Source organism: Pangasianodon hypophthalmus, chromosome 1 (genome assembly GCF_027358585.1).
Source record: "Pangasianodon hypophthalmus isolate fPanHyp1 chromosome 1, fPanHyp1.pri, whole genome shotgun sequence".
Classification (NCBI taxonomy): domain Eukaryota; kingdom Metazoa; phylum Chordata; class Actinopteri; order Siluriformes; family Pangasiidae; genus Pangasianodon; species Pangasianodon hypophthalmus.
Window position 1 is genome coordinate 31,522,394 of NC_069710.1, and position 144,179 is coordinate 31,666,572.

General features: G+C 39.0%; 1 protein-coding gene across 2 annotated transcripts; it reads left to right on the plus strand.

Moving 5' to 3' along the window:
* Window positions 1-19,911: 19,911 nt before the first annotated feature.
* On the plus strand, window positions 19,912-106,529 carry LOC113545490 (dipeptidyl aminopeptidase-like protein 6). Of its 2 annotated transcripts, XM_034303742.2 has the most exons (27): window positions 19,912-20,175; window positions 20,298-20,376; window positions 85,593-85,707; window positions 90,070-90,168; window positions 92,023-92,117; window positions 92,529-92,603; window positions 92,892-92,944; window positions 93,061-93,142; window positions 93,997-94,117; window positions 94,458-94,612; window positions 94,861-94,958; window positions 96,771-96,894; window positions 97,110-97,148; window positions 97,431-97,538; window positions 97,851-97,942; window positions 98,050-98,097; window positions 99,010-99,128; window positions 99,355-99,402; window positions 100,233-100,331; window positions 100,427-100,496; window positions 101,880-102,053; window positions 102,314-102,368; window positions 103,184-103,283; window positions 103,422-103,480; window positions 103,581-103,653; window positions 104,564-104,637; window positions 105,804-106,529. In XM_034303742.2, exons 2-27 carry the CDS (start codon window positions 20,317-20,319, stop codon window positions 105,951-105,953), a joined length of 2,385 nt encoding a protein of 794 aa, XP_034159633.2. In that variant the 5' UTR covers window positions 19,912-20,175; window positions 20,298-20,316; the 3' UTR covers window positions 105,954-106,529. The 2 variants fall into 2 exon arrangements, with proteins under 2 accessions (XP_034159633.2, XP_034159676.2); XM_034303785.2 differs by lacking the exons at window positions 19,912-20,175; window positions 20,298-20,376 and adding an exon at window positions 62,285-62,666.
* The last annotated feature ends 37,650 nt before the right edge of the window (window positions 106,530-144,179 follow it).

Here is a 144,179-nt window from a genome sequence, read left to right on the forward strand (position 1 = left end):
GCAACAAAACATGCACTGAGAAGGGGAATTTGTGACGATATCAGTAAGCCATATTGTGTGTATTGTGTAATTTGAATGCTGTTATTTGTGTCTGTGTTAGATTCGAGGCCGCATTCTGCTGCATGGTTGCAGTCCTCACTAAGTATGAGGCTAAAATCTAATGTCTATCAAAGGATCGATGCTGAAACTATTAATGTTGAGCAATGAATTATATCTTCGATGATATAATAAGAATGATATGGGACAAACTATTACACACACACACACCTGAAGGCAGATCAGTAGCTGTATTCATGATTTCTAGGTTTTAACTCTTTCAAAGCTGTAACGCATTCATGTCAGGTTTCCTCCGAATAGCAAACACTATAAACAGAAAAGCTGTAACCCTTTCATTCATTCAAACAAACAAACAAACTTATGGCTTAACAAAAGTAAAAAATAATCCACTTTAAGACATTTGTTAAGAGAAAATAAGATGCTTGATTGCGAAAATGAAACACTTTTCTTATTTAATGTTATATTCCGTTTAGCCATGCTAACACGTTTACTGTATCAGCTGGTCCTGGTCTTTCCTAATCAGTTTGGCTCAAATCCACTTCGAAATAGTACATGATGATTGACATCAGACTGTGAGATGAGTTTAAGAACTTCAACTTTTATGGCTTATGAGAAAGTTTGATCTACACTACACTTATCTACACTAATATCACAAGACATGGAGCTGTCTGTAATATTTGAACCACTAAAGATATTTTATTTGTTTGATCTTGTCCGGAAAGTCAATTCCTGTCTCTCATTCTCTCAGTGCTTGAACTAAAATGTAAATGAATTATTCAAGATTAGTTTTGTAATGCAAATTCAATCTGATCCCATTAGATGCAGACCTGTCAATCATGATTGTTTTTAACACAGCCAGGGTTTTTTGTTATCAGGGTCAGTCAGTATATCAGTCAGTATACCAGTCAGTGGATATCAAACTGCTGATCTGACGCAGGGCTTCAGCTTTCACGTTCTCTCAGTATTGATTTGAGAGACACACAGGACTGAAATGTCAGAATCACACTGTGTCCTTTAGTTCAAAAGCAGTGATCTGTGCTCCTCTGGCATGTTTCTGATCGTTATAGTTCACCATTCATCAGATGTCACTCACCTCTCCCACTCGACTGCGTAGCTCCAAGGGTTTTCTTGCTCTGACGCACGTGATTGGAATCAGACGTTAACGGAAAGAAGAAGATAAAAGACAGGCTGTGTTGTCATATAAACAGTGCAGTACAGTAAAATTGTTAGGAAGCTGGGGGTCAGAGTGCAGAGGTCAGCGATGATACTGATCCCTGAGAGCAGACAGAGATACAAGCCTCAGTCAAGGCAGAAAAAAAATTATACTTAAGTGAAAGTGTTGACAGTGTGTCAAAATCAGTTAAAAGTGGACATGTCCAGCCAAAATGTACTCAGGTTGCTACTTTTAAATGTACTCAATATTTAAAAGTAAAAAGTAAAACTGATAACATTAATTTAATGGCATGTTTTCATGCAAAAAGTAGCTTTATTGCACTCTCTCCCCCATTCAGCTACACAGTTATTATTGCACCTAGTGGTCAAAGATGGGAACTGCAACGAGCGCTAATCAGTGCCCACTGGGGCAGAAGTCACGCTGCCCCATGCTCGGGGGAGGAGAAGAGGAAAAGATGGTCAATGACAGGGTTTCCAGGGTCACAGTTTTTATGCCAAATTGGGGTGCTTTAAAAATACCCCATAGCCACAAAGATCTTGTTTTATGGCAAATAATCTGAATGAAATCTAAGACATTTCTGTGGAAAAAGGCACAGAGTAAGTGCAGACAGTGTGTCTATGATGTACAGAACCATTTCTATTGTAAGATACAGTGGGATCCATTAGTCTGAGACCATGAGTGAAAATATTTCTATTCTGCATTCTTTTCTAACTTAATACAACATTATCATTACAGATTACACCAATCAGCCATAACATATCTCACCGCTGACATCACCTGTCAGTGGTTTTAATGTTATGCCTGATCGGTGTATATAATTAGCAATAAATTGAGTGAAAATTAGAATGTTGGATTTTTTTATTATTACAATTGATATTAATTTTTATTATTACAACTGACGAATTTTAGAGTTTTTAGTATTTGGTACGTCCCTCATTTGCCGTAATGACAGCGTGCACTGGAGCTGCTTTGGACTCCAAAAGTTTGTGCAGAAACTGACGATCCTGATGGAGTGTTATTTTGAACATGAGCTTCGAGAGAAGGGATAAGACGCAAGGAAAATCTGACTTTTTATACAAAAGAGTTAACATATCACAAATAGTAACCTAGAAATAGGGCAGAATATTGAATATTCAAGATATTGAACAATTTCCCTGTCTAAAATTGTAAAACTTTCTGTTTATTTCAAGTTTTAAATGAAACAAAATTCCCAGATTTTCAGTGTGGTCTCAGACTTTTTGGACCCCACTGTATATTCTAATTTATGGATTACAGAGTGGATAATGTTCTTACATCAGAAATGCGTGCACACCACACTGACCTTGCTTCCTATAATGTTGAAGAAAAGAAGAAAATTATGTCTCCCTTATCCAATTCCTGATTTTTAGGGCTAATTTCAAGACTTTTGTAAGGTTTGTGAGTCGTAATTGCGCTGAAAGTTTTGAAATCTGTCAACCCTGGTTAATGCTATTAAATAATTTTGCTTGAGGCTATGACATTATTAATGTCATCCTACAGTCAAAAGCCGCTAACTGTGAGAGGTTAAATCGGTTCTTTTCTGAGGCTGTATGATGTGAATATTTACGCTCTCTGTATTCATTAACATAATAAACGCAGCACTTCTTCATGGTTTACGCATTTGGAAAAACAATGAGAAGATTAAAAAAAACGTTTTCTGCTTATCAAGACATTGTTGTATAATGTTCGCGCTGGTGCACGGCGGGGAAACTGATTAAACACAGAAAACACACAAAATCTGCTTCCTCTGCTGTGAAAATGAAAATAGATTCCTTTGAATAAATGTCAGTGTGAATTCTTCTGACTTTGTAATCATGAGACCATGCTGAATGAGGAGATAAAACTAAACCTGAAGATGAACTACACTGTGTTCGAGATCAGAATGGAGATGATGTTAAGAGGTTGTTGCTTTGCATTACGTTCATTTGTTTTTCATTTTGAAATGAAAATGGGGAAACAAGGAAATAGCTTTTCATTTTATTTGTTTTTCATGGCACGCATTTAAATAGGAAATTAATTCATTTCATCACACAATTATTATTATTTTTTTTTATTAATTTTAGTTGTTTCTACTTGTTTCACCACACAAAGTCTATCCATTTCTCTACACTTCAAAATGAACAAGGTTGGTTATTCTACTCACACTTGTCTCTGGTTAAGATGTGTACTCTGGAACCGTATTCTGTCTTCATAAACGATTTCACAAAAAAAAATGACATCAACTTATACAAAAAAAATGTGGGGAGATTCGTAAATCCCAGCAGCTGAGAAATCCTGAAGATATTTTCAGCCGTCATGTCAATCTCTAAATCAGTAAATTTGTCTAGTGCTCAAAATATACATAACTGTTTTTGTATTCTGATTTATATTTAGGTCGGGTTAAAACCAATCAGTCCCATTAACATAATAATAATTAACTTGGTATTGGTTCCATTGGTTCCATGTGCAGGGTTGCCATATTCAGCCTGTAATATCCACGTATTGCAGATAAACATGTCTACGATTTCTTATGCTTGTACAAAATTTGGCTAGCTTTATACATTTTTGTGCAGTTTTTTGAGTTGTAGTTGAGATGGGGATATTGCTGAAACCTGGCAACCCCCCCATGAGTCAAGTCAGGTAGTTTTTATTGTCATTCCTCTATATAGCTAGTATACATCAGAACGAAATGCCGTTTCTCCAGGGCCATGGTGTGACACATAACAGTAGGCTGGACTACCTACAGTGGAAATACACAACAGTGAGAGACGAGTGCAGGACAGCAAATACACAGAACAGTAAATACACAGGACATAGGCTGTAAACTTTAAACTATTTTGTAATGTAGCAGCAATATTGGTGGCAAAAAACAAGTTCCATAATAAAAGTGACTGATGCAGCTGTGTAAAGTGCAGGTGTGCAATGTTGTTGAGTCGTACTGGGTTAGGGGTTTGACTAGCCCAGGTGAGCGCTGGGAGGCAGCAGGGTGTTGAGTAATCTGACTGTCTCAGGGAAGAAACTGTTGTGGAGTCTGCTGCTGGTGGTGGTAGCATGGATGCTCCTGAAGCTTCTGCCAGCTGGCAGGAGGGTGAAGAGTGCATGAGAGGGGTGAGAAGGGTCGACTGCAATACTGGCGGCTTTGCGGATGCAGCAATTGTTGTATGAGGTGTCGATGGTGGGTAAAGACACTCTGATGATCTTTTCATCTGCTCCCACAATTCGCTGTAGGGTTATGCAGTTGGTTCCTGTACCACATTGTGAGATAGCTAAAACAATGAAGTTGATACCACATTGCCATGACCTGGATTCGAACCAGGGTTGCTGCAGCCACAACGCAGAGTACTAACCACTATACGATCACGGCATGCTACCTGAATACATGGCTGGCTCTGACTCTTCGGATCTGTATTCATGTTTCTTTAGGATACATTATCTATCCAATCTGAATAATGTATTCCTATTTGGTTACACTCTGATATATTTTTATTTTTATTTTAAAAAAATACAGGGAATGCAACAGGCACAGAACGTAAGATGTCTGTTAAAACCCGCCTCTTTTGTTTTGAGCTCAAGTCTCAGATAAACGAGAGGTCGATATCAGAAACATGTTAACAAATACTGTGAGTCTCCCCGAGGTCAGAAAACTGAGCTAATGCAGCTGAAGAAGAAAGATATTGATTAGCTACAGATGTGTTCATTGAGCTGGAAACAGACAGACAGACAGACAGCATTTCTAACACACTTCAAAGAGTTTAGATAAATAAAATAATAGTTACACCCTCAAATTCTTGTTTCCCACAATACAGCCAATAAAGCAGTTGTCTTGGGCTTAAGTCATGTTTAATTCCTTTGTGTTCATGATGCAACTTTGAACACAATCGTGTCATAACCAATTATAATCTTATATCACAGTCTTGGTACAATAGCCATTGCAAAAAAAAAAAAAACACTTCCTTTAAAATTAAATCAGTTTATAATTGCAATGTTATTGTTACCTGGGCAATAGAATCAAGGTTATGCTTCAATCACTTCATAAAACCAATATTACATTTATTTATTTATATATTTTTGCTGGGGCTCATATGGAGGTGGAGAGAAACTAAAAGATGAAAGAGAAATTGTGTTAGAGAAGGAAAACCAATGCGAGCAGTAATAAAATTCCCCTGCTGTTCTTCTCTCTCTGTCTGAATCTGGACTTTGTGAGAATATCACAGGACCTTTGGACATCCTGAAATGCATTATTCTATAAAGCTTGATCTCAAATTTTTGTATGTATCAGGGGAAAGCAAAAGCACCTCAGAAGATGTGATCTTTTTTAAGAGGAACGAGTCAAAACAGCAAGAAACATGAACTAGGAAACTTGGAAAATAAGGCTTAGTAACACACATACAATCGACGAGACTTTGAGATAATGCACTGACACAGTGGTATAAACAGATTAAACACAGAACAGGTGAACACATTCAGGCAACAAACCAATGACAGGACGGGAGCAAAGACCAGACTGGAACAGAAACTAATACCAACACAAGCAAATGGTGTTTGTTGCCATGGGAACCGTGACATGATTGACTTTTTTTAAAATTATGGCAGCCAATTTCATCTTTATACAGTAAAAGATTGAATATAGATTTTTTTTTTTCTGAAATTGTTTATGCAAAAATTAGTCATTTAGACAAGACATCATGTGGGCAGTTTGTAGGGTATAATCAGCTCCTCCTTTACAGCACTCACGTGAATTTTACATGTGAAATTTATGCGTGTTTCACACATTTTTCACACTGTAAACTTTTCACATGTAGTGCATGTTTTTTACTTTCACATGTGATTTCTTATAGATTTATTTTTTTTTCCATGCAATTTGTTTATTTACATTTATTTTCATGTGATTTATTTATTTTCACGTGATTTCTTTATTTACATTTATTGTCATGTGATTTATGTATTTTCACGTGATTTCTTAATTTACATTTATTTTCACGTGATTTGTTTATTTACACCTGATTCATTTACATTTTAATGTTGATTTTCACATGTAGAGTGTGCACTTTCATTTATCTGATGTGATTTGCAATGCTACTCTCTTTTTTCTCTTCAGTCTTCCAGCCGATCCTACGCATCTCAGCACAGGTAAATATTCATCCCGGCATAAATTTCAGCCTCCCTGCTGTGTATATTTCATAAAAAGTGCAGAAAAAGACAGCAGAAATTACTCTGAATGTGAAGACTGTGTGAAGGTGAAACATTTCACTGCTTCTGGTCATGTGGTGTGTGTTTGTGTGTGTGTGTGTGTGTGTGTGTGTGTGTGTGTGTGTGAATCAGTGCAGTGTCACCCAGCACCTTCAGGACTACAGATACACTCCATTTTATATTCTTTGCCTTATATTCTCCTTGTACATATGTACTGGAGCTCATATTTGATAAAAATAGCAAAAGACAAGAAGCAGAGAAAGAGAAATATAATAAAAAAAAATGTAGCAGGATTGTGCAGCTTCATTACCATGTCTTGGTGATAAATCATTTACACACCTGTTTGATCTGTCTGGCACAAAACACAGGCAGACAGTAATAACTAAATCAACAATCAGGGAGACAGGAAGTACAGGGAAATTGGGGAAACAGGTGGGGGTCAAATCCAGGAAGTACAGGGAATTTAAGGGAAACAGAGGAGGGTCTAAGCGAAGAAGTAAGGAGAAATCTAAATTTAAATTTTATATCCAGATTTCTGTAAAGCTGCTTTGTGACATTGTGTGTGTACGTGTGTGTGTGTTCAGTATTTAATAAAGCACAATAAATAACATTGAATTGATATGAAATCGGGGAAACAAGCAAGGGTCAAAACTTCAGTATTTAATAAAAAAAAAAAACACTTCTCAGAAGGTGTACAAGTGTAACATAAAGACATACAATGTAGACGTAGGTGTCTCTATATTAGGTTTCCCTTAAATAACATGATTTACTGCATTATTTATCATCAACAAACCCGAAACTGAAACAGCATTAATAGACCATAAGTAATGTTAACAAAGTAACACAGTAAGATAGCACGTGTATTAATTGTCAGTTGTTTAAATGTAAATTAGAGATACACTGCACTGACTCTTTATTAAATCCATCACTAAAATAGGTCTTCATAAATTAAAACAAATTAAATGATCCTAAATGTTGATAATTTCCTGAACTCTGGTTTCCATGAGTAAATTTTAAAAGTTATTAATAGTTCATGTACGTACTTCCATTTGGTTTTTAATATAAAAATCTCCCTTCTTCTGCTGATCTGTCAGCTTTTACGGTGGCAGTGATTTGATTTCTTATCAGTCACACATGGGTGGAAATTGCTGAGGCTTTTCAGCGTGTCATATCAGATTCTTGGGATGAGGAAAGGAGAGTGAGCACAGCTAAATGACGAGTCCATATTTTTCCTCTTTTACCCTCTGGTAAAAGAGGAAAAATATGGACTCGTCATTTAGCTGTGCTCATCTTCCTCTTGTTCTGTTTCTCCTGTGTTCACACACTAGGGGTGTAAATGAATATGAATTCAGAATGAACAGGTAATGTGTAGTAAACAGATACAGATGATGACGTTTCACACCCATGTCACTCGCTCTCCTTCTCTCTCTCTCTCACACACACACACACACACACACACACACGCACACACACACGCACACACACACACACACGCGCACACACACATACACACAATTTCAAAGCTGGTGGGTCAGTGGTGGCTCACTGGTTAAATGCTCTTTGTTCTTGTTCAGGAGGTCAGTGGTTCAAATCCCAGTAATTTACTGTAGGAAGTGGGGCTCTTGAGTGAGGCCCTTGACCTTATGCTCTGATCCCAACTTCTTAACAAGCTGAGATATGCAAAGAAAATAATTTCACAACAAATGTACCTTATTTTTCTCACATGAAAGACACAATCCTTCATAGACAGCACAACTCAAGCATGTGAACTCTGAATACGAATAACTTTCCCTGTATAAATATTGACACACTGTATGTGAAAAATAAAGGCTTACTTCATTCTTCTAAATAATTAACTTTTCCAGCAGGGCTTTAGTGAAGGGTGGAATAATGATCACTGGTGCTGAGATTCTGCTTCGTTCTCTAGTTCAACCTGAATTCTGCAGCTTCATCAGAGAGAATTAAATTTTCACTTCATCTCTGAGGGCAGGATTACATGATGGTATTAACTTTTACTATCGTGTCTCGTGTTTTTCTGATGGCTACTGACCCTGAAAGTTAAGATGCTTTTTGGTCAAACTCATATCTTGTTTACTGTGAAAAAAACATACTACTACATGGCACTGCTTTAACCTATCTGAAATAAGCACCAGAGATGATGATCTCATTGAGCATGACTGTAGGATTGGAGTTAGACCTCACCTGGAAAAAAAAACATAGTGTCACTGAGAAACATGAGGATAAATCATCATTTATAATCACTCACTGATAAATTAAACTGCCTCTGGCCTGCTGTTCATCTGAATGTTTTACTTTGGGCCTTATTCAGAGTCTGTAACTTAAGTCTAAAAGCTGTGTCAATATTTATGCAGGGAAAGTTACTCGTATTCAGAGCTGGGTTACTCACATGCTTAAGTTGCACTGTCTATGAAGGATTGTCTTTCATGTGAGAAAAATAACATACACTTAGTGAATTTGTCTTCATAAATATACAGTGTTTTAGAGTTTTAACCTTACAGTACAAAATACAGGGTGGAGTCCATGTGAATAAATGATTTTTTTTTTTTTTATACACAAAATGATTCAGTGCAGCCTGAATCTCACTTTCAAACTGCTGATGTGCAAATTAATCATTTGGAAAGGCAGATGAGCCTTAAGGCAGTGAGACGGGATAAAAAGCTTTTCAAAATCTAATATGAGTAAATGAATAAAAGAGTGTAGAAAGAAGCATGTATTAAATTAACGAGGTAAATGTGAAGGAAAACATTTTCATTGGTTTTGTTTAAATGTTATTAGAGGTGTAAGAGTGCTGTGAATATATAATATAAAACTAACAGTATTGTGCTAATAATAACTGTTTATTTTAAGAAAGTTTCTGATTATTTTACTTTGGTAATGTTTTGATAAACATCTATTTTATTATAAGACATATTTACTGGTATACTTTTGTCTTTAACTCACAGAAACAGGCTTCCACAAATTTAATATCTGCCCTTTGGATGTATTAACTTGCACATGTACTTGCTGGTATTCAAAATGTGTGAGCAAAATTAATGAATTTGTATAAACACCCCTTTATTTTGCAGCATTGTGTAGAAAAATGTGTTGTTTTCTTCACGTGAAAGGCGTAATCCTTTGTAAATCCTGTTAGTAAATCAGCTCGGTGTAACAAAAGGTAAACAGGTGATGATCAAAGCCAGGAAACACAAAACTATGAAACAATGCAGTAAAGAAACAAGGCTTAGAAATGTATGATCATGTTTAACGAGACTTGACAACGAAATAAAGAAACAGCTAAGTATACATTGCCAAACTAATCACTAAGCTAACACAGAACAGGTGCACACAGTAGAGGAAGAAACCAATGACACGACAGAGGTGGAGAAACAGAAACCAAAACAATTTCGCCATAACCATGATGTGAAGGTGGAATCGATGACACTCGGGTAAATTGTTTCCGGGTATTTCCATGTTTGCACATGTTTTTAAACATAAACTTTAAAGAAATTTTCGTACGCTGTGAAGTGTTGAGGAAACACAGCTCACACTTTCACACTGTTTGTGTTTCTTCCTCTGTCAGGATGAAACACAGAAAGCTTCATTTCTGAAGAGGGAAAAATGTCAGTGCAGTGTATTACTGATGCTGCGAAGTCCAGAGGAGGAACTCGGAGGCAGAACTGAGTGTGTGTGTTGTTCTCATGGGGGTTATAAAGCTAAATGAGATTATTGTTTAATTCCAGCTAAGGGACTGTGTAATCACACTGGCTGTGAGTCTTGATGCCAAAGGGACAAGGAAGAACGTAATGAGAAAAGCTTAATGGAGGGAACTTGATGAGAAATGATGTAAACAAGGACACGAATATATGAGACAGATGCGGTTGCTCATTAGTCCAAGATATAACTAATATCTTTGAACTTGTATAACATCTTTGAACTGACTCATCAAGCTGATCATTTATCAAACTAGATACAAATCAATTTAGTTGCAGATTGTTCACAGGAGCATTTACAGTTACTGAGAATTTACATTTAAAGAGACTCACTAACGTGAACCTTCACTGATAGGCTTCATATCGTATAATTGTTGATGAGTTACTGCGATTTTATATACAGATTAGACTGTTAAGTTTAAATCACTTCTTTATTTCAGTTACACACCAATCTATTTCATATCAATGACTACATATTACAGAAAGATAAGATAAGTCCATAAAAAATCCATAAATTAAGACAAATAGAATTAGCTGTTCAGTTAGGATAAAAGTAATGGCACCCTATAAAGTGAGGAAGAGTTAGTGTGTGTCTGTGGTAGCTGATACGCTGCAGTGGCTGAGCTGCATTACTGGAAGGATTAGCACACACTATGTTTAGGAGGTGCTCTTTCACTGCTCTTTTTAGTTGCCATGTTGTTGTTTTCAGGTCTGAGAACTTTGCCTTTAATGGGGTTTTGTGGGCGTGGCTAAATGTAAATCAGCTGTGCCATGAAGGTGCCTGGCCAGCGCTCTCTTCTACCCTCAATACCACGACTGAGGTGAGACCCTTGAGCAAGGCACTGAACCACCAACTGCTCCCCGGGCGCCGCAGCAAAAAAGGCTGCCCACTGCTCCAGGTGTGTGTTCATAGTGTGTGTGTTCACTACTGTGTGTGTGCACTTGGATGGGTTAAATGCAGAGCACAAATTCCTAGTATGGGTCACCACACTTGGCCACACGTCACTTCACTTCACTAATTTACAGCTGATTCGAATTTATCAACATACACACTGGTATGAAGCAAAACAGCAAAACTTTTGTAAATCTAGCATGAATTTTTAGTTTGGTTTGACCTATAAAAACATTTACATGCAATTTTACTAAAAAGATTGACAGATGGAGTTTTAAAATGTAAAACAGCAATTTGTCTAACAAATAACTATAGAACAGAACACTATAAGATAAAAAAAGAGAAGATGAAGAGTGACTATTTCATTAAACAGAAAGCAATAAAACGCAGCTCTGAGACATAACAAGAAACTGAATAATTTAATTTAATTTAATGATGGCACATCAAAAGAATACAACTGTTATTTATAATATTTATGAGCATTCAGTATTGCATTATATATTATTACTTGATTATATATTAGCAAATGCAATCAGATTACAGGTTTTGTGTAGAATTGCTGACCAAACAAGACTTTCAGTAAAGAAAAAAAAATACATACAGTAAGAAACAATGAGCTGTAGTCACACTTATTGGTCTCACCTTCAGTTTGAAACTAATAGTAACATTTTAATTTAAGGTTTCAGAATAAACCATTCATAAGCAAGCGATACATAGCTTTTAGTATTTAAAGATTGACTGGTAATTAATGATTAATTCTTATAATATAAAGTTTCAAATACAGTTTATATAATATATTATACCATAGTGCTGTTGATTAATTTTCTATAACTGCAGCTCTGACAGTAGTGCAGCTACAAATCACAGGTTTATATTACATTCTAATATGTTATTGTTTCTCTAGTAACAAGGTAGTCAGGGTCTTGTGTCGTGGATGAACTGATGTTTATTTAATATTTACGGAAGGAGTCACCAGTGTCAGTGCTTTGTAACAGTCAGAGGTGAAGCTGTAACTTTAAGTTTTCTAGCATCTTCAGGACAGAGGAGATTATGCTTCTTTGTGGTTTCGCAGTAACATGCGATTTTTGAATTATCAACTTTAAGAGAGGGGAGAAAAGAAAGACTGATAAGGGAATGACTGTTTTTAACCCGTTTATGTGTCTCTTTCTTTGAAAGGCAGGAGGTCTGGCAGTGGGAGTGGAAGTTAAGATTCGCTGCTGACCTTTAATATAGATTTACCAATGTTTAGTAATATATTAATAAACCATATATTAAAATACTAATCTTTAATTAGTAAACAACTTATTCCTCGCTTATAAATAGTTCATTACCAATCAAAAATAAGTTAAACACTCTTAATGGCTGTCTAATGTAGTAATGTACAGTACTGTGCAAAAGTCTTAGACACCCTATTTTTTTAGTACAAACTTTTACAAACAAGATTTTTATTTTCTGACGTCTACATTATTGATTCAGTACAAAAACTTTTTAGATTCCAAACATTAGTTTTCCAGCACAAAATGAAATGTTACAGAAAAATGTTTGTATGTCAGTAAAGAAAGCAGCAGATTCCATAAGAGACACTTTTCAGATAAAAACATAATGAAGGCTGCTGGGTTTCGCTGCAAAAATAAGAAGCGAGTCGACAGTCAAAGTCTCCAGAAGAACTGTGGCTGCTTCTGCAAGATGCTCAGTAACACTTACAGCTCATTTCCTTATAAAACTGCACACACTGCACCTGAGAATACTATTTTTTTTGTTTTAAAAGCGAAGGATCATCACACCAAATATTGAATTTGTTTCATTTATTACTGTTTACGGCTCTTTATAGTATTTTTTTTAAATGTAGAAACATTTAATTTCATTATTTTTGAAGGCATCTTTGCTCTACAGCATTTCTCTGCATGTGCATAAGACTTCTGCACAGTACTGTATATATGCTTTATTATGTTCCTGCCCAGTGGCCTTATTAATCCTTTTACTAATTTTTTACATATACTTTATGTCAGTGTTATTGTCTTCCTATTCTTGTGTACAGTATGAATTTGCAGTAGGGATAGAAAAGATTCATCAAGCACTTCTGAGATAAAGTGATTAATGAGCTATATATCAATGCTTAAGTGCATTTCTGTATGTCTTTATCATTGTAAAGTCGGCAATATTAAGCACTAGATTTTCATATTCTCTCTATGAAAAGCTATCAATGTTAGTGGGAGTGCAATAAAAGTGATCTACTGAAGGTCACTCTACTGTTCACATGAAGCCTGGAGCATTTCCAGCTCTCTGCTGCATAAATCAGCATGGTGAACACACACACACACACACACACACACACATGTTAGACTGTGAAGGGAAATTCTCCAACATCTGCTCTGTAATGCAGGGGTAAGAGCTTTCTTGATGAGATCTCCTTTTTTCTGTCGGGAGGAGCTTCACACTGATGGGAAAGAAAAAATATAAGATCACGTGTTTTAATCTGTTTAGTATACAACAACTCTCTCTCTCTCTCTCTCTCTCTCTCTCAGTTTTCAGTTTCAGTTTTCATGTGCTTTATTGGCATGACAAATAATTGTACATTTGTATTGTAAAAACAGGAGAAATAAAATAAAAGACAAAATGAAATAAAATGAAATTATCTTCAGTAACAAGCAATAATTTTACATCTCTCTCTCTCTCTCTCTCTCAATTCAATTTCAATTCATCATGCTTTACTGGCATGACCGTATACATGTACATTATTGCCAAAGCATTACAGGAAAGAGTAATGCTCTCTCTCTCTATCCCCCAATATATATATATAAATATGTGTGTGTGTGTGTGTGTGTGTGTGTGTGTGCAGTCCACTGCATATACAGTACACTCAGAGAAGCAGAGGCAGATGCAATAAAAGTGATGTTTTCACTAATGAATTATTCATTTTGTGTTGTGTGACAATGTGAGCTCAGTATTAAAAATCAATACTCAGAAATCAAATAAAAAATGAGTTAACCAAGTACACTTCATCATCGTATCCTCCTGTGGTGTTAATTTTTTATTTTGCATAGTTTTAGTGCAATGCTTAAAAAAAAGGTTCAATCTCCAAACTCACAGATAAACTATTCATACAGCAGCCTCCAGCATTGCAGATGACCCCTCTCACCCCTCTCACTCCTCTCACCCTGCCATCTGGCAGAAGGTACCGGAGCATCCGTGCCACCACCAGCAGACTCCAGTTTCTACCCTGAGGCAGTCAGATTACTCAACACCCTGCTGCCTCCCAACGCTCACCTGGGCTACTCAAACCCCTAACCCAGTACGACTCAACAACATTGCACACCTGCACTTTACACAGCTGCATCAGTCACTTTTTCATTTGAGACTTTTTTGCTGCCAATATTGCTGCTACACTACACAATAATTTACAGTCCATTGTGCAATAGCTTTCACGCACAACACTGTGCTGTTGCCTTGTGTGTTAATTGTTCTGTGTATTTATTGGTCTATGTATTTATTGTTCTGCAGATTTTTTGTTGTGTGTATTTATTGTTTTGTGTATTTCGTTTTATGTATTTATTGTTCTGTGTCTTTATTGTTACATGTATTTTTGTTCTGTGTATTTATTGTCCTGCACTTGTATCACACTGTTGTGTATTTGCTCTTTATGTAGTCTTGTGTACGGTACTACTGTATGTGTTTTGTACCATGGTCCTGGAGAAACGACATTTCGTTCCAATCTACACAGGCTACATAGAGGAATGACAAAATATATATATATATATATATACCGATCAGCCATAACATTATGACCACTGACAGGTGAAGTGAATAATATTGATTATCTCGTTACAATAGCACCTGTCAAGGGTTGAGATATATTAGGCAGCAAGTGACCAGTCGGTTCTCCAAGTTGATGTGTTGGAAACAGGAAAAATGGGCAAGCGTAAGGATTAGAGAGACTTTGACAACGGCCAAATTGTGATGGCTAGATAACTGGGTCAGAGCATCTTTAAAATGGCAGGCCTTGTGGGGTGTTCCCGGTATGCAGTGGTTAGTACCTACTAAAAGTGGGCAGTGGTAGCTCAGTGGTTAAGACGTTGGACTACTGATCAGAAGGTCATGAGTTCAATGCCAAGCTACCACTGCTGGGCCCTTGAGCAAGGCCCTTAACCCTCAACTGCTCAGATGTATAAAAAATGAGATTAAATGTAAGTCGCTCTGGATAAGGGCGTCTGCTAAATGCCATAAATGTAAATGTAAAAGTGATCCAAGGAAGGACAACTGGTGAACTAGTGACAGGCTCATGGGTGCCCAAGGCTCACTGATGCACGTGGGGAGTGAAGGCTAGTCCATCTGGTCTGATCCCACAGAAGAGCTACTGTAGCACAAACTGCTGAAAACTTAAAGCTGGCTCTGATAGAAAAGTGTCAGACCACACAATGCATTGCAGCTTGCTGTGTACGGGGCTGTGTAGCCACAGACCTGTCAGAGTGCCCATGCTGACCCCTGTCCACTGCCAAAAGTGCCTACAATGGACAGGTGAGCATCAGAACTGGACCACGGAGCAATGGAAGAAGGTGGCCTGGTCCGATACATCACATTTTCTTTTACATCATGTGGAAGGCCGAGTGCGTGTTCATCGTTTACCTGGGGAAGAGATGGCACCAGCATGCACTATGGGAAGAGCGCAAGCTGGCGGAGGCAGTGTGATGCTCTGGGCAATGTTCTGCTGGGAAACTTTGGGTCCTGGTATTAATGTGGATGCTATTTTGACACATACCACCTACCTAAACATTGTTGCAGACCAGGTACACCCCTTCATGGCAACGGGATTCCCTAATGGAAGTGACCTCTTTTGGCAGGATAATGCGCCCTGTCACACTGTAAAAATTGTTCAGGAATGATTTGAGGAACATGACAAAGAGTTCAAGGTGTTGACTTGGCCTCCAAATTCCCCAGATCTCAATCCAATTGAACATCCTTGCAACTTACAGGACTTAAAGGATCAGCTGTTAACGTCTTTGTGCCAGATACCACAGCATACCTTCAGGGATCTAGATAAGTCCATGCTTCGAAGGGTCAGGGCTGTTTTGGCAGCAAAAGAGGGACCAACACAATATTAGGCAGGTGGTCATAATGTTACAGCTGATTGGTGTATATCTATATATATATATAGTTTAATCCATTTGATTTACAGTATGTTAATATATTTTCTGAGTCTGTGTTCCCTCTACAGGTCATGAGGGAATATTATATAAACGTGTGTGTGATCCAGTCCACAGGTGGTTCTGGTGCCAGTGCACACAGTCTTTGACCGTGGTGTAAAATGGCATAATGTAACAAAGCGTAGCTTGAAGCTGATCTTGAGTTGTTGTTGCATGAGGGGAAAACAAAAAAATTAACATAAAAATATTTTGTTTCTTTTTCTTTATTTCTTTCTTGTTTGTTCACAAATAAAACTTCATAATTATTCAAATATATGCTCTCTAGAACTATATATGTCCCGGCCCCGGAGATGGGTCTTGCTCTACAGTAGTAGCACATTCGAACGTTAGCAGTAAACAAGGTTTGTCAGTGTCTTATTGTCTGTGCGTCGTCTCACACACTTCCCTTTTCCAGTTGTCGCTTGGTTGAGAAAAAAAATGGTTGGAGTTTATTCATTTTGAAGAGGGAGAAGTTTGTATAAGTTCGCAGTTATAGGACAATATGTGAGTTCCTCAGACTGAGCGAGAACATGATTTCGTCTTTACACACCGGTGAGACATCTCCTTCAGTAGGAGTCAGTAAAAGGCTCTCATTAATCCCTCCCTGTTCTGCAGCTTTAGCTAGCTCACTAAGCTACTGCCAGGTTTGTTTAGATTCAGCAGGGGCACGGCATATCTCGAGCACTGTTGTAGCACAGCTAAGAAGCTAATCCACGGGGAATTTAAGTAGACAAAAAAAGTCTTTTGTTAGTGCTTTATTTGTTCGTATTTCTGCTTAAAGGTATCTTTGCTTTGGATCCTTCTGTATGTCTACGAAATGTTCAAATCTATTACAGAAACATTAAAGCCTCTAACAGAGATTTGATTTATTCCTGTTAGCTTACATGAAATGAGACGTGAATTATCTGTAATGGACAAGAGAACATATAAATCCATTATAATGTAAAATCTCTGTAAGCCATGTCTCTTATTAATATTCTCAGTATGAGGAAATGAAACACAGAGAGAACAATCTCAGAGGAGCTGCTTGGTTAAAGGTCTGCAAATGTTAATAATGTCAAGACTGCTGACACAAACACTTGGGGGAAAAACACGCCAGCTTTCGATTCACCTCCTGACCTGGAAAACTTCAGTGTTATGTTCTTATGTGTGCTTTTCCACATGGAAAAAAATGTCAGCTTTTTTATAAACCCAGAACTGCTGGCATTGATTTCCTGTTTAAATCAGCCTTCGCCTTCAAGGATAATAATAATAATAAAATTATAAATAAAACTATAAATAAATAATGAAGCTATAAATAAAAATGTCTAAGTAGTTTTAATGCCAATTAAATGGACCAAAACTAGCTCACGTGTGGCATGATAGTGAAGCAATACCTCACAACACCAGTGACCTGGGTTTGATCCTGAGCTTGGGTTTGTCAGGGGTTTGAAAATAAATTATCAAATCATGTTGGATATACAAGTTGTGTTAATGTAACTCATTTCATTCATGTGGAACTGATGTACACATTTGAATTAAGTCAAATCACTGAGCATTTTTTCACTGCAGGTGGATTAGTGATGGTAAATTACCCCCTAGGTATGAATGAGTGTGTGAATGATGTTTAGATGGACTGGCGTCCCATTCAGGATGTGTCCTCATCTCACGGCCATCATGTTCCACTCTGGATCCACCATGACCAGGATAAAGCACTTACTAAAGATGAATGAAGATGGATTTTCATGTACAGGCTTGTTTTCTATTGTAAACAGAGACTCGTTGTAAAGCTAGGTGAGGGGAGAGAGGACATTCATCATGTGCAGCATAAAAGACCTTGGTGTGATTATTGACTCCAGTCTTTCATTTGAAGCTCACGTAGATAATATCACTAGGATAGCCTTGTTTCATCTCAAAAATATTGCTAAGATAAGAAATATAATGTCACTATATTGTGCAGAAAGACTAGTTCATGCTTTTGTTACCTCTAGGTTGGATTACTGTAATGCCTAGCTGTCTGGATGTTCCAGTAGATGCATGAACAAGCTCCAGTTAGTCCAGAATGCAGCAGCGAGAGTCCTTACTAGAACCAGAAGATATGACCACATCACCTCTATCTTATCCACACTGCATTGGCTCCCAGTCAAATTTCTCATTGATTATAAAATACTACTATTGACCTATAAAGCAGTGAATGGTCTCGTGTCTCAGCCCCTGAGTGAACTTTTGGTCTTTTCTGATCCGCCATGCCTACTCAGATCAGAAGGTGCAGGCTATTTGTTGGTACATTGAATAGTGAAGGCTACAGCAGGGGGTAGAGCTTTCTCTTAGAAAGTCACAGTTATGGAACAATCTACCATTTAGTGTTTGGGGCTCAGACACAGTCTCAGTGTTTCAGTCTAAGCTGAAAACATATTTGTTTAGTCAAGCCTTTTGTGAATAGTTTTTTCTTAGGTAAAGGAGCAGATCTGGAGGGTTCACAGGCATAGAGTGTTGTGGTGAACTGGGATGTTTGGATGCTGTCGCCCCCCCCACTCTCACATGTTCACTCAGGTTTGTTGATGGTGTAGTAGCTGGCCACTTTATATCCCATGGCACCCCCATGTCTGTGTTACCTTCTGGCTCTCCCTTTTAGCTAGTCTTGCCAAAGTTCCTGTATGCATTCTGCACACAAAGTACATATTCTTTAACCATTACTTAACAATTAGCATACCTAACAATCTCTCCCTCTCTTTCTCTCTCCGCCCTTCCTCTTGCTGTCTCTTTCTATTTCCCTCCCTCCTCCCCTCTCTCTCTTTCTCTCTCTTTCTATCTCTCTGTTGAGTTAAACATGCCACTCCTGAGATGTCAGTGATCCTGACCCCTTCTGCTCTCTGGACCTGCCTGATCCATCCTAATGCATTACTTCTGGTTGGATTTCTCATCACTTGGAAATCACTCACCGCTGCCTAGGAAGGATCCACACAGATAGCCTAAAGTTACGAGAGATTACAGTGGATGGTACCATTTAGAAACCATGAAGATGGCTCTGGACCACAATTCACGTCAACAGTTTTGCTATGATGGCTTAGGACTACAGTTGCTATGATAGCTTTAGGACTGCAATTTGCCATGAACAGTTTTGCACTCAAGTCTCCATCAGTGAACAGTTGATAACTTCAACAAAATAGACTTCATGTGAAAACTATAATGAATTTACTGGTTACACAACTGCACTTTCTCACCAAATAGTACACATTTATAGAAGGGAATGATTTATAACCGCACTATCCGGTGTCACCCAGATGAGGATGGGTTCCCTTTTGAGTCTGGTTCCTCTCAAGGTTTCTTCTTCATATCATCTCAGGGAGTTTTTTCTCACCTCTGGCTTACTTATTAGGGATAATTTCATAAATTTTAAGTTTATATTTGGAATGGAATAAATGAAGCTTTATATATAAAGCTGCTTTGTGACAGTGTCCATTGTTAAAAGTGCTATACAAATAAAATTGATTTGAATTGAATTGAATAAACACATGCAGCGTCACATGTAAAATAGAAAAACATTGTGAGACATGTCCTTTTTGGCAAGTGAAAGTGAGTGTAGGAAATGTGGACCTTCTTACTGCGTTATTGCTGTGTTTTTGAACCACACACCACTTTTTGAGGAGGTTGTGGCCTCTTTGGCTTTCCACAATACAGGGAGACTTCTCCCAGTGTTTAATCTCCACTTACTCACTGATTCACAGCTGCTTCAGGATCACACACAACACACACACTCCTTCCTTCACACTCCTCTCCGTGTGTATGCGTGTGAAAGTGGGAATACAGGAAAATAAAGAGAAGTGCAATGTTTAGTGCAGAATTTCTTAGGGATTTAAAGCTTTATTTGGGAAACAACATGAACACACACAAACAGGAGGATAAAGAGCTGCTTTTTCTGCATTTGTGCTTTTAAACCTCAACATGAAGAAAGGTGTGTTAGAGTTTTAGACAGAAGAGCGGATGAAGGAACAGGTGAGGAATTTATTCTGTTTCTGTAAAGAAAGTCTCGGGTTAAGATGCTCTTTTACTTCTTATGGGTTTGATGTAGATGCAGTGTTCTGATGTTTAGTGTGTTTGTGTGTGTGTGGTTCCAGGACTGAACCAGATGTGAATATGAACCAAACAGCTGGAGTAACAAACCCATACAGGAGGAGGAGCTCCACAGGAGGGAAGGTGAGTGTGTTATAAAGTGTTTATGCGCTGTGCACTCGGACTTGGTCCTCGCTGTGTAGTGGACACACTGATGGACACACTCATTGACACACTGATAGACACACTCATTGACACATTGATTCACACCGTGTCCTTGTAGGAGCTGAATGTCTCTGTTAGTTGTGTAACACAGTGCCAGTGTCTGCATCTGGATCTAGTGCTCCAGATGTCTGCATCTGTATTTGAGTTTCAACCTGAAGTGGGTGTTGCATTTCTTTCTTTCTTTCTTTCTTTCTTTCTTTCTCTTAATTTCTTCTTTCCTTCCTTCCTTTCTGAATTCCTCCCTTTCTTTCTTTCTTTCTTTCTTAATCTCTTTCTGAATTCTTTCCTTCCTTCCTTCCACCACTACGCACTGTTTTTACGCTGTGATGTAGAAACAGCAGCAGTGTCAGCATGGTGTGTGAATTCAGACAGTTGTTATTTTTGCTTGTGCCTGCTTAACACATTTAGTTCTATCTCCTTAAATGTAAACAAACTAGTAGCCTTATTTACACCACCATGACCCTGACCAGGCAGGTACTAAGGATAACTGAATGAAAGCTGTAAATGCATCATACAGCACCTCAGGTTAAAGAATGTGGGCTGTGGTCTGTGGTCGTTGTCGCTTGATCTTCATACCTGACCGCTCACTCACACCCACAGGGGGCGGGGAGAGCTTGGCCCCTGCAGTGGCGGTGGTGCTAATATCTAACACGGTGCCTAATTATGTTGCTTAAATTATTAACAACTAAATTATATTTCCTGTACAACACTTTCAAGGCCCTGACTAAAGTTAATGTGTTAATAAACAATAAAAAGTCGGTTATTTGGTCTGGATTTGGCATCTGTCTCTAATGTCTCACTGCGTCTCCCTCGCATGCACACGCGTCTCCAGGGACGGTTGCTCACGGATAAGATGATGAACGTTGAACAGTGAAATCCCACAAATACATCTACAGTGTAGGCTAACTGCTGTGAACATTCCTAAAATTAGATATCAAGATATGGATCAGTCATTTAAAAAAATGATTACTTTTCGTATATGTGGTTACTTTGTCTATTATTTAGTCTACTGGAATCTTAAGAATCTTCATTTTTTAATTTTGGTCTTAACTATCCGTTGTGACATGACTTTTTTCTGTCTTGATCTTCAGTAAGAAGCAATAATTTTACATCTCTCTCTCTCTCTCTCTCTCTCTCTGTCTCTGTGTGTGTGTCTGTGGTGTGTGAGCTGTGTGTTTGTGGTGTGTGAATAGTTTTGTATTCTCCCTATCTGTATTTGAATTTAAACCAGAAGTGGGCGTGGCCTAAACCAGAAGTGCTTTCTGTATTTATTTGATCTCCTTAATGCTTAAAGCATCTAATTACAAAAACACTACAAAGTCAGATTTCAGCTGATTTTATTTTATAAGCTGTAGCACTCACAGACCACTAGAGGTCTCTGTTGATATGTTCATCCTGAGGTTCTACTCCTGCTCCTACCGAGCCTCCTGGAAACACACTTAGCACTGTTTGTCTTTCCTCTTCTACACCTGTATACTGTAATGATCCGGATTTCTGTGACGCTGCTCATATTGTTGAATTGAATATGCGATCAAAGGTTGCTTCTTCCATGCTCGTCTCTCTGTGTCCTTGCACGGAGTTGCACGATTATTAATTTTTACTATTCACCAATAATTCACAAAATTTATATAGTTTATAGTTTATTTACTGCAGCGAAATACTGATAAACAGCAGCAAAGAACACCTTAAACTGGACTTCCCAAAATTGTAGGCTACAAATTTTAGGCTGCACTGGTAACAACCGAAAGAAATGAATAGCTGTAATGAATGTGCAAAATAATAAATCTGTGTGTAATATTACACTATTATTTATTATATTATATTATAAAGATGTACCACTTCTTAAAAGCACTCCTGGAAGAGGTGGAGGCTCCTGGATCCTGGAGCTGAGAGTGCGCAGCATGGAAGCTCGTGTCCATCACCAGAGCCATCCTTATGGTGTAATGAGTGGTCATATTCAGATGCAGGAAATGATGTCTACAGCAAGATTTGGGAGATTTAGTAGCCATGTTTGACTCCAGATTGGTGTCTTTGAGCGAGCATGCGCCGCTGATCTGACTCTAAACTAGCCGAGTGGGATTGGAAAGTGATGTGCAACCCGCGGCTCAGAATGTGTTTTCACCTAGCGCTGGTCGTGATGGAATGCCACAGGGCATGGATTTTATTTCAATTTTATTTAGATTTATAGGAGAACAAAAATAACTGCAGAAGGCATTCCTTCAGGAGGGTTTAAAAAACAGCTTCATGAGTACATTTACTCTTAATACAAAAGTGACATTGTTAAAGTGTTAAAGGTCCATTAAAGCTAAAGAAAAAAAAAAGACTTTTCCCAGGGTAGTCTTACTAGACATAATGTACAGTTGATTATAGGAACTGATGTCATCTTCTTTCCTTACCGTCTGGCTTACTGTTTTTTCTGCCATGGCAATGATTACTAAATATATTTGTCGACTAGTCAGCTCCTAGTGTGTGCTGCTCTCCGTATGTGTGTATTACGCTCTGGACATTATATCTGTTGTAGATGCAGAAAACAGTGTTTGATCATTTCAGGTAAAATGTTCTTCCTTCTGACAGTCTGACAGTCGTTATGCTTCCAGTCCACATGAGATAACAGGCTGATAGAGTCAGGGATTCTGGCGGAGGGTTTGATGGATGTGATGAATTAGGTGTCTCAGGTGTATTTTGTGCTTAGATCTAAAACTAAGCATAACACGAACATGGTACTAAAACCCAACTGAGCGGAGACACGCAGAACTTTCCTGACAAAGTTGTGAACATTACTGAAAGTCTGTGCACATCTTCCCTCACATGGAGACTCCCAGGAGCTTCAGTGTTTTAAAATGCGGAGGGTATTTGTGCTCTAATGATGTTGTAGTGCGTCTTTTCACTTTCCTTAGGCAAATATACAAAGTTTCTGACAGCGGATTGCATCATGATTACTGCGGAGAAAGTAAGAATCTCATTGAGTGTGTAAAAGCAGGGAGAGGAACGTTAATGCCTGGAGATTTTGTGTCTCTTCTGTGACATCAATGTGCTGCAGAGATGCAGAGTGTGAGAGTGGGGTGTGTGTGTGTTTGTGTGGGTATGTTTTCATGGGACATATGTCCCCACAAGGATAGGAATATCTGACAGTTTTAACCGAAACTTGGCTGATCCTCATTAGAAAAAGCTGCTTTTTTAGTATAAATTCTGCTAATACTAAAATAACAAAGCACGAACAGATCTTCTTTCAGCTACTGAACTTTAGGTGTAGCACAGCATTAATTAGCTGCGTTAATATTTACATCAATGGAAGGATAAGACAAGAGAAACTTTGGTGTGTGTATAACGTAGGATAATCATAACTTTATATAAAAGGCCTTGAGTTTCAATCTCCACTCAATACATAGTTATTAGTACATAGTTCCCTCTTACATTAATCAATGGAGATATCTTTGTGGAAAGTACTGTATATGAATCCATTAACTACAGAAACCACGTTAGCCAACAGGAAAGAAGTGTGAAAGGACTCTGAAGTGTGCCAGCTATTGATCACATCCTCCATTATTATTCCACTGTAATCGACAGTTATCACTTGATTCTCCACACTGGAGTGTATGGAGATGAGAATTGATCTTAGAACTCTGTGTGTGTGTGTGTGTGTGTGTGTGTGTGTGTACGTGTACCCTACCGTCTACCTAATTAATACAGCTTAAATGTCTCCTATTCATTAGCTAGATCTTTAACCACATGCGATCAGGAAGCAGAGAAGCTCATTTGGAATGTAAGATGGATGTACAGAGTCATTTGTAATCAGTCCATCACAGGGCACAATGCACACACACATTCACACACTGATTAACACCTAGGGGCAATTTAGAAAGGCTAATCCACCTATTTGCATGTTTATAGAAGGTTGGAGGAAACTGGAGAACCCAGAGGAAACCCACATGGACACGGGGAGAATAAGAAATGAAGTGGTATGATGAAGCTATGAGTTACTATTACCTCCACAAAGTTGATTATTTTCCAATAACTGCACAGCCTGAAATGTTTTATTCTGTTTATACTACAGATCCTGTCACTAAAGAATGACACATAATACTTTTATCTGTTTATAGTTACAGATAATGTTGTCGAACATCTGCAAAACAAGTTAGTTCCTGTTATCACTTATGTTATAGCAGCTGTAAACAGTCATTCCCTCACCAGCCTCTCTTCAAGTTAATAAGACAAAAAAAATAAAAAATACATCTTGACATGTTATAGAGAAATCTCAGGGTGTGAACTCCTCCGTCCTGAAGACTTTCCTGCATCGGACAATTTACTGGTACTGTTACAAAGCGTTGATACTGGAGACTCCTTCCACAAATGTTACATAAATGAAAACATCTCCATCTCAACAGTTACACGTTTTTTGTTTTCTGTTTATGCAGAGCTTCTGCTAGACACGTCCCCGTGAAAGAGGCGTTACTATAGAAACCATAAATATAAACCTGTGATTTGCAGCTGCACTACTGTCAGACCTGCTGTTATAGAAAATTAGTCAACACCTTCTGACCAATCAGAATCCAGAATTTATGACTTGATAATAAACTCTTACCACTGCAATATAAATAGGAGTGTTATGTAGTGTGGAGATGGAAATTTCTTTTGTTATTACTCAGTGCTTTTACTGTGCGATAACTACACAAAAAATATTAAATGTGTGTCAGTAGAGAGAAAATCTATAGAAACTGCTTCCTGTTTTCTCCCTATTTAACATGTTAGGATTTTCACTGATTTCCAAGCCCTTGAGTGCAGTGAATGTGGCTCTTGCACAGATGTGTGTAAATGCGATGCTCGTTACCTTTCACTAGGCAGCGTCCGATATGTTAAACAGAACTTACTGATCACTTCATATCTGTCCTAGAAACAGCAACGTAAATATGCTATGAGCTCTGTTTCACCAGTAAAAAACACACTGTAATATCTGAAGCCATATTCAGAGCTAGTGATCAGGGCCACTAATGAGACAGTGCTGGGTTTTCAGGATGGTAGATAAAATCATATTAATATAGTCTTCCCCTCCTGCTGGTTTATGACTGGTCAGGTGGCACCAGCACATGTTTTTGCTGGTGTGATGGTGTGATGAGAGCTCTGATGAGCTCTTGTTAGAACCATGCTAACGCTAAGACATTAAATGCTAATGTAATCCATATGTACAGAGCTTCACTGAACGTCCTGAGTTACTTTAAAAGGAGGTCTGTCCTTAGAGTAGCATCATATGTTCACACATGGAGATCACACTTTTTTTTTTTGTTTGTTTTCTACTGGGATCATCTTGTACAAGTAATAATCTTTAAATATCACTGAAATCAAGCAGTTTTTTTTGTATTTTTTTAGATGACATCAAGTACCGGAAATTTAAAAAAAAAATCATTAGCTTTATATAAAACCTGGCACATGAAAAAACTGTTTAAAAATAATTGTTTTTACAAAATAAAACATTTACCTGGTCCCAGTGTGAAAAAGAAATAAAAAAAATAAAAATCATTTTTGCAAACATGATATTTTTTGTATCATTGTTGACATGTTTGGGCTTTTGGGTTTGGTATTTTCTCTCGAGATTATTCTGATGAGGTGTTTTTACTCTTTTTATTCTTATTTTGTCACAGCATTTTAACCACTTAATTTCTCTTTTTTACACAAAATATTAAAAAATACAATAAATAGTTTTATTAAACTCTGCAGTATCAAATTATTTTAGTAGCTTTATTCTACAAATGAAACCTTATTGTTGGCCTTATTAAATAAAATGTTCATAACACTGATTTCAATCCTACTGCGAATTTTTAGCAATCTTTCTTAAATTTAATTCATTTAAAATTAAAATTGAATACGCATCTATCACATGCAGGTGGTATTTTTAAAAGACCAGGTTAAAACGCATGTCAAATTTGATTCGCAGAGCATTACAGTGTTGATAATGTGTGTGGTGTTTGGTGGGTTTACATCACACTCTCTCCACCTCTCAGCCTCTTATCAGCTAAATCAAAACTGATTTGTTATGGAGTCTCAGTCTGTTGAGTGGAGTGTGTGCTGAGTCAGACACACAGCTAAACGAACCTTCTCACCACCTCAGTGCTCGTATCCATGCTGCGTCTGCTGTGTATGTGCAAATCAGTTTCCATTTCTCTCTCTCTCTCTCTCTCTCTCTCTCTCCAGCTTGACTTCCTGCATCAGCTCAGAAAAGAACAGATGCTGGACTTCATACACTCATCTTTCACTTGCACAGCAAAGCAGGAGAAAATAATGAATTGGAGTGGAAATAATGAGGCCTGCTGTTGGAGCCGAGCCAACAGATTAATATTTGGAGTATATTTAGTGCGCAACACGTTAGACCATCTTTTAAAAAAAAAAATAAAATCAAAATTTCATAACTTTTTGCTAAATACATAAATCAGGACAAATCCTGGACAATCCTGTAACCTGTGTAGAATAAAGTAGGTAATGATTTTCTTTCATTTTTTTTTTCATTTTGTGTTTAATCATACACCTCGGCGTAGTGCACACCCACTGCTGGGTTCTTTACCTAGTGTAATGATATTTCATATTTCTGAAGAGATCAAGGTCAAGAGGTCAGCTATGCCACTGATTTTTCAAAAACTCCACTCTGAATCACATTTAATAGGATTATATTATATCGGTATTCAGCAACAATCAACGTCTCATCTTAAAATAAAACACAGCTTGTCATGTTACTGAGAAACCGCAAAGAAGCGTAAACTCCTCTGTCCTGAAGATGTCGGAAAACTTACAGCAAAAAGTTACAGCTTTACCTCTGACTGTTACAAAGCTCTGACACTGGAGACTCCTTCCATAAATGTTAAATAAACATCTCCTTACAGAAAACTTCACCGTATCAAAGATTACACACGTTTTTAATCTACTTACTGTGTAAGTCCCTGTGTAAGCTGTTACTATAGAAATGATAACATATGAAATATTTCTGATGTGTTTAGAGATTCTGGTGCTAATTTGTTCATTGGTGTCGTATTTCCATGAGAAATTAGTTAGTTGTGTGTTACTCTGACATGACAGGAGCACATTGTTGTTGCTTGTGCAGTTATAATGGTGTTTAAAAGAAGAAAAAAATTCAACAAATTCAACAGTTTTGGCTGTTAGCTCCTAAAAACGTCTTTCCTCACTCACCATTTTCCAACAATGATCAACGTCTCATCTGTATGAGAAATCCAGGGTAGGTACAAACACTGGACTCAAAGTCCCAGAATGCTTTGCAGCTATACGACACAGAGACTCGGCTCAGCTAGTTAGTGATCTGTGAGCTGATGTGTGCGATGGCGTTGACAGCATGAAATCTTTGAAAGCTGATCTGTTTGAGCAGAGTGTGCATACAGTATGAGGAGGTGAGTGAACTGGATAGACTAAAGTACTAAAGCGCCGCTGCATCGATCTCTTTAGGTAGAGATAAAGCATGGGCCAAATCACCGTGACACTCCTGTCAGCAGGTAGAAGAATAGGATTGTGGGTAATGAAGGTTACCAATGTGAAGATGCAGAAGGTCCAGGGTGGAGTTTTCCTTTAAGTTCTTCTTTTTATTTATATTACAGAAGAGAAGGTTTCTGCAATCTGGTTTGATAATCAGTCCAACGTTGGTGCTGATTCTCAGAGGGCGTACTTACATACGGCAATTTTCAGCAGGAGGGAGATTGTAAAAGCCAGTACTGAGATAAAAAAAATGACAAATGATATGGTGCAGAAAGAAAGAGAGAGAAAAATAAACGTGGTAAAAGGACAAAAAAATAAAACCTGAATCTGAACTACAGATTTTTTCCCTCTGTTTGCTGTTATAATGGGAAGAAAGTTGAGAAAAAAAACAGCAGTGTTTTCTCTGCTCGTGTATCCTGTCTCAGTTTGCTGAGTATTTACTCTTGCGAGCCGTCAGCCGTCAGCAGGGCTGTAGGTCTGTGCGCAGGTGGAATAATGAGTTTACAGTAAATGAATATTGTCTTGTGCCTCAGTCTCAGTCTGTGAGTGCTCACAGTAGTTTAGTGGAACGGATATCAGGAACACCGTGTCACTAAAGCAAACATAGCAGTGAAGCGAAGTAAACACTAGCACAACTGCCTGTAATTGCTTCTGTGTTTTGTGTTGGGAGTTCTTCATGTTTGAAAGAAACATTGCATTGCAGACTTGGTCAAATTTAGTAAGCCTTATGAGAATTATGTGCATTGTGAGCATCATTAGGGACGTATACTTTAGGTGCACAATAGCAAGTGACAAAGCGACAGCATGACATTTAAATTCCTCGATTCTGTGCAAATTAGATACGATCCTGTAAAGCAATAAATCCAGAACTATGGGAGTGTGGTCTGACGTTTCTTCAGTTCCATGCTCACTTTAGCTCCTAATTCCCATTTTCTGTTTGGAAGAAAAACTGTGCTTTTATCTGATCCTGTCATATATGACCTATCGTTAAATGTATATAGAGATATAATGAATAAAAATAAAGCATGGAAGGAAGTACTGCAGCTTGTAGTGAGCACATAGTTAGTAGCTAAGCTTTGCTAGTATGGAAGCTAGTATAAACATGTACAGAACTGTGCAAAAGTCTTAGGCACCCTATTTTTTTTTAGTACAAACTATGTTATAGAGCTTTATTTTATGACTTCTACATTATTGAGTCAGTACACAAACATTTATATTTCCAAACACTAGTTGACCAAAAAATAAAAGAAATAAGAAGCGAGTCGACAGTCAAAGTCTCCAGAAGAACTGTGGCTGCTTCTGCAAGATGCTCAGTAACACTTACAGCTCATTTCCTTATAAAACTGCACACACTGCACCTGAGACTACTCTTTAAGAAAAAACAGCAAAGGGTCATCACAACAAATAGTGACTTTGTTAGTTTATTACTGTTTACTGCACATTGTAGTATTTTTCTTTTAAGTAGAAAGATATAATTTCATTATTTTTATGTCATCTTTACTTTACAGCATTTCTTTGCATGAGCCTAAGACTTCTGCATAGTACTGTAACTCAACATAATTTATTATTTTTATTTGTGTTCATATTTGTGTATGTTTGTTTAACTAATTAGCTTTAGTCTATACATTTACTTTACTTTACTTTTTTTTACTTTAGTCTATTAGCTTTACGTCTACACTACCGTTTTTCATTGGAACTAAAAAAAAAAAAAGATTAAAAGCAATACAAGCAACTTATCTCCTGCTAAAGTACAACATCAGGTCGCTACTGGGTTAAAATCTTTTCTAGGTTGCATAACAAGGTAAGCTTTATAATTGGAGTCTAATCTGCTGTTGTTTAAGATTCAGACTGTGTGAAGCACCGAAGTGTGAAAGTGTGTAGTGAGGGAATTAATAAGCATTACATCCACCCCTATCTGTCTGATAGAAATTCACATGATTATGAGACTTTAGCAAAGGGCAAGACCTCCCGAATCTTCTTAACTCTGAACTTAAAACCTCCACCACATACCAATTAGCAGAGAATTGAAAGAGAAAGAGAGAGAGAGAGGGAGAGAGAGAGGGAGAGAGAGAGAGCCTCGCTCTTTCAGCATTTCTGTAGAAGATTAATGATGATTTTTCTCAGTAATGCTCATTTAATCTGTGCTATCATAAACCTCCTTCATTTACTCATAGCACCGAGTGTAATTGTATTTTGTTTAACAATTAGCAGAGAACTTAGAGGGAGAGAGAGAGAGAGAGAGAGAGAGAGACAGACAGACATTATGGAAATGTGCTGTTTGTGAATAAGGGACTGTTATTGAGTGAAATCTGCATGACTGTCACTCAGAGATGGAACAGCTGGAGGTGGAGAGGAAATAATTTAAATATAGGATGTGCCTCCAAGCTAAAAGTTTATGACCCCACAGTGAGGAAAGTGTGTAGAGTCTTAAACAGAGTCATATTTTCTCCCAGCGTCTGTGTACAACTGAATAAAACTGAGTAACTCAACACACTCTGTTATAAAAGCCTATGGATATAGTGTTGCCGATGCAAAAATGTCACTATACTATACTATACTATACTATACTAGTTTTAAAGAAAATGAACTTAGATTCACAGGATTTAAAAAAATTTAGGCCTATTTCCAAATTGCCTTTTATGAATAAGATTTTAGAGAAAGTTGTCCATAATCAACTTGTTGACTTTTTGATTGGAAACAACATAATGGATATTTTTCAGTCTGGATTTAGGACCAAACACAGCACAGAATCAGCATTATTAAAGGTTACAAACGATATTTTGTTAAGTATTGACTCCGGGAAAAGTGTTGCCTTAATGATGTTAGATTTAAGTGCAGCCTTCGATACTTTAGATCATGTGATTTTAATGGAACGCCTTAGAGATTATGTTGGGATTAAGGGTGTAGCCCTTAAGTGGTTTTCTTCCTATCTGCAGGACAGGACATGCTCAGTTAAAATTGGAAATTATGTTTCGTCATCTGCGACCATCACTTGGGGGGTTCCTCAGGGATCAATTCTTGGTCCGACTTTATTTTCATTATATATGTTACCTTTGGGGTCAATTTTTAGGCAATATAATATTAATTATCACTTGTATCCTGATGATCTACAGCTGTATTTTCCCTTGGAGTGTGATGGCTGTACATCTTTTGCTAATTTTTATTCAGTGTTTGACTGAGGTAAAGGGATGGCTAGCAAATAATTTTTTACAACTAAATGAGGAAAAGACTGAGTTTATTATGTTTGGGAACAAACTACCTGGAAATGACCTGACTGAAAGTTATGGACTGTTGTCCAATAATAGTTATGTGAAGAATCTTGGAGTAATTTTCGATTCTGAAATCCGCTTTGATCGTCAAGTTAACAGCGTTGTGAAAACATTTTTTTTTTCAGTTAAGAAAATTGACTAAACTGAAACCTATCCTTTCAAACAAGGACTTGGAGACTGTTTTGCATGCCTTTATTTCCACACGGTTGGATTATTGTAATGCTCTTTATATAGGCATAAGTGAATCCCTGGTTGCTCATCTTCAGTACGTCCAAAATGCTGCTGCAAGAATTCTGACAAACACCAGAAAACAAGCTCATATAAAGCCTGTATTGATATCTCTTCATTGGTTACCTGTAAAATACAGGATACAATACAAGGTGTTAATGTTTGTCTATAAAGCATTGCACAATCAGGCTCCTGAGTATATAAAGGACATGTTAATCTCTTACCAGTCCCAACATCATTTACGTTCCTCTCAAACTATGCTCCTAACTGTCCCACGGTCTCGGCTGAGGCGTAGTGGAGACCGCGCTTTTTCTGTTGCGGCTCCTGCACTCTGGAATGTGATACCGTTATCTATAAAATCCTCGTCAAGCATGGACATTTTTAAAAAGAACTTGAAGACCTATTTATTTTATCAAGCTTTCGGCGTGTGATTAGGTCGGAGAATTGTGAAGGATTGGCTGTATGTTTTTTCATGATTTTATGTCTTTCTTGTTATTCTATGTTTTCATGAATTTTAGTATTTTATTATCTATGGACAGCACTTTGGTCCATTTTAATGGTTTTGAAAGTGCTTTATAAATAAAAGTTGAGTTGAGTTGACTTGAGTATACTATACTATACTATACTATACTATACTATACTACAGAATAAAACATGATGTTGATTGTTTTCCTGTACTAGCATGCCACAGAGTTTTATTCCTCTTATACCACAACCCACCAATACTAACATTAATTTTTTTTATAAACATCGTAATTCTTACCCATTTATAGTTAATGTTGTAGAATGCAGAAAAACTTTTGGGTTTGCAATCAAAAGATGGATATGAGACGAATGTTAGCTTTCATTTCCTGATATTTACATCTAGATGTAACTTAGAATATGGCACCTTTTGTTTGAACCCACCCATTTTTCAAGTGATCAAAAATATTGGAACATGTGCCTGACAGGTGTTTGTTGTTGCCCAGGCGTGCCCTGTTAGATTGATTGCTTAAACAATGAATAGCTATGAATGTCTACTCTTGGTTTGAGCCCTGGGTTTCACCTGTAGAGACTGCAACTTTAAGTTTTCTGACATGTTCAGGACAGAGGAGTCTAAGAACATAGAGAGGCTGGTGAGTTAATGATATAACATAAGTGAGAACAGACAAGTTTTCAGTGTATGGCAAAAAAAAAATAAGGAATTGGTCTTGCTGTTCCAAAACTCTTTTATAAACCTTAACAGCTCTATATAACACTTTATAAACTGAGCTTTGCTTTCTAATTAGTAAATGCATTACTTCATAAAGGTGCCAGTACAGGATATGAAATATGATTGTCTGGGACTTCATGTCCTCTAAAAAGCTTTTCCAAAAAAGTGAAAGGATTAATCTAACCCACCTGATGGAGCCAATCAAAATGTTCAGCTAATCAAAAATGTATCTGAATATCTGAGCCAGATATCAAGACTAGACCTGCAGTCGGGGAAAGTAAGGCTCCAAGAGGTGCATTTATCAAATTTACAAAAGGTGAAAAAGTCAGTCTTCTTGTTGCTGTGCTTGTCCTCTGGGTTACAGTCATACAAACAGGAAGCTGATCCTCGATCTGAGACATGATAAATGTGCACCGGTGTGCAGAGCTGCTCACCTGACATGCACAATTAATTGCACACTTTCAGAGAAGAGGATGCTTTTTTTATTTTACATGACCCTACTAGGACCTTAAACTTGATGTATGTTCTGTAATTTACTGTACTGCTGGGAATATTTCCTCATTTTATGTACTACATATTTATACACAAACCAGATAATTAAAAAAAAATAATTAAAAATTCAATTCCACAGTGTGTGTATATATATATACATATATAAACACTTATTCATTCCTGACACAGCAGGAAGAACTCAGTGACATTTAATTCAGCACCTGAGTGACAGTCGAACACTTTTGATTGATCGATACCATTTCGTTTATAAAAGGTTTGACAGTGTGCTTGCAGGGAAAGACATATTTCAGCTCCTCCCCTGATATTTTCCACCAAAAGGTCAACATGCCACTTTAACAAACATTAGAGCTCTGCTGCTAACCTGCTCCAAACTGAAGATTTCTTAACTTCCTTACTTCCTTGTTGCTAGCAACTTAACTTGAGGTTAAAGTAACATGCTAACTGTCTTAGGAGATTACTTTGGTCATGAGTGGAAGGATCTTCTGGTGCATTTTTGACCTCGGCAAGAAGACAGTCACAATGAGATGTGGTCATTATGGCTAATAGGGTGTGAAATGACTCATTAGCTTTTTTTATTGGCTATTGCATGGTGCTGCTAGTTTTCTATGGCAAATTGGTTTGCGTTGATGACATCTCACTAATGGCCATCTCTAAAGCAAAGTTAATGTAGTGTACAGAGCTTGTCTCATGAATCCAAATGAAACAGAGAATGAGTCAGGAGAGAAAAATGGCCTACAAGTTCAAACAGAGGGGTTGCTGGGTAATGAATTGTAGTATAAACCTTTTATGGCTTCTGTACTGACAAACCTAATGATGAAGCATTTTTACAGAATAGTTGAGTCGACCCTCCTTGCTTGTTACCTTCTGCACAAGTTACAGGCTCCACATAGAAGGTGTGATTCTTTATGTAATTTAATCAGACCCCTGAAGAAATAATACATCATCCCTTTCAAAAATGGCCCAGAGTCGGATTTGAGCTTGTATAGGCAAGGATCAACTCATTTCAAATGCAGTGTGAGACTGCTGAACAGGAGTGCCAGGCTCAATCATGTTCAGCTGTATGCATGCTGTCATCGGCAGCTGAAACCATTTTTCTCACGTGTTCCTTTTCCTTTTCAGGTAAATGGAGAGATAGAATGGATGCAGATTAAAAATTCTGGCTCGGTTGGGCTCATTTATTGATTTTTTTCAGTACATGTGCGGTCAGCTGCTAGGTTAAATGGAGCACATAGCAGGAACATATCAGTCGATAGCAGTCGTAATATAGCGATGACAGTATTTGCTTTTATGGAAAAGCTGAAGAATATTATATTTCTAAACTTTCATGGCTTGAGACTTTGCCATGGTACAGGGGCTTGTGTACTATGGTGAATCTGTCACCAGGAGCTTAATGCTCCTAGTTGGGCTACTTTTGATATACAGGTATTAGTAGAGCAATCAGACAAATAGCCACATAAAATGCACAAAAAAACAAAGTTTCCTGCCTGGATAAGAGTTTCTAGCACCCATGCCTGGAGCCAGGCCTGGGGGTGGTGTCCTCAAGTGAGTGCTTGGTGAAAGGGACACCCACATAACCCAGTCAGCCTCAGCCTGAAATGGCAATTTTTGATCCATCTTGTGCTATCACAACCTACAAAATGAAGGCTGGGGGTCAGATGCAATGGCAGTAGTGTGACAGGCATGCAATGGAAAGTCTTTAAAAGACTAGACTTTTTTTAGACTAGAAACTTGTTTTGGGGACATAGAATGTCACCTCACTGATGGGGAAAATTCCTGAGTTAATGAGATGGAAAGGTATGGAAGGATCACTTTGAGGAACACCTTAAGCCTGAGTTGATGTGTGAGATGGAAAGGTATGGAAGGATCACTTTGAGGAACACATTAATCCCACCTTACCCCACCTTAACCCTCCTTCCTTCAGGAGGCAGTCAGACCAGTGGGTGTATTCCATTTATAGGGGAATCACAGTCCTCAGACTCTTAGGAAAAGTCTATGCCAGGTTTCTGGAGAGGAGACTCAATTTGATAGTTAAACTGAAGGTTCAAGGGGAACTTTTGCCCAGGCTGTGGAACATATGAACAGCTCTTTACTCTTGCACAGCTTTGTGAGGGTTCATGGGAGTATGTTATACATAATATAGAAGGCCTATAATTGTGTGCCTAGACATTCATTGTGGGAGATAGTGTAGGAGTATGGTGTATCTGAGTTGTTATTTTGTGTGATCTGATCTCTGTATGAGTGCAGTAAGAGTTGTGTCTTCATTCTTGGCAATAATTCAAAACTGAATTGTTATCATGGTCAGGATATCAAGATGCAGCCAAGGTTGGAGAGATGTCCAGTATGGGGGCTAGAAGTAGCATCCTTTTTAATTGCAGATGATATTGTTCTCTTAGCACCATCCAATTAGACCTTTGGAAATGTTTTGCTGTTGAGTTTGAAGCTGCTGGGATAAAACTGGGATCAACACCTCCAAGATTGAGTCCCTGGTTCTCTCGTGGAAAAGAGGGGGTGCTCCCTTCAGGTGAGACCTTGGCCATGGCAGAGGAGTTTATGTATCTTGATATCCTTTTTACGAGTGATGGAATAAGTTAGTGGTACTGGTCTGTGGTGGTGAAACAGGAACTCAGTTTTCAGACAGATCTCTCAGTTTACCGGTTTATTTGTGGGTAGTGACAAAAGGAATAAGGTTGTAAGTACAGATGGTGAAAATGAAGTTACTCTGCAGGGTGATAGGGATCCGGGTGAGTCTTGGAGTAGAGCTGCTGCTCCTCTGAATTGAGAGAAACCAGTGGAGGTGGTTTGGGTGCCTTAAAAGGATGCCCGCTGGTTGGCTTTAAGTAAAGCTGTATCAGGCATGTCCCACTGGATGGAGACCCTGGAGCAGACCTGAGACCTGCTGGACAGCTTACAATCTCACAATTGACTTGAGAATGCTTGGGGATTCTCCAGGAGGAGGATCTGCATTGTTCTGTGGCTGGGGATAGAGAAGTCTGGACTGACCTACTCGGTCTGTTGCCTCCATCTGGCCAAATAAACCATTTTTTCCACTCGTTCCATTTGTTCTTAGTGGGTAAAGTACATGAAATTTGATTATAATGCAGCATAACTTATAATGTGCATTTAAGATGGCATCACCTCTTGTATCGTTGAAACCTGACTCACACAGGAGATTGGGAATCCCATGCTAATGGGAGGTAAAGCAGTCTGTAACACACACTACTATCTGATTCTGGTGGTGTTGTTTGGTGTGCTGTTTGTGTGTTTTTTATCCTTTTTTTTTCAGTCAGAGCTGATTTGTCTCTGAGCTGTGTGTTAAATAACTGCATCAGCTGCTATGCTAATCAGCCTCATGGACCTTTTGTCTTCTGACACACTATCACAGTGTGTTCAGGATGCTTGTGTCAGCACTTTGTGTTCTGTTGTTGTCAAGAATGAAATGCACAATTTTATTGGCTTTTACCTTGGAATTATATAAAACATTTGAAGGTTTTGTCAAAGTTGTAACAAAACATTGTAGCAAAAAACACATATAGTTATCACTTTGGGTGCCTTTATTCAGGATTATACCACAGCGCCAGTGAATTCACAATTCTGAATGGTCAGAAGGTGATGATTCATTTTCTATAAGCTGTAGCAGCTCTGACAGTAGTGCTGGCATCAATTCAAATCACACTTATATTAATGCACTCATTCTAATGCTCATTTAATAAGAATGTTGATATGAAGGAGACATTTATTTAACATTTATGGAAGGAGTCTCCAGTGTTAGTGCTGTAATGGACAAAGAGGGAGAGAGAGAGAGAAAAAGAGAGGCTGATGAGGGAATGACTGTTTATAGCTTCTATAACATGAGTAAACAGGAAGTGACTTGTTCTGCAGATGTCCCAAACATTAAATATAACTATAATTGGATAAAAATTATGACATATTTTAATAAATTTAAAAAAATCTAATCGTTCGGCAAATTGCTGTGGTATAAGAGAAATAAAACACTTTGGGACATGCTGTTACTGTAAAACAATCAACTCCATCATACCACCTCTTTCTTGATTATTTTCCTATAAGAACATACAGAGTGTTTTATTCCTTACTTACCACCAGACTACTGAAAACTTCTCTGAAATTCTGAGTGAACGAGTCTCAGCTGCAAACCTTTTGTATTCTTTGTCATGGTTTTTTTTTTAAATTAAATAGTATTATTATTGTTTGGTTTTTTTTTGAGGTGCCATGTTTATCAGGAAGCATCACACTCTCCTTGAAACCTCTCAGCTGCAACTAATATCAGTGCTTATGCTTAAATTGCTTTATTTTGCTGCTGTTTGTGTTCCTAAAATGATTTGTAATGTAGTTATGTAGCTTTGCACCATAATTGAGTGTATTCCTCGCTCAGTGGTGAAGGCTTTGACCTACAAATTGGGAGGTTGTAAGTTCAGTTCCCAAGAAAGATCTTTAACTTTCAGCTTCTCATTTGTATGTATAAAATGGGCAGCCGAAGAATCAAGCAAAGGACTGTTTGAATATGGTGAAAAAAAAAAGAAAATAAATGGAGGTTCCCTAAAAAAGGGAAGCAGTCTCATGGTCCTCCATTATATAAGGGTTAAGTGAGCAAAAGAAAGCAATTCTCTGACTCTCTGATTCTCTGATTTTTTTTCAATGCACACAAAAGATGAAAATGATAAAAAAAAAAAGAAAAAGATTTGAACTTGTTACAGAATTGATTTGTTTGTATTTAATTCTTTGGAAATGAAATGAGAAATGGGATTCTCTGGATGTTTGTTCATCATCAGCAGTTATTCCCCTTGTCCTGTGAGTCAGTAATATACAGATGTTAGACCAATATAACCTCGAGTCTGTGGATTTCACTCACACTTCTCTCACACTTCTGCAATGTTTCCCAGTTACACACACTGTTTCAGCTTTGTAGATATAAGACATTTATTTGGAAGTGTTTCATCCACCAAATCATCAGTGCGTTATCAAGCTCTGACTCAGTGACCAGCAGTGACAGTCTTCTTTTTTCCATTTTGGTTTGGACTTCCATATTAATCTTTATGCATGTGGGAAAAAATAAACGTTCTTTGGCCTCTCGTACCCTTTTAAGTTTTCTTTTCATGGACACCAGTAAGGAGCTCACTGACCTCAGTGGTTACAAGGACCCACACACCAATACCATTATAAGTTGATTTCAGATTATGTGACTTTACATTCTTTGGCTCATGTTTTATGTATCATATTGTTTGTGGCAGCGTAATGGCCTAATTCATCTCAAATCTCTGCTGACCGCGGGACCTCCTAGTGCAATGAACTATTCCTTATACGCTCCCAACAAATCCATAGAAAGTTGAGTTTTATTTGTAAAGAATATCATTTTAATCTAACAAAAAGCAGAATGATTTATAACATCCATTTAAGCTGTCATCACTTCCTGCATCGTTGAAATGGTTTCTTTTTTTCCTTCTATGTCTGACTTGCTACTTGAATCAACACAAAAACTTTTTTTTGCTATGATCTTCTGCACAACAAGCATGAAATAAACTTTTTATCACATCCCTGATGTGTTTTCTCATGTGGTCCGAGCATACTGTGTGTAACATTATTTTATTTTGTCGTTCTAAACAAAGTGTGGTGATACAGGTTGGGTACAGGTTGCTGTCATTTATGGTCAAGTGTTTTTCTCTAATTGGCTTAGCGGAGGAGGACGGGATGAGCAAAGAATGACTGGGTTGATTAATTTTGACATTTACACAAACCCTGTCGAGCTCTAGCAGCTTCAATCTGCCGCAGTCATTCAGCTTCCATCGGTGTCAGAAAATACACACACACACACACACACACACACACACACACATACACACTGCAAGGCTTACACACATACTTATGTCTTTCTACACTCTCAGAAAAAAAACATAGCAAATTGTAGTTTTCCTTGTCACTGGAGTGCTAGCATAAATGAGACTTGTTTTCTACCTTTAGTGTGTCAGATACACACACACAGATAACTGTACCTTAAGGATCACTACTCTACTCTAAAAGCTATTGCAAGGTACACCACATGCACCTTCTTAGATAAAATATACATGCTTAAGGTACAAAGCATGCCCTCTTGATGGCACCTCTCCATCCACAAGGAAAAGTACAGCTTGGTACCTTAAGTTGTTCACTCATCTGTTTACTCATCTGAGTATCTTATGTGCATCTGGAAGATTGAAAGCGACAATCACTAGATCACAAGTCTAGTCAGATTTTTAAGTCACCCTGTAAAACGTTTAGTTAATCTCACACACAGCAACTTTAAACACACTGACAAACTCTGTCTTAAAACTTTCCACTGTCGTTGTGATTGTTGTCATGATCTGTGTCTCAAATTGAAAAAAAAAAACCTTACATTCAAAAGCATTTACTAATTTAGACAATCCTGAAGACTGCTACACAGATCATCTGGTAGGTATGAAGGCTACATGAAAGGTTTTTAAAATTAAAACACTAACCATGATAGGAAAACTGGTTACTATTAGTACACAATAATTGTCTAGAATAGTACATAAGTGTGTGATTTGATACACAATGCTAGTTTTTTTGAAGTCAGTGTTGGACACTGTGTCACATGGTGTCACTTGGTACTACACGTGGTACTGTACCCAGTTTGTATTGCATTACACGGGTATACCTAGCATTAATGTCTGAGGATATGTGTAAGTGATGTTCCAAATGACTGAAGGATATGTGTGGCAGTCATCTTACATACTTAAAAGCAAGTATAATGCAGGATAAACAAGGTGAAACATAAAGATGGAGGTGTGTGATCACTGAGTAAGGGAAGCTTCAGCTGGTGGAATGAGACATGGAAATGTAAATTTTTTATTTAAGAGCATTGACTCTCTTTCTGTCCTGATTGCTCATTCTCAGTAAAGCATAAAGTCAGAAAAATACATGTATATCTGGATTAGTTATGGAAATGTGTGATGTTTGGGCTCCAGTGGATTTCATGACTGGGTTTGCTGATATTATACCACTAAGCCCCTGCTGTGGTGGTGAGAAACAACAGTTACCACCTGGTTTATGGAAGTGCTCTGCTTCTGGCTTCTTTCCTTCTCCTCAATTTATGTAGTTCTTCTTTCATTCCTCAGTCAGAGAGGTTTTTGCAGCTGTTGCCTCAGAGAAACTTGTTGATTTCCTATCAATGGTGTTACGATTTATCCAAAGAGACTTACAATGGTCAGTGCTCAAGTGGCCAGCAGTGACGGCTTGGTGCTGCTGGGATTTGAACTCACAACCTTCCGATTAGAAGCCAAACACAGCAACCACTGAGCCCCTTCAGGACGTGATGTGACGTGTTTTGGTGTTTGTGTGCTGTTAGATGGTGTTGCCGCTCCTCTGGGTTCTGCTGTTGCAGTGTGTGTGTAACTGACAGAACAGATAAAAACCACAGATACTGAAAGGATACAGAGAATGGATGAACATAATGTCTTGTATGAGTCAAATGTTTTACAGTGTTTAAATGTGTTTAATAGCCATGAATCCAGTCTCAGGGTCACGTTTGGCTTTGTGCTTTATAAACAGATAAAATGCAGCCCCCGAGACAATATAGTGAACGATGCTGGAGCTTTTACAGCCTGAAGTCCTCTTCAGTTCTGAGTGAATATCTGAAGTACACACTTAGAACAGTGTAGTGCTGGTCTACACAATCACATATCCAAATAAAGCATGTAAACAAGCGTAACGCAAAGATGAAACTTCACTTTATAATTCCATTCCATTGTTTACAGAAATAAAATATAGAGTTTGAGAGCTCGTCATCGTGAATGCTTTCTTTACACACTGCAGTCAAAGCAACATTGTGCTCACGTGAATAAAATTCAGATTAATAAAAATGCAGAGTACAAGTAAATATGCTAAATAGTAAACGGGTTCAGATTCATGAATATGTGCATGAATGCAGATCAGGCAGACGCCATAATGATGATGTATACAGATCTACAGAGAGGTCATCTATCAGTTTAAATTCCCCAACTCAATCATGTGCCGTGTGTTAAGAGGTCATTGAAGCTCTGATCACATGACTGTTGAAATGTCACCTGATGAAGGATGGCTAGGCTTTGAGATGCTACACAGACATTTCTCTCAGCTTTCTTTCATTCCTCTGCGTCTGTACTTATGTAATTTACAGATGTAATTTAAGATGTAATTTAGATGTAATATGTAATTTATGTAATTTAAGATGAGAAACAAAGCTATCAATTTGAGATAAATGTCTCTTAGCATTGGATCAGACATTATTCTTCTGTGTGTACAAGTGTCTTTATTGTTATTCTCTATACCACAGAATTCTCAAATCTGATTGGTCTGAAAGTTTGTGGGATAAAGGTGCGACTGGAGACACCGAGGGAGAGAGAGAGGGAGAGATGCACGCGTGTTTGTGTTTTACGTTATGTTTATGTTATGTTTATGATTAAACCTTATATTTGAGTTCACGTGGTTCCCGCCTCCTCCTTGCCCATCTGTGAAGTTTGTTACATTGGTGCTGAAACCCAGGAAAAAAGAGGAGTGGCTGCTGTCCACCTGAAAGGGGAGGAGTGGCTGCCGCCCCAGGACCACACTTCCTCGGCACCGTGATCCTCCCGCAGTGACGAGTTCTCTTTGACAGTGCATTCCTCCTCCTTCCCGGGTTTCGGCACCAATGTAACAATCTTCAACAAGAGGCAACGAGGAGGCGGGAAATGAATAAACTCAAATGTAAAGTTTAATCTCAAACAGAACATAAACACCAAATGTAAAACCCAAACACAAGCGAAAGGAGAGACGAGAGGAGGAAGAGGGGAGAGAGAAGGAGTGAACAGTAGAGACAGTAAGAGGGTGAGAGAGAAGAGAGAAAAAAGAAAAAACTGGTTCCTCGATCCCCAGACACGCTGTCATCTGGTCCTCGGCCAGCTGGGAAGCCAGGTCCTGCTGTCTCCTCCGTCCTCCTCTCTTCTCTCCTGTCGTTTGCAGTATGTGGGGCCAGCCAGCCGAAAGACATAGCCTGGAGGGTAGCACCGCTCCTCTCGAGAGGGGAGGAGGGGGTTTACATCAGGCTGGAGACCTGAATCTGCCCACGGAGGAGTGTGATGAGCAGGAGGGACGGGCCAGGCTGTGAGGACGCACACCTGGCACTGAGTTGGCTAATCAAAGGGAGAGAGGGATATAGGAGCAGCTCGAGATGCCGAAGGAGAGAGAGAGATGCACGAATTTTTTGTTTGTGTTTTACGTTATGTTTATTTTATATTTATGATTAAACCTTACGTTTGAGTTCACTTGGTTCCCTCAGTTTGTTACAAGCTCATTCACAGTGACTCGTATGACGGTCATAATCTAAGATTAATCTTAAACAGATTAATAAAACCATGTTGCTATTAACAACAACAACAAAAAGTCATATAATCATTAATGTAGTGAGGTTTTTTGTTAGATGTTTATGTAACATTTCTGGAAGGAGCCGCGGGTGTCAGCACTTTGTAACAGTCATGGTGCTTTCATGGAAAGTCATGGAAACTTTATTTTCTATGTATGAATGCAACACGGAGCTGTGACAACAAACAAAGCAGCAAGCCACATTCGAATTGAGATTTTCTTAATTCTATACAAATGATGTCTTATGTCTGATGCTGTAAAGAAGCAAAATATCCAAATGATTGGCTTAAATGATACCTCGGACCAATCCTATGGCACATATAGGTCAGACGTTTCTTCAGTTCCCCACTCGCTGCTATAGTTCCTATCCTGTAATTAGTTCCTATTTACGGTTTAACTGTGGTTTCATCTAATCCTGTCATATACGACCTCTCAATAGATGTGTATAAGCAGCGAGTGTTAAATTAATCACAGGATTAGTCGCAGTTCAGGTCCCCCGAGTACCACAGCTTTTATTCTCAGGATTAACCAGCTTCTTTAGACACCATCCTGATTTTTCTCTGTTCTCTCTTTCTCTCTCTCTCTCTCTCTCTCTCTCTCACACACACACACACACATATCAGCCCATAATGCAGGAGATAAATGGTGCAATATAAATATTAGGGTTCTGGCAGGGCTTGTGTTGTTGTGTGTGTGTGTGTGTGTGTGTGTGTGTGGTCTGTAACAGCAGCTGCAGCAGAGCAGATCTGTTGTATATCAGACCTGATACAATGTTTCCCCGAACACGAGGGACAGAACGGAGACAAATGAGCAGCAGCTGCACCACGTTCTGCTGTGTTTAACCATAAAACTGGGATTAGACGGCCGTCACTAACACACTGATACATGAAAAAGAAAATAATCAAAGTAAATGAAATTTCTGTTACAGATCTCTAATGATATTACAGCTGACATGAGAGCATCAACCTCCAATCACGACATCAAATTGCACCACATGGCGATGCATTAACACAGCTCCAGATCTCATTGTATTGAATCAGTAGGGCTATATTTGAGTCCAGGACCAGGGCTAGCTGGACTGAGTCAAAATCGAGTCTTAAGGAGGGTCGAGGTCAAGTGAAAAATGAGTCCAAATAAAAGCAAGACAAAATCATAATGAAAACTGTTACATTTTTCTTGAGGTCAAGTGTTTACTTCAGTTACTCAGCTTCATTTGTGCATTGCACCAGTGATTAGGCTTTTTCTAGAAGAAGATTACCTCTTGTCAAACATTGTGCATGTGGAAAGAAAAGACAACACAAACACTATTTTTACAAACTCTCAGTAAAGACCAAGACAGAGACAAGACCGAGTATAAGTACAAAGTCAGTACAGAAAACGTCTTGAGACCTGACTCGAGTCTTACATCTCTATAGATCAAGTATTAATGTTGTTGACAAAATACTCTCACTCTTGTATTAAAAATCTATGACAAAATGTAATGCAAAACAAGTTAGTTCCTTTTCTCACTTATGTTAAAGCAGCTGTAAACAGTTGTTCCCTCACCAGCCTTTTTTTCTCTCTCTTGAAGTTAATAACATAAAAAATGCAGTGTTACAGAGGAAGTGAGAAACCTGAAGATGTCAGAAAACCTAATGTTACAGCTTTACTCTGACTGTTACAAAGCGCTGACACTGGAGACTCCTTCCATAAATGTCCTTACAGAAAACCTCACTATATCAACGATTTGACACGTTTTTAATCTGCTTATGTGGAGAGTCCACGTACACATCCCTGTGAATGAGCTGTTACTATAGAAACCATAACGTATGAGAGCGAACGCATTAATATAAGGCTGCACTACTGTCAGAGCTGCTGCTATAGAAAACTAATCAACACCTTCTGACCAGAATCCAGAATTCAGCATAGATTAGATTAATCTAATCTATATGTATATTTTTCTGTTGTTGGTACAAAAAAAAAAAAACACCAGTAGATAAAACTCTCTCCTTCACATTCATGTAATGACTGTAGAGGAGCTTTACACTGTCATGGGCTTTCAGTCTCTTTATTTTCTTTCTCCACTTTCCTCTTTTTCTATCCAACCAAAACATTGCCTTTCTACTCAGCTGACGTTATCTGGTTATTTATTTTTATGCTTTTTTTTATTCACAAATAAACCTGCATGCTTTAACTCTTGGCCTTGAGTTTTAACAATCTTTGATTTTAAAAGTAATGGATTTTTTTTTTCTTCTTGTATCACTGAGGAATGTTTCTGGCATTTCTGGCAGATTTGTTTTAACTGTGTAATTACTTTATCCACGTTCTCTTCTCCCCACATTTCAATCTTTCTCACATTCTTGCTTTATAAGAAGTGAGCGGTGTGTTAGACGTGTCCTCTGTGACCTGAGCAGCTGCATCAGTGATCTACACTTTCACCAGGTAAAGAGATTTAGCAGAGAATAAGGACAGCGAGGTCACAGGAAGTCAGGGAAAGCTGGAAGGAAAGTGGAAAGTTTGATACGCTCTTATTCAGGCTGTTTTGAAAGGTTTCATTTGAATAAGTACAGATTGTAGGAATGTGTATGAGATTTAATTTTCAGCGCTTGCGTGATTTTATACTTGTGTATATTGTGTATCAGTAGAGAGAAATCCTCGTATCTCTGTTTCTGTCCTGTTTCCTCTTTGACACGTGTGTCCTAAAAACCTTTGTCTTTGTCTTGCGTTTCTGTATTTATTCTTCTCTTTCTGTCTGCACTCTCCTATTTTTCTTTCTCAGTATTGTTTCATAGAGCCGTGATTTTATTTCTGTCTGGTTAATTATGAGTTCACAACTTTTTTATTAAGTCTTCATGGAGCTACAGCTGTTCTGTCTCTTACATGCAAAATGGAAAATGATCTCCTAAATATAAATAACACTCGTGTGCTTCTCTCAGCTCTTTAGATTTCTACCTCTGTTGAATCAGCTATGTGTGTGTGTGTGTGTGTGTGTGTGTGTGTGTGTGTGTGCATTAGCCCAAAGAGTGCTAATAGATATATAGACATAGTGCTGAAAGAATGACTTCTTCATTTCTGTCTCTTCATCTCCATATCTTTTTTTATCTCTGTCTCTCTCTCTCTCTCCCCCTCTCTGCATGATGAATAGATAGTTGGCCTCTATAGATCTGGTCTGATCTAGTCTAATTTGGTCTAATGGTCTTGTTTTCTCCTGTAACTGATCCATTAGTGCAGAAAAGTGGCTTTAAGCTTCATCTCTCACTGCTGTGGTTTATTTCCCATCATCTTCTCCTGAAACATCTCTTCATATTTTCTATTATAAGAAACACTTTTAGCTTCTCTGGAGATTCATTTTTATATCATTGTCCAAAATAGATCTATTAGTAGAGGCTCCGTCCTCACACACGTGGATTTTTATTTTTGAAAACGTACTTTTTTCCTTTGCATTTTCGCTTCCCATTTTCTAAAAAGTTGGAGAGTTTTTTTATTTTTTTTTATTTTCAGTGTTTCATTTGTTTTAAAATGTTTGGTGATGTTGGTGTTTTTCTGCATTTCAACCTCTCTACCTCTCTACACACAGCACTTAATGTTATTCGTGAGGTGTTTGATATAACAGTTGATGACACACTGTCACCACATACTGAGCTGGCATGCTCATGTGAGCTCTTTCAAATTATTTTTTTAAGTTTGTGTGTGGATGGAGACTACAAACTACCAAACAGAGGGGCAAAAACGACCAAAGTATCAAAGAGAGAGACAAAAACTGCCAAACAGAGGGGCAAAAACTACCAAACCATCAAACAGAGGGGTAAAAAATCCGAAAATACCAAAGAGACGGGTAGAACTACAAAACAAAGGGGTAAAAACTACCAAACTACCAAAGAGAAGGGCAAAAACTACCAGACCATGAAACAGAGGGGTAAAAAAAATAAATAAATCCCAAACTACCAAAGTGACTGGCAAAAACTACCAAACCATGAAACAGAGGGGTAAAAAAATCCACAAACTACCAAAGAGAGGGGTAGGACTACCAAACTACCAAACAGATTTAAAAGTACTAATATTGGAAAGAGTTCTAAAACAAAAAATGAAAAGTGTTCCCCCGAGTTTTATCCAAATCTCCACTCACAGTGGATTCAGGAGCAGCACAGCACTGATCAGATTCTTTCTCCTCTGCATGAAGGTATGATAATTAAACAAAGTGAAATTAAATTACAAACAGAAAGAAGAAGAAACGGAGTCCTAGCATATACATAACACACATTCAATGGACATGCGCAGGTTCATGCTGTGACATTTTTCCGGTCCACACAATAACAGTGAAAACAACAGAGTTTTAAGCTTCATTGTTGATGACAGACTGAAATGCCATTCTGTGTGGACATGAGACCAAACTGCAGAGAAAAAAAAAATATTTTCAAAGATATCTGTATACGTCTATAATACGTCATCATTCATGATGAAATTTAACGCCATTTTCAACACCATTTTGTCCTCTTTCGTAAATCCTTCCAGTACTTTCTTGTGAATCTGAGCAGACTGAATCACACACTGTAGAGCAGGCAAAGCTGAGCTCTCACACATGGACAGACAAAGACTAGTGTCTCAATTTGGCTCCAATTTCATGTGTTCTGTCATTCTGGTTAGATTTTTAGGTTTTATTTGGACACAGATTTCTCAGTTCATCATTACCAGCTGTCTGAAACTGGGATTGAAGTTAGCATTAATCAGTGTGTTAGTTGCTACGGGTTACTTCAATACTCATAAGCATCAAGTTTGAACTCCCACTCGTGTTTAAATGCTTGTTCTTGGTTTCTTCTGAGTGGCTCTTCTTATTGCCATGATTAATTAATAAGCACTGTTAGCTTGGGTGGTTAACGCTAATTACTACCCCAGAAGCACACAAGGGCCACTGAGGGCAGAACATGGCACCTCTCTGAGAGACGCTTTAACACTGAGACACTGACGTGATGATTGAGGAGTACAAATAGATTATAAGAACATCATCATGGTGCATTAGTTTAACCTGAAGCTTTATTACAGAGTCTGAATTCTGAAGTCTGAGTTTCTGCATTGCTCTCTGTTTCCTGTTCCATCAGTGTGTAACAGGAAACTCTTCAAAACAGAGTCATGTGTTTTACTAAGTGCTTGGTAAGAGCTTTGTTTGTGTGTGTGTTTGCGTGTGTGTGTGTGTATGAGAGCTCAGTGAGTTCAGTCTGTCTCTGCACTCGTTCTCTGGCTTCAACATGATTTTTGAGCACTCCTCCACAGCCTCGGTGCCTCTTCCACAGCGGGCGCGGCGACGCCGGAGCCCCACAGCACAAACGCTCAAGAGGATCTTTATGGTGAGTGCAGCAGAGCTTTGAAATCAGCGTGTGTTCATGTTGAAGCAGGTCACACTGTGAATCAGCGAGATGTCTGTTCCTGGCTTGTTGAACAGATTTTCATTAAGTTCCGCATAATCAGTGTAATAATTTACGACAGTGAATGCAGCTGTTTAGTCCCAGCAGCTGTCGTGTCTTACAGATGTTTACGCTCCATCTTGATTGATTGGTATTGATTTTGCTATACTGAGTGTATAGTGCTCATGAGCTCTGAGTGCAGTTGGCTTGTGTTTTAGTGGAGATGTTCAGTCTTGAATGTCAGTAACAGAAATGAAAAGATAAACCATGAAATGTTGTATTATTAAAGACGTTTGTTTCACCACAATCATGCTACACAATCTCCAGTATTTTTGAGGAGGACAATCCTTTTCTCGCCATGTCTATAATCATTTCGGAATACGTTTCCATAGCCGTACCTGAAGCTAGCTGAAAGAGCCATACAAATGCTGACCTAATAATTTACCCCCCTATCAGAAGACAACCACAGGTTTCAGAAAAACTGAGTTTTAGTTTACAAATAAACAAAAGAAGTTGGTTTTACATGTTGTATCTTCTACTTCTTTTTTGTTTTCCCTATTTTTCCCCAATTTGTTTACCGGACAATTTACATAAAGACGTGTGAAGCCAGCTAACTGCATCTTTTCAAACTGCTGCTCATGCTGCATCACAGGGCTGCGTAACACACTCGGAGGAAAGAGCTATCTGCTGTCTTCCACATACATGAGCTCACAGATGCCCACCATTGGCTAGTGTCACTGTGATTGACAGGGGAGACAGAGTATGCCCCTCCCACCCAGAGAGCACAGTCAGTTTTGCTGTCTAGACTCCTGGCCATGTGATAAAGTTAGGATTCACACTCATGATGATATGGCAAACAATTTTCTTTAGAGGTGGCATTGATTCGATACCAGGGATTGGTATTAGGCTGATACTAGCAAGTATGGTCTATGGGTTATTGGAGCAAAATGGAAAGCTGGTCCCGTAAAAAATGGAAAATTTTTTTTGGAAAAATGGAAAATATTGTTTACATATAAAATGACATGATTATTATTTGTTGGGATTTTATTATATTTATTATATTTGCCATGTACGTGTAGGAGTTTCACTGTATTATTTTTAAAGTGAAGTAATTCCAAAAAATATATAAAAAAATCTATATAATTTTAAAGTTTATTAGACTTTAAAGTAAAAAAATGAATGGTTATCTGTATTGGCTGGTGCTCAAGGTTTCAGTATTGATATCATTATCAGAAAAGAATTTGAAACAGTAATCAAATAACCATTCATGTTTTATTTTTTAAAATTCTGTTACTAAGGCGAATATAGAATGACCAAAACGTACAAAGACTGGGGCAGCTGTGACATTTCCAATCAGGCTGAATGTCTGAGGAAGAATAGGTTCTCTGGCTTCTTAAATCTCACATCCCTGAAAACTGAAAAGAAGACTGTGGACCATGCTGCAGCCTGAACACGGCACTGAGACTCCTCCTGAATATACAGCAACTCCAGTGATTAGGTGATGAACTTCTTTTATTTTTTGTTTAGAAATGTCTCAGTTTGTGAAGCTCCTGTGATGTGTGAGGATGTTGTGTCTCTCTGCTTTGACTTCTGTACTGTTTCCATTCACTTTGCACTTGTTGTGATCCTGCTGTATCAATCAGACCCTCAGTGTGAGGTTTCAGTTCTCCAGCGCAGGTTGAATCGACTGCTCGCTCCTCTCACAGCCTCCCATTGAGACGTCAGGTGAAATCTGTCTCTCTCTGTCAGTGTGCTGTTTGTGTCACTGCTTCAGTCTTAAATTCGACCTGCTCACAGAACAGGAGGCTTGACGTGACGCTCTACAGCTTTAGATTTAATAAAGTAACTGCAGGTCAGATTTTCATCAGTTATGACAAACTCATTTTGTCAATGATGCTTCTCTAAAAATATTCCCTGATTCTTCACTGAAAAAATTATTCCCTGATTCTTTTTTTAAATAACTGATGAAACAAAATGGTTCTTGAGCTTTTGGACTTGACTGCAACTTTAAGAAAGCACTTAGAGCCATAAAATAAATTCCCGACCTTCATTACTAACTATATTTCCTGTAATTGTTTAAAGTAGATGATCAGTGATGCACTCAGTCTGTTTATGAGACTGGTCATCATTCTTCAATGAATCAGGAAGTGATGTAGAATATAAATGTAATTAGTAGAGAATAAAACACAACAGGCTGTGCTGTTATAGGAAAATAATCCATTACATGTGGTGTGTAACCACAGCATATAGTCAACGATTATAATGTTTACCATTTATAGTATACAAGGCCAATCATTTATAGTTACACTTCAAGTTAGTTCCTGTTCTCACTTACGTTATAGCAGCTATAAACAGTTATTCCCTCACAAGCATCTCTTTTTTTCATCTTGAAGTTAAAAAGACAAAAAATGCAGCTTGTCATGTTACAGAGAAATCACAACGTGTAAACTCCTCTGAAAATATAAACTTACAAAGCACTAACACTGGAGATGTCTTTCTCAGTTTACAAAATAGAGCTTAGTTCTCAGAGCCATTTAAATTGGCTGTGTTGGTAGCCAACTTTGCTTTTAAATTGGCTGTGCTGCTTTCAACTTTGCTTTGAAAGGGCTTTTATCATTGTCATTATCATTTACAATTTAAAAGAACAGGTTTAGTCAGAGAGTAAAAAAATCTCCATTAATGCAGTTATGTAGTCCAGCACAGAGCTCCGTCTGTACCTTCTGATAGACTTTATGTTCCACAAAGTGATGTTTTGGCCAGTCTGAAAGTCTGTTTGTCTCCATATCATTGATAATGCCTTCTTTTCAGTGTTTATTGTTGAATGATTTACGAGCACATTGTGGTCCTGGTGCTTGTGGACATTAGGTAGCCTGGTGTCCTGTGCTGTAAGAGTTTGTGTGAATATCAGGACTTGAGTGTCTCAGTAGATTAGCTTTGACCTCAGTCTGCTCTCCTGTCTGCTGGTTATAGGGGAATGCAGGACTGTCCTGTCCTCTTCCTCTATAATTTACACTGGTCTCTTCGTGACATCTCTCTCTAAGACTTTTCTCTGTGAACTCCAGTCCTGACCTCACTATAGACTTCCCCTATCCCTCTGAAGTTCATTTCCTCTGGTCCTTAGTCTCCTTCACTCACCTCTTTAAAGGTGTGGCTAGTGTGAGTGCTCTTTATTTTCTGTATCACTTCATGTATGACCTTTAGTTTTGCCTGTGCAGTTGTTTTTCACCCATTGCTGAAGGTGAAACCAGATTTAAAGATATATGTCTGTGTTCGTGTGGTCAGTATATCACCATATTACCAAATATTCAGGAAGAAAGACACGCTTAAAAAGTGTGAACCCCTTGATCAGTGTAGCCAGATTGGGCTTGATCCCCAAAAACTGAGCTAGTATAAATCACCGGTGGGTGTACAGATTGGCAATCAGTGTACGGAGGGGCAGTGAGCATATGGAGTGGCAGTGAGCATATGGAGTGGCAGTAGGCATATGAAGTGGCGGTGGGTGTATAGAGTGGTGGTGTGTGTACAGAGAGGAGGTGGGCATATGGAGTGGCGAAGGGTGTATGGAGTGGTGTTGTGGTTGGTGTATTGAGTGGCCATCATCATACGGAGTCGAGGTGTGTGTACGCGGTGGCAATCAGCAACAGAGATGTGGCAGACATCTGGAGTGGCAGTGGGTATCCAGAGTGGTGAGTGTCAGTGGGCATACAGTGTTGAGTCGTGGATGGTGTATGGAGTGGCAGTGGGTGTATGGAATCAAGGTAGGTGTGCAGAGTGGCGATGGGCACACAGAGTTGAGTCAAGGTGGGCATACAGAGTGACAGTGAGTGTACAGAGTAGCAGAGGTGTGTATGGAATTACGATCAGTTTCATAGTCACTGTGGCCATAAGGAATTGAAGGTGACCATCGAAGTAGTGGTGGCATACAGAGTTATTGTGGATTTACAGAGTGGCGGTGGGTTTACGGAGTCGAGTCACGGTGGCCATACAGAATTGAGGTGGACGTACAGAGTGGTTAGTGTATGGAGTCACGGTGGCCATATGGGATGGTGGTTGCCTTACATAGTAATGGTTGATGGATGTTGAGGAGTCGAGGAGTGGTTGGTGTATGGGGTTGAGTCATGGTCAGAGTATAGAGTCGAGTCATGGTTGGTTACGGAGTGGAGTAATGGTTGGGTGCAGAGTCCAGTCATGGTTGGTGCATTGAGGAGATTCACGGTTGGCATGTGGAGTCATTTCAAGTTTGGCATACAAAGTCCCGTCTTGGTCAGGGTACAGAGTTGAGTCCTGATCAGGGTACAGAATTGAGTCATGGTCAGGGTACAGAATTGAGCCATGGTCAGGGTACAGAGTTTAGTCATGGTCAGGGAAAGAGTTGAGTCATGGTCAGGGTACAGAGTTGAGTCATGGTCAGGGTACAGAGTTGAGTCATGGTCAGGGAACAGAGTTGAATCATGGTCAGGGTACAGAATTGAGTCATGGTCAGGGTACAGAGTTGAGTCCTGATCAGGGAAAGAGTTGAGTCCTGATCAGGGTACAGAGTTGAGTCCTGATCAGGGTACAGAGTTGAGTCCTGATCAGGGTACAGAGTTGAGTCGTGGTCAGCGTACAGAATTGAGTCATGGTCAGTGTATGAAGACATCTTTCATCATCTCTTATTGAAAAAATTGCTCATTCTTGATTTTTCTTACACTCACACAAAATTGTTTTTTTTTAACAGCTGAAAGCTTTATCGTGTAAATTTTCACTTTTGCTGTGGCTAGTTGTACACATTCAGCCTCTGACAGAGTCTTTCTGCTGAACATGGCCAATTTATTCCTGCCATTTTCTCTTTTTCTCTGCTATTATGCTTCATGCATCACCATCACCATGTGGTTAGCTTCACACTGCCTGCTCTTTTTTACCTACAGTCCCAGAGTTCCAGTTACCTAATGACAACTTGTGGCATTATTTCTCTCTCTCTCTCTCTCTCTCTCTGTCTGTCTATATCCCAGAGCATGTTTACACCAAATTACCCCATGTTCCTCTCACATGTAATTGCCTCTGATTGGTGTACCAGCTCCGAGTGTGAGAGAAGATTATACTCAACTACTCTAGCAGGTTTTCATCAGTAGTATTAGGTTTGTAAATTTAGAGAAATTCACTCAAATCCTGTCCATCCTGTTCACATTAATAGGAGAATACGTGTATCACCTGATAAATAGAGCATATGGGGAGATGTGGGTGTTACTGGCACAAGCAAGACTGATGTTAGAGTTATTATATTTCTTTGTGTTGTGTTGATATCAGAGTATAAATCAGCTTGGCCCGGAATGATTTCTCTCATTTCTTTCTTTCTTTTTTTTAAATTTCCATTTATTACCATCCATTTTTATAAGAGTTCAGTTCAGAATAAAATCAACTCAGTGCTCTATTTATCAGAAGATCTTTAGCTGGCACTTTTGATTTTCCACATTTCCTGCAGCTTGGCCTTTTATGCCGCTAAAATGTATATGAAGCAAAGAGGTTTGAAGAAACTGCAAGAAAAATGGCCCTGACATCTGACATCATGGCTGCAATAACTATCTATCGATAATGTAGAGCTTAATATCAGGACACGAAACTTCCAGTTCATAAAGTCGCTAAAGAGAGAATAAAAGTCAAATTAGTAAATAAAAGAATATTAACATATTAATTAATATTATACCACGGCACTGTTGAATTCTGGATTCTGATTGGTCAGAAGGTGTTGAATAATTTTCTATAACAGCAGCTTTCTCAGTAGTGCAGGTTTATATTAATGCACTCGTTCTAATACTTTATCATTTCTATAATAACAGCTCATTCACAGGGACGTGTCGCTGTACAATAAAAACGTGTGTAATCATTGAGATGGTGATGGTTTCTGTAAGGAGACATTTATTTAATGGAAAGAGTCTCCAGTGTCAGCGCTATGTAACAGTCAGAGGTAAAGCTGCAACTTTTCTGGCATCTTCAGGACATGCACTTTGCTTTGCAGTTTGTCATTAACATTAGAAGCTGCATTTTTTAAAAATTCACTTAACATAATGTAACTCAATGTACATGACAACAGAAACTAACTTGTTTTACAGACATTCCACAAAACGTAACTATAAACGGATAAACCTATGTTCGGTTCTTAAGAAATAAAAATTGTAGTCGTTGGTAAATTGCTGTGAAAAGAGGAATAAAATACTTCGAGACATACTGTTATAATAAAATAAAATAAAATTTGTGGTGGTAACATGAACTCTGCTTCATCACAACACCCTGTCATTGATTATTTTCCTATAACAGCACAAAACAGCGTGTTATATTCCTTACTTAATATATGGGCACATAAACACAGCTTTATAAAACCTTACCCTAATCTAATTCATTCACGCTATCAGAACTGAAATAAAAGTGATTATCTGATTTAATGACCTTTAAAAGACTCGCAATCAGTAGATGAGATTAATTCCTAATGACTATGAGCGTGTTTAATTTGGGGAGAAATTGCTGTTGTTCTCTTTTTCACCTTGGATAGTAACTTATTATTTTACATGATTATATCTCCTAATAGAGTTCTATTGTACTGTATTATGACATTCACAGATCAGACATAATTACAGCTCTGCTCTCACTGTTTCCTTTCAGTTTAATCCTCTTTACTGTGTGTAATGAACATGCTGACATCCGCTGAATAAAAGAAAAATAAACTCAGTCATTACTAAATAAAATGCAGCTCACTGAAGCACAAACACACGTCTGTACATCAGTCTGTAATTTAATGTGCAATAGCAAACAGAACAGTAGCGAACTGTCATGAATTAACATTACACCTCAGAGGGAAATGAACAAGCATGCTGAAAACTATATTTTGGTTTAAGCCAGATGAACACAAGCCCTAATGTTCATACTGAGATGGAAAACATTCACCTGAGCAGATCAGTAATTAGAGCAGAAAAGCAGCTTCATTTTGTCCTCTATAAAAAATGTGCTAATCTTTTTTTATGTGCTGTTAGAGCTACTTTACTTAACTGCACATTTGGATGATACAGTCTCCTGGCCAGTACCTGGAGAGATAGAAAGAGGAAGAAAGAATCTGATCACTGCTGTCTGAGGAAAAGTAACCATTATGGGTTAAAAATAACAGTGACTGTGTGTTGTTGTGGTGAATGATCTGATTCAGACATTAGTGACTGCAGGAGGTGTATAATCCTCATCACTTCACTACAGAGCTCTGTGTGTGTGTGTGTGTGTGTGTGTGTGTGAGCATGTGTGTGAGAGAGAGAGAGAGAGATTCATACAGTCACTGTGTCAATACACACCTCATTTGTTCAGCATGTGAGCAGATTTTGAGCATTAAGTGTTAGTGAGAGTGCCTTTGTGTCCTGTGTGTAAGGAAGCTTTTTTTTTTTTTTTTTTTTTTTTAATTTTTGTCGTAATTAAAACATCATTTATATCATTACTTGTGGCTGTGATCTGGAATTACAGACTGCAGTCAGGAATGAAGAAGAGCAGAACTAATCGTGTTCGACGGCTCGGATGGAGACGGAGGCAGAAAAACCGAGTTTATGCCAAACAGATACTTCTTCTCTCTCTCTTCTATCTGAACTGAGACTCAAACAGTGTGAAAACATTACAGATACAGACACACCCAGGTGTTTCCCACAGATTGTGTGTGTGTGTGTGTGTGTGTGTGTTCAGTGTCCATGTGGAGTTACGCCTCCAGTGAGATGAGAGTAAAAAGAGAGAGTGCTTCAGGTACATGACATTAGATATTATAGCTACTTTTACTAAAGAAAGAGAAAGAGAGAAAGAGAGAGAGACTGAAAGAGAATGGAGAAACAGGAGCTATAGAGAGAGGGAGATAGAAGAGAGAAATAGAGAGTAAGATGGAGAGAGACAAAAGACTGAGACGGAGACAGAGACAGGGAGAAGGAAAGAGAGAAAGGGAATGAAGAGACAGGGAGATATAGAGAGAGGGAGAGAGAGATGCAGAAAGACAGTAAGCCAGAAAGGGAGAGAGAGAGAGATAGAGACAGTGAGAGAGAGACCAGGAAAGAGATAATGGTGGAGAGGGTGGGAAAGAAAGACAGTCAGGGAGACTGAGACAGAGAAAGAGATAAAGAGGGGGAGAGACAGCAATGGAGAGAGAAAGACAGAGAAAAATAAAGAGGGAGAAAGAGAGAGAGAGACAGGAAGGGAGAGAGAGAGGGAGAGAGACAGAAAAAGAGAGAGGGAGAGAGAAAGAGAGAATAAGATGAAGAGAGAAAAAAGACTGAGATGGAGACAGAGATAGACAGGAAGACAGAGGGTGAGACAGAGAGGGAGAGAGATACAGAAGAGAGGAAGTGAGAGTGAGATGGAGAGAGATAAAGAGTGAGATGGAGAGAGATACAGAAGAGAGGAAGTGAGAGTGAGATGGAGAGAGATAAAGAGTGAAATGGAGAGGGAGAGAGATACAGAAGAGAGGAAGTGAGAGTGAGATGGAGAGAGATAAAGAGTGAAATGGAGAGGGAGAGAGATACAGAAGAGAGGAAGTAAGAGTGAGATGGAGAGAGACCCACCCTAACCTCACCTACCACCATAACCCCGCCTACCACCATAAACACTACCCACCCTAACCCCGCCTCCCACCACCCGCTCACCCACCCTAACCCCGCCTACCACCATAACCCCCTTCCACCCTAACCCCGCCTACCACCATAAACACCCACCCTAACCCCGCCTACCACCATAACCCCCATCCACCACCCACTCACCCACCCTAACCCCGCCTACCACCATAACCCCGCCTACCATCATAAACACTACCCACCATAACCCCGCCTCCCACCATAACCCCCTTCCACCCTAACCCCGCCTACCACCATAAACGCCCACCCTAACCCTGCCTACCACCATAACCCCCTTCCACCCTAACCTCGCCTACCACCATAAACACCCACCCTAACCCCGCCTACCACCATAACCCCCATCCACCACCCACTCACCCACCCTAACCCCGCCTACCACCATAACCCCCATCCACCCTAACCCCACCTACCACCATAACCCCCTTCCACCCTAACCCCGCCTACCACCATAAACACCCACCCTAACCCCACCTACCACCATAACCCCCATCCACCCTAACCCCGCCTACCACCATAACCCCCATCCACCCTAACCCCACTTCAATTCCTTACTTCAATACTTCCTGTGTTCCTGTGTTATCATTAATGTATATGATGTTGCATTACTGTTTTTTCACTTTATGTCTTGTTCAGTTCCTTCTTCTCTTGCTCTGTTGTATATTGCTTTGGCAATACAAAATACTTTGTCATGCCAATAAAGCACACATTGAATTGAATTGAAATTGAAATTGATAAAGAGTGAGATGGAGAGGGAGAGAGATATAGGAGAGGAAGTGAGAGTGAGATGGAGAGAGATAAAGAGTGAGATGGAGAGGGAGAGAGATATAGGAGAGGAAGTGAGAGTGAGATGGAGAGAGATAAAGAGTGAGATGGAGACAGAGATAGACAGAGAGATAAAGAGTAAGATGGAGAGGGAGAGAGAAAGAGACAGTGAGAGAGAGACGGAGGAGGAGATGGAGAGAGTGGAGATGTAGGGTCCCTCGGATTTTGCGTAAACTTTATATTAAACAGAACTAATTTTACTGAAGTGCTGCTTTTCCATCAGGCAGTAAAAAAGTGTAACAGGAAGTTACAGAAACTTTGTGTTGACCAATCAGAGCTCCTGATTGCAGAGCTCCACCTACTAACTGGGGGGAAATTGAGTGGTTTAACAGCCGGTTTGAGTCTTCAGCAGAGACCTTGCTGTTCCTCAGGAGCAGAGCTGAAACATTCTGAAGGTCAGCGTGAGGTCACTGACTGTGTGAAAGAGTCTGCTCTCTCTTCTAAAACACACAGATGACACAGTATGAGCATCAAATCAGGACACTGAAGAGCAAAACATCACTCCTTTCTAAACTCCACTCTGCTGTTCTGTTTCCTTTCAAGCTTTCTTTGCGCTTTCTTAATAATCATCTTGAGTGAATTGAAACTCAGCTTTGTTCCCTCCTCACGTCTCTCCTGTAAAGCTGCTTGTTCAGAGAGAAAAGCTTTTCCTGCAGCAGAAAGAACAACACACACCTTCATGCTGCGTTTCTTTGTGTTTGACTCTCACAGCGTTCGTGAGAAACACATTTTCTGTGCTCTCGTGTCGCTGCACTGATCTGTGCTCGGATTTACATGATGAAGTTTGTAGTAAATGGACTGGAATGGTGAAAAAGCAACACAAACCAAATGACACACAAAACACAACAGTGGTTCATATGCACTTAGTTGCCATGACAACAGTGTTTTTAATGAAGAGATGGCTATTTCATGGAAAATAAAAAAATCTGATTAAGTCTGTGTTTGTGGGTGGGTATTCTTTTATAGCTTCATCAGCTTTTCTGCTTCCAAGGAGAGAGAGAGCGAGAGAGAGAGAGAGAGAGAGAGAGAGAGAGTAATAAATTTACTCACAGTTAATGAACTTGAACAGTTTTATTAGGGATGGTGTGTGTGGTGTAGATGCTACACTTCGTGCAGCAGTTTTTTTATTATTGGTTTTACATCAATGTCTCAGGTCATTTGAATCTGTTCAGTTAAGTGATTCATTCACTGAGCTTTTTTCACTTATTTGTTAATTTATTCATTCCCTGATTCTTTCACTGATTCGCTTACTAACTGATTAGTTCACTAATTTATTCACTGATTCTTTAAATGATTCATTCACTACTTTCTTCACTGATTTGTTCAGTGTTTCAATCACTGATTCATTCACTGATTCATTCACTGATTCGCTTATTAACTGATTAGTTCACTAATTTATTCACTGATTCTTTAAAAGATTCATTCATTACTTTCTTCACTGATTTGTTCAGTGTTTCAATCACTGATTCATTCACTGATTCATTCACTGATTCGCTTACTAACTGATTAGTTCACTAATTTATTCACTGATTCTTTAAAAGATTCATTCACTGTGGACACTGAGTTGTTCATAGATTTATTTACTGCTATGTTTACTGCTTTGTTCACTGATTTGTTCACCGTTTAGTTCACGTCTTTGTTTCTCTGATTTGTTTATGGGTTCGTTCTCTGATTCTTTCACTGATTCACTCATAAATTCATTAACTGATTTTATATTTTTCATATTTTTCCCAAATGTGCAGTTTGTTCATGGCACTGTCTAAGCAAAATTTACAACTACATCTCAGAAACACGCAAAAACATCCGAAACTAGCTCAAAAACTTTTTCTCAGTCTCAGCATATGGCCAAGCTGAAGACTGTAACAATGAACGAGTTCTTTCATATACTGGCTAAAAGTGAGACAGGATCAAACACACACACACACACACACACAAACACACACTTTCATCCATTAGCAGTGGGTTGTACAGAGTTGTTGCTCTTAAAGCTGAGAACAGTTACAGATGAAGGGTTTCTGTGTGTAATTGACTCTCTGGCTGTTTGTTGCGTTCGTTCTCACTGATGGTTAAAGTGGAAGATGGTGAAGGCTGGCAGCTCACACACCATCAGCCTGTCTGAAATATCAGCTCACAGGAGAGCAGAAACCTATCTAAAAGCCTTCACACTCGGTTTGAATTTATTTCACCAAAATTTCCTTATGCACAGTACTGGTATCATCAACATTTTAAATTTAGATCACTGATTTGTTAGTTTCACTTAGGAGTCTAAAATATAGCCTCTCCAATTTGGATAAGCTAGCTGTTAAAATCTAATAAGAAAATGACCTTATTCAGGACTATAATGTCTGAATCCACATATTTTGTATATATAACTGTAACACACAGTTTGTGAAGACATGGCTCAAGTGTCTAAACTCAACCTAGTAATTATATAAGTGTGGTATTCATTTATTATAGCATGGCACAAAGATCAGGCAAAGGAATCTTTAATCAAGGAATATCTTTAATCAAAAACTTAAGACGGGGAATTCATGATGATAACTTATGACACCTTCATCACTCCTAAATGTTGTGACTTATTGTAGGTCATCTTTGCTGTGCTAACAGCAAGTCAGTATTTACAGCTTTATTGTAATCAACATGGCTGTTGGTATAATGTTTAACACGCTGCTCTTAATGAATGCACTTTGTTAGCCTGGGTGCAGGGAAGCAGGATCACTAGATCAGGAAACTCCTGCCTCTATTTATCCTCCCTGACGCTGTCTCTCAGTTCATTTGTAACCTTCTACAGGATGTGTGTTTACATGCCTGTGTGAGCCACGATCATTCATCATCCTCTGACACACCCACTGATTTACTGCCACCAGTGTGTGTGTGTGTGTGTGTGTGTGTGTGTGTGTGGGTGGGTGTTTAATACAATGTTTGTGTACTTGAAGACCTTTCTATGAAACATGATATGTATAATGACATGTAGGTTTACTAAAAAACCTATACATTTTCCTATACACCCTATTCATTTTCCTACTGATTATTTATTCATTATTTATTTTTCATGTCACTCTGATACTCCCCCCTACCTCCCCCAACTCACAGTGAAAATATTGAGCCTCATTTCGTAATCTTTTAATAAAGCTGTGTGTAAATGTTTGCGAAAGCCAAACCGCACTAAAAAACTCAGATGACGGATTTACAAACGTTTCAGAAACGCTGATTTTCTTCATGCTTGTGCTCAAAACTCCATAAAAGGCAAAGCTCGCACAGCTGAAAGGGCAAGTAAACGGCACAAAAAGAGGTAGAATTGATATTTGTTTTAACTCATGTCTATGCTGATAAAATATTTTTACTATATTAAATGTAGTATGAAGAAAATATATCTACAGTATCTAAGTGATTGTTGACACCAAGCCCATCACACAGAGGAACTGCTATGTCTGATTTTTTTTTTTTAATTCAAAGTTAAGTGTCTTGGCGACTCAGAAATGAACAGAAATCCCTCATGTCCTCTCTAATGCCATGTTAGAAAAGCAGAAGGACATGTGTCTACAGGAAGCAGATGGCATGCAGTACACTAGGGAGTATACAGCTGATTGCAGCTTGAGACACTCCAGATCGGTCACTTATCGGTTCCTTAGTGCTGGCTCTAATAAAGTGTTAAATAAAGGAGATGGTGCCACAAACGGAATCAGGTTATACACTGAGTCATTGCAGCCCATCCTCCTTTTATACAGCGGCATTTCTTCTTAATCAAATGCCTGATCTTGTTTGTCTTAATATATGGTTTCATTAAATTTGTGTGTAATTGAAATAGCTATAGAAGCGATATAAAGTTGACTGTGTGATCTGTATATAAAAGTACAGTAACTCATTTGAAATGATATGATTTGAGTCTGATCAGTTGAGGCATTTGGCAGACGCTTTTATCCAGAGCCACTCACAGAAGTGCTTTGAAGTCTCTATCAATAAATACATCCTGGTGCTGGTTCACTAGGTCACAGACTAAGAGTACTATCAGTCTAAAAGAAACTCTGTTAGAGGTTTACATTAGTTAGTCGAGAATTACGTTAGTTAGTCTTATTATGCGTAAATTTACACACACTTAGGAGCATGAGTAGGATATGAAAGTTTTTGAGAAATTACAGGATTTTCATGAATACCACATTTCTTGTGTAAACGCTTGTACAAATGATCTATGAATAAATTCATATCCAACTTGATAAATGAGGCTGAATATGTGTAACCTCGGATTTACACTGGATACGTAAGTTAAGTGTCACGTCAAGGGTTGCAACAAGCATCATTGCCTTCAGTCCATTCACACCAGACTCATCTCAGCTGTGGGTTTGCACGAGCTGCTGGCAGCAAAAAGAGCAAGAGCACACTTCGATTTAAGTCTGAATGTTTGTAGGATTTATATGAAATTATCATTTTATCCAGCAGATGAATTGATTCAATTTTGGAATTGATCCGAACAGGGTCAAAGTCACAGCAAGGTCAAATGTCTGAAATTGTTTTCCTTTGATAGCTTCCTTCCTGTTTGAAATATATTTTAAGGGCATTTCAGGCATACACATCAGTAACAAGAAGGAATAGACTTGTTGGCATCCATGTCAAGTTCTACTTGTTTTCTAATAGTGTAGACTTGGAACACATTCAGTGCTTATATCACTTTACATTAGCAATCACAATGACATTCTCTCTCTCTCTCTCTCTCTCTCTCTCTCTTTCTCACATTTTTTCTCTCTCTGTCATTTCCCAATCCCAGCTCCCAGGTCTCCATCTCTCTGTCATCAGTCTGTGTCATCACATGATCTACTCATCATGCTGGGTTGTTAAAAAAAAAAAAAAAAAAGGCAGATGGCAAAAAAAAAAAAAAAAAACACAAAACAGCTGGGTGAGATTGTTCAGTCCCGACTGTGAGGACAAGAAGCTCAGTCGTCTTGGCTTTTACATAGATTAGGACATGGATTGTGTGTGTGTGTGTGTATGTGTGTGTGTGTGTCCACCCCCCTCCTCTCTTTCTCCCTGACACACACACTCTCTCTGTGATTCAGAGCGAGTGAGCATCGGTGCTCTCGTCGTCTTCTGCGTCTCTCACTCTCATTTCTAAACGTCTGCACGTGTGTCTGTGTGTGAGTGTGTGTATGTATGTGTGTGTGTGAGTGAGTGCTTTTCTACATATGCTTCATGTGTGTGTGTTGGTGAGGTAGCTACTGCTGTGGTGCTTTTAGTGCCGTCAGTGTTTTTCCTCGCATGTCAGTGAGTGAAGCTCATCATGACTACAGTGAAGGAGTCGAGCGCTCCAGTGAAGGCAGCTCCGCACCAAGACCAGGTAGAACCACTCATTTCTCTATTCACTCATCTGTACACGGTACACACACACACACACCAACTCAGAGTGCGCACAGAGCTGCTGGATCTATTCCTACACAGATGTTTAACATGTACAGTGTTTAGACTGCACATGAAAGAGTTTATTCAACACTGTATATACTTCCACTTTGATGGTGTTAATTCATTGCTGTAGGCATTAATTCTACTATATGTGAGTTAAATAAACACAGTAAGCGATATTTCACCACTGGCGTGATGGAGTGGAAAAGTGTTTAAAAGGATCGAATCAAGCACTTGAAAAATCCTGTAGCTGAGCTGATAAACATATGAAAATCCTGGCTGTAGTTCAGCACCTTGAGGTCTTTAATAATGAACCATTATGTATTCTATAGCAGATCCACTGTTAATAATAATAATAATAATAATAATAATAAAGTTCATTTATATAGCACATTAGAGATCGCTTTGCAATTTAGGGAACAGAAACTAGCAGTCTAAACCTCTGGCTTCCAGATGATATGATACAATTTCCATTCTTAAAGCAACGATTCGATATTTGATGATATCACTGAATCTGCTACGATATGATATGATTTAGTAACTGATATATGACCAACTTTGTTCAGAATCTAGAGGATCCTACTGTTAATTTGTGAATGATGACAGAGAGACTATTTTAAAAGTATCAGAGTTACAACAATGAGAGTGTGATATGTTGCAACTCGATTACTTTCCTATAACAGCATGCCACCAAGTTTTTTGATCCAGCAATTTGCCAATGTTAGCAATTCATTTGACTGACACCTCATACTTTTTATCCACTTATAGTTACATTTAACGAAACTATCCACAAAACAAGTTGTCACTTGCGTTATAGCAGCTATAAACAGTCGTTCATTCACCAGCCTCTCTTTTTTTCTATCTTTTAAAGTTAGTAAGACAAAAAAAACTCAGCTTGTCATGTTACCAAAGAAATTGCAAATTCTTAAAATTACAGCTTTCCCTCTGACTGCTACAAAGCGCTTACACTGGAGACTCCTTCCATAAATGTTAAATGAACATCTCCTTACAGAAAACTTCACCGTATCAACAATTACGCACATTTTTAAAATCTGTTTATGCGGCACATCAACTGTACACGTCCCTGTGAATGAGCTGTTACTATAGAAACGATAACGTATAAGAACGACACATTAATATAAACCTGTGATTTGTAGCTGCACTACTGTCAGAGCTGCTGTTATAGAAAACTAATCAACACTTTCTGACTAATAGGAATCCAGAATTCAACAGCGCTATACTGTATAATGGTATAAACATTTTTTTAACAGTGACATTTATTCTTGTCATCTGATCTGTTTAAGCTGCTGTGTGTGAACGGGGTAGGGGTTTTGTGTTGATGCGATTAGTTTGTGTTCCCTGTTCATTCGATTTGTTCCTCCCTTGATTCTTTGTCATGAACTGAGCTCCTTAATGAGGAAATTGGTTTCTGCTGTGACTGAGATAATAAGGAGAAAGAGGAAATGGAGGCAAAGGTGCAGAGGTTATTTTCTGTCTCTCTATAAACCTCAAGCCCACTGTGGACATTTCCACACAGCAAATAGTGTTTTTGTAGAAAGGGGCTGAAACAGATTAAATTAGGGACTGCAATCTGTCGTGATCCAAATGCAAAGGAATATATATATATATATATATATATATATATATATATATATATATATATAAAAATTATACAGAACATGCACAGCATTCACCTGGATATTTCTGGAAAACCTCACAATATTGTGCCATATATAGTACAGATTTATAGACTAGATATAATTGTTGTTAGACTCCAGTAGGTGATTTAATCAGCCTGTTGGATCACGCTCTTTCCTTCGCTCCCTGTGAAGACATTATTGAAGGTGAAGTGTACCATAACATGCAAATATACATTAGAACGCTATTTAAACATTCTGGATAACCTTGCAAAGCCGATTACAGTGTGCAAAATGGGGCTAGTTACAGAGTCTGATAAAAAGCAAAGAATAAGATAGATAGATAGATAGATAGATGACTTTATTAATCCCAGAAGTAAATTCACAGATTACAGCAGCAATCCAAAAAGTAGAGTGTTGCAAGCAAGAGTAAAAATAATAAAATAATAATAAATATAAAAATAACATATTCAGTACAAAAATATAAAATTGTAAATAATAAACAAGTCCTTTCTTCTGTTACCGTAATACACACAAACATAAATATCAGAAAATAATGGTTTTATCCATAACGTGTATGTGTTTAAAGCTCAGTGGTGGGATTTGGTGTGTGTGATAGCGTGTATTTATGTGTGTGTGTGTATGTGTTTGTGTATGTGGCTTGACATGCCACCACAAGCCTGGTCTTATTTTGCATTAGAAACTCCAAGGTCATTTTCACACTTGCGTTATTTTATTTTCCTTAATGTTCATTCCATTTGGTGAAGTGTGAAAGCTGTTTTCAAGTCCCGCAGCGGTCCAGAGAACCTCTTGGAAATGGCAGTCTGGGGCTCACTTCTACAGAGCTGTGGTGCCATCCACGTCTGCTCTTAGAGCTGCACGTCACAAGTTTGATGATGATGGAGAAAGTGTTATTATGGACAGCGGTGGAGACGGAACACCTTACTGATATATAAATCTAGACTTTCACAGGACTGGAGTGCTGTAATTAGCTCAGCTTTGTGGTGCGAGTCCTGTGACTGAGAAGATTGTGAAAAACGTCTAGCATGGCTAAAAATCTTCTTATACGAGAACAGTTCCTTGTTTGCAGGTGTTCACGTATGATGACATGACATGCATCCAAAAAACGCTTTTCTTCACCACTTGTGATGTTACTAAAGCAAAAAACAAAACAAACAAAAAAAAAAAAACAATGGATGAACCTAATGCTTAACCTACATGATGTGTGGAATCCACAGATCCATGTGAAAGTCAGCCTGTGATTGTAAGCCCCGCCCCCCAGAATCAGTCCGGGGTGTGAACTCAAGTATTCGCACTAAATATGAAAACACTTTTAAGCTGCAAACTTGTGTTTGGAACACAGAGGAATCCTGTAGAGAGTTTAGATAAGAGCAGCTCACGTCCTCTTTAGAGACTTCTGAACCCTATCTGTGTTTCATAATGATAAGAATAAGTCAGTTTTGAGTCAGTGGCTACGTTTACACGCACATCAATACTCCGATATTAATCAGAATGTGGTGATATTCTAATTAGTATTGAGTCGTGTAAATGCTGCAATCTGATTGCCTGATTCAGATTAAGACAATATTCCGATTCTCATCCCTGGAATATGTCTGTTTCAATCGGAAATTTGTTGCATGTAAACACCTTATTCAGAAAATCCACTGAAAGGAGATACATGTGCATGCTCCGTCTGCAAGGAATTGTGGGTGCTAACAGACGCTTAGTTTAACAGATGCTTACCCGACCCTTTCCATTTCAAGGCGGTGTTGTCGGGAATTTCTGATGGTGCGAGGTGTGAGTCCTAATTAAATTAGTGTGGAAAAAGTAGTAATAAAACTAATAACTGAGCGTTTTCTATAACCAACACCAGCATCTTGAATCTCCTGGGAAATAACAATGGGAAAGGAAAAGTGCATGTGTAGATCGACATACTTTACACCAACCATGTATACAGGAATATTCCGATGCATGTAGGCGTATAAACATCATATTCAGAATATGGCTACAACCTGATTATAGACTTTAAATGGAATTTGACGTGCATGTATACGTAGTCAATGAGTAGGTCCAATGTTTTTGTTTATTTATTTATTTTGTAATTAATTGATGCCATGCCTGTGCATATCCCTCATGCTATAGTGAATATTTTGGGTACTGAGGTTGAGGTTAGGGGTGAGTATAGGTATGGCATTAATTAGCTGATTAATGGAAAATGCAGAGACTCAGGCCAAATATAGGCTCCCGATATGAAGAGTGTGTACTTTAGAGAGGGTGTTCTTCTACGCTGCAGTTCTGATCAGCAGAGACTTTTGTGCTGCACCGTGATGAAACAGTAGATTGGAACCAGGCTCTTGCTGCAATGCATTGTGGTCCATGATTCTGAACCTTAATAGAGGGATATTGAAGAGGGTCATGGGGAATTCAGGTTTCTCGCTCTCTCCATTTCTCTCGGTCTACCAGTGATGCCGTTCTTCTCTCTCTTTTTTTTTTTTGTTCTTTTAAAGTCTGAAATCTGTACTTTGAAATTGGGTTCGCTTCATTTGCTTGTTTGTTGTTTATTGGATTCTAAAGCTCTTTGTGTTGCTCTCAATAAATAATAATAATAATAATAATAATAATAATAATAATAATATGTATGGCATCTTTTATACATTAAAAAACAGCTCAGAATGGTTTGCAAATAAATAAATAAATAAATAAAAATATTTTATATTAAGAATAATCTAAAAATAAGAAGATAAATAGATAGACAGACATAGGAAGTTCCTCGTATTCAGAGTCGGGTTACGCACATGTGTAAGTCGAGCACACTGTTTCTATGTGTGTGCTCATCAGATTATTAAAATTACCTGAGTGTATTACATGTCTCTGAGGTTGCCAGATGTTTATTTAGTAAAGATGTCCAAGACAGGATTTTTCACCAGCGTCTAGAGCACCAGCTTTAAACACCTTCAAGCCAGAAATCCTCGGGATAGAAAATGTGAACTGAAGAATCACGAGTAAATGAAACACCCTTGAGGTTTGAATGTACCTTCAGTATTAACTCCTCACTACACTCAATTAAGAATACGCCTTCTTCTAAATATGTCAACATTTCTGTCTTCTAATAGCTGCTGGCCTTTTGTGTTAAAATGCAGGAAGGTGTGAGGAAACTCTGACACTCTGCATGGCAGATTTTATGGGTTGATGTAAAGACACATAGATCCTTCTCTCTCTGTGTGTGTGTGTGTGTGCGCGCGTGCGTGTGTGTGTGTGTGTGTGTTTGTGTGTGCATTGCTCAGTCTTAACTGGAGGGTATGTTCAGAGTAAAGATGAACATTTCAGACAAAATTTCTATGCAAATGATATTTAAATTTATAAAATGCCGCACAAAAAATGAGATATATGGCACCGTGTATGAAGTAAACTCGCTACAGCGCCATCACGTTCCACAAATTAATTTTACAACATTGTCCTGAGGAGGGGATTAAACTGCCAGCATGTTTAGCTAGTTTTATAGCTACCTGCTTTTACCCTACCACCACACATCTATCTAATTCACACAGCAGAGGGTGTGAAAATGCGGATAATAAAATTCACAGAGCAGAGATAAATAGTGCAGCCGAGCGTGTATTAACGATGTAGACTCTATTTAGCTGCATTAAAGTGTGTGTGTTTTTTTATGCTCTGTATTTTAACACAAATCTCAAATTCAGTTCAGATCAGTGCTGAGCTGTTTGAGTCCCATTGTGCAAAATGGATGAAAAAGGATGAAAAGCTTGAGGGAAAGACTGAACATGATAAACTAGCCCAGATTGTGGACTCAAGAAAGTTCATTCGTTTAGGCTAAGTGTAGATTAAAGCTGTAATTGAGCACAGTAGAGATTTTATAGGCGTTGTAATCAGAGAGGGGTTTGGAGATTTCTGCTCTAACAGACACAATACAATAATTCAGGGTGTTGTGTTACTGGGTCTGTCTTATCCACAACCGAGAGAGAGAGAGAGAGAGAGAGAGAGAGAGAGAGAGAGAGATTCTTCATCAGGACACAACGTGAAGCTTTGTTTAGACTTGCTTCTCTTAATGTGTAACGCGTAATGCTTTCCCCCACTGTACAAACTATACTGTATCACTCTGTTATATATGCAAATATGCCATTTTTGCCTGAAAACATCACTCTATCTCTCAAAAACAAAGTTTACTATATTTACCATTAGATAAAATTTTACTTGCTACCTAGTAAATTACGTTAGCTACTGGAACTGATGCTAGTCTAACCTGGCATCAGTGAAGAAAACAAGCCAACTTAGTTAAAAAATAGCCAGTTAATGTTAGCAAATTAGCAAAATTTACCTCTTCAAATTGAGTTCATGTTCATGCGTTCTTGGGAGGTAAAGGAGAAGCCTCATTTATACGAGTCTTTACTAACTCCAGCATACTGAAATATTTTACTGAGGTAGGGCCAGGGCGCTCATCCTCGTGTTCCACACTGCAGTCTGATGAATTCTTCGTCTTCAGAAGCTATAGAGCTAACTACATTGTGTACCATGAGGAGGTTGATGACAAATTGGCATGATTATCGATAGTTTTATTTCTACATTGATGAAGCTGATTAGAAGCTTTAAATTGAAATGATCGGATGCTAAACTGAACCTACTGATTGATGTGGAGCATACAGTCATTGGCTGGAAGAGAGAAGAAGAGACCTTAGCGATTTGTCGTGAGTACTTTGAAGGTCTAAATACAAATGTCAGGAATAAAAAGTATTTTTCTTGGAAATGTAATTAAGTAAGAATATGAGTAAAGTATAATTTGGTATAGCAACGAAGTACAGTTACTCAAATATTGTCCAGCCCTGTTAACACTCCAATCACTGTTTACACTCCAATCAGTGCTGCTGCTACTGGTTAGTCCATCTGTACTATTGTGCAACATTTTACACATTTACTCTTCAGCTAAGTTTGCACTCACTTGGAGTTAATGCACGTTTCATTCTTCCATGTGTTGACTTGTCTTGCACTTTGTTAAGTGTATTGTTTATTGTTGATTGTTGGGTGTAGTCATGCTTCATTCATCCTAGTGACCATGAGGCCATGGAGTTGCCATTGTCCTCTAACTGGTGCTGCTGGATTTGCCTCGAGAGCCAGTCGTTGTGTTGTGGTAATGGTGCTGCTGTACATGGTGCTGACAATTTTGACAATTTGCTGATTCCGTGAGTCAGGTGTGCTTTGAATCAGCGAACACCTTACCATTTTGGATTGGGCTGTATGACATGAACAAACACAATATTATTTTTGCATATTGCTATCACCTTCTGTCATGCAACACATCCCCACTCTAATTATTAAGGAATTGTTAGAAGGTTAGAAGGTTCCCATCTGTGATAGTATATCAGTATTGTAAAGTCCAATATCATAGATAAAATACTGTCTTATTATTTTAATAAAAAATTGCACTGTAAATGATCAGGCAATTAGAGCATTGGCTTACAGTAAAATACCAGGAAACTCAGTGCATAGTGAGATGTCTTTCATTTTAGGTAGAAGTGCGAAAGTTAAAGCTTTCTCTTTGTGTCAGCATCTGAAAATTAGTGGAATTTTTGTGCCCTTTATTTTTGTAAATACAGTATTTTAGCTGAACACAGAGGCTCTCTGAGTTTAAGTTTATATGTTTGTAAAAATGTCGGTTTAGTAAAAAGCACTGAAATACACCAGTTAGTGCGAGTTAATTCAGAGATAGAGGTGGTTCAATCAGTGTGGGCTTTGAGCTACAGCTCAGAAGGTCATGAGTTCAAATCTCAGCACTGTTAAGTTGCCACAGTTGGGTCCTTGAGAAAGAAGATTGAGAACAACAAAACAGTCTAGTATTAAGGGATTAATGTTTCATTTCTTTAAATGCATGTTCTTGAGGCTGAACTGCTATACTGCACACATGACCTCAACATTTGATGAGGAGGCAGCTATGTAAGGAATAAAACTTGGCATCATGCTGATATAGGAAAATAACAAACAAGGGAGTGGTGTGATGAAGCAAATTCACTGATGCCACCATGAAATTGTCACAAATTCCACTTCTCAAAATTCTTTGTACTGAGAATCACATGGTATGTTACTCTCATGTTGTTTTGTTTTGAGTTCACTCAATCCGCTTTTGTTTCAGTCCTAGTCCTGTCTCCGCCTCTGTCATGACATTGGATGTTTATCCTAATGTGTTCACCTGTTCTGTGTCTCACCTTGATTACTTTGGTTATTTCTACTCTGTTGTTTCTGCTCTTATCATGCATTTTAGCATTTCCCAGTGCCTTATCCTGCTTCAGTGTTTCCTGGGTTTGACTCATGCGAGTGATTTTTTTTTAGTTTTTGAGTTCACGCACTTGTATTCTGCCTTCAACAGCTGTACGATTCAAACAGAATGTCCTGAAGTATTTTATCCCTCTTACACCACATCAGTGATTATAACGTTTGTAGTTATGGTTAATGTTGTGGAACATACAGTACATGAAACAAGTTAGTTCCTCTTCTCACCTATATTATAGCAGGTATAAACAGCCGTTCCCTAACCAGCCTCTCTTTTAGATAATAAGAGAGAAAAAAACACAGTTTGTTATGTTACTTTGAACCACAAAACGCAAACTCCTCTGTCCTGAAGATGTTAGAAAACTTAGTTCCCTCTATCTGTTACTGTATGTAGCTATAGAAATACAATTAGCTGTAGAAGTTACTGTGTGAGAGAGGAGTTAGAGGTTTTCTATCCATTTCTGTCAATGTCTTTCTTGACGTCTCTTTCTGTGTGTAACTCTTTTATCACTTTCTTCCCCTTTACACTGTCTCTGACTTTACTTTCTTGTTTATCTCTCTCTCACCATCTCCCTCACTTTCCTCAGGTCTGATTAAAATGTTCTCTTCATTAAAGGGAGCAGTTTAATTCTTCGCTCTGTATCTCTCCACTTTCTTTCTCGCTGACTTGTGCAGATTGCAGGCTAATGGACTTAGATCCAGCTTTTATTTCTTCTTAGAGGGATGAAAGACATCCCTCTAAAGTCTGACTCTTTTTGTGCTGGACTCTTGAATACTAGGAGGTTTTTAAAGGCCTGCTGTCCATATTATATGCAGTCACATTAATGTGCTGCCTTCATGGAGATGTATTAGAAATGGTAATGAAGGCTTTGGATGGCCTCACACACACACACACACACACACACACACACACACATGTTTATAATGATTATATAAAAGGCATTATTAAAATCTTGCTTTCTCTCTGGCTCTACTTCTTTCGAGGCTGTGTGTCTGAACATCATGACCTCTGAGTGACCTGTGATCCAGGTTCAGGTCCTTGCCTTCTGTTTGTTCTAGTTTTTAATAAAGTGCTGGTGTTGACACTTTTCAATATTGCAGTTTCATGGCTTGGAAACGCCACACTGTCCACCCAAAACTGCAATAATTAACATGAGGAAAGTCAGCAAACATATTCCCTTAATATTCTCTTCTGCGTCTTGAGTTTTTGTGTTTGTGTGTGTGTGTGTGTGTGTGTGTGTGTGTGTGTGTGTGTGGAGCCTTTTTTATCCTGCACTGACAGGATGCAGTGACATAACGATGAGACAGAAATGTTCACACTGCCTGATTATTGATTTTCCCTGCACCAATAACAATTTTTTTGTAGGTTGTTGCATGCATGTTTTAAATTTTTCACATCCAGTCTGGGTCACATTCCGATGAGGTTCTAAATTGGAAACTTGGTGTGATATTTGGTCATATTATGACATTTACAGAAGAGGGTGGATTCCCTTTTGAGTCTGGTTCCTGTTACTGTTTCTTCTGTGTGTCGTCTCAGAGAGTTTTTCCTTGCCACCATCTCCTCTGGTTTGTTTGTTAGGGATCTAAATCTACGCTCAGACCATGTGACCATGTCTTTTGTTAAATTCACTATGCAAATATAATTTAATTGAACTCTAGAAACGTCCACGAATAAGAAAGAAGACAAAAGTTCTTTTTGTTCAGCTGGTTAGTGCTCCATCACTGCTTTTTTGCACACAGTGTGATGTACATCATGAAGCTTTAGTGTAGCCGTAGCATTTCTGTTCAGGTGCAGGAAGTGGTTTGGGTTGACAAGCTGACAGACCGAGGCCTTGGGGCCATCACTGTCCTCCAGCTCTGCTGCTTGAGCACTGATCTGCCTCGAGAGCCAGTACTGTTTTATTTCTGTACTGGTGTTGCTGTCTGTGGTGCTGAATCCTGATGGCATCCTTAAGGCATATGTGTCAAACACAAATTCCGCCCGGGCCATATCGGTACTTTTGTGACGCTTTAAATGGCCATAAAACTAAGGATATTATTTTTATGTATTATTATCTATTCTATCAATTAACACTGATAACCAGCTCTGAAAGTAGAATAGGATATTTTCTAGGAAAAAGAATGTCTACCAGAAAGTGTTCAGCTGTATGCACTAATAGGTGATAACATTTATTATACAGATTCAAAGATAGAAATATACTGTACGTCATTACAAAAGAGATTTAAGAAGAACTCACATGGGATTATGCTCCATCAACTTTCCTGTAGGTCTCTACACTGGGTTTTGGAGTTAATCACTGAATCACACTAAAGACTGACATCTGACACATTTCTGAATTATTTTTAGACATGGGTCTGATAGATTTTAATGTGAGAACATGGTCACTGTACAGTGGCGCTGGCAGAATGTGCGAGGTAATTACTCTGGTAATGGCTCTGCTTAATTCTAGACATTGCTGGTCTCCTCTGAAAGTAGTATATAGGATGACGATAACAGTACGAAACAAAAGAGAGTTTTGTTTTTCTGCAGCCTTTACAGATGTTGTCTCTGCATTAAGTACATAACAAATAAGCACACTTCTCTCCAATTATATAATACTCATTTTTTTCGTCTTTTTTTCACTATCTTACTTTCTCCATGCCTTTTTTTCCTTCTTTGGTGCCCTCTCTTGCTCTCTCTCTCTCTCTCTCTCTCTCCTGTCTGTTTTCTTTTCTCCCTGTTTGCACAGGTGGCTTTAGTACAGTGTGGTGTTTACATGTTACGAGCTCTGCAGATCAGATGACGACCAGCTCATACATCGCCTTTGTTATTATTCTTATTTATTATTTATTTATTCTTATTTATCCTTTATTTATTACTCTTACACAAGTTTCCATAGCACGTAGAAAAGACTTGTTACTTTTAAAAATAAATGCTTTTTAAAATAAAAAAAAAATTGCTTTACCACAATGACAGCCTGGATATTAATAATACAGAGGGCAGCCGGGGGATTTCCAGATGTTGTTGATTACCTGATGGATGTCCCCTTTTTATTTTAATGGCCAGCAACATTCCTCAGGTTTACTTTTGGCACTGAAAGTGTAGTGTGTAGTCACTTAGATGGAGATTAAAGTGCACTGCTTGCTATAGTGTAATGTCTGTGTGTGTGTGTGTGTGTGTGTGTGTGTGTGTACGAGATCGATCAAAATGTTAGAAAATGATGTCATTTAGCATAGGTTGGGTTCTCTGATCTGCTCGAAGCCTTTTTGCTTTCACACTTTCACTCAAAGCCACTGAGAGAGAATGTTCTCCTGGCCAAAAGCCATGAAGCAATTTGAGTCTGCTTAGAGAGACAGGAAGGTGACGAGCTCCAGCAACCCTGTCTGCTTTTTTTCCTCAGATAATGAAATTTACAAGCATCCAGCTGTCCATCATACACACACACATACACACAAACACACCTGCTGCTGGACTTTATTAAACCAGTACACAGGAAGCAAACACAACCCAGTCTTACTGACACACAAACACAGTAACTCCAGCTTCATTACTTACATCCTGTGTTCATTCAATGATCTACCTCTATCTCTATTTTTTTGAGATACGAGGCCATTGTGTCCACTTTGCATTGTTCTTTCCATTAGCTCCAGCTCCAGATAATTTCAGTGCTGGGGTGGCAATACTTGTGTGCGAAATCAACACACAAGTAACAGAGCCAGAAGAGAGTAGAGTTTTAATGGTGCAGACAGAAATAAAGAGGATAGAGTTTATCTTTATAAATGTTTATGACCCCCAGTAATGTCAGTGAGAGGGTATAGCTCTTTTACAAAATATAGAATGCACTACAGCAGAGTGGCAGAAAATCCTTAGTGGCAATGAGAGGGGACTGGAACTGCACTATAGAATTCACTTTCGACAGAAATGGTGACGAACCACACCCACAGTCTGCTAAGGGACTTGAGGGGCTCATCAGTCAGTGTGACTTGATTGATGTGTGGAGGGAGAAAAATCAGGGCATAAAACAATACACATGGGTTAAAGTCACTGATACAAGGATCATTGCAGAGAGGCTGGACAGGTTTTACATCACTAGAACAAACAGAAGTAGAGTTTATAAAGCAGCCATGTTCCCCACTGGTTTTTCAGATCATCACCTAGTCACAATAGATCTAATGATGTCTGTCACAAAAAGGCATCGATTATACTGGCAGTTTAATACAAAACAGCTTCAGGATGAGGGCTTTTGTGAAAAATTCAGGGGTTTTTGGGATGAGTGGAGAAAAAGAAAAGGGGATGTTAATAGCTTGGTTTCTTGGTGGGAGGTGGAGAAAACACAAATTAAAGTATTTTGTCAGAAATACACAGCACACACATCAGAGACCATAAAGGGTACAATCCAAGAACATGAAACAGACATAACCTTAATAGAAAGTAAAATGATTAGCAGGAATGACACTGGCATGAGCAGTATACTGGAAGGAAGGAGAAAAGCTTTAAGTTCCTTCCTTCATGATGCCTCTAGTGCATTTTTCTTCAGCCTACCTAGAAAAGAATAACACTAGAACCAGATGCTGTATTTCAGACGAGTAGATGGTACCATAACAACAGAGGCAGCTGAAATGAGGAGAGCAGCTACAGAATCCTTCAGTGACCCATCCTGCAGGGATGAGCTACTCAGGGCTGCCCAAACAAACCCTGGAACAGAGCAGCATCCTGGATGCAGGTCTTGAACTGCAGGAAGTGGCCACTGCTGGTCAGCAGCTTGCAGCGGGATATGCACCTGGAATCGACAGACTACCGAATGAATTCCACAAACACTTTTGGGGACTTTCAGGAGTGGACTTGCTGGAGTTTTTTAAGTGCTCCTTTAACAACAGAAGACTATCAGTGAGCTGTATAAGAGCAGTATTTTCACTTCTCTCAAAAAAAGGAGATTTAGGACTCTTGAAGAACTGGAGACCTGTGGCACTTTTATGCAGTGACTATAAGATATTATCAAAATGTCTAGTAAGCAGACCAAACCAGTGTATGCACATAATAGTGCACTAAAATACAAATACTTTATCATACCAAACCGCACCGCAATGGACACTCTTTTTCTTATCAGAGACATAATTGATTCTGTAAGATGAATTGATGTGAATTGGGGTTTTTATCACTAGATCAGGAAAAAGCTTTTGACAGGGTTGACCATGGCTATTTATTTCAGGCACTTGAAGCTTTTGGTGTAGGAAGAGAATTTTTATTGTGGCTGAAACGATTATACTCTGAGGCCTGTTGCTGTCCAGTCAGAAAGAAAAGAGGTATCAGACAGCGGTGCCCACCATCCGGACAACTTTATAGTCTGGCGATAGAGCCACTGAGAGCAGAACTACAGGGAATGTCAGTGAGGGCTGCAGGAAGATCTGGTGTTGTCTGCATATGCAGATGATGTGAAGTAACCAAGATGACATTCAAGCTCACATGTACATGTGTGTGTGTGAACTGGTATGTGGTTTAGAGCAGAGCAGCAGCAGATTGGATTATTTAACACTGCTGGAGGAAAGCAGGTTGCGTTGGTGTGTCATTTCTGCTCAAACACACACTGCTATTCTCTCCGAGGGGTTTTCACACGTCACTCCAACACTTGGGTGAGGAACTGAATTTCAAATCATCCATTTTCTCTGCTCCGTTTTGTGATTTATGTTGGGGCGGCAGTGCCTCGCAGGTTTTTTGATGAGTTGGAAGTTTCAATTTAAAGCAAATGTCAAAGATGTAAATTGAGCACATTAAAATGAGTAAGTACACAAAGTACTTTTATGAGTGGCACTGTATATTTCTCATAGAAAAACCAATAAAAACCATCCTGATTCACATGAACCCTCTTTTGCTATGTCTATCACTTCATTCATTCAGTCTCTTGTTTGCTTTCTCTCTCTCTCTCTCTCTCTCTTTGTCTTTCTTCACTTTGTCTCGTGTAAAAGAGGGGAAAAAATTGAAATGTCTAAACTCTTTGTGTGCTTTTGATGAGCTAAATGCCTCACAGATGGTGTTTTGATTCTCCTCTTCTTCATCATGGCTGATGCCTGACAGAGATGACGTCTTTTTTCACACTCTTCTTGCGACTTTCAATTCCCAAATGAAGCAGTGCATTAATTTCCATGTACACAAATAATTTTCTTGCATTTATATGCTGGTCAGACGTGGCTGAATTCTGACAAAGTGACAATAAATCATCTTTTGAGTTTTTCTGCCTATGACTTGCTTGATTTCACCAAAACAAAGTGGACATGTTTATTTACTTTCTAACATTGCCTAGTGTTTTCTTTACGGCTGTAAAACTGATCAGTGTTCCTAAAGAAGATGTTTTATGTCTAGATAAGTGTGATTTCCTCACTCAGTGAATGGCATGATTTGATCTACTTTTTGGATCTAGTTGATCCATGGCAAAACTGACATATTGTGCAGTCATGATTCCTGACCGCCAACCAGAAAAACACTAAGAAAACTCCCCCTTCAACTTGACATTCCTACTCAGGAACTTGAGATGGTCTCCTCAACCCGGAGTTCAGCAAGTGACTTCAAATCAACATGGCTGCTCACAGCATGAACAGTAAACAGTACAGTAGCACTTCTTATCTTTAAATGAGTTATACTGTATACTGTAGACATGTAATAGTGTTAGATCAATCAACATATAGATATATTGGCTTGTTTATAAATCTATAACACTTATTCTACAGTTCACTGTTTTGAAAAGGAAAGTATACATCACTCATCACAGTTAGCTGGATAACTTGCTGCTAACAAAAGACTAACATGGAGGCGCCCATGTTTTTTTTTCCCTCACTTTGTAGCTCGAATGCACGGAGGGCAAAAATGATTCATTCCGAGCTCTGACTTCCAACTACCATCAAATTATCCATAAAGCACACTCTCCACTGCTTACACTTTAGAGATGCAAGCAGACAAATTTGTTACATAATTTGTCAAATCCCGTGACTGATATTTACCTCCTTTTTCACTTTTGATGATAACAGACATAAGAAAGAAACACAGTGCAGTTCGCTTATATATGGTAGCTTATATATGGTAGAAAAAGTTTCAATGTGACCTTGTAAACGGTTTTCCCAAATTAGTAGGAATCATCATAGTGGTTAAATGTAAACAGTCACTTAGTCTTTATGAGTCTTTTTGTCTTTTTATTCTCTGATCTCGCTTGTTAATGAGCAGAGCTCCCATGTAAGTATAGATCTGACAAACCATAGCTTCATTGGCGTCTCTTCACTCTGTCGATGCTCTCACATCACTGCTGAAATAATCCCTGATTAATAATTCAATTTCTCATTTTTTAATTATCAACCTGGAACAATCTTCAGAAAGTTTTAGTGATTATCTCACAAGCAGATGAAAGAACGAGGCAGTTTGCTTTCTCATCATTAAAAATGAACTGATGGCTCCACATGACAGGATTTTCTTCTACAGATTGTGTGATATGAGCAGAAATACTTAAGCCGTAATGCTTTGGCTGTTTGTTCTTATCAGATTTTGTGGTATTTGGTTGTACAAACTGCCTCAGTGCCACAAACCTGCACTGAATTTGGGAGGAAAGCTTTCTTTCAGAAAGTTTTGAAGCTACATTCTTTTATTCCTCCTAATGACTTTAAATGCAGATTCACTGAAAACATAACTACTAGCTTAGTACTTTGGGTTACTGTCAATGTTTTAATACATAAATTTACAAATGTTTCACTTTATCTTACCTTATGTGTGTGTGGGGTACTCTTTTAATTCTATTAGTAATGTGTATTTGTGTGTGTGTGTGTGTGTGTGTGTGTGTGTGTAATGGTAAGGGCATTTTGGCCAGCACTCTCTCTGCTGCTTATCTCAAAAGACTTCCTGGTTAAATAAAAGTTAAATGAAAGAAAGTACACTTATTAAGCAGGAGCTGTTGACCTGGTTCTGGTTTTCCTGTGCACTGAAAAGTTTTTATTTCTTTGTATTTATTCATTTCTATGGTGTCATTCTGATTTCTTTAATGGTAGTAGGTTAGAAGGTTTTGTTACCAGCTATTTTTTGTCACTTCCTTTTATTTTTATTAATTTCTTTCCTTTCGTGAAAAAGTAAGTGGTGGCTGAGTTTTTACGGCTTTGAGCTACAGATCAGAAGGTCGTTAGAAATCCCAGCGCCGCCAAGCTGCCATGGTTGGGTCCTTGAGCAAGCCCATTAACCTTCAACTGCTCAGTTGTATCCTGCATCAGTTGTAAGTTGCAGTTGTTGTAATGTTGTGTACTGCTGTGCTCTAATTTTAGCATAGAGCCTGTTACATTTATTTAAAACATCAGCCTCAAATGTTTTTTTAAGTTAATTGAGATTTTACTATTTTAGTAGCATAAAGATGTGATTATTCTGATTCAACAACCTTGTTTGGTCAGTGAGGTACAAACCAAAAAAGCCTAAGGAGGGAATTATGTCCACGTTTAATTTGTCGTGGTCATGCTCATTTGCAAACTCCTTCATTACAGCGCGATTAGGATTCAAACACTACTCTCTCTCTCTCTCTTACACACACACACACACACACACACACAGAGGGAGAGTGACTGGTTTTAGCCTGAGGCTTGGATGAGTTGAATGAGTAATGTCCTGATGAAAGGTGTCAGCTGTACTGAACAAACCTGTAGGCTCATTGCCATGTGTGTCAGTGTGTATGTGTGTTTGTGTGTCTATGTGTTGCCCACAGGGTGGTGTGTGTAGTGCAGAGGTGCCACTGGCTAGCCTTTGTGGTGAACAGGGTAGCAGCATAGTGCATAAGTCTCTCCATGCAGTACAAAGCCTCTCCCTCACCAAGACCCTTGCCAGGCCTCGTTGTGGTCACATGGCTCCAGGCTAACTTGGCAGGGGATCTAGGAGCTACAGGATCCCCGAAGGTGATGTGCTGATCCACAGTGTGTACATGCCCCGGTGTTAGCCAACCTCTGCCTCACTGCCTTGTGGGTAAGTCTTGGAAAACAAAAGCCTAAGAAAGCACACCCTGAGAGAAAAAATTCATAGACAAACCTCAATCATCTATGGAGCCAACACTGTCTGGGCTAATCCTTTGCCATTGGAAACCATCCTCTCACAGTCAAGAGGTGCTACTGGGGAACACACACACACCCTGTGGCACTTTAAAACTCTCGCTGCACAGGTCTCCAGGTTTGAATGACCTGGAAGCCTCCAGTTAGACCCCTGCATGTCAGCAGCACTGGATATATGGTTGCTAGCATAGGAATTGAGTGGCAGCTGCTTTTGGGAAACCCCTGTGTGAGCAGCCCTGTTTGGGAACCACATTGTTCTACCTCAATAATGGGGAGGATCTTGGAAAAAGTGGCCTGAACATTGTCCATTCAGCCTACTCCTGCATGGGTTACTGCCCCCATTGGGACATTCCACACTGTGGTCAAAATAAGAAGACAATAAACTGGAAAACTGGCATCCTGGAATGTGGGATCTCATCTGGACTCATGTGGCAAGTGTGATTAGACCCCATCGGAGAACATCTCTGGTTACTGCTGAGCTGAGTTGGTACAACATCGCCATGCAAGGCTTCCTAAAAGATGGAGAAATGAATGGGTTACATCTTTCTATGGAAAGGATACCATGCTGGTGGACAGCATCTTTATGGGGTGGAACTGGCAATCACGAACATGTGTGTGTGTGTGTGTGACCTTTAGACCAGATCAGAAATCCAGTTGATTCTAACTTTAGCTCAGTTCAGCACAGTCGACTCTCCTGATCCGTACAGAGCAGCTCTCCATCTTTTACTCTCCTCTGTCTGACTCGTATCTCCTCTGTTCATCGTAAATGCCTCTCTGAACTGTTAGACAGAGGCAGTAACACACTCTGCTTTTACAACACACCCCTACACTGTTACAAAGAGCTATACAAACAGTGAAAGCTGCTATGAGATGGAAATCTCTGGAGAAGCAACAACTTTCTGCTTGCTCTTCAGAAGAATTAAAATACTGCCATGGCTTTATTTCTATTAATCTGAGTGGCACGATTTTATCCCTGATGTTCTTTTTTTTTCTCAAAACCCAAGGTCAGAGTCAAATCATTGTGTCAGAAGTGGAGTAAATTGATTGGCTCATTGTAATTTGTGTTCCTCATTGGTTTCTCCAACAGCAGAGCATCACGTCTGACCTCTATTAGCTTCAATAACCTTTCTGTCACTCCACTGCATCCTCCTCCTCCTCTTACTGACCTGGGCTTTAACCTGGGTCAGGCACCCGGCTGATCATTATTCTGCTAATCATTATCATAATTACTGATCACAGAGGGTGATGGTGAGATTAGAATTAGAATAATGTCCAAACACACACACACACACACACACACACACACATAGAAAAAGCACATCCTGAAGTTTTCTTCCTTTTATACCACAGCAAGTATTACAATTATTTTTACTGTAGGAACTATAATGTATTAGAAAGAGTACATTAATATAAACCTATATAAAAAACAACCTATATAAAAAGTTTTATGAAATATAAGAGTGTGTGAGGGAAAAAGCACTTGAAGCAGGTACTGAGCAATAAAGCCCAGTTCTATGGGATTATAAATGGCAGAGTTGTGAAATAGTGAAAGTGGACCAGAAAATACATAAAAATAAAATCGCTTACTCCAAGGTGACTCGCAGGGGTGTTAGGGGAGAAGGGAAGAAGGGTAGGTTAGGTCTTTTTTCCCCTTTTGATGTGAAAGTGTGTCAGAATTTCAGGTGAATTTTAGCTTTTAGCCTTTAGCACCAAAAAAAAAAAGCTTTTTGAAGTTCTCTCAAGTTCATCCCAGTGTGTATTGCAAGGTAATCTCAACCTGTCAGACATCCTTGAACAGAATTTGCAGGTTTACCTGAGCACAACGGGAATAAATTGCTTGCTTTAGAGTTTGGGGAAAACAGCAAGGAGTGTAAACATTGTCTTTCTTTATTTTTGTCTCTCGTATCCCCTCGAGTTGATGATGAGGTCAGGAGCTGCTAGTGTCTAGTGTAAAATTTCACTGTTGGGAAGCTGGAAGCTTGTACAGTGTCATGGGAGAACACTCACCATGTGAGGAAAACAGAATAAAGTCTGCACACACTGAGCTGTGTTCAGTCATTTACTTCAACAGGAATAATGACACAAACGTTTCAACTTTAAGCCTTCATCAGTGTGTGCTCATTGTTTGTCACACTTTCCTTTCTTTATAAAGGCTGCAAGGCACCATGGGACATACTTAACGAGACATTACCGTGATTACTTAACAAGGTTTGCAGAACACCATGTAAACAGCAAACAAATGGTTTCTTCAAACAGCAACTGGATTTGTAACAGCTATTAAAATATCATTTACAAAACCAAAAAACCAAACATGTCATATATATTAGGAATAAAACACTTGGGCTGTGCTGATGTAGGAAAATAATCAGTGATGGAAAGTTGTGATGTGGATTGATTTGCTTTTTAACCTTTTATAGTAGCTTTTTAAGGATTAAAATCTTTTATAAAGCTCTTATTATTGAATGTCTATATGTTTTTCTTTGTTAATTTACATGATTTCTTAATCTATTTATTATTAGGCTTAGATCGTGTTGCATCTGCCGTACAAGTCCCTGTGACTGAGCCGTTACTATAGAAACGATAACGTAATAGAGCGAGTGCACTGTTGCTGCTGTTATAGAAAATGAATCAATGCCTTCTGACCAATCAGAATCGAGAATTCAACAGTGCTTTGGTAGAAAATAGTATATCTTACAACCTGTGATAGATGTTATTTTTTCATGAATGTGTTTGTGTTTTCTCAAGACAGATTTTCTGGGTTATTCTTTGTCCCCTCATCATCTCATTTGTGAATCCGATGTCTTTGACTCACTGAAATCGAATGCCGTTTCAAATAAAGTTCAATTCAATTCAATTTTATTTGTATAGCGCTTTTAACAATGGACATTGTCACAAAGAAGCTTTACAGAAATAAATGGATTCACAAAAAATATATTGTAAATATGTAAATTTATCCTGCTATTTACTTTAACATCTGGTTCATGATGCATGCTCCATCAGCGAGGCTTAAGCAGTCAGTCTTTTCAGGAGAAGTGCTTAAAAGACTCTGAGATGAAATCAGATCAGAAAGCATGGGGTTCCTCTTTACAGCTCTTCTCTCTGTACTGCATCTCTATTAAAGCTCATAATAGGTTATTATTATTGATTTCAGTCTGTTAGCTGGACTTGGTAAATTACTTCACACTGAGTGGGACAGAAGAAATCTTTTATGAAGATCATCGATCATCACAGTAGTCCTAATGTCACAGTGTGATGTGTTTTGTGGTGTCTGGCGGGCAAGTCCGGTTGCCCCAGTGGATATTTATGGATTTGAGGGATTTTGCTCCTCCACACCTTCCACCTCAGGCTGTTTGTGGTTCTGTTGGGTTTTTGTCTGAGCCGCTTCTGTGGATTCACAATGTCTCACCTACACGCCTTTCATCGATCAATGCAGCCGGAAGCAGAAAGAGAGACTTTTTGCTGGGCTCCAGAAATAGAGGTCCTCTTCTACAACACACATGCCATCTCAGGATTCCTTCCTTATTCACTATAGAAACGTAAAACACAATATGCAGCCATTTAGTGAATGTCATATTTCACAGACCCCTCCATTCACTGGTTTACTGAGGAATCCTTTATAATGATGATGATGATGATGATGATGTGATGAGGGTAATGATGATGATGGTGGTGATGGTGGTGATGGTAGTGATGATGATGTTGGTGATGCGATGAGGGTAATGATGATGATGATGATGGTGATACAATGAGGGTAATGATGATGATGGTGGTGATGGTGGTGATGGTGGTGATGATGATGGTGGTGATGGTGATGATGGTGGTGATGATGATGGTAGTGATGGTGGTGATGATGATGTTGGTGATGCGATGAGTTTAATGATGATGGTGATGATGGTGGTGGTGATGATGTTGGTGATGCGATGAGGGTAATGATGGTGGTGGTGGTGGTGATGATGGTGATGATGCGATGAGGGTAATGATGATGGTGGTGGTGATGATGTTGGTGATGCGATGAGGGTAATGATGGTGGTGGTGGTGATGATGTTGGTGATGCGATGAGGGTAATGATGATGGTGGTGGTGATGATGTTGGTGATGCGATGAGGGTAATGATGGTGGTGGTAGTGGTGATGATGGTGATGATGCGATGAGGGTAATGATGATGGTGGTGGTGATGATGTTGGTGATGCGATGAGGGTAATGATGATGCTGGTGGTGGTGATGATGTTGGTGATGCGATGAGGGTAATGATGATAGTGGTGGTGGTGGTGATGGTGGTGATGATGATGTTGGTGATGCGATGAGGGTAATGATGATGGTGGTGGTGATGATGGTGATGCAATGAGGGTAATGATGATGGTGGTGATGATGATGTTGGTGATGCGATGAGGGTAATGATGTTGGTGGTGGTGGTGGTGATGATGTTGGTGATGCGATGAGGGTAATGATGGTGGTGGTGGTGGTGGTGATGATGATGTTGGTGATGTGATGAGAGTAATGATGGTGGTGGTGGTGGTGATGATGATGTTGGTGATGCGATGAGGGTAATGATGGTGGTGGTAGTGGTGATGATGGTGATGATGCGATGAGGGTAATGATGATGGTGGTGGTGGTGGTGGTAGTGATGATGATGGTGGTGATGCAATGAGGGTAATGATGATGATGGTGGTGATGCAATGAGGGTAATGATGATGATGGTGGTGATGATGGTGATGATGGTGATGATGATGCGATAAGGGTAATGATTATGGCGATGATGATTGTGATGATGATGGTGGTGGTGGTGGTGATGATGATGATGGTGATGTGGTGAGAGTAATGATGATGGCGATGATGATGATGATGATGATGATGATGAAGATGGTTTGTGGTACGCCTGTCCTATATTTTTTCCTTGGCTTGTGTCTTTGTGCTCAATGAACATCCAGGTGGTGAAAGGCCTGATGGGTAATTCTTGGAGAGGACAGTGCTTCAGGGCTTTCTCTGTCCTGCTTACAGTTCTCTCTCTCTCTCTCTCTCTCTCTCTCTCTCTCTAATGAATGTGTGTGAGGTTTGTGTCAATAAACAGGATCTGTTTTTATCTCAGAGTCTAATGATGTCTGGTGTTTAATTAGTAGAGGAGCAAGGTCACTAACAGCAGCTCAGCTTTTAAACTCTGTAATGAAGCTGCTGTTCTCCTGCGTTCAGCTTGCTTTACTATAGTAATACAGGTTATAACACTTCACAACACCTTCATATCACCTTCATGTCTTACTGATGTATAATATTGAGTCAAGGTGTGTTTATTAGTGGACCATTTGAGGTAGAACTGAAGCAGCTCCTCAGATGAGTAAAGAAACCTTTTCAACATTATCCCTGTGTTCTAACACTCATCACATTTCCCTCATAACTCAGAAGTGCATTTTATCTACATCGCCCGTGACACTGGTTTTAAATAACTACCTTGCTAAATACATAGCGTTTATGCTCAGTGTCAAAATAAATGAATGAAATCTCATCAGCTGTGACCTGCAAAGAGTCACTTGGAACAAATATTGTTATTATTGTTATTATTGTTGTTGATGTTGTTGTTGTTGTATCATAGACATTATCTTGTTTCATGGATGTTCCACAACTTTAAATGTAACTATAAATGGATAAAACATATTACATGTTGCTTGTTAATTAATTAATAAATAAATGTAATTCTTGGTAAATTTCTGTACTATAAGAAGAATAAAACACTTCAGAACATACTGTTTTTGGAAAATAATCAACTTCAGGGTGGTAATGGTAATACTACTACATCACACCACCCCGTCATTGATTATTTCGTTATAACAGCATGACACAGTCTTTTATTCCTGACTTAGTGCACATTAAACACGATTCATGTTTCTCTCTCTCTCTCTCTCTCTCTCTCTCTCTCTGTAGGAGTTGGTGGGCAGTAACCCTTCACAGAGGAACTGGAAGGGAATATTAATCGCTCTGCTGGTTATTCTGTTCATCTGCTCTCTCATCGTCACCTCCGTCGTCCTGCTCACACCAGGTACTTTGGTTTTCATTGTTACGAGATTTTTCTTTCTGTGTTCCTCTTTACCTAATCAGCTTTTATTACTGGTTTGTTGGTGTCTAAATAAAAATAAAAAGCCTTGCATTTCAGTCAGTGTCTGTTTTCTGGTTATGATTGGAAGAGTGGTCCATTACTTTTACATAGGAAAACCACAGTCATTTTCAGATTTGATCTAGTGGAAAATAATAAAGGGATCAGGTTTACTAAAACATTTTATATTGTACCTTTGTTTGTTTCCAAAGCCCTTCACTCTCAACAGGAAACAGAGGAGAAACTGTTTCCAGTGCAGATAATAACCTTCGCACTAACCACAAGCTTTACTGGTACCATGAAAAAGTGGTCTAAATATTATACATTATATATAGAGTCTTTATCAAGAACAGAGATCAGTCCTAGAAATCCTATTCCCAGAAGAGCTTTTTGCCTGAAATCCTAATCCCATAAATTCTAATCTCATCCCAGAATTCTTAATTCCAGAAATCCTAATCTCACCGTGTGATATATACATACAGTATATATACTGTATGGCCAAAAGGATGTGGACACCTGACCATCACACTCATATGTGCTTATTGAATATCATATTACAGATTTATTCCTCCTTTGCTGTTATAATAAGCTCCACTCTTCTGGGAAGCTTTCCACTAGATGTTGGAGCGTGGCTGTGGGGATTTGTGTTCATTCAGCCCCAAGTGCATTAGTGAGTTCAGGCGCTGATGATGGTGAGGAGGTCTGGGGTTCAGTCGGTGTTCCAGTTCATCCCAAAGGTGTTCAGTGGGGTTGAGGTCAGGGCTCTGTGCAGGACACTCGAGTTCTTCCTCTCCAACCTTCACACACCATGTCTTCATGGAGCTCACTTTGTGCACAGGAGCATTGTTATGCAGGAACAGGTTTGGGCCTCTTAGTTCCAGGGAAGGGAAATTGTAAAGATACAGCATACAGAGACATTCTCTACAACTGTGTGCTTCTAACTTTGTGACAAAGGTTTAGAGAAGAACCACATATGAGTGTGATGGTCAGGTGTCTACATACAGTACTTTTGGCCATGTAGTGTATAATATTGGGAACATATCATTTTGAAGCAGGTATTTGTGGATGGTTGGATCATCAGTATGTATTGTCCGTAATGGCTACACGCTCTGGTAGGTTTATTGGTGGGCTGGAGAGAGACAGAGAGTCCTCCTTCAATAGTTAGCCTTTTGTTTCCAGCCTGATGAGCTGCCTACTGTGTTGGATAAGCCTGATTATTGCCCTCCACGCATGATCGATTGTGTTTCTGCCGTAAAAGCTGTTCAGTCTGCAATTACTTCAGACTTCTGGATTTTTGCTTCTGGAAGTTGCCTTCACAACCTTGAGAAGTAAGGTGTTCAAAAAAAAAAGTCTCTGCAGCAATGACCAAATCAGAACAAAAAAAATCTTTCCACTGTGAGTGAGGGTGATAATAATACCTCGGTTTCTGTGGCCAGGTTATATGAAGTGCAGCTCCATGTGTCACCACAGATCAACACAATCACGCACTATATTAATGTTTACAATAAAGACGAATGCAAAATAATGAAATAGTGGCAGCTGTTTAAATAAGGGGCAGATTGATATTTTCAGTCTTGTTCAGTGTCTGAGCTAAAAAAATGAGGTCAGATTGTATATTTTTATTTAGAGAAGTTTTTCCATCCTGTTCAGCCCTGACAGCTGAAAAGGGAGGAGTGTAACGTCTCGTCACTCTGAGAGTGCTGTGTGTCTCTACACATCATAATCATGGTTGGAGCCCATCTTTCTGCAGTTATTGTTAGACTTTTCTGTCCCATTTATTCAGAAATTGCTCTTTTCTTCTACGCAGGTATCACACAGAGACGCCTTCCCGCCTTCCCTAACGGCACTTTCTTTATTCCAGCAGATATTTCTGGATAAGAGATGTCTGAGACATGTTCTGCTTGTCATCTCAGGTTTTCAGCAGCTTTGAGACATGAAAATGTTCTTGACATTCCAGTTTCCTGCATGAAGAATAGCATGTGTAGTGTAGTGAAGTGTTCATGAGCTTCCTACTGGACTGCAGTGAGAGGAAAATCTTACATGTTTATGCATGATAAATAAATACTGCATTTCATTGGCTATGTACTTGTACTCTGCACAATGACAATAAAGTTGAATCTAATCTAATCTAATCTAATCTAAATGAAGCTTCGCCTAATTAAATATGTGCAAATTTGCATACTTAATAAAAAAATTAATTTTTAATTAATTAAAAATAATTCAATTTGATATTGTGGCCCTCGAGGGAAGGACTTGATGAAGTTTGTTGCTGAAAATATTTTTTATTGTTTAATCAATAAAATACTACACACTATTATTAAAAATAGCCATATAAAGCAAATCCAACAATTATCAGCATTTTGGGAAATTCCTCTGTAATATTCTTCTAATTACGGACCAAATTTCAGGAATGGAGCTCATCTAGAAACTGAAATTTTTAAGTATGAATAAGAGAAAAAAAAAATTTAGGAAAATAGTTTTAAAAATACAATGTTTTGACTGTAGTGTGGTTTATGAGGTTTATAAAGAAATCTGATGTTTATATCCTAATGACAGCATAATTTATCTATCAGGAAACAAGCTTTTCAGGGATATACTGTATAACATGGCATGATTGTAAAGTGGGTGGAGCTTAAAGCCTTCTTTATCAAGTTTCATGTTCATGAGTAGATAAAAACAAAAACAGTGAAATAAACATTTTTTTCCTGGTAAAGTTTTGATATTTTATACTATTACAGTTTTAAGACAAGACATGTTATAGATAACATTTATCTAAAAATCTTAAATATTATTGATGTGACCAAAGTCGTCATTTCTACCTGTAGTGTCTTGTCTTGATGATTAAATATGAATTAGTAATTACATTCTCACATCATCACACGGTGAAACACGACAGCAGTGTTTTATCTTTTCTCAGCTCACACACCGTTTATTTGCTAGTGAAATAATGAGCCATTCGCAGGAACACAAGGTCACCATGTGCTCCTTTTTTTTCTCTGACAGAATGAGAGCTCAGTTCCACACGACACACAAACCACCAGCACACACTCTGACATGATATCTCTGTAGCTGTGCCTCAAATAGCACACTTCATGTCTTTTAGTGCAGTCGTGTGTTCACACTGGGAAACTCACTGAGAGTGAGTGCAGAAATATTACTCAGATGATGTACTAATACCATAAATAAAATGTCAACACTTTTTCACTCAGTGTTTACAAAAAAGAGTAACCCTGTCCCAAGTCTCCTAGATTTTTTCCTCTGTCTGTCTGTTTGGATGATGCGAATGGATTTATTTTGTTTATGTTCTTACCAAGGTGCTGCAAGACTATTAATTTTTACTAGTCAAACAGTCATTTAAAAAAGTAGTCAACTAGTCATTGTTGTCCATAGTTAAATCAACTTCAGGCCATTAAAATTTTCAGTTGTTTAATTTTTATTAGTTCAGATAAATGCTGATAAACAACAGCAAAGAATGAGTCGAACCACACTTCAATTATCAGCCATTCACAATTTCAATGCTTTTTTTAGGCTATACCTAAACAGACAAATAAATCAGCGCAATAAATGTGCAAAATAATAAATCTGTGTATTATATCACCAGCAGCAACCCATGAACATAGATTTTAGTGTTGCAGGATGACAATAACAAAATGAAGTTGAGAGGCTATCACACTTTATTTATGCTATAAGCTAATATCCAGTGAACTTTTGGAGTGACCCTGTAATAGGCAGTTGAGAATGGACACCACACAGTCATCCAGCGTACAGCCTAGCAGCTCATTCTGCCTGCACTTACACTTTTTCTTTTTGTGGCAATTTAATTAGATTTAATTCAGATTATTAGGTATAAAAACAAGATCTTGTTGCTGAGAGACTTTAGAGACTGAGAAACTTAGCCCAGCTTGAAAACCCTGTCATTAACTGTCCTGTGTGCTGCTCCTCCCCCAAGCATGGGGCAGCGTGATTCCTGCCCCAATGGGCCTCTATTTGCGCTAGTAGCAGTTCTCATTTTCCACCACTAGTTGCAGTAATAACTAATCTAAATGGGGTTAAAAGTGAGCTCACTGCACCATGATTTCACATCTAAAAAAAGGCAAGCAAATAAAGGAATATCAGCTTTTATTTGTCAAATAGCAGCTTTTTTTAAATCGTTGGTCACACAAAAGAGGTAATTAGTATTAGAATGCATGAAGTTGTGAATGAGGACTTTATGAGGATTAATATTTGTTAAAACCCTGATATAAATGGTGGAGCATGTCAGTGTGAGTGATAATTTATTAAATTATTTTTCTTTCTGTCCTGTGTCAGGTGAAGATGACAATCTGGCCTTGAAGGGGAAAGTTACCCTGGAGGACATTTTCAGGAAGAACTTCAGAGTTCATGACCCTGAGGCTAAATGGATCAGTGGTGAGCTGCCATTTTTTTTGAAGCTCCAACAAGTTAACAGTGTAGACACCCATGGTGTTAACTGTAGGCTGTCCATGTGGGACCATCTTCAGCAGCAGTTTGTGATTTTCAAACTCCAAGCAGAAGTAGGGCATCAGGATGGATCAGGCAGGTTCAGAGGGCAGATTCACTGGTATCTCAGAGTGAGTGAGAGAGAGAGAGAGAGAGAGGGAAGAACACAGACTATCAGGTATGCTCTTGTCCTGTAATTATTTAAGAAGATGTACGTTGTGCTCAGAGTGCAAGCAGGGGTGAGACTAGCTATGACAGCATAACTAATAAGGAGAGCCAGAAGGTAACACAGACATGAGGGCACCCCGGCACATAAAAGCAGCCAGCTACTCCACCATCAACAAACCTGAGTGAATGCAGTGTCAGAGGGTCAGAATGAGAAGAAAACACACTCAATCCTTTTTTGTTGCTTTCATATACGCAGTGTTTATTCTGAATTGACTCAGCTGCAGGAAGAGAATCAAGACTGCCTTGTTTTTTTTTTTGGGTTGCTGCATATTTTTGTAGCTAAAGCCAAAGGACAGAGCTGTAGTGCTGCAGGAATGCTGTGTGTTCTGGAGATTTAGACCAACAATAAAAAAACCCAGAAAATACGTGCTGGATGACACACGAAATGTTTTAAAATAGATGTTTATATAAATATCTAATCATTTATTTAGCACTGATTATATTCTCCATGCTCTATGATTTATGGTGATTTCTATGATGTCACACATTTTTTAAAGGTTTCTGACGTTTTTTTCCATTACTATATTTCAGAACAATGACTGAATGACTTTTTAACCTCTACACGCACCTCAGACTTTTTTCTTTTCGGTTTATTTATGTGCAGTGTAAAACCAAACCAAACCAAGTAGCAGCAAAAGTAAAAATATCGATTTTACTCTGAATCAGACTCGAGAAAAGGACTAATGTGCATGAAAGCGACATTAGTAATTGGACAAAAGGTCATAACTCATTTCTCTGTTGTGAGAATTTGTCCATCACCTGCTATCTTTGTCAGTAATGGACTTTGGTTCTCATTCCTCGCTCTGCTGCACCTCTGTGATTGCAAACAAATGACTCTGTAATCACCTCATTAGTAAAGATAAAGATCAGATTATCCAGATCAGTTTGTAAATCAAACCACTACATCCCTGACTATACTCACATGAGGAATTAAAGCTAGAGCCTGAATCTTTTTTTTTGCTGTTGTGACAAAAGTGACCAGAATCTGAGCTTTTAAAAAGCAACCACATTATACCTGCCTCACTCTGAAACACATTAATGGTGTTTAATAGGAGTAAAATTTCACCAATCTCAGACATAAGTGATCGCAGTCAGGTCTCACTGTTAGCTCCTAAAAACAAAAGAGCAACCTCTTTTCTCACGCTATGTTCAACATCATATTAATGTGAAATCCTGCAAACACTGGACTCAGTGTCCCAGAATGCAATGCAGCTATAGAACACAGAGGTACAGCAGAGACTCGGCTCGGCTGCTTAGCGATCTACAAGATGGCAAGCACAATGGTGTTGACAGAGGAATTAGTTTGAAAGTTAACACTTTGGAAGCTAATCTGTTTGATCAGAGTGTACAGATAATGAGGTGAAAGAGCAGGACAGGCTAAAACACTAAAGCACCGCTGCATCATCTCTCTCTTTAGGTGGAGATGAAGCAAAGGATAAATCACAAATTTAGGAAACTGTTAACCGAAGTAAAGCATCAGAGAAGAGCTCAGTGATTAGAACACACCCCTATGTGTAGAGCTGTGTAGAATATTCATGGTATGATAACCTACTGTAAAAATATCTCTCTCTGTAGATGAGGAGATTCTGTATCGCACTCGTGAAGGTGATGTGCTGAAGTTCAACGTGGAGACGAATAAGAGCACAGTGCTGGTGCCCAACAGGAAGTTTGTGAGTCTCTCTCTTTCTGTCTTCGTCCTCTGATTGTGTGCCCTCTTTATACAGGAATCACACAGTAATCACATACACACACACACACACAAACACACACACTATAAACTATATAAGCAATAAACTCTATCAGTGGGTGGACTTTAATACCCTCGATCAGTGGGTGGGGTTTAATACTGTCTATCACTGGGTGGGGTTTAATAGTCTCCCTTATTAATACTCCCCATCGGTGGGTGGGGTTTAGTACCCTTGATCAGTGGATGGAGTTTAATACTCTCCGTCAGTGGGCAGGGTTAAATATCTTCAGTTAGGAGATTAGGTTTAATACTCTCGGTTAGTGGGCGGGGTTAAATAGAAAGCTCATACATATTTATAGGCTGCCTCATTTCTTCTTTTTTGTCCACTTTGCAGGAAATGTATAAGGCCATCAAGTATGAGCTTTCTGCAGATCTGAAACACGTTCTGCTGGCCTACAATGTGGAGCCGGTGAGATACACACACACACACACACACACTGTTTAGTACATTACAATCGTAAATATACTCATGATAAATAGTGCTTCCTTTAATGATTGTATTTAATATTATATTTTAACTCTCACTGTCTCTCTCTTTCTCTCTTTGTCTCTCTCTGTCTCTCTCTCTTTCTCTCTGTCTTTCTCTCTCTGTCTCTCTTTCTCTCTCTCTGTCTTTCTCTTTCTGTTCTCTTTGTCTCTCTCTCTTTCTCTCTCTTTCTCTCTCTGTCTCTCTCTGTGTTTTCTCTCTGTCCTGCAGATTTATCGTCACTCCTTCACTGCGTACTACATCATCTGTAGTTTAGAGACTCCGTAAGTGCCCGCACACACACACACACACACAGAGTAGCACATATGGTACAGACCCTAGAGGTAAATTCTAGGAAGTGTGAAGGACAAACAGTGGAGAATGTGTGCATTATTCACAGGGAAACATGGATTCTGACTCCTCCAGAAGTGCGTAATGCTCCTCTTCAGTACGCAGGATGGGGACCACGAGGACAGCAACTGGTATTACTACATTTCCCATAATCCTTCACTCCTCCCATGTGCACCGTCAAACCTCTTTCCCAAGTGCTACACATGTTCCAGGTTTATTTATGGTTCCCTCAAATCACTCACTGAAACTCTCTGTATAGCACACTCTGTAACACACTCATATCACTGTGTAACTGTGTGTGATAAAGGAAAAAAAAACTTTACCCAGAACCAAGACTGAAAAACGGATATCTCAGATCACCAGGATTTTACTCAAAAATCATAGAACACAGCTCCATATATAGACTCACTGATGACCACATTTCCATATATGTCCAAAAACACATAATCCTCACAAAACTCGTCCATAATCAGCAGCCTTCAGCCAATCATAATCCTCCTCCTTATCCATAATCAGTAGCCTTCAGCCAATCACAATCCTCCTCCTTATCCATAATCAGTAGCCTTCAGCCAATCACAATCCTCCTCCTTATCCATAATCAGTAGCCTTCAGCCAATCACAATCCTCCTCCTTATCCATAATCAGTAGCCTTCAGCCAATCACAATCCTCCTCCTTATCCATAATCAGTAGCCTTCAGCCAATCACAATCCTCCTCCTTATCCATAATCAGCAGCCTTCAGCCAATCATAATCCTCCTCCTTATCCATAATCAGTAGCCTTTAGCCAATCACAATCCTCCTCCTTATCCATAAACAGCAGCCTTCAGCCAATCATAATCCTCCTCCTTATCCATAATCAGTAGCCTTCAGCCAATCACAATCCTCCTCCTCATCCATAAGCAGCAGCCTCCAGCCAATCAGAATCTACAGATCTACACACTGATCTACAGAAATATCACTCCTCTCCTCTTTCCTGTTATTTTAGATTTTTATATTTGAGAATAATATCTACTACCGCTCCACCGTCGGGAGCCGAACCATCCGCCTTGTTTCCACTGGCAAAGAAGGCGTGATTTTCAACGGCCTTGGCGATTGGCTGTATGAGGGTAAGCTAATGCTAACACTTAGCATCAGTGTACAATACACACTTGTGGTATCACACCCACAATTCCATATATGGACTCAGTAACCCCCACATTTCCATACAATGGACTTGATGATGCCCAGATTTCCATATATGGACATGACGACTCCCACATTTCCTTATATAGGGACTCTGTGACACCCACATTTCCATATATTGGACTCAATGATGCCCACGTCTCCATATATGGATTCAACCACACCCACATTTCCATATATAGACTCAACGATTGCTCTGTGTGTGTGTGTGTGTGTGTGTGTGTGTGTGTGTTTAATGTGAGAGAATCTCTTTCTCCCTCACAGAGATGATCTTCCAGTCCCATGTGGCTCACTGGTGGTCTCCTGATGGGACACATCTGGCATATGCCTCCATCAACGACAATCTGGTGCCCAAGATGGAGCTGCCCATGTTCACAGGGTCACCGTACCCAACGAGCCGAGCATACCATTACCCCAAAGTACGCCCCCAGCATGGATACATGGATAGAGAGAGAGAAAGTAGAACACTCGGACTGAAATATACACAAAAACATATTTTATTTCACTGTTTTATTTTACTCTAGAATACAGTATGAAATGAGAACACCACATTTTAGCTGTTTGGTAATTCATTATCTGAAAATGAAATCTGTCTGAATGTTCTGTTCACACATTATATTTGTATTCATTCGTAACTGTTACACTGTTAACACGTTGTTCACTGCAGGCCGGTGAGGAGAACCCCGTGATCTCTCTGTATGTGGTGAACCTGAACGGCCCTTTACACACCATCCAGATGAAGAGACCAGACGACCACAGGATCCGGTCAGTCTGTAATAACTAAAATCTCATTCTTTATGTTTTATTGATTTATCTATTGGTTTGTTTGTTACTTTACTTACTGACATACTGACTAACATATTTACCGACTCAGTGACTTTTTTACTGACTTTCTGACTTACTTACACACTACTGACTTACATATACACTCACAGTCCACTTTATTAGGAACACCTGTACACCAGTACATTCATGCAGTTTTCTAATCAGCCAATCATGTGGCAGCAGCACAATGCATAAAATCATGCAGATAGAGGTCAAGAGCTTTGGTTAATGTTCACATCAAACATCAGAATGAAGAAAAAGTGTGATTTCTGTGACTTTAACCTTGGCATGGTTGTTGGTACCAGATGGGCTGGTTTGAGCATTTGAGAAACTGCTGATCTTTTTGAGATTTTCACACACAATAGTCTCTAGAGTTTACACAGGATGATGTGAAAAACAAAAAACATTGAGTGAGCGACAGTTCTGTTGGTGGAAAAGCCTTAAAGATAAGAGAGATCAGAGGAAAATGACCAGATTGGTTCGAGCTGCCAGGAAGTCTACAGTAACTCAAATAATCACTCTTTACAACTGTGGTGAGCAGAAAAACATCTCAGCATGCATAAAACATCAAACCTTGAGGTGAATGAGCTACAACAGCAGAATATTACACTGGGTTCCACTCCTGTCAGCCAAGAACAGCAATCTGAGGCTATCATGGGCACAGACTCACCCAAACTGGACAGTTGAAGATTAGAAAAATAAAGTCACCTGGTCTTTTTCCAGTCTTCGACTATATTCTCCTCTGATCTCTCTCATCAACAAGGTGTTTCAGCCTGCAGACCCTCAGCACACAGGATGTTTTTTGTTTTTCGCACCATTCTGTCTAAACTCTAGAGACAGGAGATCAGCAGTTTCTGAAATACTCAAACCAGCCCGTCTGGTAGAAACAACCACGACACGGTTAAAGTCACAGAGATCACACTTTTCCTCCATTCTGATGTTTGATATGAACATTACCTGAAGCTCTTGACCTCTCTCTGCATGATTTTATGCATTGTGCTGCTGCCACATGATTGGCTGATTAGATAATTGCATGAATGTGCAGGTATAGGTGTTCCTAATAAAGTGGACAATAAGTGTATATGCATACTTACTGATTTACGCACTTACCCACTACTGACAGTCCTTCTAATTTACTGCCTTATTTACTGACATACAGTAATCATTTAATTACTATGTGGCTTTCTTAGTGATTTTTTACTGACTTAATTCTTGACACCCTTACTTACTGACTTGCTCATATACTTAATTACTGACTTACTTCCTGACATGCTTACTTACTTGTGTGTTTACTGACATACTTAATTATTTATTGACTTACTTACATACTTACATAGTGACCTACATACTTTCTTACTGTCTTACTTGCTGACGTACTGAAATACTTGTGTACTTACTAAAATATGTACTTACTTATTTACTTGTGTGACTTACATTCTTACTTACTCACTTAATTACACACTTACATACTTACTGACTTTCCTGTCCCTCTGTATAACTGTATACTTTGATAAAGTTCATTCTGTCCTCTAAAGAGGAGTAGTGGTGGCAGTTTAAGAAGAATCTCAATCTTTAGGAATCACATATTAACCCTGTAGTTCAGTACCATTTTGAGTTTTTTTTGTTTGTTTGTTTGGTTTGGTGTTTATTGTTGTTTTACTTTACTCAGTTTTTTGCATTATTATTATTCAGGTGGGCATTTACTGACACACACACACACACACACACACACACTTTGTGTTTTTCCTCCAGAGAGTTTTACATAACGATGGTGAAATGGGCCACAAACACGAAGCTGGCGGTGAAGTGGTTAAACCGAGCGCAGAACTTCTCCATTCTGAGCCTGTGTGAGGCCACGACGGGAGTCTGTAACAAGGTGCACGCACACACACACATATACACACACACACACTTCTGTAACGGATGGTGGAATAAAATTGACTTCTAATGCTAAAAGATATTTACATTTCATGAAGGCACTGACTAAAAATTAATGATTATAAAGAACTAGTGACATTCTAAATGTTTACATGTAAGAAACAATTTCTGTCTGAAACTTGTTATCTGTGTGTGTGTGTGTGTGTGTTTCAGAAACATGAGGATGAGAGTGAGACCTGGCTGGACAGACAGGTAGGGAGCCTTATCCTTTAAAGGCAATATTAACACTTGCAGATTAATAAAACAAAAACGCTAATTCTATCTCATTCTACACTATTATAACTTTTTTACTGCTGTGTATGTACTTTTACATATGCTAATTTGCATAAATCTGGCATATGAATATTACATACAAACTACAAATACAATATTATACAATAACACAGCTATGTTGAATTCTGGATTCTGATTGGTCAGAAAAAGTAAGTAAGTAATTGTGTGTGTGTGTGTGTGTGTGTGTGTGGGTGTGTGTAGAACGAAGCTCCGCTTTTCTCTAAAGACGGCCTGAAGCTCTTCTTCACTTGTGCTGTCCCTCAAGGGGGGCAGGGCAAATTCTTCCATGTGTCCATGGCATCATCACAGGTACACATATACACTGTGCACACACACATTGCACATATACACACACACACACACACACACACACACCTCATACTCACAGAACAAACACATATACATAAACACACGCCCTAATACACACACACTGCACACGTACACATGCATACCCTTTAATGCACACACACTTCATAAACACTACATAATACCCACACCTCACACAAACATACACACATTATACACAGACTTAGAGATATTGCATTATTGAAGACTTATCACTGTGTGTGTGCATGTGTGTGGGTATTTGTGTGTGTGTGTGTGTGTGTGTTTGTCTTTCAGCCCAACAGCACCTCAGACACTCTGCAGTCCATCACATCAGGCAACTGGGATGTTACACACCTTCTGGCCTACAACGAGGACAGCCAGCTAATGTGAACACACACACACATGCCCACACACACACACACATGCACACACACACTGTTTTAGTTTAGTGTGTGTGTTATAATGGTGTGATGTTGTGTATTGTGTATAACAGATACTACGTGAGCACAGAGGAAGATCCCAAACGTCGCCACCTGTACAGGTAAAACTGCTTTAACTCTCTGGTGTGTGTGAAGTGTGTGTGAGGTGTGTGAGAGGTGTGTGTGAGGTGTGTGAGAGGTGTGTATATAACAACTACAGGTAAGACTGCTTTAACTCTCTGGTGTGTGAGGTGTGTGTAAGATGTGCGTAATGTGTGTGTGAGGTGTGTGAAGTGTGTGTGAGGTGTGTGAAATGTGTGTGAGGTGTGTTTAACGTGTGTGTGTATACCTGTGTATATCAGTGTGTGTATCTGCACGTCTCTGTTTATTCTACACTTTTGATAAAACATAATTCAATTATAATTGAAATAATCTCTTTAAAAAGTTCTTTAGAAATTCAGTAGAAAGTAATAAATTATTTTATAACCATGTTAGCATTGTCTTTCTCGAACCCTCACATTCACTGTCGCTCTATTGTCCTTTGTAACTTCCTGTTTTCACTCGATAAATAATACATATAAATAGCATGATGTTATTGCTATTATAAAAATAGGCTAATAATTTATACATAAAGGGCGATATAAATATTTATTAGGAATAACATACAACAAGCTGTGCTATTATAGGAAAATAATCAATGATGAGTGGTGTGATGAAGTGGAGTTTATATTTAACAGCGTGTTTTATTCCTATTACACGAGAGCAATTTGCAGACGATTTTAGCCCTTTATAGTTACATTTAATGCTGTGGATGCTGTCTATGAAACATGTTAGTTCCTTCAGTCTTTCCCTCATCAGCCTTTCTTGAAGTTAATAAGACAAAAAAGAAACAACTCAACAAGAAACTGCAAAAAGATGTAAACTCCTCTGTCCAGCAGGTTACAGCTTTACGCCATACAAGCCGTTACTATAGAAACGATAACGTTTTAGAAGGAGCGCAATAATTAATTAAAAACCTGTGATTTGTGTTCCAGTGCAGAGACGGTCGGTTCCTTCACTCGGCTCTGTCTCTCCTGTGGGGTTACAGACGCCTGTGGATTCGTGAGCGGCTCCTTCAGCCACAACATGACCTTCTTCCTGCTCCACTGTAAAGGTCAAACACACACACACACACACACTTTTCCCTGTCTCTTTGCCTTTTCTTTTTTTTTCTTTGTTTCTGTGTTCGGTGTCTTCCATAGGGAGAAGTGCTTTAGACAGAAAGAGGATGTGATTAGTTACAGATCAGAAAAACATATAATAATAATAATAATAATAATAATAATAATAATAATAATAATAATAATGTATAAATAAAGTTTATTGGTGTTGTGTTTCAGGACCTGGTGTCCCATTTGTATCCATCTACAGAACCAAGGACAGACAGAGTGAGTCTTTCACTGTACACGACTCACACACTCTCTTTTCACTATTAACTCTCTAGAAAAACACAAACACACACACACACACACACACACACATACACACACATACACACACACACACACACACAGAGCTGAGACACCAGCTTCTACTTAATATACCTGGAATAACACACCTCTAGTTAGGGTGTCTCTCTGTGTTGTGAAGATGACCTCCCTGTGTGTGTGTGTGTGTGTGTGTGTGTGTGTGTGAGCAGCATGATTCAGACAGTTATTACAGAGCACCATGTGAAATTTGGACTCAATTTTGTCCTGTAAAGTCCTTCAGTTAGAAATGACTTCATGAAATAACATTTTCTTTCAATTTCTTTCAGTGTTTAAAACATCAAACACATCTTTAGTTGTCTTGATAAAGGCATTTTGATTTCATCATCCATGCAGATTCACACACACTCTGAACAGTAACACACACACAGTCACAGAAACTCAGTGTGTGTGTGTGTGTGTGTGTGTGTGTGTGTTCATGTTTGTGCCTTTTAAACTTCTTTTAGTCTTTTACACTGTGCAGTTGTTGTTGTTGTCGTTGTCGTTGTTGTTGTTGTTGTTGTGCGGCTCTCCAGAATGAAACCTCAGTGATTAGTGTGTTAGCATTAAAGTTTCTCTTTTTTCACACCAGAAACAGGTCTTCGATCTTCTCACAACATCTCACACTTATCTCACTCTGCTACAACATTCTGAAAATAGTCTCCAAATCACATTGTGTCATTTTCTACACCACACATTATAGTGTTAATGATACACCGGACAGAAAATTATTTGTGTTTGCGTTCTTCCAGAGCTGTTGGACATCGAGTTGAACCTGAAGCTCCGGAGCACTGTAGACTCCATGCAGATGCCCCGAGTCGAGTACAGAAAGATAGACATGGAGGATTACAGTACGTCCATCATCCACAGTCGAACTCACACACATTACACATTAAATGTTGGACACATGCAGTGGAACTATCTGATGTGTGTGTGTTGTCTCCAGCTCTGTCGCTGCAGATCCTCAAACCTGCTGGCTTCATAAACACGGCACATTATCCTCTACTGCTGCTCGTGTGAGTCTCAAAATCAATACCATCATGCTGTCATGCTGTTATAGGAAAATAATCAACGGCTATAATCCTGAAGTTGATTAATTTATTATAGCAGCATTTCCCCAAGTGCTTTATTCCTCTTATACTACAGCTATTTGTCAACAATTCAATTTTTATTTCTTAAAGAAAGACATATTTTTTTTTATCAGTTTACAGTTATATCCAATGTTGCGAAACATCCACCAAACAAGTTACTTCCTGTTAATACTTACGTTATAATATTATGTTATGTTAAATAAACATTTCTATACAGAAAACTTCACCATATCAATGATTACACACATTTTTAAGTCCCTGTGAATGAGCTGTTACTATGGAAACGTTAACATATCAGAGCGAGCGCATTAATATAAACCTGCTCTATTGCCAGATCTGCTGTTGTAGAAAATTAATCAACAGCTTCTGACCAATCAGAATCCAGAATTCAGCAGTGCCGTGATATAAAACTTGATGAACTTCACACACGTACAGTACGCATTAAATTGAGAACAAACCCAGTTTACCAGAATTATTGATGCTGTTATGAAAACACTGGGAATAAAATTTGTTTCCTCTGATCCCTGAACACTTTCGTCTCAGTCAGATGTTAATGAGAAGGAAGTTAAACAATAGCAATTTCATTGAAGAAACCCAAAATGCTAACGTCTTATACTGAAAGAATGCTCTAAAAAGAGTGTCTCTAAATCCACAATGCATTACAAAAGGCTAAGATGACATTACAAGGCATATCAATGACATAATTTTTTTTTATGTAAGTATTTAAACACACTATGACTCACTTGTTCTCAATTGTTTCTGTAATAACCCCTGTCTTACTTCCCGTCTCTCTCTCTCTCTCTCTCTCTCTCTCTCTCTCCAACTCAAAGTCAAAGGTTGCTTTATTGACATGACAGATATTAACTTTGTATTGCCAAAGCTTGGATACAGACTTTGGGAACAAATTAGAATATAACTACAGAAATAAATAAATAGAAACAAATTTACATATATTCAACAATACAGTCAAAAAGAACTAGTAATGAGACTCGTAGAACCCTGAGGAAAAAATATAAATAAAATAAATAAATAAAATAAATAAATTTGTGTGCATGTGTAGGTCTGTGTGTGTGTATGTGTGTGCTTGCGTGTGTGTGTGTGTGTGTGTGTGTGTGTGTGGCATTATATATTAGATGACGTTGTCACTCACTGTCCCTCACCTTTTGGCAGATGTGTGTGTGTGTGTGTGTGTATACTGTGCTAGTGTGCAGCTCTCTCTGTGCTCCCCAGTAGGTGGAGCAGTTTGTCATGGTCTGAGAGGCTGAGAATTATATTCTATCTCTGTGTGTGTGTGTGTGTGTGTTTCAGGGATGGGACTCCAGGAGGACAGGCTGTGTCGGAGCGGTTCCAGGTGGACTGGGCCACGGTGTTGGTCAGCAGTTTGGGTGTGATCGCTGTGCGCTGTGACGGTCGTGGCAGCGGCTCTCAGGGCTCCGAGTTCATCCACACGCTTGACCAGGAGGACCAGCTGAAGGCTCTCAGGTACAAATTGGACAAACCATCTTCCTTTGTCTGCAGGAAATCAGCACACAGGAATGTTACACCCATCACACACACTTTTTAACAAACATCAGTGAAGCTGAACGTCGGGTTGCAGTGAAGTTTCTAGAAGGTTCTTACACATTCAGATTCACTCATTCAGCTTGTTGGGGACTTTTCTGAATATTACGTATATTGTGTGTGTTGATATCGTGAATTTTGAGCCCAACATGAACTAACACAGATTCTTTTGTGTTTTGTAGCATTTTAGCGAAAGAGCCGTACATCGACAAAACCAGGATCGGCGCTTTTGGACAGGTAAATACTAGAGGTGTAACGATTAGAAGATTCGTATTGATGCATTGATTTAAAAGGCAACAATTGAAATAAAATAAGGCAACAATCAGAAAATTGATTAGTATCAATTATACTTGAGAATTACAGTAAATCAATTCTAGAAGAAGAAAAAGAAGAAGAAGAAGAAGAAGAAGGACAAGATTTTTTGTCATATACACATTATAGCACAGTGAAATTTCTTTGCATATCATATCAGAGCACAGGGTCAGCCATGATACAGCATCTCTGGAGCAGAAAGGGTGAAGGGCCTTGCTCAAGGGCCCAACAGTGGCAGCTTGGCAGTGCTGGGGCTTGGGCTTGAACCCCTAACTTTCTCGTCAATAACATAAATAACGTACCAGGCTAGCAAAGTGATTTGGCTGTAACTCTGATTCTTTTAAAATAGTCCTTCTCTACATAATCATAATTCATGAATTAACACTAGGCCTACCCCAGATTCTGAACAAATTTCATCACATATCAATTGGAAGAGACTAAATCGAATCATATTGTAATGTAGTAGACTCAGATATCTGAGTCATCAAATATCAAATCATTGCCTTGAGAATAGAAATCATTTCATATTAGACAGGAGAATTCTAGTACTGCATCTCTAACCCTCCTCACTGACCTCATCAAATCATCACCGAGAGCTGTATTAGCTGTATCGCTGTGTTTATTGCATGAAATGACCGAACTCCAGGATGTAAACATACCTCCAGGTGCAGCAGAGCTGTTTCCCAGCATGCAGTGTGATGAATGACAGTATGTCCTGATGTGTGATGTGTGTGTTCCAGGTGTATGGAGGACACATCACCAGCCTCCTGCTCAGCTCTGAGGCCTCCGTACTGAAGTGTGGAGCTGTTCTCTCACCCATCACTGACTTCCGACTCTATGGTACACTGTGTGTGTGTGTGTGTGTGTGTGTGTGTGAGTGTGTGCGTGTGAGACAGTGTCTGCTTCTTCCCAGGAAATTACCTTCACATGAATAATTATTGAATTTTATAACTAGTCTCGCTGTTATCTGCTTTTCAGCATCGTTTTTTTCTGAGCGATATTTTGGCCTTCCATATCCAGAACATCAAGCGTATGAGGTACATTTTCATCTCAGATATATTTTTAATTTCACATATACTCTTGTGTTGTACATGTGTATATTTAAGAAATGTGGATTTTTTTAAAATACGTCTACAGATGTTCAACTTCAAACAACGAGCGTCTCAGTTTGTCAATAAGAAGTTTTTGATCATTCACCCGACTGCAGATGGTACGTTCCTCTCTCGCTCATTTCCTTTTTTAATCGCTGTGGAAAACATTTAAACTTCTGCTAACATGTTTATTTATGTTTCTGTTTTTGTCCACTCTTGACCACCAGATTATCTGTAATTTAACAAGGCTGAAGGAGGCTTTAAGCTCCACCCACTTTAAATAAAACGTCATGCTATATATCCCTGAAAATCTTTTTTCCCTTAAATATATGTCAGTTTGAGTGTCATTATGATGTTAGTTGTTTTAATGTTATGGCTGATCGGTGTATATGTCAATTTCCTTTATAAATCACACTAACTAGAGTGAAATGCATTAAACTGTGAAATTCACAGTGCATTATTAAAACACTCGGCTTTTTCTATGTTCATGACCTGCATTCCTGAAATTTTATCACAATGGGTATTACAGAGGAATTTTCCCAAAAATTTGATTATTTCGGGATTTATATTAGATTTTATATTAGGGGAAAAAATGACACAAAATACTATTTTAGAAGAGTGCATGGCATATTCTTGATTAAATAAATAGTAAAGAAATTACTTTTTTTGTAAATGTCTTTCTCTTGAAAGCATTTTCACAGTGACATGAATATTTTATTTCTAACAACATCAAAAGACTAGATTTTTGGTTTTATTCATTCTGCAAATTTATGCAGATTTAATTAGGCAAAGCCTCATTTGCATAATGTCAATTTCTTTGGGGAAAAAAAACGAGAAATGACATTTGTAAGAATATCAGCAATCAACTGGCAAAGACTGATTGTGCAATCTTTTTTTTTTATTACCCTGTTCACCTGGATTGTTTTTCCATAAATCTGATCTGAATGGATGAAAGCATCATCTAAATGTAACCATTTTTTCCTCTCTCTCTGTCTCTCTCTCTCTCTGTCTCTCTCTCTCTCTTTACAGAAAAAGTCCATTTTCAGCATACTGCTAAATTCATTTCGGGGTTAATCAGTGGGAAGGCAAATTACAGTCTCCAGGTAAAAGATCAGCTCTGTGTGTGTGCGTGTGAGAGAGCGAGAGAGAGAGAGAGAGAGAGAGAGAGAGACTGTTTACTACTCAAACTGCCTAATTTTCACACGCACACACACATACACACATACACACACACACACTGTGCTGGAAGTAACCACTGAAGCTGGAGACGAAGAAAGTTCCTGATGTGAGAAATTAGCTGTGTAAAAGTCTGTAAGAAAATTCAGCCACACACACACACACTCTTGTGTGTCGCCTTGCTCTGCCTCTGTCAGGAGGAAGATTAGTGACTCCTGAAGCCTGCTCTGCACTTTAACAGATTAAACAGACTAGCACACTCACTAATCCAATTAAACCTGAACACCAGAAGAATCTCTCTTTGCTCTCCGCTTTATTACACATCCCTCTTTTAATTCATTATTAAATGTTAATGACTCTGAGGCTAATTAGGGTCAGATGTTCTCTAGAAAGTTTAAGGTCCTCCGCTTCTCTCGGCTAATAGCATGCTAATGAGGAGGATGGATGTTTTTATGTTTTTTGCATGACTAACTTTGACTCTTTGTGAATACGTGATGAATTTGTACCTTTCACACCTTCAAACCTGTTTCATTCAATACAACTAATACTAAATGAATGTTAAGTAAGGAATAAAACACACTTACTGTGGTGTTGTTGTTGGGGAAAATAATCTAGGACAGGATTTTGTGATGATACGGAGCTACTGTTAGCACAAAAACATTGATTATTTTCCACTAACAGCTCATTATTCCTCCTTATTTATACCACACCAATCGGAAAACAGATTGTGTCAGACATCTTAAAGTTGCAGCTTTACCTCTGACTGTTACAAAACGCTGACACTGGAGACTCCTTCCATAAATGTTAAATAAACATCTCCTTACAGAAAACGTCACCATATCAATGATTACGTGCGTTTGTTAAATCCGTTTATGTTGCGCGTTCGCCATACAAGTCCCCACGTGAATGAGCTGTTACTATAGAAACGATAACGTACTAGAACCAACACATTAATATAAACCTGCACTACTGTCAGAGCTGCTGTTATAGAAAATTAATCAACACCTTCTGACCTATAAATATAAATAAATATAGTCCTAACTGGTAACTTGTGTATGGTTATATAGTCTTAGTGATGTTTTGCTCTTTTCAGATTTATCCAGATGAAGGTCACTTCCTGCACAGCGAGGCGGTGAAGCGGCACCTCAGTCAGTCCCTGGTCCACTTTTTTGAAGACTGTTTCAGCCGATCAGACGAAATGTTTGAAGATGATCCAGAGGAAAAGAACGAAGTCCAGGGTTAGCGTCCTGTGGCTCACGCTGTTCACACACAAAGCGACTCGTTCTGTTAAAGAACTCAGACTTTGTTTTTAACTCAGCTTGCCTTCCAAGGACATCATCCTCATTTATTCTGCTGTACAGAGAATTTCCCTCTGTGGACGTTTTCCTCTTACCTCGCTGCTCCTGTCTCTCTCTTCTGCGTGGACCAATGGTGGCTTTGCTATCTGAAAACGACCGTGGTCGAAAAGGACGGTCTGTCTATCACTTTGATTGATGGGTTACTCTGATTAACTGACTGCTGGCAGCAAGGAATATGACCAAACCAAACCCCCGACACAGTGTTCAGACTAAAAGCAGGATGGGATTTCTGGCACACAGTGTGTAGACTCAGTGGGAACACTCTGTTCATCCAGCTGCTCTGGGACTCACTGTTTTTCTTTTTTGTTTAGATATGGTGGATGGAGGTTGGTTTGCGGTCATGGTTGTACTTCAGAAAGTTCTTATATCTTATTGTGTTTGTGTCTGTGGCTCTGATGTAAAGTAACAAAAGAAATGAAATATTAACTTGGGTATCGATAAAAAAAATGTTTTCTTTTTCAGTGTCTGACTTTCTGTCTGATTTTTGGAAACCTTGAGTTGCCTATAAAGTGTGTACTTGAAAGATTTTAAATCATGTAGGATTTAAAAACTAAGGAAAAACTAAACTCAATATAAAAGACAGAAACACTTATTAAACTCCAAAACAAGTATACATCAAATTCACCAACAGTTTAGGTTTTACTAAATATTTATTAGTCTAACATCAAACGTTTAATATAAAATTGTGAAATTTAATATAAAAAAGTGATATTTAGCATGTCCATATGATTGTAATCCTATTCTTCACCATCACCTACTGTCCATTTTATTAGGAACACTTGTTCATTCATGTAATTTTCCAATCAACCAATCATGTAGGAGCAGCACATCCGTGGCATGATTATTGGTGCCAGTTTGAGTATTTCAGAAATGGCCGATTTCCTGGAATTTTCACACACAACAGCTTCTGCAGTTTACACAAAACGGTTCAACAAACATCCATTGATCGTCAGTTCTGCAGGCTGAAACGGCTTGTTGATGAAAGAGGTCAGAGGAAAATGACCTGACTGGTTTGAGCTGACAGGAAGGCTACGGTAAGTCAAATAAATACTCTTTACAACTGTGGTGAGAAGAAAAGTATCTGACATGAATGCACATTACATTGAATCTTGAGGCAGATGGACTACAAAGGCAGAAGACCACATTGCATTCCACTCCTGTCAGCCAAGAACAGGAATCTGAGGCGATACAGTGGGGACAGACTCACGCAAAAACACCATGCAACATTTTTCCCAACCTCACATTTGGTGCTGTTTTCTAAAAATTCACATCATATTCATACTGTGTAAAGTTATAATTGTAATATTAGAGCTTATGTTTTTTATTCACGGAATTTCACAACTTTATTTTCAAGCTCATTCTATGATTTGTAAATGTCTATGTTCTAAACAATCAAAAGTCTCTCTACTAGTAAACTGTTCCTGTCTAATCTGGCCATTTTTATCGCTCGCCATGAGCTTCACAGGCCAGAGAGCCATCATAAAGCGTATCATAATGCATTAATAATAATTAATTAGTAAATACATAACAGGAAGCCAGCATCTGGTTTCAAGAGACAGAAGAAAAAAAACATAAAAGGCAGCAAAATTTGACATCTACTGGCCAAACTCATATGTTATAATTGTTTTTTCTTTTCTTTTCTTTTTAACCTTAGCATCCTGGCACACCTTAACTGTAGACAGGCAGAGAAACTGTTGGAGGCAGAAACTTCAAGTTCAGTTAAGGTAAGAAGTCTGTTAAGATAGTCTGTCTTTGAAAAAGTATACAGTACATCCAAATTAATTATGATCTAATATCCTAATTAATTGTCTTTATTTCATCCTGGCAGTTATTTGGCCCTTGTAGAGGCAGAGAGGGTGAAATTATTAGGATGCAAGTTCTTCTTCATGCTCCCAATAATTAGCTAATAGTGCCAACTTCCGATTTGTAAAACGTACTCTTTATTGAATTACCATTTGAGACGTGACAGGGTGTAATGTCACCTTAAACAAAAAAACATCCTAAAAAACGCTAATGGCTTCCAAAGTTAATTAGGAGTTTAATGTTAGTGTTTAGCTCTGCTTGTGTCTAACATTATTGAGCATTTTATAATATCAACAGCACAATAATCTTCAGGATTATTATCAGGAACATAGTAAAAAAAATTCTCATCATCAGAAGAACGTTAACTGAACTATCTAACAAGACATCTATTTTCCTTACATCTGTTCAGCGTCTTATTGTTTTTCAGATTTCCTCTATGATGTTCTTTTAAAGCATGTAAAGGTGATACATCAGAACAGAAAGTGTTTCTGAGGACTGTTCAGAACATGAGGTGAGGTGACTTTGATGAGAAGTGCTTTGATAGAGTAACACAGCTGAGAAAATCTTTCTAATACACACTGTCATACACTCTGTACTTTATTAAGTGTTACAGGAGGAATGGGCATAAGGGAATACTGAATCACAATGATGCTGAACCCTTGGCAAAAAAAAAAAAAACTGAGTGAAATCAGTATGCAGGTAAGTGCTGCATTATATGACTTGAAGCTGTGATTGCTTAAAATGACTTCTAACACAGCTTCCTGAATCTCTATAACAGTGACTTTGACAGTAGTGCAGCTGCAAATCGCAGGTTTGTATTAATACATTATCATTTCTATAGTAACAGTTCATTCACAGGGACTCCATATGTAAATGGATTTAAAAACAAACAAACAAACAAATCAATAAACGTGTGTAACTGTTGATAGGGTGAAATTTTCTGTGAGGAGATGTTTATTTAACATTTATGGAAGGAGTCTCCAGTGTTAGCACTTTATAACAGTCAGAGGTAACACTTCAATTTTTCTGACATCTTCAGCACAGAGGAGAATAAATACTGGCATAACTCACCAGAGAGGTGTCAGTGTGCCATCCAGGTGATGGCACCAAGTAAAGCTGAGTCAGGAGACAGGACTGGTGTGATCTTCAGATTCCTGATGTGTATTTATATGATTGAATCGTCATCAGCATTTTGTGAACTGAAGAATAACTTTGGAAAGGCTTTGCTAGCTCAATTTACCAATTGAACAGGCGAGAGAGGGGGATAGGGTGAAAGATAGACTTTTGGGTGGTGGTAGCTTAGTGGTTGGACTTCTGGGCAGAGGGTCATGAGTTAAAGTCCCAGCACTGCCAAGCTGCCATTGCTGGGCCCTTGAGCAAGGCCCTTAACTCTCAACCGCTCAGTTGTATAAAATGAAATAAATGTAAGTCCCTCTGGATAAGAGTGTCGTAAATGCCGTAATTGTAAAAACACAAGAGATGAGGAAAACACCATCTTCACGGAAGACTAGGCATAAACCTGTCATGCACAGGTACGGATTATGAAACAATGGGCCCCTGGGTACAGATGCACCAAATACGGCTTGCTGCCTTGTTTCACTGAAACTGAAAAATATAATGTTGAAACAGCCTGCAGTATCTACGACTCTTACTGTCACGCTATTTAGAATTGTCTCCGTAGTGCAGCGACCGTGACTGTACAGTGCTCGCACATCTCTGTGCTGAAATGCTGCTTGAAACCTACATATGCCTGTGTGCAGCGTTTGATGAGGCACATTCACGTCTAAAACAATTCAGAAACACATCAGATATGGGTAATGGCGTAAACATGAATTACTTTCGCTGTGATGAGGACATATGCAAAATAAAATACTGATTACATGATCATTTTAAATCACAATCTCCTGCCAAACAATCTTATCATATTAATAATGTTGCTATAAAATACCTTTATGACAGTTCCAGTGAAATAACATGTCAATAAAAGGGGAATATTATTCCTTATCTTATAAATCCTGATCTACTTTTCTTATCCACTTACTCTAGTAAACCTCCAGTACTCTACTTCATCGGCTATCATTTCGATGTTTCTATGATTATAGTGTAGCTATCTGGTGAGTAGCTTTCAGACAGAAATGGAAAAAAATGCACAATGACAATCAATTAATCCTGTTTCTCACCAGAGAAGCTGGTAGCCAATAAAAAGGAATGCATTCATTAAAAAAACTTTAATCAGTATAATAACTGTCATAATATAATAGTGTATGAACGTGTATAGATATACTACTTTCTGTAGCTCTTCTTTATCCTAGAAACATCCTATTCTAAGAGCCAAGGTTATTGTGTTAATTAGTAGAATATTTTAAATATTTAAAAAAAAAAATAATAACAGTCGTGGTTTCAGGACACACAAAACACCACTGACACACTTAGCTCTATATGGCCGAAAAAACATGATACAAATATTATATTTCATTGGCAAGTATGATCATAAAAGATGGCCATTTTGACTGCACCCCAGTTACAACAGGCTAAATCCAGCTCTGAATCGCACTACCATAATAGTGATCCCATATATCTTTAGCCCACACAAGCTTCCCTTTCACGTCCACCAGGTGCACTAGAGGGCACCCTGGCTTCCACGTGTAGAACTTCTTCTTCTGTTGTTTGCTCTATTTCCTGTGATCATGCTCACCTGTTTATAATTTTCCTGATTAACTACCCTATTTAAGTTCTGTATGGTCTCCCTTTGTTTGTTGGAGCATTGTCTTAGATTTGTGTCGATAGTGTTATGTTAAGTCAAGCTGGTGTTCGGGCCACTGTTTGTTTTCTTAGTTAGATGTTACTGTTTGCACTGTAGATAGTTTGCTCACTAGTTTAAGTTTTCCTAGCTCTGGTTAGCATGAGCCATGCGTGTGTTTGTGTCCTAGTTCCTGATTCTTGTTTCCCTGTGTTTCTTTGGTTTCCTTGGGTTTGCTAGTTCTCCTGTGTTTTTATTTATTTATTTTTGTGTGTGTGTGTGTGTGTGTGTGTGTTTTATCAAAGAAGTTCTGCATCTATCTATCCATCTCCATGGACTTCTTTATGACAGAAAGATGATGATGTGTTTAATAATATTATATCTACAATAACAGGGGTCATCCCCTGATTTCTGCAGGAAGTGGGATATTATAAACTATTAAAAGAATTTTATTTGTTCCAGATTAGGCCCAGTACTACATATTCAAAGTAGCTAAGCGACCCACCACAAGAGCACAGTGTAGACGAACTGGTATGAGGGTATCTTTCTTGTGACAAGGGACCTCTGGGTAGTTAATAGGAGCAACATTTTTATGCAGAGGTTCTGGCTTTGGGGCCCCTGACTCCTGTGCCCAGTAGACTGTTTGGTAATCCATGCATGTTTATGCATAGTATGAAATATAATTTGTTCAACAATTTCAAGAGTTCTTAACCAACCTCTACCCTAAATGTGTTGATGAATGGTACAGTGTACACTATGTGCAGTTCATAAGCCACCTTTTTAACATAAAGCTAGAGAGTCGGTGATAAACATAAATGAGCAAATCATCCATCCATCCATCCATTGTCTGTACCACTTATACAAGGTACAAGGCAAGGGGACACCCATCACAGGGCACAATCACACACACTCTGGACAATTTGGAAATAGCAACCAGGCTACAAAGCATGTCTTTGGACTGGGAGAGGAATGGGAGTACCCAGAGGAAACCCCCAAAGCACAGGGAAAACATGCAAACTCCATGCACACAGGGCGGAGGCAGGAATCAAACCCCCCAACCCTGGAAGTGCAAGGCAACAGTGCTAACCACTAAGAGTGAATTGTTAAAAGCAAAACATTTCTTTCAAAACTGAATCACTGTTGTGTAATTGAGGAGAGAAAGAGAGGCTGAAGGTCCTGTTTAGGCTGTTTATTTGCTTCGTGTGGTGCAGCTGATCAGTGATGTGTGCAAAACATTAAAATAATGAAAGAAAAACAAAAACAATAAAGACCTTTATATATTTTTGTGGGCTATCCGCCCACATCTGCATGCATGAACTCACAGACGCCTGCGACTTGCTAGTGTCGCAGAGGATAGAGAGAGAGTTTGCCACCTCTTTGTCCCTGAGAGCATCGCCAAGTTTGCTCTCTTGGGCTCCAGTTCAGTTGTAATTCTGATCATCCCGATATCTCTATCACCCAGTGCAAAAAATTTGCTATAATGGATATATATATCTGCAGAAAACATCCAATTTTGTGCTTATGAATAGAATTATGTTTGGTTAAAAAGAGCAAATTGAGAGCTCGATACTAATCTCATAATGTTTAATCATCCCTCTGTTCGCTGCTCGCTGCCTTCTAGGCATTTATATTCAACACAATTTAAAAGCAATCTCAAGATGGTGTTCAGGAAAAAATAAATTCACTGCTGCTGTGTTTAGATGGATATTAATGTTTTAATTCTGCAGTGTGTTATTTAAACAGATCACCACACACTGACACAGCACTCTAGGAGGACAAAGATCTCTTAGTTTGATCAATAGTACATCATACAGTCGGATATTTCCACTCTGATTTCTTGTCCTTTTAATACTTGCAGTTGAAACAATTGTTTCTTTCTAACATTGTAAAGATGGTCACAGGGTAAAATCGTTCGTATGAAATAAATAAAATAACACCGATGATTTGTGGTTCTACTGTATGGCATGCTTCAGCCTTCAACTTCTCATTTAAGCAAATTTACAGTATATTTTGGCATTAAAAATGTTTAAAGCATTTCAACTTCAAGGAGAAAGGAGTCTCTACACCATTCCCATCATACAGTTCATTAGGAATAAAACACTCTGTGTCATGCTGTTATAGAAAAATAATCAACAACAGGGCGATGCAGAGTTACTGTTAGCATCCTGAATTTAATTATTTTTCTATAACAGCACTTTACAAGGTGTTTTATTCCTCTTATACCACAGCAACTTACCAATGATTACAATCTTTTATTTATTAAAGAATGATGTCATACTTTTTATTTTCTTGTGGTTACATTTAATGGTACATTCCACTTTATTCTATAAAGCGTCTTACTGCAAAAGCGGAGAAATGGTGGAGTAAAAAACACTGATCTGTTGATATTAATAACCTTCTCACAGCATCAGTTAGATCTGGACAGTATTTATAGAATAAAAATGCATCTTTATAATATATTTTATAATATAAATTCACAAATACACAAATAAAAATTCAAATATAATTAATTTATTGTTTACTCTTATGTATTCTTATGTATCTTTTGTTTATGATTCTGATTTGTGGTCTTAAATAAATTATTGTATAATTATTTAATAATAATAATAATAATAATAATAATAATAATGTTAAATCAGTATCATACAGAGTCTTACATAAAATATTCTACAAAATGAAGCATCATAAATGACATTATAGAAATTATAAAATAAAACAAGTTCTGGTCAAATAACTTTAAAACTATACTACAATTTAAAAATACTAAATAATTAATTAATAGGGCTAATAAATGATAAATAATATAAATAATACACTAAACAGTAAAAGACGTTAATGGCGCAGGTGTGTTGGGGTCAAGGCTGTTGCCTAGCAACAGTATGAAGGGCTTTAATGCTGCCATTTTCTCGGCTGTTTGCATCGAGCTGTTTGTGCGTGTTTTCTTCTCTAACACAGTTTTCTCTTTGCCAAGTTTCTCAGCTTGGCTTTTCTTGTGCTCGAGTCCTGTGCTGCAGCTCAGAGCCAGTCTCAGTGTGAGCGTTAAACTCAGCGCCACCGCACTGTTTCCGCTGTTAGCATCGTTAGCATTACAGCTGCGTTCGGCGATGACGTCATCCAGCTCAGGCCGAGCGGAGTGGAGCTACACAATCACTCGCTTTCTACACATTTTACACCTATTATCTTATTTATCACTGGGATTTCGCTCTTCTCTCAGGAAAGAAAGAGATAGAAAAGTGGAGAAAAGTAAGAAAAGTTTGCAAAAAGCCAAAAAAGCTCTCTGCGCGTTCCCTCCACGCTCTGCGCATGCGCAGACAGAGAGCGCGCAAAACAGCGAGAGAGAGCGAGGGCTGTGACGTCACAATCGGGATAACTGTGGTGGGTGTGGGGGGGGGGGGGGGGGCGCCCCAATGTGACGTCACAATCTGACCTGTATGTTGTATAAAAGGAGGCAGAAAGCGGTTCCACTGTCATTGTTTCTGATTTGTGATTTTGCCGAGTGAGGAAAGAGAAACACAACTCTGAAGATGTTTAGAAGGATAAGAGAACGATTTAGACGTCGGACGCTGACAAAACCTAAGGAGGATCCTGAAGAGGAGGCCATGAAGGAGGAGTTGGAGAAAGTAGCAAGAGAGATGGAGGAATGTAAGGTGATGCAGAAAAAGATAGTGGAAGAGAGACACCTGTTGGTGAAGAAGGTGGTAGAGCTGAAGGCCATTGTAGCTTCTGAGCAAAAGCAACGGGAGCAGGACATGGAGGAGAGGGACGCCAGACACCAGCAGAACATCAGCGAGCTCCAGGCTTCCCTGAAACTCGGTGAGGAACGGGAGAAGACTGCAGAGCAGGAGAGAGAGAACTTGACAAAAGACAGAGAGCGTCTGGAGAAACGTGTTGCACAGCTGGAGGCCACTTTGGCTTCTCAGCAAAAAAAACAGGAAGAAGAAAGAGAGAAGGCCAAGCAGGACATGAAGGAGAGGGACGCCAGACACCAGCAGAACATCACTGAGCTCCAGGCTTCCCTGAAACTCAGTGAGGAACGGGAGAAGACTGCAGAGCTGGAGAGAGAGAGCTGGATGAGAGACCGAGAGCATCTGGAGAGAAACGTTGCACAGCTGGAGGCCAGGTTGGATTCTAAGAGAAAAAAACGAAAGCAGGAAAGAGAGAAGGCCAAACTGGACGTAGAGGAGAGAAACAGTACACACCTCCAGAACATCACCGACCTCCAGGCTTCCCTGAAACTCTATGAGGAATGGGAGAAGGCTGCAGAGCAGGAGAGATTGAACCTAATGAGAGAACATGAGCATCTGGTGAGACATGCTGCGCATCTGGATAGCGCTTTGACTCTTGAGCGATATATATGGGAACAGGAAAGAGAGAGGGCCAAGGAGAGGAACATTGCATACCTCGATAACATCACAGAGCTCCAGGCTTCCCTGAATCTCTGTGAGGAAAGGGAGAAAACTGCAGAGCAGGAGAGAGAGAGCTGGATGAGAAAACAAGAGCATCTGGAGAAAAACGTTGCAGAGCTGGAGGCCACTTTGGCTTTTGAGCGACAAAAACGAGACCAGGAAAGAGAGAAGGCCAAGCTCTACATGGAGGAGAGGAACACTGCATACCTCCAGAACATCACCGAGCTCCAGGCTTCCCTGAAACTCTGTGAGGAACGGGAGAAGACTGCAGAGCTGGAGAGAGAGAGCTTGCTGAGACACCAAGAGCATCTGGAGAAACATGTTGCACAGCTGGAGGCCAATTTGGCTTCTGAGCGAAAAAAATGGGAGCAGGAAAGAAAGAAGGCCAAACTGGACGTAGAGGCGAGGAACAGTACACACCTCCAGAATATCACTGAGTTCCAGGCTTCCCTGAAACTCTGTGAGGAACAGGAGAAGACTGCAGAGCTGGAGAGAGAGAGCTGGAGGAGAGACCAAGAGCGAATGGAGAAACATGTTGCTCAGCTGGAGGCCACTTTGGCTTCTGAGCGAGAGGACCATGAGCAGGAAAGAAAGATGCTCAAGCTGGACAATGAAAAGATGAACACCACTTTCCTGCAGAAAATCACCAAGCTCAAGGTTTTCCTGGAACTTGGTGAAGAAAAACAGGAGAAGGCAGAGCTGAAGAGCAAAACGGAGCAACTGGAGAGACTGAGAGCAATTGAAAAAATGTGCAGAGCGAGAGCACTGGAACCAGGAACAATAGAAGGCCAAACACCTGGAGAACGAGTGCTCACGTGCCAATGATGAGATAAAGTAAAGTTAAAAAAAAAGTAAAGTAAAAAAAAGATAAAGTAAAAAAAAAAATTTAAAAAGTAAAGTAAACAAAAAAGTAAAAAAAATAAAATAAAAAAAGTAAAGTAAAAAAGTAAAGTAAAAAAAAAAAAAAGTTAAGTAAAAAAAAAGATAAAGTGAAAAAAGTAAAGTAAAAAAAAGTAAAGTAAACAAAAAAGTAAAAAAAGTAAAATAAAAAAAGTAAAGTAAAAAAGTAAAGTAAAAAAATAAAAAAAGTAAAGTAAAAAAAAGATAAAGTGAAAAAAAGTAAAGTAAAAAATGAAAAAAAGTAAAGTAAACAAAAAAGTAAAAAAAGTAAAATAAAAAAGTAAAGTAAAAAAATAAAAAAAAGTTAAGTAAAAAATGAAAAAAAAGTAAAGTAAAATAAAGATAAAAAATAAAGTAAATTAAAAATAATAATAAAAAAAAACTCACTCCATGCTTTACCTCAACTGGGGTAAAGGAGCAGGAGCAGTGTAAATATGACTGGACTTTTCTTCTTTCAAAATGATCAATAAAGATGTTAAGGATGAACTCTGTGTGGGGTTTTTTGTTTCTTTTATTAAAGTGTTAGACATAATAATAATAATAATGATAATAATAATAATAATAATAATAATAACAATAAAATAACTTGTTTTCGAAGGTCACATTAGCTTGGATACTCTAAATCAGTGTTTCTCAGCTGGTGGGTTGCAGATTGATGAGATTGATGAGAATAAAAATGTAGAAAAATGCAAATGATGACGTGTAACAAAACAGAAAACCATGGAAAAATAGGACAATGAAGCAAATTATAATAAATAATAATAAAATAAAAAAGGAACCCCCCTTGTAGCAGTTGTTATAGCCAGTAAAACATTTGGTCATGTCGTGTTGTGCATCCAATCAAATTTTGTCCAGTTCTTCTGTAAACAATTGGAGTTAATGTATAAATGGGGTGAAATTCCCTCTTCCTCAAAAAGAATGGAAAAACACTATGCAAGGTAAACAAAAATAAGACCTGGATTGCATAAAATATGGCTTCACGTGCACAGAAGACAAGCATGGTTTGTGTAAGACCCACAGTGTGTTTTGTGCGGTGAGTTACTGGCTGTGGAAAGCATGAAACCATCGAAATTCAAAAGGCATTTAGAGACAAAACACTCAAGCACTCAAACACCATAAAGACAAACCTGATGAGTTTTTCAAAACAAAGTAACGGGATCTGGACACATCTCAAAAAACACATCAAAAAGACCGTGTGCACTGTTCAGGAGCAAACACTCAGCGCAAATCTGCCGCAAATCAGCTGCACAGTTGAAAAATATGTCTCAGGACATAAAGCACACATTAAGCCAAGTGACTATCATGCACTCCAACTAGAGGAATCAACAGAAGTATTTCATCGTGCCATCCTGATGTTGAGACACTTATGAAAATGAAATCACACCCTCAGGTTTCCCACTGATTTGCACAGACTATGATTTCATCTCTGTTCTTCTTAAACCTCATTGTTGTGTTTATGTTTTTAATAGTTTCCTAATTGGTCTCAGTGTTTGTTTTATTTGTTACACTAGGTAAATTGCACTTACTCAGGATTGTGTGTATGCATTTATAAAGTAACCCATTTTCATTTTATTGTCATGTGAATAAATTATTTTGCACTTTATTAAGCATATGCATTTACATTTAATAAACTATATTTTCCATTGTAAATACTTATGAGGTACAACCTCAACAACTCAATATGTAAGTTGATTTATTTCCTGTTATCTGAGGTAGTCAATGGTTATTATCCAACTTTATCAGGCCTATGAAATGGATAATTATTAGAAGTATTAATAATGTTATTATGCAAAGTTAATATGTTCCAATATTTTTGCTCATCTACAAATTGGGTGGTCTGATACAAATTGTGCAATGTTCTATGTCGTTTAACACATTTACATATAAATATCAGGAAATAAAAGCTGAAATTCTAAACTCTCTTCTCATATTCATCTTTTGATCTCAAACCCAAATGTCTTCCAAATTCAAAATCAATTTTTTATAAAGCATTTTAAAAACCATAGCATGTACCAATGTGCTGTACAATTACAAAAAAAATAATATCATATAAAGAAAGAAATAAAAGAAATTTAAAAACACAGAAAACACCACTACATCTGTTCCACACCTAATGATCATTATAAAGTAGCAAAGGCTTCATTAAAAAGATACTAAGATCTTAAGACGGGTTTTAAACACGTTCCCGGAGGTCGAGGATCTGATAAACACTGGTACTCCATTCCACAACTTTGGGGCAGCAACAGAGAATGCACAATCTCCTTTACCCTTTAAGCATGATCGGGGAATATCAAGAAGCAGCTGATTGTTAGATCTAAGAGATATCCGGGAGCAGTGGAAAACAATAAGCTCAGAAATAAAATCTGGTGCCAGTCCATGTAGAACTTTACAAGCATAGAACAGTGCCTTATACTTTATTCCAAACTGAATCGGTAACCAGTGCAGAGATGCCATAATATGGGATATATTCTTGTATTAGTCAGCAACCTTGCTGCAGAATTCTGCACCTTTTGCAGGCGTGACAACAGTCAAGGTGTGATATAATAAAAGCATTTTTAAAAAGACAAATTTAAGTTTAGCGATATTTCAGTTGAAGAAAACTATTCTTCACAACTGAGTTTACTTGCCTGTCAAACTTGAGTTCTGTGTCAAAAATAAAAGCCAGATTTTTGACATAGGCATGCAAATTAGATGACAGAGGACCTAGACCCTCTGCAATATTATTTACATTATTATTACATTATAATATTATTATTGTCCATCCAGCATTCTACATCAGAAACAAATTAATTGGCCTTGCATTGCAATACTTTCGAAGAAGATTATACATTTTGCTAAAAAGGTGTTCATTTGCCCAATGTACGGAGACTTTTGGGACATCCTGTAATAGTGACTGATGAGTGTAGTCAGCCAGTTCCTCACACGGATCTCAGAGTGTACATGCGACTATATGTATGTCTGCATGAATACTAACACCCATAATGACACACAGAGTGTACATCTCCTTTTCCTTACAAACTGTTGCACAGTCACAAGAACTGCAGCAACATTACTACAAACCTTGTCTAATCTGATAATTACAGATATTTAAAACCAGAGGCTAATACCAGCTGCATGTTCTTCCATAAACGGGTGAATACTGAAAGGTGTAATACATTCAATCTTCAGAAAAGACGAACTACATTTTGAATTGTGGCAGCAGGGAGAAAGTCTCTATAACGTCTCATCACATTTATACCACACAGGACAAACTGAGACACAGTATTAAAAGAAACAAAGGATGAATTACAGCTTCCAGGTGTGCAGTTATAGTCTAGCTAATATAGTGCGGAAACTCAACTGTAATCCACCATTATCTTTCAAGTGCAATTCAAACTTTCTGAGTGCAACAACCGGGAATAATTATGTGTGTGACACGGTGCAATACACTTGCACCACGCGATACCCTGTCCTACACTTGCACTATGCGATACCCTGTACTACACTTGCGCCTACACTTCAGAACTACAGATGTTGAGAATGATTATAAAGTGTGTGACCAGGATGGCCAGCAGTATGACAGCTACAGTGAAAGTGATGGTACAGAAACAGGCACCTCCACAGATGAATCAAGTGATTTAAGGAGCGATTTGGCTAAATGGGCTGTTTGGAATAAAGCATCACGCACATCTGTTAACGATCTCCTCTCTGTGTTGAGAAAACACGGACATCGGCTGCCTAAAGATGCGAGAACACTGTTAGGAACTGATCCCCAAGTAGAAGAACGGGAATTACGTGGTGGTCGATGTCTATATTTTGGTCTTGGATCTGGAATTTTGAAAATATGTTAACAGTATCCAGATGAGTTCTCCAGAGAAAATGATCTAGTCCTAAATTTCAGCATAGATGGTTTGCTGTTATTCAAGCCATTAAATGTCCAGATTCTTTGCAGTGTGAATATTTCAGCCATTTATTGTAGCCATATTTTGTGGCAGTGAAAAAACCCAATTCTGTGAGTGATTTCATGTCAGACTTTCTTGAAGAGCTTAATAGGCTCCAACAAGATGGAATTGCATTCCAAGATGAAACCTTAAATGTGAAAGTCAATGCTTTTGTGATGCTCCAGCAAGAGCTTTTTTGAAATGCATAAAGGGACACAATGCGTACTATAGTAGCAAGCGATGCACTATTGAAGGACAATATGTGAACTACAGGGTTGTGTATAATTACCAATCACAAGAGAAGATTTCCTCAAGAACAGAAGAGGAGTTCAGCCGGCAGTCCTGCTCTTGTCACCAAAATGGACGCTCACCCCTGGTAGATGCAGGGTTGCAGTGAGTGGGTAGAGGGTTTAGGTTTACTGACCTTCCTGACACAGGGTCCAAGAGAGTGTAAACTGTCTCAGAGACAAAGTGGTGAAATTTCATCCAAACTCGTGTCTCTCAATGGGAAATTGCCAGATAACCTGTGAAAACTACAATTTGACGACCACTGCTGAATTGAGATGCTCAGGGAGGAACCACTAAATATTCCCGAAAACAGGAAGCCAAAGAAGAAGACCTACCCAGACTAACAAATGGGTAGGTAGTATAGTCTTAGGTCCCACTCCAGGCATTGCTTACACCCTTACAAACTCATCTCTGTCCAACCAATTTACATATTAAGACTTGGATGAATGAAAAAACGGCTTAAAGTAACTCTGCATCCTCCATCATTTAGTATGCGTGGATCTACGAACATGCAAGTGGTCACTGACTCTACTCCACACCCCAAAACCTCTCTACCGCTACTCTACACGCACACTTGCTCAAACACACATCCCTCAATTTGTTTTCTACTTTGCTACTGTAAGCTACACAAGGACAAGAGGTAATATTGGTGCAATTAGACAAGAGGTAATATTGGTGCAATTCAGCCGTTAATGTTCAGTCCGTAGATGCTCTTTTCTCATGAATGACTCAATAGACAGGGAGATACTGAGGCTATGATTGGTTACTAAGGAAGATACTGAGGCTACAATTGGTTACTGAGGGAGATACTGAGGCTAGGATTGGTTACTGAGGGAGATCAGAGGCTACGACTGGCTACTGAGGGAGATACTGAGGCTACGACTGGTTACGTCACAGGCCAGTTAGTGCACATGCCCAGACAAAGAGAACATTAGTATAGTATTGGTACAGCCCAAGGAATCCCTTTGAGTCCCTCAAACAGGGCTGAAGGAGCCCCAGTGAGTCCCTCTCACACAGCCTGAGGAGCAGTTCCACTGAGTCTGTACCACACAGCAAATGGAGTCCCTCTGAGTCCCTCTCAGGTAGACAGTGGCGATCCTCAGACTCCCAGTCATACAGCAAAAGCAGATCCTCCAAATTGGCCATGACCTATTTAAAAACATCTGTTTGGTATATTGATTTCCCCTCACCCCCATCACTGAGGGCCAGATACAAGGAGTTTAGAGAGAAGCCTGAGACAGCATCTGTTTAGTCACCCACCACTTAAGTCCAACAAGAAAAGAGTACGGTCTTCGAGTCCAGACTGTCAAGTGAGGGAAAAACACGGTGTATGGCATACCAAAATAGTGAGGCCAGGGAAAGATCAGAGCCTGCTCACTCAGAAGTTTGCCAGCAGAGATCAAATACAAAATTTTATTCACTAATAATGAAATTAGTGTTAGGCTCTTGTTGGGTAATGTTTGCTTATACTCGGTCACAGAGTTGGGGGGGGGTATCCAGAGTTTGTTACTGTTAGAATTTACTGAAACATAGCCATTGTAATTGCCACTACTGACCATTTATTATGAAGATTCATCAAAATTTGTCAGAATTATGAAGAAAAAAACTTTCCTACATAAGCTTTAAGGGGTATGCAAAGGCTGAATTTGTGTTAATTGTTGTATACCATCAGGGTGGTGTTTGTGTTCAACCCAGTCTCACGGCAGTTCGTGATATAGTCACAAAATTTAATCTATTGATTTGTGTTTACGGACACAGATTTCCTTCTTTTTTCATATCACTCAGCACAACTTTCCTTCTAAGGTATTTCAGTAGGAAATATCTTTCGTGCCCACGTTTTTCTTTTTGCCACTGGGTACCACAGACACTGTATTTTTTCTGATTTGTTAATCTTTTTTTTAATATTCAAGCACTATTACTCAACATTTAATCAGGAGATTTTATCCTTGTTTTTATTGCTTTATATTCTGTAAGCTACTCGCTATTATAAACCATCGTCAGTGGTTCCTTGCAGTCAAATATACTATATATATATATATATATATATATATATATATATATATATATATATATATATATATATATATATATATATACAAATATATGAGACTGCGTTAATTAGAGACACACATTTATTACAGTTTAGAAATTATAATTTCTTTGCCATTAAACTCACATGATTTAAATGTTAAAGCAACAATTAAAACCCGACCAATGGTACTGCTTATCAGCGAAAAAAATAAATAAATAAATAAATAAATGAATAAATAATAATAATAATAATAATAATAATAATAATAATAATAATAATAAAACCACTTGTGAAATTAGGCTTGCTAAATGGGGCTAGCTAACTTCAATATAAGCTAACTCGATTAATAGAAAGAAATCCAAGGCACTTCTTCCGGTCAAAAAAAGTTAAAAAGCCTTTATTCACTTCTTGGCCATCATCACTATTAATAGAAACATAACTAAAACACTGCACACTGACGCATTTTGGCCTTCAGCCTTCCTCAGAGTGATGCAGTGTGTTAACTTTTTTCGACCGGAAGAAGTGCCTTGCAGGTGTAGATATAATTAGTCAGTGAAGTTGGGAGAAATCAGAAGAACCATTACAGGGAGACCTACAAAAATTAAAAATATGAAATAAACAACTAAATGAAAAAAAAAAAAAACAATAATCATACTAGTAATGATTACTACTAAAAGCTAAGTGTAGTTTAAGTTATATCAGCTTAAGGGTAACTTAGCATGGAGCATTGCATTATTGTGTGAGCTCTAGACGATGTCATTTTCTCTCGATCATCGTGGTTCACCCACAACTTCACTGTAATGTGTCAGTAATAACAATATAACTTTGCCTAAAGTTACTGCACATAAAGTTTCCTTTAAATCTGGGATGAGGAACCCCAGAAGCATGTTACATGCCTTTTAACTGTCATACATGAAATTGGAAAATCTTGAATTTTTATTAATTTACCTTAAGTATTTATAAGAAAATGGGAACCTCTCACTATTGGGGTCCACTTTTTAGAATCACAGGTGCAATATAATAATCAAACTTTCTTATCAAGGGGATGAGAAATAACAAATGGACTGCATTCTACTACATTCATACTGTACTATTTAAAGCTCTTTACAATGTGCACATGTCAGCTGTAAATGTATGTGGAGCATTCACCCATTTGGCCATATAATCACAAAGGCTCTTATTTTGAATAAATCTGTAGATTGTCACTGTCCAATTGTACAGTGGTTACACAATCTTGCCAATGTAGGTGCTTAACCTGAGCTACTAATGTTGCAAAAAGTTCTATGATACCCTCATGGTTTCAGATTCATCTTTTTGCTTTTTTTCTACTGTATATAGAAGAGTTGTTCCCCTTCAGGAACTCGAGCTGCGTCGAAACGCTATGGGAATGCCCTCAGCATGACCACAGTCTGAATAACATTTGTAATCAGTCCAATGGATGGGCCAGACATCATGGGCGGGATGATGTAGCGACCAGGAAGCTTAAAAGTACGTGCGGTGGATACGGCGGCAGGGCTTTCCGTTTTTACCCGATCTGCATCGGAAACCATATTCTTTCTGATTCTTCAGCCGTACTGTTTTGAATTATTCGAACATCACAGGGCTGAATGAGATCGGATACGAGGTGATGCCGGCAGTGGAGCAGACGCTCGCGAGCTATCTCTTCCCGTTTTCAGCATCGTCCCTGAAGGCCCCAAAGCTTCCCACCAGGCCAGTGAGACTGATATCCAGCCTGGCTGGGAAAGCATATATGGCGGCAGGTCCAGCCGGTGCGTGTCTGCACACCATAGCGCTGTTGCAGGCGTACCAGGCCGACCTGCTAAAAGACCTAGGCGAAGGGACTTCTGAGGGCAGGCCCCTCTGGGGAAGGGCGGTGTACACCTCATGATACGGTGCCCGTCTCTCCTCATTGCCCTCAGGAGATCGATCTGCCAACCCTGCCATCCATAGTGCTTCAGGGCGCAGCGGTCTCCAGCGAGGTAACGTAGCCGTACTGGGAGGCTCACTACCTCTTCGGAGGTCTCCAGAGCAGCTAGTTCGGCCTTCCCCTGCCGGTCCGCCGCTTCAGGGCTCACTACAACAGAGGTCAGTCTTGAGAGTGCAGGTGGCGGTTCGGCATCGAGATGTCATTCTAGCCCACATGAAAGACCAGGGGTTAAGACTAAATGCCAAGAAAAATGTGCTTTCTCCAGTACAGAGAACCTCTTATCTGGGCGTGGTGTGGGATTCGACCACGATGCAGGTACTTCTGTCTCCTCCTCGGATCGAGTCGATCCTCACAGCAGTCACGAGAGTGAGAGAAGGCCGGTTACTCACTGTAAAGCAGTTCCAGAAACTGCTGGCTCTGATGGCAGCTGCATCCAACGTGATACCTCTGGCCTGCTGTACATGAGACCCCTACAGTGGTGGCTCAAGAACAAGGGGTTCTCCCCGAGGGGAAACCCGCTTCGCATGATCAAGGTCACGCGGCAATGCCTACGTGCCTTAGACATGTGAAGGAAACCTTGGTTCTTGTCTCAGGGCCCGGTGCTGGGAGCTCCTGTCATCGTGTAACGCTAGCGATGGACGCATCTCTCACCGGTTGGGGAGTGGTCATGAGTGGCCGCTCAGCCCGTGGTCTGTGGAGCGGCAGCCATCTCACGTGGCACATCAACTGCCTGGAGATGATGGCCATGTTTCTAGCACTGAAACACTTTCTCCCGGACCTAAGAGATCGCCATGTGTTGGTGCGCATCTTTTACATCAACCACCAGCGAGGTCTGCGTTCGCGCCCCCTTTACAGGCTGGCACATGAGATCCTTGTGTGGTCCCAGGGGAAACTCCTCTCGCTGAGAGCAGTTTACATGCTTGGACATCTCAATATGGGAGCAGACATCCTGTTGAGGCAGGGGCCGAGGCCCGGGGAATGGAGGCTTCACCCAAAGGTGGTGAAGCAGATATGGAGTGTTTGGCCAGGCTCAGGTGGATCTGTTTGCGAATCAGGAGACATCGCACTGTCCCCTCTGGTTCTCTCTGACTCATCCAGCTCCTCTCGGACTGGATGCCATGGTACAGATGTGGCGGAGGCTTCGTGAAGGGGACCGTCTGTCACTAGTAGCCCCGTTCTGGCCGGACCGAGTATGGTTCTCGGACCTGATTTCCCTTCTCGAAGGCTCTCTATGGGAGATTCCCGTCAGGACGGATCTCCTATCATGGGCAGGTCCACCCCCGCCCGGAGTGGTGGAAGCTGTGTGTGTGGCCTCTGAACTCGTAGCTTCCGGTCTCTCAACCGAGGTTGTTGAGACCATTCTCCAATCCAGAGCTCCCTCAATGAGGAAACTGTACGCCTTGAAGTGGAAACTTTTCACTTCTTGGTGCGGAGACCGCCAGCTCGACCCAGTTAACTGCCCAGTTGGTACAGTGCTGGAGTTCCTGCAGGCCCGATTCTCCGCAGGGTTGGTCTGTGGGCAGACACCCCCTAGTTACACGTTTCCTCCGCAGTGTGCTGAGGCTGAGGCCTCTGGTACAATCTTGTGTCCCTCCGTGGGACCTGGCTGTGGTGCTAGAGGCTCTCTCTAAAGAGAGTTGGGGATCTTCGGGCCCTCTCAGTGGCCCCCTCTTATTTAGACTTTGCGTCCGGTCTGGCCCAAGCGTTTCTCTACCCTCGAGCAGGTTATGTTCCTAAAGTTCCCTCCTCTACACCACGGCCTGTCGTACTCCAGGCCTTCTGTCCTCCTCCCTTTTGGGAGCCCGACCAGCAGAGGCTTAACTGTATGTGCATCAGGTTCAGTGGCCTCGATATGCGAGCCACTCCGGGCTCTTCTGTTCTCTCGCCCTAGATGTGTTCTTCCACACTGGGCAGGGATTTGTAAGTCTGGCGGCGTGGGCATACTTGTTCCCATAGCGTTTTGACGCAGCTCGAGTTCCTGAAGGGGAACGTCTCTAGGTTATGCATGTAACCATGGTTCCCCAAGGGAACGAGACACTGCGTCTCAGTGCCATACTTCCGGCACCCAGTGAGCGCTTGCTTCATTTCTGAGAAGCTGCCGCTGTATCCACAGCACATACTTTACATGCGTTACATGCGTAACCTAGAGACGTTTTTTGCTTCTACTGTATGAGCCTTTCACAGTTCACAACTTGTGTTGAGTATGCAAAAGATTTTTATCAATGTTTAGGCCTAAATCTTAAAGGGATGGCCTTGCTCTAAAACATAAATTCCTAACCTAACCTCCTTGACAGTAGAAACTTGGGAGAGGTTTTCATTATTACATAACCAACACAGAGTTTGTTAGCACAGTACTGGGTCTTTTCATACAATACAATCAAAGTTTTAAATAATTAAATTATCCTTAGACAAAGCCTAACAGCTGTCCCTCAAACCATTTTGTAAGATTTGGCAAACTAGCCTACAACTTGTAAGACAACTGTCTCCAAAAACTTTTCTACCTGTCCACTGCCATAGTTTTTCTCTGCATAGTATTGTGAAGTTTGAAAGTAATTGCACAAAATTTGGGGATGAGCAACTATGACTGTTTACTTTCATTTTTTTAATTTTTGTATTTATCAGTTGTTGATGACTGAAATTTAGTTTTAGTCCCTTAAACAATTGTCTTATTCACTCCCCAAAAGAAGCAAGCTGTTGGGAATGATGGGAAGAGCACAACACATGTATGTCAAATTCCAGCTTACCACATTTGCAGTTTGGCACCCACAAACCCACAAAATTGGACTGTACGATTCAAACAAATTAACACTTAAAACATAGAGGTTAACCAAGAGTTTGAACTGCACTTGTTTTAAGTAAGCAAAACATAAGACGTGTTTAACTTGCACAGGTTGGAACCTGGATTCCAGTGGCAATGATGATCAGCTGATTATGCTGCACCTCACACCCTGTGACCCATTGGAGAACACAAGCAACCGGGAGGAGGTGAGGACCACACAGGTGGAAGAGACAAGGAACATGCTGGTGGAGCAGATGAGCATCATGGAGGGGCAGGTGGAGGAGGCGACCATTATGGGGGGACAGGCGGAGCAGATCAGCACTACAGTGGGGCAGGTGGAGCAGGCGACCATTATGGAGGGGCAGCGGAGCAGATGAGCACTACAGTGGGGCAGGTGGAGCAGGCGACCATTATGGAGGGGCAGCGGAGCAGATGAGCACTACAGTGAATCCCATGAAACCCATGAATCACACATTCCCTGTTGTGGAGTGGCTGTTTCTTGTGACGCAGTACATCACAGGCTCCACAGAATCACTCCTCAGGAAGACACTCTCTGCACCTAGGGAGAAAATAAAATAAAAATTCTAATATATTATTTCAGGTGAATAATATAAAGTACAACACACTCAATTTAAACTATTCCAAATTTAGTTAGACTCTAGGTTTGATTTTATTGTAAAGGACTGCATAGTGGCTCAGTGTTTAGCGCTGTCTCCTTACAGCAAGAAGGTCCTAGTTTTACTTTTTTCATTAATGTGGATTCATCTGGGTATCCAAGTTTTCTCCCACCCCAAAACACATGCATCTTAGCCTATAAAGCAGGGCACTGAGCATTCAGTCTCAGCAAGTATACCCTGGGTAATTAAAGTTTAACATTAATGAAAACCAACCTAATAACAGCAGGCTCGTGGCAAAGCCGACACAAGGGACGACCAACAGCCTCTTTTGCAGTAAGGCATTTTAGGTGGTATGGTCTTGCTTCTTTCCAGCGCTCTGAGGCTTTCTGCTGCCGAAAAGACCATGATGATGCAGAGCTTCTTTGAGGCTCAGCAGAAGGATATGACGCCAAGATATCAGTAAGCCTCTCCATATTTTTTTGTGTAAAGAAAATACGAAATAAAGCTGTAAGACAATTTAGATGAGGACCAATTAAAAGTCACCTGATAAATATTTAAAATAAACACAACATGATTCAGTATCAAACTAGCCTAAATCTTTACTAAATTGTGTTCTTAATCCATCTACTGCACTGGCAGTTTTGTCTAAGGGGATTTTCTTTCACTACTTTAATTACACATGGATTTTAGATTTAAACTTAAATTCATCACTTCGATTTACCAAATTGCTCTTGAGGATTTAGTTCTGCTGAGGGTACAGTAAGTGGAACCTCCACACTGGATGACAGGGAGCACTCAACCGGGGTGTGTGTGACTGTAAAACAGTACATAGAAGAATAAAAACATGTTAGGCTATCACTGCATGTTTTTTTTTTACCCAAAACTGCACAATTTCTGAAATCAGACTGCTGTCTTCTACCATAGTGTCACTGAAAGGTTTATTTACTTTTTTAATGTCTTTTTAGATATTGTAATATTTTAAACTCTCAACAATCAATTACAGTGTTCTAATTTGATTTGGTCCAACATTTACACAGTAAATTCCTACAAATGTAAAATAATTCTGATATAACCTGTAGCTGAAGCTTGGCGTCACCCTCCTTGCCTCCCCCTCGGCTTGCCATGTCCTAAAAACTCCCTTTTAGAGGTCTGTGGAGGGTCTCCTACAGAGCGTGCACGTTTCCTCTCCATAGCTGCTGTCTGTGTGTTGGAGTGAATATTTCTTGTAAGACTGATGTTGTTAAAGGTACTGGATCCAAAAGTGGTGATTAGTGAAAGGAAAACACAACATAGTGTGTTAGTAAGGTGTTGAATGGCTTAAATGAGCCTTGCCATAGATTCTCCAAGTCTCTGTAACTCGGGGGGATGGAGCTCCATTTTTCCAAAATATATTCCCTCAGTTACACATACCAAAGAGCATTATAGGATGTTAATGCATCATGCAGTGTACCTGCATGTAATCTCCTGCACTCATCTTTCTTCTACATTCATCACATTTTTACTTTAATTTGTCACCCATCTGCATGTTCAAGGATAACATGATTGAGGTATATAAAAACTCTTACCCTGGCTTTAGCTAGAACATGGTCTAGTTTCAGTTCAAAAGCCATGCGTCTCCCCTCTTGGTAGTGGGGAATCTGTGGGTCAAGTTTATATTTGGTGGCCATTGCAACGCAAACAGATACAGACAGACAGATGAACACACAGCCAGACAGACAGACACAAACAGACAGATGTACTGTATACACAGAGGTTTCGAGAGTTAGACAGAGAAAGATAGATAGATAGATAGATAGATAGAAAGAGAGATAGATAGATAGATAGATAGATAGATAGATAGAGGTTGGCTCTTAAAAGTGCCTTTGGGTTCGGTAAATCAGGTGTATCTAGGTTCGGACAGGTGACTCGTTTAACAGGATCTGCAAGGGAGAACAGAAAATGTTAATTATGTAGTGTAGAGTAGTTCTGTTAAAATAAGGTTTAAAAAGTGCACCCCAATAGTGAGAGGTTCCCATTTTCTTATAAATACTTAAGGTAAATTAATAAAAATTCAAGATTTTCCAATTTCCTGTATGACAGTTAAAAGGCATGTAACATGCTTCTGGGGTTCCTCATCCCAGATAAAGGAAACTTTATGTGCAGTAACTTTAGGCAAAGTTATATTGTTATTACTGACACATTACAGTGAAGTTGTGGGTGAACCACGATGATCGAGAGAAAATGACATCGTCTAGAGCTCACACAATAATGCAATGCTCCATGCTAAGTTACCCTTCAGCTGATATAACTTAAACTACACTTAGCTTTTACTAGTAATCATTACTAGTATGATTATTGGTTTTTTTTTCATTTATTTGTTTATTTCATATTTTGAATTTTTAACTTTTTTGGACTGGAAGAAGTGCCTTGGATTTCTTCCTATTAATAGAGTTAGCTTATGAGTCATTCCACGAAACCGGTACGATTTGGACTTACACATTTTTAGATTTTTTTTTACCAAAATGTATTACTTTTCTGAACACCCCACAACATTAATGACATATTTAACTGCCAGAAAACCATATTTTCCCACCTCAGGCATCAAATTCCTATTATTATTAGTCATTATTTTAAGATATGGGCACTATTAGTCTTCAACCCCGTTATGGACACTATGGGAGCTCTCTGAGTATGATTATAAAATGTATTTGTAATGAAATCAAACATTTTCCTATTAATCAGATGTCCCTCACACTAATTCAGTATTTGCAAATTTTAAAAAGTTACACAAAATGTCACACTTTTGCTATACTAAAGCCTGAAATGGAACTTTTTGTGACAGCAACCTCGTCATTTTTGATCAAATAAGTGGCTTAACTTCAGAATTTGAACTAAAATCAGTATTCTTATGATTGCTCTGAACATTTCAGACTGAGTTCAACAAACATGAAATTACTTTTTCATAAGCTTAAAAAAATAATTAATAAAAATGTAGCTGTGACGGGGTTGAGACTAGGGTAACGGGGTTGAAGACACAAATACAGCTTAACATATAAATAATTGGTTTTTACTCAAATTCACTGTAAGATTTTCTAAGATTTTCTATAAACACTGTATTTCATTATGTAACCAAGAAAGACAACAGATATAAATTGCAATTGAGCCTAGTTTTATTAACCCGACTGCAGGAAAAACAACAATAACATAGTATACATTAGAACATTATAAACTGAATGAATAGGTCATCAAAATAAAACGTATAACTTGTGTGGCCACTTCGTGGCATTCAATATCTGGCCCACACCTCTTTCAAGATCTCAACATGGCACTTTGTCACAGGCTTTGGTGGTGGAATGATTTCAAGTACATCCTCAAACAGGTACCAGAGGATATCATCCCCAGCCGGCAAGAAGAATCGGTTTGGCCCAACACGATGCATACATTTCACTTGCACATGTGTTTCATCTGTGCTAAGGATGATGCCTGGATACAGCTCTTGATCATATCTGAGCATGCACCACTGACCAACCAGCTCTGGACTTCCCCACTGGATTCCCTTCACTGGCTGGCTGTGGATTCCCTTCACTGGCTGGCTGTGGCACAGCAGTTGGTACCTTCTGGCCAAATCTGAAACACTGTGTGTTGAAGCACTTGCAGTTAAACTGCTGCCGTGTTACGCACATGCAGCTGACATCATGGTGTATCAGTTCTCCTGGAGCCAGAGTTATCACCTGGTGGATTCTCATTGTTCCCTGGACTGCTGGTATTTGCTTTGGCATTTTTTCCATTGCACTCTTTACAAAGAACAGTTTCACTGTTGTGTTTGTCTCGATCAAGGCCTTGAACAGCTCGTGTTCATCTGGGATATCGCGTCCCTTTGCCACCATCATGTCAGCGGTTCTTTTTAAGGCTCCCCCCGACGCCATCCAGGGCTCCTTTGCCGTGACTGACCTCAAAAAAATTCCAAGAGCCAGCCTTGAATCCTCTTCTGTCTAATTAAAGGAAGAAGTTGCCTCGTTGTTTGTACTGCGTACAGGGGCCATCGCTAAAAAAGTGCAGCACAGACACTTGTGGATGTGTGGTCTGAAGGTAATGCAGCACTGGATTGAGGTGTTGCCATACTGCTGGAGGGCCTTTATGTCTGCAGGGGGAGATGGTGCTGAAGCACACAGGCTCTGGTTTTCCACCAACATACAACACCCCTGTATGCAGAGTGGCCTGGTGGTGTGAAGCCCCAAAGTGGACTGCTTGGATCTGGGAGCTGTATTTGAAGCTGTAATTTTCTGAAAAGTCAATATGTATCAAGGCCTCTTCCCCTGACATGTTCTTCTTCAGCTCGTGGCAGAAGGCATACTGCTGCTTGATGTTGAAGTGATGCTGTTTGAACCACTGTAGGTAGGTGTGGAACAGCTCAGTGAGGTTCTCCTGTGTGCCCTCCACAGATTTCTTGATGGTGACCTTGACAGTTGACCTCTCTTCTCCCTCTTTCTTTTTATCCATCTCCTTATCTTCTGTTACCCACTGGGTGAAAGATTCTTTTGTCGTACTGCTAAATGTACTTACACATGCTTGTGTCTCGTTCAGAGATCGTTGGATTAACAAGTCATAAGTAATGGGGTTGAGTGTGACGGGGTTGTGATTTTTGCTCAAAATGGCCACTGTTCTAAATGTAGTGAATAACAGGAGAGCACATGGCATGCATGATATTAAGAAATCATGTATATTGTTAAAATAACAAAGATCAATTTTCACAAGCAATAGTTTTCTATCTTTATTTGATGTAACAGAGTTGAGTCTTTAAGCTTGACAACCACAATATCACAATATTAATAAGTTATAGTTATAAAAGAAGGTGGGAACTTGCCTGTGTCTGCTCACAATGTTGTTCAGAAGACTTATATGATGTCACATTAGGATCAGTTCATTATTTTTATGGGGGGAGAATGATTTGTGTAACGGGGTTGAGGGATTACTGAGGTACGGAACTAACTAATATGATTTTAATGAATAATCATGAATTTACTTAGAAAAAAATCATTACCAGCAAAAATGCACAGATAGATATTTATGAGAATGGCAAAATGCATGGACTTTTTTTTTAATTTAATTATTCATATCTCAAGTACACTTTCATAGAAGGCCATGAGAGACATGACAAAATAGGTGGTGTCAATGGAAAAAAAACAAGATAATTTCTAATATAAAGATAAAATGTATGTCATGTTTTTAAACCTTATTAAAGGAGACATTTCAATTAATACGAAAAGTTTTTTAAAAATAGGTTTTGGTGACCAAATAGATAAAATACACTTAAAAAGGTCAGAGGGACTCAAATCGTACCGGTTTCATGGAATGACTCTTATATTGAAGTTAGCTAGCCCCGTTTAGCAAGCCTAATTTCACAAGTGTTTTTTTTTATTTATTTATTTATTATTATTATTATTATTATTATTTTTTGCTGATAAAGAGTAAACCATTGGTCAGGTTTTAATTGTTTAACCATGTGAGTTTAATGGCAAAGAAAGGCATCAATTACAACATTGAAACAAAACATTGTAATGAGCTCATGACTTACCTGGACAGTGGTTTGAGCCCAATGAGAATTCTTCACCCGAAGCTGAGGATCATGGGTAATGCTGACAGAAATGCCAAATGTAATCTTTTTCCCCATTTTTATCAGAGAATAAGGCAGAAAATATATTTTATAATTTCTATACTGTAATAAATGTGTCTCTAATTAATGCAGTCTCATACATATGTGTGTATATATATACAATGTATACTATACTAATGTATACTATACTATATAATGTATAGTATATGTAACTGTTGCTATTATATTGTTTATATTATGTATATAAGTTGTTTACTTTTTTCTAAGTCTGTTTTCGTTATGAAGAAAATAAGTTACATTTATTATTTGTGAATTTATTTTTTGTTAAGTTTGGTACTTTTATTTTGAAATACCAGCCGATGGTTGTATATAATGGCTGACTGCATCTCAGTTCCTGCAAGTCAGCAAGCGGCAAACATGAACGTTGTGCGTGTCAGTAGATGTGTTCTTGCAGAGGACTTGAACTTGAACGTGTGATTAAAGACTATTCTAGACAATTTCTCTTTCTTGTAACATGCAGCCAACGAGGTATTTCGCTTTATATTTGCTTTATGTTTGTATGTTTTGGTTTGTATTAAGTTAATGTGGTTTTGTATTTCATTACTTAGTTTTGATGGTGGATTTGGGAGGAAAGCCATCAAATAAACCAGTAGTATGGAAACCACTTGTGTCTGCGTATGCTTGGAGGGAGAAACAGTGAAAACTTGAGCTGTTCAACAAACACTGTTTGGTATACAGTGTTCGTTGAACAGTTCAAGTTTTTACTGAATTTTCTAGATTTCCAAATGAAAGGGGTTTTGTAAATGCTATTGTCTATTTGATATCAATCTTTTCAAGTATTTGAGGTGTTTATATTGAGTGTTTGAAAACAATATTTGAGTTGAAAGGTTATTTTGCACATTTAATATCCCATGCAGTCTTGTTACTGAAAGCTATTAATCAACAACTGAGTGTTCAAGCCTTAAATTATTTGCGTTTTAAGGATATTTACCTTTGAGCAAGGGCCAATATTGGTTAGATGTAATTTATACATATTCTCTACCTATAAAATTGTGTTAATGTAGTTGCTCAAATGTTAGAGCCAAGGGAGCCCACAGTTCATGTAAGGGATAGCGTTAAGGATAGTGCAGATTCAAGCACAACCTGAAATAAGTCAAGAGGGTGTTGAAGAACAGCAAGAAGAGGAACAACAGTCAAGACGAAGTAAAAGAAAAAGAACTCTAACAGAGAAGGGTAGAGAAATGCAAGCTGCAAAAATTAAATCACTTCAACAAAGGTTTACTTATATTTACAACAAATGGAAAACATATGTCAAATCAGCTAAGCGGACGTTATCACAATCAGTAGAGACCTTATCTGATGACCTGCTCAATGATATCACTGGTGATGATGTAAGTCTTTCTGCAGATGTCCAGCGTGTTTATGAGGAGCTACGTTAAATCTCAACTCCACAGCAAGACACGCGTCAAAGAGTGGATTTGTGTGTGGAGATTTCTAACTTTATTGTATCTAGAGCCTCAAGTCGACTGCAAGGAAGGACTCAAGAAGGAGAAAAGGAAGATTGGGCGGAAGCAGGCTCTCTCTTCAAGTCAAGTACATCAAGTAAGTCAGGCTCTGTTTCTTCTATTTTGAAAGGTGCTTCAGAGTGTTCAAGTAGGTCTTCTGTGAAGCGACAAGACGCTGCTGCTGATGCTGCTGCAAGCCAGGCTGTTCTGGAAGTGTTAGAAGAACAAAATAAAGAACAACTGGAAATTCAGCTCTTAGAAGCTCAAGTTAAAAAGAAGATAGATGATCAAGAGGCAGCAACTGCAAAACAAAGAATAAAGAGAGAGGAAGAAACGAAGATTAAAGAGAGAGGAAGAGAAAGCCAAAATTAAAGCTCAAATGGAAGAAGAACATGCAGCTCTACAAAAGACTCTTGAGGAAAAACGGAGAAAGATACCACATTTGGAAGCAGTGAAAAGTCTAAAGGCAGCACGAGCGAGAATGAAGGTGTATGATCAAGAGGAGGTCATAGAAGAAGATCAGAAAGACTTCTTTAAAATGTCTCCTGCACCACAAGCTGTGACCACGTCCTCCTCAAATCAAAGTACAGCAGATCTCATGAAGGTGCTGGTAGGTGCTTTAAGTGCAAATAGAATTCCAGTTCCTGAACCATCAGTATTCAGTGGGGATCCATTGAAGTACAATGACTGGAAACTCTCCTTCGAAACATTGATCGACCAGAAGAACATTCAAGATAAGAAGATCTTCTACCTCCGTAGGTACGTAAGTGGCCAAGCTAAGAAAGCACTCGATGGATACTTCTTACTTGGAACTGAATCTGCGTATGCTGCTGCATGGAAAATCTTAGAGGAGAGATATGGGAATCCATTCACGATTGCAAAATCATATAGAGATAAGCTCCAAGCATGGCCTAAGATGGGATCTAGAGATAGTTTTGAGCTGAGAGAATTTGTTGATTTTCTGCGTAGTTGTGAGGCTGCCATGGTTCCCATCAAGGCATTGGAAATCTTGAATGATTGTAATGAAAACAGGAAGATTCTTTCAAAGTTACCAGATTGGCTAACAGTGAGATGGAATTGAAGGTTATTGAAATAGAAGAGGAGACTAACCAATTTCCCTCCTTCAGTAAGTTTGTCAAGTTTTTGATGAGAGAGGTGAAAATTGCCTGTAATCCTGTTACATCACTGCAAGCACTTAAACTAGGTGAGGTTGAAAAGTTTAAAAAATGTCCAAGCTTTGGAGCAAAGACCCTAACTACCTAAGCACCAGTGAAAAACCTGTCATAACATGCATTTTCTGTCAGAAGACTGTACATCTTTTGCAGAAATGCAGGAAGCTTATGGAGAAGCTTATCAGTTTCAGACAGAATTAAATTTGTTCAAGCTGAAAAGTTATGCTTTGGTTGTGTTAAGCCTGGCCATTTCTCAAAGAATTGCAACACTAGGAGTGTCTGCAATATGTGCCACACGATGCATCCACCCTGTCTGCACGAGGAGCGAATTAAAGAAAACCAAAAGTCAACACAAGTCAAGTACAAGTCAAGAAAGGCACCAAGAAAGACCTCCATCAATACAACATAAAGAAATAACCACAACTGTTACTTCAAATAGAGTAATTCTTGATGACTAACACAAACAGCAGCGATAATTCCTGTGTGGATTTCATCCTTAACTCAACCAGCACAAGAAGTTCTTGTTTATGCTCTTTTAGACTCTCAAAGCGACACAACTTTTATTTTAAGTGAAGTAGCTGAAGCATTAGAAGCAAGCAAAGAACAATTTAAACTCAAGCTATCTACTATGACCCCCACAGTGGTAAGCTCTCAAAAGGTAAAAGACCTACAAGTCAGAGGCCTTTATTCTGATAAAAGGATCTCTTTACCACCAGTCTATACTCAGGAGTTTATTCCAGCCAACAGAACTCACATACCAACAAATGAAACTGCAAAAGCTTGGTCCGATCTAGAGCACCTTCGAGACGAGCTAGCACCTTTGCAGGATTGTGAAGTAGGTCAACTCATTGGATACAACCGCTCACAAGCTGTCCTTCCAAGAGAAGTAGTTTCTGGCCAAGAACATCAGCCTTATGCACAGCGTACGGACTTAGGATGGAGCATTGTTGGTTACGGGAATCCTTATGTAGACTATGGTGATGCTATCGGAACCAGCCATCACATAGTTGTAAAGCAAGTGACACCAGGTATGGAATCTTCTGTTAATGTCAGAAAGGAAGTACACTATGTAAGTCTAACTAAAGTAAGAGAAATTATTCCCTCAGACGTAATAAAAGTCCTTGAATCAGATTTCTCAGAAAGAGCTGGAAAGACTGATCTTGTGTCCCAAGAGGATCTCAAGTTCTTGTCGATTCTGAGAGAAAATATCACACAAAAGAGCAATGGTCACTACGAAATGCCATTACCATTTAAAAGAGAAAAACCAACCCTTCCTAATAACAAGATATGTGCAGTACGCCGCCTGAAATGTCCTGAAAAGAGATACAAGAAAGATCAGCAGTACTATGAGGACTATGTAAGATTCACGGATGACATCATTTCACGTGGTGATGCAGAGAAAGTCCCTGAGGAAGAAATTGACAACAGTCCAGCCTGGTATATTCCACATCATGGAGTTTATCATCAGGGAAAATACATGTAGTATTTCACTGTTCTGCCAAGTTTCAGGACACATCCCTCAACGACCATCTGCTTACAGGTCCTGACTTGACCAATGCATTGGTAGGTGTCCTATGCCGCTTTCGAAATGGTCCCATCGCAATCATGTGTGACATCAAAAGAATGTTCCATCAGTTTCATGTGAAAAAGTTAGGATCAAGATTACCTGCAATTTCTGTGGTGGGAGAATGGCAATTTGGAGATCACACCATTAGTCTACTGAATGAGAGTCCACTTGTTTGGAGCTGCCTCGTCTCCTGGTTGTTCCAACTTTGGACTGAAACATCTGGCAACTCAAGGGCGTGGTCAGTACAGTGAAGACACCATACACTTCATTCAAAGAAACGTCTATGTAGACGATGGTCTGATAAGTATTCAAACTGAGACAGAAGCCATCCAGCTTATCAAAGAATCAAGAGAACTTTGTTTCACTGGCAGGTTAAGACTCCACAAGTTTGTCTCTAACAGTGAAAGAGTGGTGGCAACCATCCCAGAAGAAGCATGTGCCACAGTCAAAGATCTGGATATGGCTTTGAGTTTACCTCAAATGGAAAGCGCTCTTGGAGTAGAGTGGTGTATTACATCTGATTCCTTTAAATTCAGAGTTCAAGTGAAACCCAATCCTCTAACAAGAAGGGGTGTGCTTTCTACCGTGGCCTCAGTGTATGATCCCCTAGGGTTCATGGCCCCATTTGTTCTTTTGGGTAAACAAATACTTCAGCAAATGTGCAAAGAGAAGGTTAGTTGGGATGAGGAAGTTCCAGAGAACTTAAGACCTCAGTGGGAGTTCTGGTTCAGAGATTTGCCCAATGTAGCTGAAATGGAAATCAAGAGAGGCTTCTTACCTTCAAATTTCGGCAGGCCAAAAGGTATGAGCTCCACCATTTTGCGGACACAAGTGTCTCTGGATATGGTGAATGTACTTATCTGCGAGCAATTAACAAGTCTAACAAAGTTCATTGCTGTTTGGTAATGGGAAAATCAAGAGTTTCACCAAACAAAGTTACAACGATACCGAGACTAGAACTAACAGCGGCAGTTGTTGCAGTGCAAACAAGTGATGTGCTTCGGAACAAGTTAGAAATTCAAGATCTAAAGGATCTTGGTTTATATTTGCTTTATGTTTGTAGGTTTTGGTTTGTATTAAGTTAATGTGGTTTTGTATTACATTACATTACATTACACTTGTGTCTGCGTAGGCTTGGAGGGAGAAACGGTATATTTGACTACAAGGAACCACTGACGATGGTTTATAATAGCAAGTAGCTTACAGAATATAAAGCAATAAAAACAAGGATAAAATCTCCTGATTAAATGTTGAGTAATAGTGCTTGAATATTAAAAAAAAGATTAACAAATCAGAAAAAAAAATACAGCGTCTGTGGTAACCAGTGGCAATAAGACAAACGTGGTGGAGGGCACGAAAGATATTTCCTATTGAAATACATTAGATGGAAAGTCGTGTTTCGAGTGACACGAAAAAAGAGGGAAATTTGTGTCCATGAACACAAATCAATAGATTAAATTTTGTGACTATATCACGAACTGCCGTGAGACTGGGTTGAACACAAACACCACCCTGATGGTATACAACAATTAACACAAATTCAGCATTTTGCATACCCCTTAAAGCTTATGTAGGAAAGTTTTTTTCTTCATAAATCTGACAAATTCCCACCTTTTATTTAAAAAAATGGTCAGTAGTGGCATTTACAATGGCTATGTTTCAGTAAATTCTAACAGTAACAAACTCTGGATACCCCCCAACTCTGTGACCGAGTATAAGCAAACATTACCCAACAAGAGCCTAACACTAATTTCATTATTAGTGAATAAAATTAAAAGTGACTACGTACTTTTGATACCGTCAATTTTGTATTTGAGGTCTGTTGGCAACCACTGAGGTCCCTGGCCTCACTGTTTTGGTATGCCATACACCGTCTTTCATTGTCATAAGGATGGCACGATGAAATAATTGTGTCGATTCCTCTAGTTGGAGTGCATGATAGTCACTTGGCTTAATGTGTGCTTTATGTCCTGAGACATATTTTTCAACTGTGCAGCAGATTTGCGGCAGATTTGCGCTGAGTGTTTGCTCCTGAACAGTGCACACGTTTTTTGTGATGTGTATTTTGAGATGTGTCCAGATCCCTTTACTTTGTTTTGAAAAACTCATCAGGTTTGTCTTTATGGTGTTTGAGTGCTTGAGTGTTTTGTCTCTAAATGCCTTTTGAATTTCGATGGTTTCATGCTTTCCACAGCCAGTAACTCACCGCACAAAACACACTGTGGGTCTTACACAAACCCTGCTTGTCTTCTGTGCACGTAGGATATAACAACTACTACAGGGGGGGATTCCTTTTTTATTTTATTATTATTTACTATAATTTGCTTCATTGTTTCCTGTTTTGTTACGCTTCATCATTTGCATTTTTCTACATTTTTTCTTACCATCAATTTGCAACCCATCAGTTGAGAAACACTGTTTTAGAGTATCCAAGCTAATGTGACCTTCAAAAACAAGTTCTTCTCTTCTTCTTCTTCTTCTTATTATTATTGTTATGTCTAACACTTTAAACACTTTAATAAAAGAAACAAAAAACACACACAAAGTTCATTCTTGAGATTTTTATTGAACTTTTATTTTATTGATTTTGAAAGAAGAAAAGTCCAGTCATTTTCACACTGCTCCTGCTCCTTTATCTCAGTTGAGGTAAAGCATGGAGGTTTTTTTTTCTTTTTCTTTTTTTTTCCTTCATTTTTTTCCTTCCTTTTTTTTACTTTACTTTTTTATTTATTTATTTATTTATTTATAATTTTTTTTACTTTACTTTTTTATTTATTTTGTTTACTTTTTTTAATTATTATTATTTTTTTTTTACTTTTTTGTTTACTTTACCTTTTTTTTTTACTTTATTTATTTATTTATTTATTTATTCTTAATTTTTTTTTACTTTTCTTTTTTTTAACTTTACTTTTTTATTTATTTATATGTATTTTTTTTTAATTTTTTTACTTTACTTTTTTATTTATTTTGTTTACTTTTTTAATTTAGTTTTCATTTTTTTTACTTTTTTTTTTACTTTACCTTTTTTTTTTTTTTTTTTTTTAAACTTTACTTTGTCTCATCATTGGCACGTGAGCACTCGTTCTCCAGGCGTTTGTCCAAGCACTGCCTGTTGTTCTTCTTGCAGGCATCGTGCTTGGACTTCTATTGTTCCTGGTTCCGGTGCTCTCGCTCTGCACATTTTTTCAGTTGCTCTCAGTCTCTCCAATTGCTCCGTTTTACTCTTCAGCTCTGCAGTCTTCTCCTGTTCCTCTCCGAGTTTCAGGGAAGCCTGGAGCTCGGTGATGTTCTGCAGGTGTGTACTGTTCCTCGCCTCTACGTCCAGTTTGGCCTTCTTTCTTTTCCGCTTCCGTTTTTTTCGCTTAGAATCCAAAGTGGCCTCCAGCTGTGCAACGTTTCTCTCCAGATGCTCTTGGTGTCTCAAGCTCTCTCTCTCCAGCTCTGCAGTCTTCTCCTGTTCCTCACAGAGTTTCAGGGAAGCCTGGAGCTCGGTGATGTTCTGCTGGTGTCTGGCGTTCCTCTCCTCCATGTCCTGCTTGACCTTCTCCCTTTCTTCTTCCTGTTTTTTTTGCTCAGAAGCCAAAGTGGCCTCCAGCTGTGCAACACGTTTCTCCAGCCGCTCTCTGTCTTTCATCAAGTTCTCTCTCTCCTGCTCTGCAGTCTTCTCCCGTTCCTCTCCGAGTTTCAGGGAAGCCTGGAGCTCGGTGATGTTCTGCAGGTGTGTACTGTTCCTCGCCTCTACGTCCAGTTTGGCCTTCTTTCTATTCCTCTTCCGTTTTTTTCGCTTAGAATCCAAAGTGGCCTCCAGCTGTGCAACGTTTCTCTCCAGATGCTCTTGGTGTCTCAAGCTCTCTCTCTCCAGCTCTGCAGTCTTCTCCTGTTCCTCACAGAGTTTTAGGGAAGCCTGGAGCTCGGTGATGTTCTGCTGGTGTCTGGCGTTCCTCTCCTCCATGTCCTGCTTGACCTTCTCCCTTTCTTCTTCCTGTTTTTTTTGCTCGGAAGCCAAAGTGGCCTCCAGCTGTGCGACCCGTTTCTCCAGACGCTCTCTGTCTTTTGTCAAGTTCTCTCTCTCCTGCTCTGCAGTCTTCTCCCGTTCCTGACTGAGTTTCAGGGAAGCCTGGAGCTCGCTGATGTTCTGCTGGTGTCTGGCGTCCCTCTCCTTCATGTCCTGCTCCCGTTGCTTTTGCTCAGAAGCTAAAAGGGCATTCAGCTCTACCACCTTCTTCACCAACAGGTGTCTCTCTTTCACTAGCTTTTTCTGCATCACCTTAGATTCCTCCATCTCTCTTGTTACTTTCTCCAACTCCTCCTTCATGGCCTCCTCTTCAGGATCCTCCTTAGGTTTCTTCTGCGTCCAACGTCTAAATCGTTCTCTAATCCTTCTAAACATCTTCAGAGTTGTGTTTCTCTTTCCTCACTCGGCAAAATCACAAATCAGAAATAGTGACAGTGGAACCGCTTTCTGCCTCCTTTTATACAACATACAGGTCAGATTGTGACGTCACATTGGGGCGCCCCCCCCACACACACCCACCACAGTTATCCCGATTGTGACGTCACAGCCCTCGCTCTCTCTCGCTGTTTTGCGCGCTCTCTGTCTGCGCATGCGCAGAGCGTGGAGGGAACGCGCAGAGAGCTTTTTTTGGCTTTTTGCAAACTTTTCTTACTTTTCTCCACTTTTCTCTCTCTTTCTTTCCTGAGAGAAGAGCGAAATCCCAGTGATGAATAAGATAATAGGTGTAAAATGTGTAGAAAGCGAGTGATTGTGTAGCTCCACTCCGCTCGGCCTGAGCTGGATGACGTCATCGCCGAGCGCAGCTGTAATGCTAACGATGCTAACAGCGGAAACAGTGCGGTGGCGCTGAGTTTAACGCTCACACTGAGACTGGCTCTGAGCTGCAGCACAGGACTCGAGCACAAGAAAAGCCAAGCTGAGAAACTTGGCAAAGAGAAAACTGTGTTAGAGAAGAAAACACGCACAAACAGCTCGATGCAAACAGCCGAGAAAATGGCAGCATTAAAGCCCTTCATACTGTTGCTAGGCAACAGCCTTGACCCCAACACACCTGCGCTATTAACGTCTTTTACTGTTTAGTGTATTATTTATATTATTTATCATTTATTAGCCCTATTAATTAATTATTTAGTATTTTTAAACTGTAGTATAGTTTTAAAGTTATTTGACCAGAACTTGTTTTATTTTATAATTTCTATAATGTCATTTATGATGCTTCATTTTGCAGAATATTTAATGTAAGACTCTGTATGATACTGATTTAACCTTATTATTATTATTATTATTATTATTATTAAATAATAATTTATTTAAGACCACAAATCAGAATCATAAACAAAATATTGTACATAAGAATGATATTAAAACATTTGTTTGTTTTTTGTTTGTTTGTTTTTTGGCTTGAAAGCAACTTTTGAACTTTTTTCTGTCAGATTGAAAGGTTTAATTTATTCTGTGTAAACAATAAATGAATTATATTTGAAATTTAATTTGCGTCTTTGTGATTTTTCTTGTCTTATGCAGCTTCAAAACCATAAGCCGGTGCTGTGAAAATTTCATGTGTGAGGAACTTCTTTATTATAAAGATTCATTTTTATTCTACAAATACTGTCCAGATCTAACTGATGCTGTGAGAAGGTTATTAATATCAACAGATCAGTGTTTTTTACTCCACCAATTCTCTGCTTTTGCACTAAGAGGCTTTATAAAATAAAGTGAATGTAATGGAGGTGTGAGCAGAGTGAAGTCTCTGCACTAACAGCAGGTGTGTTTTACTGAAGAGCACAATCTGACTTTATACTGCTGTGTTTGTGCTTATAGTACATAAAGCAACAATACAGAACAAAATCAGCACTTATTTAGCCTAAACTAGATAATTAGGTAATAACATCCTCACAATATAAAGATAAATATTTAAATCACATATCTAATGACCAAACTACTTTCATACGCCTTTTTTTAAATCAAGTAGTATTTGTAATGACTTTCTTGTGTGACTGTATAATGCTACATGTTAAGAGGTTAAGTTCAACTTTATTGTCATAGTACGAGTACAGAGACAACGAGATGCAGTCAGCATCCAACCAGTAGTGCAAATAGCAAATAAGTGAAATTCATGGTGCAGTAAGTTAAGATACCAGTGTTCAGGTAAAGGTGAACAGTATGATGCATACCAGTAATGCAAATAGCAGTTAAGTTCAAGTTCAAGAAATCAGTAAGAATGATGGTGCAGTAAGTTGAAATAAACAGTATACAGGTAGAGGTAAACAGTAAGATGCATGCAGTATGATGCAGTAGATGCATACAGTGGATAAAATGCAGATGTGCAAATAGCAATAATGTGCAAATAACCATCTGATGTAAATAACTGTAGTAATGACAGATAATTGCAGTAAAGTGCAAGTACTTGTAAATAGTTGCAGATAATAGCAGTAATGTACAATACAGTGTAGTGTGGTGTCTAATGCTAATGTTTAGTTATGAGGTGGAGGCTGGCAGTTAACGCTTAGAAGCTGAGTTAGTACAGCTGAAGGGAAAAAGCTGTCCATGAGTCTTTTTGTGGTACTGGATGTTCTGTTTGTAGCTTGCTAACGCTAGCCCTGAGTTCTTTCATGGCTAGTTTAGCATTAGCATCCAGGGGGATGTACACAGCAGCGATTAGGGTGCATGGGAACTCACGGTTTAGATAGAAGGGTCTACACTTCTTAATGAGGTACTCAACATCAGCAGAGCAACGTGTCTCAGTAACGACAGTGTCCGTGCACCAACTTTTGTTTACGTAGATGCAAACGCCTCCTTCTCTGCCTTTTCCAGAGTCTGCTGCTGTTCTGTCAGCTCTGAAGAAGT

Excerpts from the sequence above, each read along its gene's own strand:
- LOC113545490 (XM_034303742.2), top strand. The coding sequence starts at position 20,317 with ATGAACCAAACAGCTGGAGTAACAAACCCATACAGGAGGAGGAGCTCC. Across the intron at positions 85,708-90,069 it reads CGTCGTCCTGCTCACACCAG|GTGAAGATGACAATCTGGCC; the intron begins GTACTTTGGTTT and ends GTCCTGTGTCAG. Across the intron at positions 94,959-96,770 it reads CCAGACGACCACAGGATCCG|AGAGTTTTACATAACGATGG; the intron begins GTCAGTCTGTAA and ends TTTTTCCTCCAG.